General features: G+C 38.4%; 2 protein-coding genes across 6 annotated transcripts in view; one reads left to right on the forward strand and one right to left on the reverse strand.

Annotated features, from left to right (window-relative positions):
- Nucleotides 1-7,484, forward strand: part of GLDC (glycine decarboxylase) — a 148,131-nt gene extending 140,647 nt beyond the window's left edge. For all 3 annotated transcript variants that reach the window (XM_034988007.1, XM_034988009.1, XM_034988008.1), the window contains 3 exons: nt 3,328-3,500; nt 5,170-5,250; nt 6,782-7,484. In XM_034988007.1, coding sequence (XP_034843898.1) covers nt 3,328-3,500; nt 5,170-5,250; nt 6,782-6,925 — 398 coding nt within the window. In that variant the 3' untranslated portion in view covers nt 6,926-7,484. The remainder of the gene's footprint in view (nt 1-3,327; nt 3,501-5,169; nt 5,251-6,781) is intronic.
- A 19,533-nt stretch (nt 7,485-27,017) lies between these two features.
- Nucleotides 27,018-121,550, reverse strand: UHRF2 (ubiquitin like with PHD and ring finger domains 2). 3 transcript variants are annotated; one of them, XM_034988012.1, is made up of 16 exons: nt 121,058-121,550; nt 115,168-115,401; nt 102,361-102,620; nt 83,948-84,166; nt 68,960-69,069; nt 65,875-66,061; nt 57,216-57,339; nt 56,800-56,907; nt 54,151-54,255; nt 48,682-48,788; nt 45,231-45,393; nt 44,422-44,562; nt 42,616-42,712; nt 42,147-42,299; nt 29,003-29,101; nt 27,018-28,051 (listed from the first exon to the last, which is right to left on the reverse strand). In XM_034988012.1, exons 1-15 carry the CDS (start codon nt 121,208-121,210, stop codon nt 29,013-29,015), a joined length of 2,250 nt encoding a protein of 749 aa, XP_034843903.1. In that variant the 5' UTR covers nt 121,211-121,550; the 3' UTR covers nt 27,018-28,051; nt 29,003-29,012. The 3 variants fall into 3 exon arrangements, with proteins under 3 accessions (XP_034843903.1, XP_034843902.1, XP_034843904.1); XM_034988011.1 differs by having other exon boundaries at nt 42,142-42,299; XM_034988013.1 differs by lacking the exons at nt 42,147-42,299; nt 42,616-42,712.
- Between the last annotated feature and the right edge of the window lie 2,363 nt (nt 121,551-123,913).

Consider the following 123,913-nt stretch of genomic DNA (forward strand, 5'->3'; position numbering starts at 1 on the left):
GCAAATCTCAAGATTTTATTCTTTTTTATGGCAGAATAATATGTCATATACAACATCTTCTTTATCCATTCATCAGTTGGTGGACATTTGGGCTCTTGCCATAATTTGGTTATTGTAGATAATGTTGCTCTAAACACTGGGGTGCAGGTATCCCTCTGAATCTGTATTTTTGTATCCTTTGGGTAAATACCTAGTAGTGCAATTGCTGGGCCGTAGGGTAGCTCTATTTTCAACTTTTTGAGGAACCTCCATACTTTGTCCAGAGTGGCTGCACCAGCTTGCATTCCCACCAACAGTGTAGGAGGGTTCCCCTTTCTCCACATCCCCGCCAACATCTGTCATTTCCTGACTTGTTAATTTTAGCCATTCTGACTGGTGTGAGGTGGTATCTCATTGAGGTTTTGATTTGGATTTCCCTGATGCCAAGCGATATTGAGCACTTTTTCATGTGTCTATTGACCATTTGGATGTCTTCTTTGGAGAAATGTCTGTTCATGTCTTCTGCCCACTTTTAATTGGATTATTTGGGTTTTGTGGGTTTTTGTTTGTTTTTTGGTGTTGTCTTGTCTATGTTTCTGATAAATTCTTACTACTGTTCCACTCTTGGTAAACAAAGGAGTCCATGAAGAGATCAATTGGTGTAATGGTGAAGGAAGTAGAGCAGGTAACCTGTAGAAGTGTTCAAGACCAATGGCATTTGAGTTTTATAAGCACCTCAGTCATGGCATAGCTATTTCAGCTGCTTCTATAGATGAAGGAATAGGCTTCCTTCACCTTAGGAAGAATTTCCTCCACCACAGGAATATGGTTTCATAAAGACAGTGCAGTTTTCCTGGAAGAATTTTGAAAGACACAGGCCCTTATGAATTAGTGGATGTTCATTCAGCACAGTCCTTATTGAAATACATGCTTTAATGACATTATCAATAATATCAAAGACGCTTCAATTCTCAGAAAGGCTAAGGTGGGGAGAACTTTGCCTTTCAGTGGGTGTGGAGTCCTATCTGAGTTTTAATAATTTGAATAACTTCTCTTAATAAGGAAAGTGAAAGCTTCAGTAATTTAATGACTGCATCATAATGGGAGTCCCACATGTGTGGCTCATTCCTCTCCTGGATGCATGATCTTATTAGGCAGAGTTATACTAAATGGGAAAGCCAGAGAAAGTTTTCATTAATGAAATTAGCAGTTACTCCCTCCAAATCTCTTGGTTGCTCCCGTGACCTGACTCGGCCTCCTGGCTAATGGCTGAGTGATGGAGATTCAGGTGGGCTCTAGCTTCGCTTCTGAGATGTGTTGTCCGCATCACATGTGTGGCAGCGGCAGCATTTGCAGGGAGGGAGAGGACGGGCTAGGAGGGAGTTGTAGTGCAAGTCACGACCCAGTATTTCCAAGTCTTGGTCTGTCTCCAAACTTGACATTATTTTGGTGTTTGATAGGGTGATTGCCACACTTGCCCCAAGTCTAGAATTGTACAGGTGCCTAGCACTTAGTAAGCACCTCAGAACTTACATGTTTAGTAAATGAGAGAATGGGGTGCCTGGCTGCCTGGCTGCGGAGCACGCGACTCTTGACCTCAGGGTCGTGAGTTCGAGCTCCACACTGGGTGTAGAGATTACTTAAATAAATACACTTGAAAAAAATGTGAGAGAATGAATGAATGAATGGCTAAGTAAAAACACACACACAAAAACAAAACAAAAACCACCCCCAAAAACCCCCAAAATAGCAATTGAGAATGACAACACAGATTCTTAATCACACCTACTGAATCAAAGTTTCCAGGGGAGAAGCCTCCTAACCTGTATATTTAACAAGCATCCCGCAGATGAGTCCTAACAGCCTGATGTGGGGCACACTGCCTTAGGGCAGAGGTTTCCAAACTTAGTGAGTGATAAGAGTCACAGGGAGAGTTTTTAAGACTCATAGCTTTCTGAGCCTTACTTTGGACTTCTGAATCAGGGTGAAGATCCAAGAATCTGTGTTCCTAAGACAACTGATGGTTTTAAGATATGGGAACCACTACAGCAGAATATGTTGGGCTGAATTTGCTCACACATGGAATTGAGGTTGGACTTAATGGGTAATGAGATTAGCTTGTTTTTTTTTTTTTTTTTTTAATATTCTTTTCTGGTTTGAGTGACATAGTTCTATGTATTTGTCAAAACTGTGCATTTTGCTCTATGTAAATTTTATCACAAATACATGTGAAGAGATATTGAATTCTAGTTAATAATATGCATGCTGAACTATTTAAGGGAGAAGTGTACTGATGACTGAAGCATACTTTGAAATGCATCAAAAATAAGATGGAAGGATGAATAGATATGTGATTAAGCAAACAGAGCATCATTGTAGAATCTAGGTGAACAGTGTATGGGTCTTCACTCTATAGTCTTTTCAATATACTGTTTGAAAATGTTTATAACATGTTGAGGAGACAATCCCTTAAAGCACACAGGCACGACCCTAAAGCACGCCATGTGATTTATGCAGATCAGAATTTGGGACCCATTTAAACTTAACTGACAGATATATCAATTTTGGGGCTGTTCGTCATCATTTCACAGTTTCATAGAAAAAGGGTAAGAAGTGGGAAAAGGTTGTTTTTGGCTTTTGTCCAGGAAATCTCTCTCAAGCATGTGTCATTTTACATATGAAAACTTTTGGAAACAGAAATACCTTCAGCCTGTATTCAGTGTAAAGACAAAAGGCTTTCCATGGTCAAGGCTCAGTTTCCTCCTCTATAAAATGGGGACAGTAACACTCACTTCAGGCTTATGGTTGCTATCTTGTTATTTAACTTGTGATAGGCTATGATATTTCAATTTCTCTTAATTGCAAGTAAAACACAAGCATTATAGATTCTAAAACAAAATCAAAGTGAAATAAAATCTTAGTCTCATACTTTGGTGATAACCCATGTTAAAATTTTAGTATTTATTCTTCAAAGTGTCTTCCTTCATAAGATATATATACATAAACACTTTGTCACATTTTTTTAAATAAAAATGGAATATCATTATTATGTAGCTTGCTTTTTTGATTTAATATTTTTTAATGTTTACCCAATTTAGCAAATATAAATTTACATACATTTGAAGTGTCTGTAAAACTTGCTTAACTGATCCTCTGTTGTTGGATGTTAGTTTATTTCCTAAGTTTTTCTTTTTTCTTGCATAAACAGTGCTGAGATGAATCCATATATATATGCAAATTATATACTAGGCACATTCATCCAGTGATTTCCTTGACACAACGGGGAGGGTCTCTTCTAAATTGGGGAGGTCAAGGTTAGTGACACAAGACCCCCTATCTGCTTTGCAGGTTTTCATGCCCCTACCATGTCCTGGCCGGTGGCAGGGACTCTCATGGTTGAGCCCACTGAGTCAGAAGACAAGGCAGAGCTGGATAGATTCTGTGATGCCATGATCAGCATTCGGCAGGAAATTGCTGACATCGAGGAGGGCCGCATTGACCCCAGGGTCAATCCACTGAAGGTGTGTAGGCGCTGGTACTCTATCCGAAATGTCCCATAGAGAAGACTGGGTATGGACAGGGTGCCAGCAACCCCTGAACTCCCATCAGAAGGTGAGATTATTCTTGCCTAGATTAAGACCATTCTTCTGAACAAATTCATTGCTTGCAAATTTAGATCTTCTTGAACAACATAGTAGCAGTTACTCAAGTATAAAGTGGATGTTTTGAGATATGTTTTAATTTTGTTTATGTAATTGTTTTGTCATTGTGGGAGGTATACCTCCCACGTGCACCCGACTGGTTGCCAAAGGAGGGAGCAGAGGCTAAGAGCTATCTATTTGGGGAGTCTTATTCTTATTCTATGTCTCTGTTTGATGCACTCTAGTGAGATTATTTACCTCACAAACTCTGGATAAAGACAAGTTCTTATATTGGAGTAGTTATCTCTTAGAACAACTAACTGGTACTTGGCCTTTTATAATGTTATGGCCTATTTTTGGAGAAAATCTGAAACATGTTTATTGTGAGCTCTAAGTCTCTCATTAGGTCCAGGCATTATTAAGCTGGGGGGGGGGGGGTCATGAATTGAAAATACTGTGAAGACTGTGGTTGCACTATTATGGCCCCAAGCCAGAGAACAAGTCTGAGATGCTTGGGGAAGCTCAGGCAAGTTCCAAGGTGCCCAGCTGAAGGTGGAGTACCCAGGCCAGTGACTGGCAGGAGAAGGCATCTTGCTTATTATTATTTCTCTTTTCTGTGGATACTGCTGATTCTTTAAGGATTTAGGCCATTTTTAAAAATGGCAATAGACATCTAAAGAACATAATACTAAGTTACAAAAACAAGTGGAGAATAATACAGGATGATAAGATTTTAAAATGTGCCCAACTATGCTATATGCTGTTTATGCATATATGCAGTAATAGTATAAAAACAATCAGCATGGTGAACACCAAATTCATGATAGTGGTTATCACCAGAGAGTAGGGTAAGAGATGAGATGGAGGGGATATATAGGCAGCTTCAGATGTATCTGCAACATTGTTTTATTCATTTTATTTGACACAGAGAAAGAGCCCAAGCAGGGAGAGGGGGCGGGCAGAGGGAAAAGCAGGCTCCCCTTGGAGCAACCCAGGACCCCAGGATCATGACCTGAGCCAAAGGCAGATGCTCATCCGACTGAGCCACCCAGGCACCCCTGTTTTATTTATTTATTTATTTTTAAGACTTCTTTATTTTGAGAGAGACAGTGAGCACAAGTTGGGGTGGGGAGGGGCAGAGGGAGAGGGAGAATCTCAAGCCGACTCCTGGCTAAGCATGGAGCCTGGCACAGGGCTCAGTCCCAGGACCCTGAGATCATGACCTGAGCCAAAACCATGAGTCGGACACTTAACTAATGGAGCCACCCAGGTGCCCCTCTGCGATGTTTATTTTAAAAGATTAAGCAAATATGACAAAATGTTGATTTATGTTGGTTGGGTGGTAGATGTTCTAATATATTACCATAACTTTCTGATATTTGAAATATTTCACAATAAAGTTTCCTATCAACATTTTCTCCCCCTTAAGTTGAAATTAAACAAAACAACCACGCTGTGTCCCTGGGCTTCCATCAGCTCACTGGCTGAACAAAGCACAGGAGGAGAAGGCAGTATTCTCTCTGATCCCTTTCCCATCTGTGTGTTTCAGATGTCTCCACATTCCCTGACCTGTGTCACATCCTCCCACTGGGATCGGCCTTATTCCAGAGAGGTGGCAGCTTTCCCACTTGTAAGTTCTCCTCTGAAGCTGCCTGTGCCGGGTAGTAGAGTGTTCATGTGCATATGAGGGGCCATCACCCATCTGATGGGGCTCCCGTCCTTGCAGCCTCATTATAGTAACTCTATGTGGGACGCTTTTTTTTTTTTTAAAGATTTTATTTATTTATTTGACAGAGACACAGCGAGAGAGGGAACACAAGCAGGGGGAGTGGGAGAGGGAGAAGCAGGCTTCCTGCTGAGCAGAGCGCCAATGTGGGGCTCGATCCCAGGACCCTGGGATCATGACCTGAGCCGAAGGCAGATGCTCCACCACTGAGCCACCCAGGCGCCCCGGGACACTTTTTTTTTAAATATAGATTTTATTTATTTATTTACTGGAGTGAGTGAGAAAGAGAGAGCTTTTGTGGGGGGTGGGGGGAGGAGCAGAGGGAGAGGTACAAGCAGCATGGAGTTCAATCTCATGACCCTGAGATCATGACCTGAGCTGAAATCAAGAGTTGGATGCTTAACCCATTGAGCCACCTAGGCACCCCTATGTGGGACACTTTCCTAAATAGGTCATGACAAGTGATGCAGAGCACAGGCTTTGGCTTTCAGGGCTCTGAGGTCAGAGTGTCAGCCATAGGCTTGGGAATCCACTGGGTACACAGTGGAGGAAGACCAAATAGGAGTCCCTGTCAAATTTCTACTGTTGCCCCAAATGCACCAAATACAGTCTTTGTTTCCTTTCTGAGTCTTACGTGAAAAAGGTACTCCATAGTCTGGCAGGGTGGAGACAAGAGTCAAAAGTTGGATTTGGGGGGACAATAATGAAGGGGTGGCTTATAACTTTTTTTTGTATTGGAATATAGTTGACACATAATGTTACATTAGTTTCAGGTATACCACATAGTGATTTGACAACTTGATACATTATGCTATGCTCACCACAAGTGTAGCTACCATCTGTCACCATAACAAATGCTATTACAATACATTGACTCTATTTCCTATGTGGTACCTTTTATCCCCCTGACTTACCCCTTCCATACTTGGAAGCCTGTATTTCCCATTCCCCTTTACCCATTTTGCCCATCCCCCACACTCTCCCCTCTGGCAACTATCAGTTCTCTGTATTTATGGGTCTGTTTCTTTTTTCTGTGTTTTTAGATCCATGTAAGTGAAATCATATGGTATTTGTCTTTCTCTGTTTGATGTATTTCACTTAGCATAATACTCTCTAGGTCCACCCATGTTGTCGTAAATGGCAAGATCTCATTCTTTTTCATGGCTGAGTGATAGTCCAGTGTATATGTGTGCACACACATGTGTGTATACATACATATACATACACATCTTTATCATCTGTTGGACACGGGTTACTTCCATATTTTGGCTACCATAAATAAAGCTGCAATAAAAAATAGGAGTGTCGGTTTTACCTTCTTCTACTTTAGGGCACTTATTGGGGTTAGGCTGTGGGATATCACTGCAGTCTCCTCTTTCCCCAAGAGAAATGTTTCAGAATACCCCAGAACATTTCCATCTTTTGTCCCTTGCAGCCCTTTGTGAAACCAGAGAACAAATTCTGGCCAACCATTGCCCGGATTGATGACATCTATGGAGACCAGCACCTGGTTTGTACCTGCCCACCCATGGACGTTTATGAGTCCCCATTTTCTGAACAGAAGAGGGCCTCTTCTTAGTCCTGTCTCCCTAAGTTCAAGCGACTGACTTGATGTCTTTCTCTGGAGCATTTGATGAGCAAGAACTATATAATTTCCCATCCCAGACTCAACTTGGGGTTTTATATACCGTGTATATTTTTGTAATCTCTGTCAAGGTAAATGTAAATACTATTAGCATAGTGAGTGGAAACTCGTTGGAAGACCAACATGCCTCAGTGCCTGCTTCCACATGTAGCAGTTGATGTTCCAGTTGCCTGGATTAGGAACCATTTAGTTTTTTTTCATAGAAAATTTTGGGTGTGCTAGGAACTTTTAACTTTCAATGTAGGAAGTTCAGAGACATTATAGAGGTTATATTGTAGACTCCGGTAGATTCTTGGTCCAAATAAGTCCTTGTGGACTGTGCTATCTGTGAGGAATCCCAGGGCAAATGTTTACATTTTCTATACATTGAAGAAAATTTTTCTCTAATTTGCCTAATCTGTAATAGCATTTCTGAGTGTTTTCCCTTTCCCATGTGTGTGGTTTCCTTTTATCTGCAATTATTAGTATTCTAATAAAAGCATTTCAATTTGAAGAATGCCTTCTTGGTCCATTTTTCATGCTTATTTCCACATAGCCTAAGTTCAGAGAGATTTGAAGGGCAATGAGAATACCCAACCCAATAGCCATTTTTACATTAATCAGTTTTGTCTAGCAGTTTTTCTCATTAGACACTAAGTCCAGAGATAATAAGCCAAGGTCTAGTGTTCCTCAGTCTTTCTGTTGTGCCTTCCTTTGTATGTAATCTTCATCCTCATAGTCTTAAGATGGCTCCTGCATATTGACATCACATAACCATTCTAGATAGGAAAAAGGGAGAAAAAACAAAGAAAAAAGGCAAATTCCATCCACATTGACTTCTTTTGAAATGCTTCCCAGAGACTCCACCCAGTAACTTCTGCTTGCTTTTGGCCAGAATTGTTTCACATTGCCACTTCTACCTGGGTATGTTAGTGCCCCAGAGGAAGTCAGGAGTTTGTTAGATAAATAAAAGGGGGGATATGGGTTTCAGGTAGGCAACTAGCCTGGCTGCCACAAAATAACTTTCCCCTAGATACAGCAAATGCTTCAGATTTTCTTCCCTGATTGTGAGCACTTGTTCGATTACTTGGTTCTTTGCATGGCAGCTTACTCAATCAGCCATTATTCAAGCTATTATGATAGTCAACTGAAGAAAGGTCTTAGTACTCTATTGAATGCTCTGCAAGCGGTTCACTTATTCTCACACTTCAAATGTTTGTAGAACAATTTATTTCAGCCTAACTAAGCAGTAGAGAAATGATGGGATCCATGTTTGTTTGTTTTTACATTATAATTAAATGGTTAATATTTATTGAGTTCTTCTCTGGGGTTAGGTACTATTCGAAGTGTTTAAAATGTACTATCTCATTGGAACCTCACAACAGTCCACTTTTACACAAGAGGGTATGGCGAGATGCCCAAGGTCACACAGCTGATTCAAGGGAGAACCTGAATTTGAACCCAGGCTGCAGAACTCCAGTGGCAGCTGGTCAAAACAGGTTACCACACTGCCACGGTCACTATATCCCTGGAGATCTGCCTCCCTGAGCTGGAAACCAGGCTCTCAACACAGACTAGCCCTCAGGGTATGGAATAGTCCCTTCGGAGGAAGGACAGCATATGGAAACAAATCATCAAAGGTGAACAGCAGCTCTTTTCTTTTCACTGTAAAGTATATCAGGGGCAAATGCAGGTGATTAAATATTCAAATTGTCCTTCACTATTAAGTTGCTCGTATGTTCACCTGATGCTTGTGCACATCTTTCCTACCTCTGGGTCTTTGCCTGAGTGGTGTCCTCCACCTGGAGCACTCTCCCCTGCTCCCTTTGCTTTACTGGCTCCTGTTTGTTCATTTTAGCATTTCCTCAAGAAGGTCTTCCACAGTCCCCCACCCCCCACCCCCAGAGTAGCTATGAGCAAGCGGAACCAGGTTTCATACGTGTGGCAGGCCAAACCGGCGTTCCTGGCCTGCTTCAAGGAATGGGTCAGCTACAGGTAAGGGCCTACCGTGGAAACCAAGGTGAGCCCAGGCCAGTCGCGTTACCTCAGAAACACGGGTCGCCCTGCCACTTCTGGCTTCTGCCTGGACTTGGAGGCCAGGCACTGACGGTTCCTCACTCTCACCTGCGCCCAGCTGCGAATCTGGATGGGTCTGAGTCCAGGCTGGTCCTTTTCGAACAACTACAGCCTTGTGTGCCCAGGAAGTTATCTGTCGTTGTTCGTCATGCTGCTGTGTTCTTGAAAATGACTTGATGCTGGTAAAGCGCTCCGTCCTTGATAGATGGTTCAGAAAGATCACTTTCCTCTCTCATCTTATTTGCTTAACCCAAAACCTATAGTTAGCAGGATGAGTGGTAGCTTAGTCCCGTTTTCCAGATAAAGAAACGGAGGCCACTCGATCAAATGACCTGATGTCCTAGGCCTGGAGTCTGCAGCATCTTTGGAAGAATGCCCTGGATCTATTTTTATGCTTTGTTGTTTACCACACCCCTCTCCCCCCCCAAAAAAACAAGCATGTTTAAGAATATCCTGGATCGGGGCACCTGGGTGGCTCAGATAGTTAAACATCTGCCTTCAGCTCAGGTCATGATCTCAGGGTCCTGGGATCGAGTTCCACATTGGGCTCCTTGCTTGGCAGGGAGCCTGCTTCGCCCTCTGCCTGCCACTCCCCCTGCTTGTACTCTCCCTCTCTCTCCCTCTGGCAAATAAATAAATAAAATCTTAAAAAAAAAAAAAATCCTGGATCTAGGGGGCCCTGGGTGGCTCAGTTGGTTAAGCAGCTGCCTCTGGTTGGGGTCATGATCTTAGGGTCCTGGGATCGAGCCCCATATCTGGCTCCCCACTCAGTGGCTCAGTGGGGAGTCTGCTTCTCCCTCTCCCTCTGATCCTCGTCCCTGCTTGTGTTGTCTCAAATAAATGGATAAAATCTTAAAAAAATCTTGGATCTAAATAGAAGAGGAGCTTCAGGAAAGAGCAAATCCTGAATAGTTTAGGGATGAGGACTGGTGGGAATCAATTTCTGAGCCCTCCCAGGGGCTAACTGGTTCACACCAAAACCTGCCCCACTTTCAACAGGAAGGGGCTGTTACGCTTAGGGATTCTGTGGAGAAATCAAGAATTCATTTAGAAAAAAAAGAAAAAGGTCTTCCACACGTCTGTGAAATGTGCTATTATTTTGTATCTTGGCATTCAGCTTGCTTGCCTTTACCCTTAGCACAATTAGTAATTACCCTGTTTCCCTGTTTCCTTGGTTTTCTTCTGCTTCACCAGACTAAGTTCCCTGAGAGCGGGGACCATATCTCATTCATCATTGGATTCCCAGTGCTGAGCCAGGGTCTTCCACAGAGGGTATGTTCAACCGCAGGAAATAGGAATTGAGTAAAGGAATGATCTTTCATCTTAAAGAGGGGCACTGTCATGGAAACCAGTATTTCCTGCTGTAATACCTACTGCAAGTAGTTGTTAAAGTACAAAATGCCAGGCCTTAAAGACAAGGCACACAGGCTTTGTACAGGATGCCCGTCCCGCCCCCCCCCAGCCCCAGCTCTTTTTTATTGTGGTAAAATATACATAAAATTTACCATTTAAAATTATTCAGTTCAATAGCATTAAATACTTATACAGTGTTGTGTCGAATGTGCCTTTTGAGCAGTTTTGAAGATGAGGATCTGAGGTAGACATGCACAGACTTCATATAAATGGGGCACTGCCCTCTGCCTTCTCCCAGCCCTGGGGCTGGCCACCGTTGGAACAATCATTGCCTTGCTGCTGTGTATGATAGAGGGCAAGGGCCCAGTGTGGAAACCCCATGAAACCTCTATATAAATACAGGGACCAAGTTTTCCAATGACAAAACTGGTGCCTATCATCCAAATAAAGGATGTAGGTACCACTTTTGGGTACAAGAAGCCATCTGGGACAAGTAGTTTGGGAGCTGAGGTGTTAGCACTTTTAGAGGTTCACAGGGCTCTGGGTCAGAATGTTTAGTAGGGTTTTTAATTGGCCAAGGTCAGGTATGTGTCCTAGGGCAGTAATTTTCAAACCTTAGTGTGTACGGACTACTAGGAGGGCTTGTTAGGCCCTGGCCTCAGAGTTTGATACAGTTCTTAGGCAGAGCCAGAGAATCTGCATTTCTAACATGTTCCAGGTACTACTTCTCAGCCTTCTTTGTTCACATTTCAAACAGTAAAGGATGGGTTTTGGGAGGGTGAAGGTGGGTAAGAGGCTGGACTTTGTCAGCCTTGCATTTTTTTTTTTTAATTTTTAAAATTTTTTAAAGATTTTATTTATTTATTTGACAGAGACACAGCGAGAGAGGGAACACAAGCAGGGGGAGCAGGAGAGGGAGAAGCAGGCTTCCCGTGGAGCAGGGAGCCCGATGCGGGACTCGATCCCAGGACCCTGGGATGATGACCTGAGCCGAAGGCAGATGCCCAACAACTGAGCCACCCAGGCGCCCCTAGCCTTGCATTTTTTGTGCAAATCTTACCATTTCGAAAAAAATCCCTCTTTCCCTTGCTTTCATTGAGGATCCTATGGCAGGAGGAGGCTATTCAGGAGTAGAAGCAAACCAGCGCTTTGGCCACGCTTCTCATCTGGTAGGCTTGTTCCTACCAGCATTGCATCCAGAATCAAGGAATTTTTTTTTTTTTAAGATTTTTATTTGTCAGAGAGAAAGAGCATAAGCAGGGGGAGCAGCAGAGGGAGAGGGAGAAGCAGGCTCCTCACTGAGCAAGGAGCCCCATGTGGGACTCGATCCCAGGACCCTGGGATCATGACCTGAGCCGAAGGCAGACGCTTAACGACTGAGCCACCCAGGCGCCCCAGCATTTGGTTATTTTCATATGTAAAGAGCTGAATCCCTGGATAGGGGAAAGAGAAGATGAGGAATAAAAGTTGAGGTTGGGGAGAGGTGTGGGACTTCTAGGAGTTAGGAATGGTGAGGAGGGGTTTTAGCCTAGAGTCAAGATCACAGGGAATGAAAATAGGGTCCAGAGAAGAAAGGGACCCTGACTCAGGTGAAGGGCTTTGAGTTAAAAGAAAAGGAGAAAAGAAATGGGGTGGGTGGAGGTCCTTGGGTCAGGAAGAGATGGAAGGATCTGTAATGGAGGACAAGAAGGCACAGAGTAGGATAGAAAGTGGGAGAAAGATGCAAGAAGGAAATGGGGGAGGAGATAGGAAGGGCCTCTGGTAAGGATGGGGAGAAGGAAAGGATTAAGATGTGGAAAGAGAAAGAATATCATCAGCTCAATGACCAGACAGAAGAGTCAGAAAGTGGTGGGATAGGAGAGATGGGAGAAGGATCTCCACAGTGTCAAGTAAGAGAAAGGAGTCAAGAGCATGAGAAATAAGGCATGGGTCAGAAAGTGAGAGAGGACTCCACCAAATTAGGAAGAGGACAGGGAGCAAGATGAGAATGGGGAAGGGGGATGGTTAAAAAGGATGTTGAGTGCAATTCTGGGAGGGGCTTAGGTCAACAGCAGGGTGGCCTCTTGGTAAAGGGGTAGAGAGAGAAGCCCATGGTTGGAAGGGAAAGTCTTTTTTGGAAACCAACTAGGCAGCCAGATTGTTGAGCTAAGGGAGCCTAAATCTGAGGCCGTAGGTACAGAAGTGGGAGGCAGGGAAGGCAATGCCCTTGGGTTAGAATGTCTGCAAAATTGAAAACTGAGCCCAGGTTGCAGCAAAGCCCTGAGGAGAGGGCTGGTGGAAACTTCCCAGGACCATTGCAGTAACCCAGAATGGGAGGCTGAGGTGCTGGAAGACCCACTTGTTCATTACCAACTGTCTACATATACAGGTACCCTGATATGCATGATTTGTGTAGTGTGTTTATATACATCAGAGTATGATGTGCTTTTCCTACTGTGGCTCTTTTCTTCCTGCTCCTGTTCATATGCAGTTCTCATTGCTTGCTTCACTGAATGCCCGATCTTATCCTCCCCTCCTCCCTCCTCATGCCCTGGAGTCCTTCCAGCTCAGGGGTGCCTCCCCATTGTTGCTTTACCTTGCCAAGCTCCAGCCACCCAATTTTGTATATGTTGTTCTTCTCATCTAGGGCTTTTCCCATAGCTCCTCCCCACCTTTCATACATACAACTCATTGGGGATGGAGAGAAGTCTCTGATATTAAAGAAGTTACAATCTGTGCTCTCAGATCACCCATCCCCAAATTTTGAAAAATGTAGTCATTTTGGGACGGGGATGGACTCTGGTGCCTGGGACTGGTAAGGGATACCTTTTCCATAAAAACAGTGTTGCTAAATTATGGTTTAATAGGCTTTTATACGCTAACCTGGGAACCTACCCCTTTCCTCTGTATCATTGCTCCTATAGGTAATATTTGTACAAATTCATACAAATGAGATTATTGCATTTTCAACCTACATCGAGTCAAAGATCATGGCCATCATTTTTTTTACAAATTAGCTTCTAAAATGCAAGTTGGAGATTGCCTGTAATTTCTTCTAAATTCAACAGAATTGATGGAGGGTTGAAAAAAATCAAGTACAGATTTTTTTAATGGACCTATCTGACTCTCTGGGTGTCTGGACCTCTCTTATTGAGGCCTAGGGTTTTCAGAACCAATGCAGAGAAATTTTAGTGTACTTTTGATCTGTTTGTTGCACTGTGCTTTAACCTTACCAATAAAAGTGTTATCAATCAGGGTGTGGCAGGTCTGTAACGGAACTTCTGAAGATCATTTGGAAAAAAAAAAAAAAAACCAACTTGGTGAGATTCTGAAGATTTAAGTGCTTTAAGTAACAGCCAAAGTTATAAATTTCCAGAAAAAAGGGTGTGATCCAACAGCACCAGGAGTGATGTCAGTCATCCCAAAAACATGCAGACTTTCCCCCAACAGTGCTGCCACTGGGAACTTGATACAAAACGGCTACACGCTGCAGTAGGAGCAGCCAAAGCAGAATTAGATGCAAACAGATCTTTTTTTAAAGTCTGGGCATAAAGAATGGAAAGAAAAAAATAACTTGCTTATGTTCAAGACATTCTATCCAACGTGAACTACAGAGGAATATTAAAGTTTCCCAAAATAGAAAAACTAAATATCTTTATTGGTTAAAAGAAGCTGCTTGAAATGCATTCCAAAAGACAATGAGGAAAATACTTTCCATGGAAAGAGACAGCTGGGTAGGCTGTTAAATAAACTTGCAAATAGCAAAGGAGTGAGTATAGTATGTGGTGCCAGCCACGTTGGGAGGGAGGAGGTGGATTGTGGAGGTCAGCACTTTTTCTGTACTTTGTCGAAAAGACAGGCTTTAGCGTGGGACAGTACCTGCCATTCAGAAAATTGCTGTTAATCTGAAATCTAATGCTCCTAAGCATGAGGAGATGGTGAAAGGTGCCACAGTTAAACAGGCTGAGTATAGTTCTTAAGACAATTTCAGTATTTCCCAGAAATTAGTTGCCTTTAAGAATGAAACCCAAGGTTCTTATAGTATGAAAATGAGAAGAGACTCTAAAAGAAATATGCACCAGGCAATAACCATTTGGATATTTTTAGATGAAATTGTCAGGTTGGACATAAGTTCTCTTTAAGATAGTGTCCAAACCTGGTTTTCAAAGGGCAAAAGGATGTGGTGTAAATTAAAAGTAAATACTGTAGTAAATAAACAGTGATGCAGAAAAAGTAGTAGAAAGTAACACATAGCCTTTAAATAGAGTTTAAATTCTATCTGCTGCTAACTACCTGTGACTTAGGGTGAGTAACTCTCTGAAATCACTTTACCTTGTCTGTAAAATGGACATAATGCCATTTACCTCACAAAGTGTGTATGAGAAGTGATGTATGAAAAATGCTGACAGCACTCTTCTTTTTGGACACAGACTCCACAGATGTGGGAACTGTTACCATCCCTGCTGCAAATGGACAGGTTGGGAAAATACTCTTCTTCCACCCAATTAAAAACAAACAAAAACAGGAAAATAAGAACTGGTAATCGAGGAAGAAAAAGGAAACCTCCAGGTGGCAGAAATGAAGAGGGAACCCATAGGGCCTGAAACCATCTGGGCCATGGAGGAGGCTGGACTAGATGTGTGTCTTAGGATTGGGGTTTCAGTAATGCCAGGGAACGAATGTTAGGAATCAAGGCTGTATTTATAATAGATAGTAAGGAGCAGAAATGAGGCATGTTCAAAACTGGGGAAGCCTGTTCCAATAGGAGAACTGAAATATCAGGATCTACTGGCCGGAGGTCATAGCAGGAAACAAGCTTTCCATCCGAGGCCATGGGTGGAAACAAAGATTCAATAAAATTCACATAACAACTGGTTCAGTTTCAGGAAACCTATAAGGGCCCTAGAAGAAACAAATCTAAAAATTTCTCCAAAGGAAGTGACTGCACACAGAAATAAGCCATAAGGAAAACTCTCTGAGAAGAAAATGCCACAGAAGATGAGCTCACAAATTTACAAAACATAATGAAATTCAACGTTAAGTACTAACAAATGGCAGAATTCTTACTTAAGGAACTGGAAATGACAGAAAGAAAACAACTTTGAAATAAATATGTTTTAAATGCTCAAAGAGAAAACACAAGGACTAAAATCCACAAATGAGGAGATTATGAAACAAGAATAGATAAATGTGAAAACAAAATTACAAGAAAATAGTTCTTAAAAATCAAATATAACTTATTTAGATGGTTAAACAGTAGGCTAGACTAAAAAAGAAAATTCAGTGAATTATAAGAAAGATATAAGCAATCACCTAGAATATAGCAGAGAGTAAAGAGATGAAAAATGTAAGAGATGTTAAGGTAAAGCAGATCAAGAAGGAGACAGAGGAAACAGGAAAAGCACGTTTTTAGGAGAAAGTAAAAAATTGCCAGAATGAAGACATGCATTCCCAATTTAAAGGTATACAATGAGTCCCAATACAAGTAAATAAAAACTAATCCACATCTAGATGGATTTCAGTGAAACTCAAGCTATAGAGAAGCTACATCCTTCAAAACAATGACAAATTGACATCCAACTGTTTTCATCAAGAAGAAATGTCAGAACACAATGGAATGTCTATAAGATGCTGAAGAAAGATAACTAGCAACCTAGATCTAAACCAAACCAATTTTTCTAACAGTGTGAAAAATAAAGAGGACATGCAAAGATTGAGAAAATTTACTGAAAATAGACATTCACTGGATGATACAAAAACATCTTTAAGTATTCAACAAGAAATAGCAAAGAAATAGGCAAAACTTGTCAGTAAATCAGTAAGTCACACATTTTAAAAAACAACTCAGGTCTTAAAGAGGTTTTTTTTTAAAGATTTTATTTATTTATTTGACAGAGAGATAGACAGAAGAGCACAAGCAGGGGCATGGCAGAGGGAGAGGGAGAAGCAGGCTCTGTACCGAGCAGGGAGCCTGATGCAGAACCCGATCCCAGGACCCTGGGATCATGACCTGAGCTGAAGGCAGATACTTAACCATCTGAGCCACCCAGGCGCCCTCAGGTCTTAAAGAGTTCTAACAAAAATAATAAACACATGGAAAATAGATCAGAAAAGGTATTTGAAGGGTAATAAAAATAGGGTGAGATACTTAAAAAAACAGAGACAATGAGCATTTTATAAATATTTACATGCTCTAAAGTATAGGTATGTTAAAAACCTAAGAATGAGTACAAAAATGTGCTATGGTGAGCACTGTGAATTGTGTAAGACTGTTGAATCACAGACCTGTACCTCTGAAACACATAATACATTATATGTTAAAAAAAAAAATAGTAGGAAGGGAAAAATGAAGGGGGGAAAATCGGAGGGGGAGACGAACCATGAGAGACTATGGACTCTGAAAAACAAACTGAGGGTTCTAGAGGGGAGGGGGTGGGGGGATGGGTTAGCCTGGTGATGGGTATTAAAGAGGGCACGTATTGAATGGAGCACTGGGTGTTATACGCAAGCAATGAATCATGGAACACAACATCAAAAACTAATGATGTAATGTATGGTGATTAACATTAACATAAAAAAAAAGAATGAGTACAAAATTGGGGCGGCTGGGTGGCTCAGTTGGTTGCAAGCCTGACTCTTGACTTCAGCTCAGGTCATAATCTCAGGGTCCTGGGATGGAGCCTTGCTTTGGCTTTCTGCTCAGTGAGGAGTCTGCTGGTCTCCTTCTCCCTTCTCTTTCTCAAATAAAAAATAAAATTACAAAAGAGTGAGTAAAAAATAGTAATAACTGATTTAATATATGAATAACTTTTGGTCCAGTGCAAGGGGGAGAGGGCAGGTTCAAACCCTCTTTAAAGGTAAGGACAAGAAGGAAAGGTAAGCCAGGAATTACACCTGCTCTTTTCATAATAAAGATAAATAGAAAACAAAATGCAATGAGAGGAGTAAGTCTAAATATTTCAGTATCATAATAAATTTACCTTTTTTATTATTTTTTTTAAAGATTTTTTATTTATTTGACAGAGAGAGATAGAGCAGGAACAGAAGCAGGGTGAGTAGGAGAGGGAGAAGCAGGCTTCCCGCCGAACAGGGAGCCCGGTGCGGGGCTCGATCCCAGGACTCTGGGATCATGACCTGAGCTGAAGGCAGATGCTTAACGACTGAGCCACCCAGGTGCCCCCAAATTTACCTTTTTAAAAGAGAAAACTAACCCAAAGCATAAAGTTGGTGAAAAAGCAAATTGCAGAATACATACAATATACCATTTACATAAAACTTAACACTTGAAATACTGTATTTTATGAATACCTATATATGAATACATAATAACAAGTAAAACTGAGAAGGCATCACTAAATTCAGGATAATTTCCTCGGGTGGGGGAGGGGAATATGGGCAGGATGAGGAATGAAAGTTGTCAACTTCATTTGTAGTATTTTGTTCTTTATTTAAAAACAAATAGGTTAACTATGATACTGAGTAGTCTATATGCAAAGTGTTTGTTACAATTTCTTTGTAATTTTTCATATATTAAAAACAAGCAGGCAGGGGCGCCTGGGTGGCTCAGTTGGTTAAACATCTGACTCTTGATTTTGGCTCATGAGATTGAGCATTTGGTTGGAGTTTGGGCTCTGCACTCAGTGGGGAATCCGCTTCTCTCCCTCTGCCCTTCTCCCTGTGTGCTCTAATAAATCTTTGAAAAAAAAAAGCAAAAACCCCAACAGACATAGAACATGTCATAGACGTTACTTTCCTACCCCTGGCTCATGTGTGTTTTATAATAAAAGGAAATTATCTTACTGGTTGGTTTGTTGGAAAGTTTTAATATTACCTAGTATAGTGGGTCTGATACATAAGTGCTTAATGTTAGTTTCCTCTCAAATAGAGTTCCTTTAATGTTAAACGTATTTTGGTTTCTTAGTAGATAAAAATCCGTTTTTGAAAGGCTACTTGGGGGACTTCAAGTTTCACACAAGATAAAGTAAGTATATTCCACTCTATCCCTGCTGCTAAATATAACTAAAAACCCTGGATGAAATACATAAAGCAATAATCAAGACTCTGAAAGGTGAGAAAATGATGGAAGCCTGGCTAGGCATTTTGGAACTTGAGGAATGATCTGGTAGTAAGTTTCCTGGGGTTTTTCTTTTGCCTTCTTTTTACCTTCTTTTGGCTTGGGTGCAAAGGAAGTCTACAACCCAAAAACATCAATGGGTGCAGCTACCTGTTGCCGCCCCCGCCCCACCAAAGCCTGCCCTCAGAGCCAAAGGAATGGGAAAAGGGTGACCTGTAGGAAAAATCCAGTTGATTTCCTGTCCCACTCCTGGTGAACAGCCATCCCCCTAGGCACTGATGGGGCCAGGCCTATGGGGAGGAGCCTTGCAGCCCACCCTGCCCTGCACTAAGTGACCAGCTGTAAAGAGGCAGCACCTTAACCATCTCCACTGGAGACTGGGGAGGACTGTAGAGAGAAGGGTGCTGCAGAAAGGGTTCCTTTAAATCTGTACATGAAGTCTTGGGGAGTTCCTCAAGCAGACCATGCATGAAATTAACCATAATCAACACAGCAAAATGAACTATGAGTGGACAATTGCCCAGGTTTCAGATTGGCATCTGGATAGGACCCAAGTAGATGCAGACCAGAATAGCAATGCAAACAAAAGCTTAGAAAATTAAAATGACAATGAACCACATAAGTGGGACAGAATGCGCATTCTGAACCTAAATGGTTTGACTGTCTTATAAAATAGAAGATTTAAATAGGAACAAGTTTCATAATACTCAAAATGTCCAGGATACAATGCAAAATTACTCATCATATCAAGACCAGGAAAATCCCAATTTGAACAAGAGATATACAGAAGACCCAAATTTTATTTTTTTTAAAAGATTTTATTTTAGAGAGAGCAAGCACAAACAAGGGGGAGTGGCAGAGGGAGAGGGAGAAGCAGGATCCCCACCGAGCTGGGAGCCCGATATGGGACTCAATCCCAGGACCTGGGATCACGACCCAAGCCGAAGGCAGACGCTTAACCTACTGAGCCACCCAGGGGCCCTCCAAACAGAAATTTGCTATGCTTTCCACCTGTATCATTTCTCATCTATGGCAATTCACCAGAGATTTTTAAAAAATACCTGTATTTTCTCAAGGAGAGAATGTTATTGAGTTAAATTCCTGGGTATGAGGGAAAGAATACTTTCAGAAACAAAGTGAATTCAGGGTTAGGTCATTAGATATCTTTTTTTTTTTTTTTTTTTTAAATAGGCTTCACACCTAGTGCGGAGCCCAATGTGGGGCTCGAACTCATGATTGTGAAATCAAGACCTGAGCTGAGATTGAGACCAATGCTCAACTGACTGAGCCACCCAGGTGCTCCAGTCATTAGAGATTTTTTTAAAAGACTTATGTATTTGAGAGAGAGAGAGAGAGAAGAGAGAGGCAGAGGGAAACATGCTGAGCATGAAGCCTGACTTGGAGCTTGATCCCACACCAGTCATTAGAGACCTTAATTGAGTCTATCAATAAGGTGATCTTACCTAAACTAGGGCACTTATTTTTAAAAAAGATTTTATCTGGGTGGCTCAGTTGGTTGAGCATCTGCCTGTAGCTCAGGTCATTATCTCAGGGTCCTGGGATCGAGCCCCGAGTCGGGCTCTCTGCTCTATGGGGAGCCTGCTTACCCCTCTCCCTCTGCCTGCAGTTCCCCCTGCTTGTGCTCACTCTCTCTGTCAAATAAATAAATAAAATCTTAAAAAAAAGGTTTTGTTTAGAGAGAGTTCGAGAGCAAGCATGTGAGTGGGGGAAGGGACAGAGGGAGAGGGAGAGAATCTCCAGCAGACTCCCTGCTGAGTGTGGGGCCCAATGTGGGGCTCGATCCCACGACCGAGATCATGACCTGAGCAGAAATCAAGAGTCAGATGCTTAACCCACTGAGCCACCCAGGGACCCCTAAACTGGGGCACTTTATATATTTTTAGATTTCATTTAAATTCTAGTTAACATATAGTGTATTATTAGTTTCAGGGGTAGTATTGAGTGATTCATCAGTTGCATACAACACCCAGTGCTGATTACATCACGTGCCCTCCTTCATGCACATCACCCAATTACCCCATCCCCCACCCATCTCCCCTCCAGCAACCCTTGTTTCCTAGAGTTAAGAAGAGTCTCTTACGGTTTGCGTCCCTCTGTTTTGATCTTATTCTCCCTTCCCTTCCCCTATGTTCATTTTTTCTTAAATTCCACATCCGAATGAAATCATGTATTTGTCTTTCTCTGACTTATTTTGCTTAGCATAATACCCTCCAGCTTCATCCACATTGTTGCAAACAACAAGATCTCATTCTTTTTGATGGCTAATATTCCATTGTGTGTGTGTGTGTGTGTGTACATATATCTTCTTTATACCATTCATCTGTCAGTGGACATCTGTGTTCCTTCCAAGTTTGGCTATTGTGGACATTGCTGCTATAAACATTGGGGTGCATGTGCCTCTTTGAATCACTTTTTGTAGCTTTCGGATAAATCCCTAGTAGTGCAATTGCTGGATCACAAGGTAGTTCTATTTTTTTTTTAAAGATTTTATTTATTTGAGAGAGAGAATAGAATGAGAGAGAGAGAGCACATGAGAGGGGGAAGGTCAGAGGGAGAAGCAGACTCCCCGCTGAGCAGAGAGCCCAATGCGGGACTCAATCCCGGGACTCCAGGATCATGACCTGAGCCGAAGGCAGTCGCTTAACCAACTGAGCCACCCAGGCGCCCCGGGGGTAGTTCTATTTTTAATGTTGAGGAAACTTCATACTGTTTTCTAGAGTGGCTGTACCAGTTGCATTCCCACCAATAGTGCATGAGGGTTCCCCTTTTCCTACATCCTCACAAACACCTGTTGTTTCTTGTGCTGTTGATTTTAGTCATTCAGACAGGTGTGAGGTGATCTCTCACTGTAGTTTTTATTTGCATTTCCCTGGTAACCAGTGATGTTGAGTTTTTCATGTGCATGTTAGCCACTTGTATGTCTTTCATGTCTTCTGCCCATTTCTTGACTGGATTTTTTGTTACTTTTGATTGTTGAGTTTGAGGAGTTCTTTATAGATTCTGGATACTAGCTCTTTATCTGTCATTTGCAAATATCTTCTTCCATTCTGTCGGCTGTCTTTTGGTTTTGTCGACTGTTTCCTTTGCTGTGCATAAGCTTTTTATCCTGCTGAAGTCCCAATAGTTCATTTTTGCTTTTGTTTCTCTTGCCTCTGGAGACGTGTCTAGCAAGAAGTTGCTGCAGCCAAGGTCAAAGAGGCTCCTGTCTGTGTTCTCCTGTACGATTTTGATGGATTCCTGTCTCATATTTAGGTCTTTCATCTATTTTGAATTTATTTTTGTATATGGTGTAAGAAAGTGGTCCAGGGGTTCAGTCAGTTAAGTGTCTGACTTTGGCTCAGGTGATATTCTCAGGGTCCCAGGATCAAGCCCCACATAGGGTTTCCCACTCAGCAGGGAATCTGCTTAAGATTCTCTCTCCCTCTGCCCCTCCCCCCACTTTCTCTCAAATAAATAAAATCTTTATTTTTTTAAAAGATTTTATTTGAGAGAGAGAGCACACGCACACCCATAAGTGGGGCGGGGGAGCGGAGAGGAAGAGGGAGAAGCAGACTCCCCATTGAGCAGGGAGTCTGATGTGGGGCTCAATCCCAGGAACCTCAGATCATGACCTGAGTCAAAGGCACATGCTTAACCAACTGAGCCACCCAGGCGCCCCAAATAAAATCTTAAAAAAAAAAAAGTGGTCCAGTATCATTCTTCTGCATGTGGCTGTCCAATTTTCCCGACACCATTTGTTAAAGAGACTGTCTTTTTCCCTTTGGATATTCTTTCCTGCTTTGTCGAAGATTAGTTGACTATACTGTTGAGGGTCCATTTCTGGGCTCTCTATTCTGTTCCATTGATCTATGTGTCTGTTTTTGTGCCAATACCATACTGTCTTGATAATTACAGCTTTGTAATAGAGGTTTAAGTCTGGAATTGTGATGCCTCCAGATTTGGTTTTCGACATTACTTTGGTTATTTGGGGTCTTTCCTGGTTCCATACAAATTTCAGAATTGTTTGTTCCAGTTCTGTGAAAAATGCTGGTGTTATTTTGAGAGGGACTGCTGGGGTACTTTACAAGAGGAAAAGTGAATTGTATTCATAATCACTCTGGAACAACGAATACAACTTTGGTTTGTCCTGGGCAAACTGACACTTAAGGCTACCCTATCTGTATTAGTCATGTATTGCTACATAACAGATTATCCCAAAATTTAGTGATTAAAAACAACATTCCTTATTGCAGTTTCTGTGGGTCTGGAATCCAGTAGCAGCTTAGCTGACACCTCTGGCTCAGGGTGTCTTAACTGGAATGAATGGTGAAGTCACCTCAAGGTTCAACTGGGGAAAAATCCACTTCCAAGCTCACTTCCGTGGCTTTAGGACCTTGTTGGCTATTGGTTGGAGACAACAGTTTCTTACCACATGGGCCTCTCCATAAAGTAGCTCAAAACACAGGAGTTAGCTTCTCTGAGTGAATAAGAGAGGGTACCCAAAATGGAAGCCACATTAGTTTTAACCTAACTTTGGAAGTGATATCCCATCACTCTGGTTACATCCTATTCATTACAAGAATAAGTCCAGGGGTGCCTGGGTGACGCAGTCAGTTAAGTGTCCAACTCTTGGTTTCAGCTCAGATCATAATCTCAGGGTCATGGGATCCAGCCCCACATTGGGCTCCGTGCTCAGCATGGAGTTTGCTTAAGACTCCCTCTGGGGACACCTGGGTGGCTCAGTCGGTTAAGCATCTGCCTTCGGCTCAGGTCATGATCCCAGAGTCCTGGGATCGAGTCTCGCGTTAGGCTCCTTCCTTGGCAGGGAGCCTGCTTCTCCTCTCCCTGCCTCTCCCCGATTGTGCTCATGCTCTGACAAATAAAATCTTAAAAAAAAAAAAGAATCTCCCCCCACCCCTGCTCTCTCTAAAATAAGTAAATAATAAATCTTAAAAAAAAAAAGTCTAGCCCACACTCAAAGGGAAGAGATTACAACAGGGAATGAAGATGAGGTGCTGGAGATCATCGGGGACCATCTTACAGGTTGCCTACCACACCATCAACCAATCAATAGCTTGTAGTCAACTGACTTAGAGATGAAAAAATTTAGTTTAAACATAGTGGAAGTTCTAGTTCTAAATTATTAAAACACTAATTTTAAAAATTCAATTCCTTGTCTACTGAGAAACTGAGGAATTTAAGAATGCTTCCATTAGTCAAGATAGGCTAGGTCATGTTAACTCAAAAATGTCAGGTTGTTAAAAAGATTTACTTCTCACTCATGGTTACCTGTCCATTGTAAGCTCGGCAGGGGAACTCTATATCATTCTCACTCTGGGACCCATGTTACTAGAAAAGCTGTCTGGGTACTACTGATCTCCATGGAAGGGAGAAAAAAAAAAAAAAAACTCTGGAGGGTGATGAAACACTCTGTCTTGAAGTGACACACAGCATTTATTAAACAGCTCACTGATTAACTGGTCACATGACCCTAGCCAACCACAAGGGGGCTAAGATATACAATCCTAACACATGCACTTGAGAGCCAGAAATACCAGAACAGTACTGATGACTACTCATCATTCTGGTCACTATATATTCAACCTACTCCTGTGTCCTACAGAAACTACATATCCTCCAGAATGGTTACAATGAAGAGGACAAAAACAAAGTGTTAGTATGTGGGGCAACTAGAACTCTCATACATGACTGGCAGGAGTGTAAAATGGTATAAACCACTTGAGAACATCTCTTCATTTGTTTTGAGTAAATACTAATGAAATTGATGGATTATATGGTAAGAACATATTTGATAGGAAACTTTCAAACTATTTCCCAAAGATTTACAGATGAAGGGTCATAGCAGCTATTCATAATAGCAAAATCCTAGAAACTCAAATATCCATCACCAGATGAATAAACAAATTGTGGAATATCCATATATAACGGAATACACAGTAATATGTTCAGATTTTGTCCACTGTTTTGTCTGTTACTCTTTTGCTTTCAACCATTTACTTCCGAGAATTTTAATCTCAAACTACTCTTCACACAGCACCTTATTGTTATTCTAGCAATGCAATGCAGTTTTATACTTGAGGATATAGTGTAAAATTCGTTCTTTCATTCATTTTTTTAATAGTTGTAACTTGGTCTGCCTGCCTGGTCCTTCTAGCTAGTTCTTGATGTTTTGTGTTTGTGTTTGGTGTTTGTATTTTTTTCTTTGTACTGTCTGATTAATCCAGGTTACTAAATAATCAGTTCTTTCAGGGATTCAAACATCTGGTGTGTGGACCAGTCAGCATACAGGAGATAAGCATGGAAAACTCTTCCCAGTTTAAGCTGGTGATAAGTGAATTATCAAGCTCAATTCCCTAAAATCAGGTAGAGTCATGAGCTCTGTATTTCAGGGTGTCCTGAAGAATGGGAAAAGGTTCAGTCCCTAATAAGCAGAAAAGAAATAGTGCACAGTGGGCAAGTCAGAGCAGATCTCTCTTCAGTTCGTATGTAGGCTCTATACTAAAATCCAAAGCTGTAATACAGGCAGGTCCCCCTTTCTGTTAGCCAAACTGTCATAACAAGCTTATGAGAGAGCTTAGGGTGTTTTAGATTGCCAACTCCCCAAAGTTTACCTAATATTCTTAAACATACTAGCATGCACATATTTGTTGAATGAACGATACTATTTAGAATGAGTTCTACAACTAGAGGCCCTGCTTACGCTAATTAGAAAAAAAATCCTACCCATATGAAAGTGGCTGAGTACTTAACAGCAATCACTGTAACCTACTACATGTAACAGAATTCAGTGAGAAGCTACTCTTTCAAACTTGAGCCTAAGAGACAACCAAATACTATATACCACCTGAAGGAATAACCATACCACCTATGAAGAAGTCTTGGACCAGGGTGTGGGGGGTGTGGGGGGTGTGGGGCAGTGGAACAAACCTGAATCTGGTCATGCTTGAATTCCAATTACCAATTTGCATAGAATAAAGAGTAACAGGTTAAACCATACCAGCAATGGTTATAATCAGCAAAATCTTGCTCTGTCAGAAAGGCTCCAGAATAATTTAAACATACAAATTGCAAAAAGTAAAGGAAAATTGAAGGGATATATACAGATTAAAAGATACGTAAGTGATAGCAATTAATAACAATGTAAGGTCCTTATCTGGATCCTGACATAAACAAACCTAAAATATCTATACATGACATTTTAGACAATGGAAATTTGAAATTTACTAGACATTTGATGATATAACTGTTAATGGTTTTTTTTTTACATGTGTGGCAAAGGTATTGTGGTTATTTTCTAAAAGTCTGTATCTTTTACATCAAACCAAAATACTTATGTAAAAAAACCCGAGATCTTTTGAAAAAGTTTAAAAGCAACATAAAATTGCTTAGTTTGGGGCCATTCTTGGCTCCTGAACATGTTAAGCTGGAGTCCACTTTCTTTCCTAGTCCATAATATTATAACAAAGTTAAGAAAAACATAGCTTAACTGTGAGAATCACTTATTTTGCTAATAAAAGCAGAACTAAACCAGTTCAAGTAGCTGAAACTAGGAGACGTTTGTTTCCCACCCTTCACACAGAGATATGGCCAGTGCCAAAGGAAATACAACACTAGATGATGCAATTTAATGATTCATTTCAATCTAAAAAGGCCCTATTTGATTCTTCAAATGAAAACTATTCCAATGTCCATAACTAGCCCTAAGTAAAAACAGTTCCAATCACTATGCTGTAAGTGATCCCCAGGACCTGATTTTGAATTTAATTGAAGGCAGGAAAAGCACCCAAACTAGCTTGGCTTATATTCAAATGTGAGAGTTTATATAGCCCAGAAGTAAGATTGCCAGCATCCGTGCCTGTTTCTAGCACAGCTGGGCCACTTCCTTGATGTACGAACTTTGGCAAGTTTCTTAACCTTTCTGTACCTCTGATGTTCATCCATAAGATGGGGATAATAGTACCTGCCTCTAAAGGTTGTCAGGAGGATGAAATGAATACACATAAAAACGTACAAGTGACTAGTGCAAAGCAATATTCAATAAATATTGGCGCTATGTGTGGCTCTGAATCTAGAAGCAGGAAAACTGGTATTAAATCTTTACTCTGACGAAAATATAACAATATACTTTCAGAGACTAGAAAGATGTTTTCTCATATTAAACTTTTTATATTAAAACTTCGATGAAAATATAACAATCATTAAAACTTTGATGAAAATATTAACAATATACTTTCAGAGACTAGAAAGATGTTTTTTCATGGCAGTGAAATAAGTAGCACTGATAATACTAAAACTGAATGCAAGACTGAAGTTGTTATAGATAAAAGAACAGTCACTAAGTACTTATTTTGAAAATTTTTCCAATTTAGTAAAAGTAAAAATGAAATCCAGATTTCATACTATTTCGTATTACCAAAAATCAAGAATAGAGAATTATAGAAAATGTCTGTTTTAAAATATACAATGAAATACTCTGGAAGTGATTAATTCTTAAAAATATGTACTATAAGCCAGACAAATGTAAAAAAGTGAAGCAAGATGAGCTATTTTTCTGGTCATAAAATATTTATTAAGGTATACTTTAGGGAATATAGTGAATATAAAATTTAGGATCACAATATGAAGCAATTTCAGTCCTCTCAAAAGTCAGCCCAGCCCTCAATGCTCTGCAGATGTAAAACCACTGGTGAGACTCACTAAAAGCAGTTTGACTAGTACAGAAGAGGCTTTTCATGAACATTTACAACTAGAGCATCTGAATACCTCTTTTAAGTGCAAAACCACACCACATTACACTAATGCAGCAACAATGCATTCATATTGTTCTCATTAGTCATTAGTAGTCAACTTGCATAAAACACCAGAAAAAAGCACAATGGAGCTCACAAAATGGGCTAAAAAATGAACCTGTCCTTGCAAAACACATTGTAATGGAAGAAGACATTAAAAATGTATTATGCACAATACACAAGCTGCGTTCCAAAGATCTTGAGTGTCATTTCCTCTGTAAAATCAAATTACACAAACCAGGCACAACTAATATTTGGGAGGCAGTGCGTAGCTAAAATTTCATTTAACTAATTACTCAATGATTTAAAAAATCCCCATAAGTCTTTTCTGTCCTGAGGTAGTTGCAAAATAAATCATTAACTTGGATATCAACTAGAGCTGAGGCTTTGACTTTTTACTCATTTAAAACTAGTTGTTACTGACAAGGAACTACCTTTTGATATTTAAAAGACAGTTGAGAAATGGGCCTCTTACTACACACACAAGATAATGGCTATGTAGGAAAGAGGATTAGCTGCTTCAGAACGTGAGAGATATGGTCCACCATTGCGCTTCCACCCTCCCCGCTCCCTCCCCCCAATCATTTTAGATTCTTTATTGTCCAAAAAGCCATCAAGAGCAACACAGTAGAAATAGACAAATCATCGTCCTTTGCTGTAGCCAGGGAAGAAAAGGTCAAGTAGAGTCTGCAGAATCTCATTGGGAATCATGAGATAATTCTGGCCAAGATCATGCCGGCAAGCAGGGCAGGAGAAAACTTGAGCCTTAAAGGAGCGCTGTAAGCAATCCTAAGGCAAAACCAAAAAACAAAAACAAAAACATACCCAATTTCATAACAGTAATAGCATGTAGAAAAGTCAATGACTTATGCTTTTAAACAGGAACTAGAAACTTAGGATGAACAACTGTAAAGGTCTGAATCTGCACTATGAAAACTACTCTACAGACATGGCTTCAGGTTCCACTTCTAGCACATACTGTGAAACTTTAACTTTCGTGTCCTTTAATTTCCTCATCCAATAAAATGAGAGTGTTAGAATTTATGTATAGTTTCCACTAGCCTCATCTTCTAGGTTGCATTTTAATCCTGATCTTTCATGACAGAACACCTAAAAAAAAATTTAGGACTCCCCTACTTAGAACTAAGTTATATGTTTCAACAAATCACTTAAACGTAGAATGTGTCTTCCAGAAATATATAGGTCAGGCACAAACATATGCGAAAGGTTTACTTCCATTTTACAAAAGAAACTAAAGTTCAGAGGTTAGGTCAGGGCACATAACCACTGAGCAGTTGAGCAGGATTCCAACCTCGGTTTGACTAAAACTCAGTTTTTCCCTTTACACCACACTAGTAATACAATATTCAACTCCTCTGGGCATGCTGCCAGACAGAATATGTTTTAGATTCCATTATGTGGATGGAATTCAGTTTGCACTATATGAAACATACATATGCTCTAACATAGAACACAGCAACAACACCTTACTTTCTTCTCCATTTCAACCTCTCCTCAGTAACTCCAAATATGATAGAATACCTCAACTATACATATTTAACTATTACTGTAGAATTGAAACACGCATTACTGCCAAAATGCAATGAAATGTTTCTTAGCTGACAAGGTTCCACAACTGTTCTGTTTCATGGAAAAATGCTTTACATGCTAAAAACATGTCTGGAGGTTAGTGAACCCTCTTGTCCTAAACAAGATAAAATGAGAAAGAAATCTACTTACTTTACAGACATTATGGAGGCAATCTGTTGTCACAGGCTGGTAAACTAGCTCCTGGCAGCAGACACACATAAAAGATTGTTCCAATTTTTTCAGAAAATTCTAGAATGGTACCCAAGGGGAAGAAAAAAGGTTAGTATTTCATAAAATATTAATAAGATTCTAAGTAATTAGGGAAAAAATGTCTTTGTCACTATCACACATTTTGTATTAAAAAAAAGTGATGGTACTAGAAGCAAATATACAAAACGGAGAAACTCCATTCCATTAAGATATACACATTAGTTTTAAATCTTAGAACTGGACTGGAAAATGTGCAAAATCAAAATATATGGCATTAAAAAGTGAACATTCCCCTTAAACCTCACATTCCAGAGATTACTGTTTTTCCCTTTAAAACAATCACGGACATATGTTAACAAACTGGGATTTAAATAAAAACTTGAAAGGGAAAAAAAAAACAATCATGGACAGCTTGTCTCAAAGTCATTACATACAGATCTTTTATCAAAAAAGCTGGGTGGTATTCCAGTATATGAACACATGTTATTTATTCAATCTTTTGCTGTTACGAAACCTCAATTTTTTTTTTTTTTTTTGAAGATTATTTATTTGACAGAGACACAGCAAGAGAGGGAACACAAGCAGGGGGAGTGGGAGAGGGAGAAGCAGGTTTCCTGCCGAGCAGGGAGCCCGATGTGGGGCTCAATCCCAGGACCCTGGGAACACGACCTGAGCCAAAGGCAGATGCTCCACCACTGAGCCACCCAGGTGCCCCCAAACCTCAGTATTTTTTAAGCTATGAAAATAAAAGCACAAATACTCTGTAGTATCTAATACTCTGAAGAATCAACATATTTGGGGCACCTGGGTGGCTCAGTCATTGGGTGGCTGCCTTCAGCTCAGGTAATGATCTCGGGGTCCTGGGATCGAGCCCCACATCGAGCTCCCTGATCTGAGGGAAGCCTGCTTCTCCCTCTCCCACTCCCCCTGCTTGTGTTCCCTCTTACAGTCTGTCAAATAAATAAAAATCTTAAAAAAAAAAAAAAAAAAGAACATATTTATTTTCCTAGGATTATCTTCTGTGGTATTTTGCTTCAATCTAAAAAAATCCCATATTTTCCCGATACCAATGTTTACTCAAATTGGGACTAAATTATAAAAGGTAGAGCCATCTTAGGGCCCCTGGGTGGCACAGTTGGTTAAGCGCTGACTCTTGGTTTCAGGTCATGATCTCAGGGTCTTGAAATCAAGCCCCACATCAGGCTGAGCTCAGCGAGGAGTCTGCTAAAGTTTCTCTCTCCCTCTGCCCCTCCCTGTGCTCTCAGGTACTCTCTCTCTCTCTCAAATAAATAAATAAATGAATCTTAAAAAAAAGGCAGAGCCATCTTAAGCAATGGGTACTCTCATACTCATCAAAAGCCACTACTGGTTCCATTTTACCCAACTGTTTCTTTTAAACTAGAAGGATAAATAGTTTTTTGAACAGTCACAAGGCTAATTCAGTTATTTTGGTAGTACGAGAGTGTATTTTATGTCTTTTTTTTTGGTCAATAAAAAAAGCAGAATGTACAAGAATTTCAGGTAAAAATTAAATCAAAGTTTCCATTTCAAAGTTGTATCTTGAAACTTATTTATGAACATTATAAAAGTCAAGCAAATTATCAACAAGTATTACAAAACACACTGAAAGAATATACCATTTAGGGGAGATACGGAAAGAACTCAAACTTTAATACCAGGTCCCCTTCCCCGTGACAAAGTACTTTGTTAATGACTGATAATTTCCCCGGTATCTCCAAAATAGCTGTAAGATGTACTACAGATATTTTGAGTTCCTACAATGTGCTAGGTACTCATCTGTGTAGAAGTGATAAAAAGGCAGTTTCTACTTTCATAGAACTTTATATTCCTTTAGGAGAGCAGACAAAAAAAAATCTATTTCAGATAGCAATAACTGAGCATGAGTAAAGAGTGGCTGTTTTGGAAAGGGTAGCCAGGGAAGGCTTCTCTGAGGACTAGAATTCTGCAGAGACTTACAGGAATGAGTGAGCCACATGAAGGTGTAGAGAAGAGCATTTTCTAGTCAGAGAGGTAGTACAGGTATAATGGCCTAGAAGCAGCAACAGGTTGAGTGTGTTTAAATAGCACAGAGGTCACTGTAGCTGAAGCAGTTTGGGCCCGAGAGAGTAGCAAGAGGTAAGTACGGATGCCAGATCATGTAGGGCCTTGGGAAGGTATTGGGATAAAAATATACATACATATATATAATATATGCATTTATTTAAAAGTCGCCATTGGCCAACACCTGATTTTTCTGGCTTGATAAATGTATTCCTGGTTTATCTGAACAGAATGGGCGTAAAATTTGCCCATGGCAATACCACATAAACATCCAAAGTAATCACTAGCAGCAAGGTCACAATCATCTCACCCAGGCATGTAGACCCTGCCAATAGTGGATAACCTACTGAATACTACTTTTGTCTTTTTTTTTGGTGGTGGTTTGAGAACTGTTAACTGGTGACTATTTTGTATAAAAGTTACATTGAAAGAAGAGGTGACAAGTGTACTTGATTTGTATACATTTGCCAAGTCTCACAGGATACAATAACTTCAGTAATTTTTTAAAAATTGATAAACAGGATATACATATTAAAAGTCTCACAGTGAAGCCCAATACACATTTCCATCCAATCAACGGATATTCAAAGAACTTCCATGTACACTTAAGTGGCTTTTTCCTTCACCTATACCTACTACTTTGTCTCCTGCCCACCCCGGAGCTAGAACTCACTTGAGTTATCCCTAACCAGCTGTATCCTCTCACCAGAGAATAATTAGACTATTATCAACAACTGTGCTGTATCTTGCTTTCTCTAAGTGAAAATGACCTACCAGAATCAGACTCTCATTTTGGCTGGGTCTCCTGGCTAAAAAGCAAGTAACACTTCATATACAACTAAATCACTTTCCTTCTGTCCTCCAAACATGTAAGCCTCATTTTACCAAGAATGACCCAATATTTCACATTTATAAGCAAAGAAAATGATGACTCCAATATAAATCTAAAAGAGTATTTGAGGGGCGCCTGGGTGACTTAGTCAGTTAAGCATCTGACTCTTGACTTTGGCTCAGGTCATGATCTCAGGGTGGTGAGATTAAGCCCCTCGTCATGCTCCCCTCACTGCATGTGGTGCCTGCTTAAGATTCTGTCTCTCTGTCTCCCCCTCACACCCATGGCACTCTCTCAAAAAAAAAAAAAAAAAGTATGTGATAAATCTCACCCATTTCTTTAAAGTTTAAAAATTAGGGGCACCTGGGATATGGGGCAGAGCAAGATGGCAGAGGAGTAGGAGACCTGGAATTTATCTGGTTCCAGGAACTCAGCTGGATAGGGATCAAACCATTCTGAACACCTACAAACTGAACAGGAGATCGAAGAAAAGAATAGCAACAACTCTCTGAACAGAAAAGCGACCACTTTCTGGAAGGTAGGAGGTGCGGAGAAGTGAATCTGAGGCGATAGTCGGGAAGACAGACAGCGGGGGAGGGGGCCTCTGTTGGCCGCTTCTGGCAAGTGATAGAGCTGCGGAGCACAAAATCGGAACTTTTAGGAGTCAGCTCCACTGAGGGACGTCGCTCCAGTGGCTAAGCGGGGGATGGAACCCTCTCTAGGACAGTGTGGTCTCAGGACCCTCGGGGTCACAGAAAGACCAGGGGTGCCTGAGTGCGGCAGAGCTCCCAGGTATCTGGGAAACTCTTTTTTCCAGGTAGCGGGGAAGCCGGCTGCAGAGACGGAGCAGAGGAGTGGGCCGTCAGCTCAGGGTTACCATAAACCATGATCCGCGGCACAGTCGGGCCACTGCTCTTCCAGCAGGGACTGAACAAGCGGCAGATCTGGGGAGACTCCCTTTCCTACCCGGGGAGGAGTGGAGTGGGAGTGCACTGCAGGGATCTGCTGGGTTTGGAGACTCCACACGGGGTCGTGTGCCAGAGATAGAAATGCTCATTCACAGGCCAGGTGAGCATGGAGTGCGGCCTGAGACCAGGGAGACGGGAGTGACTGACTGCTTTTCTCTGGGGGCTCACTGAGGAGCGGGGCCCCGAGTTCTCGGCTCCTCCGGGGCGGAGACTAGGAGGCTGCCATTTTCACTCTCGTCCTCCAAAGCTGTACGGAAAGCTTGCACAGAACAAAAGCTCCGGAGAGCAAACCCAAGCAGATTACTTAGCCCGGACAGGCAAGGGCGGGGCAATTCCGCCTCTGGCAAAGACATCTGGGAACCACGGCAACAGGCCCCTCCCCCAGAAGATCAGCAAGAACAACCAGCCAAGTTTACGGTGAGAACAGCAGATGAGAACAGCAGAACTCCAGAGCTAGGGGAATACTGCACATAGATCATGGCTTTTTTACCATGATTCTTTAGTCTTTCAAAGTTAATTTTTTTTGAATTTTTCTTTTTCCCTTCAACCAACATCTTATCAATCCCTTTTTTAAAAAACAGTTTTCTTTTTCATTTTTAGAGTCATATTCTATCCCTTCATAGTAGTTATCCTTATTTTTGGCATATATATATATAAGTTGTTCTCTCTTTAAAATTTTGAGATAGTTTCTTCTAACAAATCAAAATATACTCTAAATCTCTAGTGTATGGCTTTGTTCTAGTCTCCTGCCTGATCACATTCTTTCCCTTTTTTTTAAATTCTTTTTTTCAAACAACTTATCAATTCCTTTTATAAAATCTTTTATAATTTTCATCTTTACAGTCATATTCCATCCCTTCATCGTATTAACCCTCATTTTTGTACTTATGTTTTTCCTTCTTTAAAAATTTGGGAGGCACTTTCTTGTAACAGACCAAAATACACCCAAAATCTAGTGTGGGACACTGATCTATGCACCAGCCTGATCATATTTGATTATATTGGTTTTTTTTTTTGCTTTGTTCTGTTTTTGTTTTTTTCTTTTTCTTTTTTCTTTCTTTCCCTTTCTTTTCCTCTGGCTTCAGGTCTTTTATCATTTGTTTAGAGTATATTTTCTGGGGACGTTGTTACCCTGTTAGCATTTTGTTCTCTCATTCATCTCTTCTCCTCTGGACAAAACGACAAGACGGAAAAAAATCACCTCAACAAAAAGAACAAGAGGCAGTACCGACTGCCAGGGACCTACTCAAGGCGGACATTAGTACGATGTCGGAACTAGAGTTCAGAATGATGATTTTAAACATACTAGCTGGGCTTGAAAAAAGCATGGAAGTTATTAGAGAAACCCTTTCTGGAGAAGTAAAGGAACTAAAATCTAACCAAGTCGAAATCAAAAAGGCTATTAATGAGGTGCAATCAAATATGGGGGCGCTAACTGCTAGGATAAATGAGGCAGAAGAGAGAATCAGTGATATAGAAGACCAAATGATGGAAAATAAAGCAGCTGAGAAAAAAAGAGATAAAACAACTACTGGATCACGAGGGCAGAATTCCACATATAAGTGATACCATAAGACAAAACAACATTAGAATAATTGGGATCCCAGAAAAAGAAAGAGAGAGAGGGGCTGAAGGTATATTGGAGCAAATTACAGCAGAGAACTTCCCTATTTTGGGGAAGGAAACAGGCATCAAAATCCAGGAAGCACAGAGAACCCCTCTCAAAATCAATAAAAATAGGTCAACACCCCGACATCTAATAGTAAAACTTATGAATCTCAGAGACAAAGAGAAAATCCTGAAAGCAGCTCAGAAGAAGAGATATGTAACCTACAATGGTAGAAACATTAGACTGGCCACAGACCTATCCACAGAGACCTGGCAGGCCAGAAAGGACTGGCAGAATATATTCAGAGCACTACATGAGAAAAATATGCAGCCAAGAATACTATATCCAGCTAGGCTGTTGCTGAAAATAGAAGGAGAGATAAAAAGCTTCCAGGACAAACAAAAACTAAAGGAATTTGTAAACACGAAACCAACCCTACAAGAAATCTTGAAAGGGGTCCTCTAAGCCAAGAGAGAGCCTAAAAGCAACACAGACCAGAAAGGAACACAGACAATATACAGTAACTGTCACCTTACAGGCAATACAACGGCACTAAATTCCTATCTTTCAATAGTTACCCTGAATGTAAATGGGCTAAATGCCCCAATCAAAAGACAAAGGCTATCAGATTGGATTAAAAAACAAAACCCATCAATATCCTGTCTGCAAGAGACTCATTTTAGACCCAAAGACACCCCCAGATTGAAAGTGAAGGGGTGGAAAACCATTTACCACGCTAAAGGACACCAAAAGAAAGCTGGGGTGGCAATCCTTATATCAGACAAATTAGATTTTAAACCAAAGACTGTAATAAGAGATGAGGAAGGACACTATATCCTACTTAAAGGGTTTATCCAACAAGAAGATCTAACAGTTGTAAATATCCATGCCCCTAACATGGGAACAGCCAATTATATAAGGCAATTAATAACAAAAGCAAAGAAACACATTGACAACAATAAAATATTAGTGCAGGACTTCAACACGCCCCTCACTGAAATGGACAGATCATCTAAGCAAAAGATCAACAAGGAAATAAAGACTTTAAATGACACACTGGACCAAATGGACTTCACAGACATATTCAGAACATTCCATCCCAAAGCAACGGAATACACATTCTTCTCTAGTGCCCATGGAACATTCTCCAGAATCGATCACATCCTAGGTCATAAATTATGTCTCAACCGGTACCAAAAGATCGGGATCATTCCCTGCCTATTTTCAGACCACAATGCTTTGAAACTAGAACTCAATCACAAGAGGAAAGTCGGAAAGAACTCAAATACATGGAGGCTAAAGAGCATCTAACTAAAGTATGAATGGGTCAACCAGGAAATTAAAGAAGAATTAAAAAAATTCATGGAAACCAATGAAAATGAAAACACAACTGTTCAAAATCTGTGGGATGAAGCAAAGGCTGTCCTAAGAGGGAAGTACAAAGCAATACAGGCCTTTCTCAAGTAACAAGAAAGATCTCAAATACACAACCTAACCCTACACCTGAAGGAGCTGGAGAAAGAACAGCAAATAAAGCCTAAACCCAGCAGGAGAAGAGAAATAATAAAGATCAGAGCAGAAATCAATAAAATAGAAACCAAAAGAACAGTAGAACAGATCAACGAGACTAGGAGCTGGTTCTTTGAAAGAATTAACAAGACTGATAAACCCCTGGCCAGACTTCTCAAAAAGAAAAGAGAAATGTCTCAAATAAACAAAATCATGAATGAAAGAGGAGAGATCACAACCAACACCAAAGAAATACAAACAATGATAAGAACATATTATGAGCAACTCTATGCAAGCAAATTAAACAATCTGGAAGAAATGGGTGCATTCCTAGAGATGTATCACCTACCAAAACTGAACCAGGAAGAAATAGAAAACCTGAACAGACCTATAACCACTAAGGAAATTGAAGCAGTCATCAAAAATCTCCCAACAAACAAAAGCCCAGGGCCAGATGGCTTCCCAGGGGAACTCTACCAAACATTTCAAAAAGAATGAATACCTGTTCTTCTGAAACTGTTCCAAAAAATAGAAATGGAAGGAAAACTTCCAAACTCGTTTTACAAGGCCACCATTACCTTGATCCTCAAACCAGACAAAGACCCCATCAAAAAGGAGAATTACAGACCAATATCCTTGATGAACATGGATGCAAAAATTCTCCCCAAAATACTAGCCAATAGGATCCAACAGTACATTAAAAGGATTATTCACCACGACCAAGTGGGATTTATCCCTGGGTTGCAAGGTTGGTTCAACATCCGCAAATCAATCAATGTGATACAATACATTAACTAAAGAAAGAACAAGAATCATATGATCCTCTCCATAGATGCAGAAAAAGCATTTGACAAAGTACAGCAACCTTTCTTGATCAAAACTCTTCAGAGTATAGGCATAGAGGGTACATACCTCAATATCATAAAAGCCATCTATGAAAAACCTACAGCGAATATCATTCTCAATGGGGAAAAACTGAGAGCTCTCCCCCTAAGGTCAGGAACACGGCAGGGATGTCCACTCTCACCACTGCTATTCAACATGGTATTAGAAGTCCTAGCCACAGCAATCAGACAACAAAAAGAAATCAAAGGCATCCAAATCGGCAAAGAAGTCCAACTCTCACTCTTTGCAGAATATGATACTTTATGTGGAAAACGCAAAAGACTCCACCCCATTTGCAACGACGTGGATGGAACTGGAGGATATTATGTTCAGCGAAATAAGTCAAAGAGAGATAAATCTATGCTAGAACTCCTACAGGAATTCAGTAAAGTGGCAGGATATAAAATCAATGCACAGAAGTCAGTGGCATTCCTATACACCAACAACAAGACAGAAGAAAGAGAAATTAAGGAGTCGATCCCATTTACAATTGCACCCAAAACCATAAGATACCTAGGAATAAATCTAACCAAAGAGGCAAAGGATCTGTACTCAGAAAACTATAAAATACTCATGAAAGAAACTGAGGATGACCCAGAGAAATGGAAAAACGTTCCATGCTCATGGATTGGAAGAACAAATATTGTGAAGATGTCAATGCTACCTAGAGCAATCTACACATTCAATGCAATCCCCATCAAAATACCATCCACTTTTTTCAAAGAAATGGAACAAATAATCCTTAAATTTGTATGGAACCAGAAAAGACCCCGCATAGCCAGAGCAATGTTGAAAAAAGAAAAGCAAGGCTGGTGGCATCACAATTCCGGACTTCCAGCTCTATTACAAAGCTGTCATCATCAAGACAGTATGGTACTGGCACAAAAACAGACACATCGATCAATGGAACAGAATAGAGAGCCCAGAAATGGACCCTCAACTCTATGGTCAACTCATCTTTGACAAAGCAGGAAAGAATGTCCAATGGAACAAAGACAGTCTCTTCAACAAATGGTGTTGGGAAAATTGGACAGCCACAATTGTAAGAATGAAACTGGACCATTTCCTTACACCACACACAAAAATAGACTCCAAATGGTTGAAAGACCTCAATGTGAGACAGGAGTCCATCCAAATCCTAAAGGCGAACACAGGCAGCAACCTCTTCGACCTCAGCTGAAGCAACTTCTTCCTAGAAACATCGCCAAAGGCAAGGGAAGCAAGGGCAAAAATGAACTACTGGGACTTCATCAAGATAAAAAGCTTTTGCAAAGCAAAGGAAACAGTCAACAAAACCAAAAAACAACCGACAGAATGGGAGAAGATATTTGCAAATGACATATCAGATAAAGGGCTAGTATCCAAAATCTATAAAGAACTCATCAAACTCAACACCTAAAGAACAAAGACTCCAATCAAGAAATGGGCAGAAGACATGAAGAGACATTTTTCCAAAGAAGACATCCAAATGGCCAACAGACACATGAAAAAGTGCTCAACATCACTCGGCATCAGGGAAATCCAAATCAAAACCTCAATGAGATACCACCTCACACCAGTCAGAATAGCTAAAATTAACCAGTCAGGAAACGACAGATGTTGGCGGGGATGCGGAGAAAGGGGAACCCTCCTACACTGTTGGTGGGAATGCAAGCTGGTGCAGCCACTCTGGAAAACAGTATGGAGGTTCCTCAAAAAGTTGAAAATAGAGCTACCATATGATCCAGCAATTGCACTACTGGGTATTTACCCCAAAGATACAAAAGTAGGGATCCGAAGGGGTACGTGCACCCCGATGCTTATAGCAGCAATGTCCACAATAGCCAAACTGTGGAAAGAGCCAAGATGTCCATCGACAGATGAATGGATAAAGAAGATGTGGTATATATACACAATGGAATATTATGCAGCCATCAAAAGGAATGAGATCTTGCCATTTGCAACGACGTGGATGGAACTGGAGGATATTATGTTCAGCGAAATAAGTCAAAGAGAGAAAGACATGTATCATATGACCTCACTGATATGAGGAATTCTTAATCGCAAGAAACAAACTGAGGGTTGCTGGAGTGGGGGGTGGGGTGGGAGGGATGGGGTGACTGGGTGATAGACACTGGGGAGGGTATGTGCTCTGGTAAGCACTGTGAATTGTGCAAGACTTTTGAATCTCAGATCTGTACCTCTGAAACAAATAATGCAATATATGTTAAAAAAAAAAAAAAGAAGAAGGCGGCAGCAGGAGGGGAAGAATGAAGGGGGGGAAATCAGAGGGGTAGACGAACCACGTGAGACGATGGACGCTGAAAAACAAACTGAGGGTTCTAGAGGGGAGGGGGGTGGGAGGATGGATTAGCCTGGTGGTGGGTATTGAGGAGGGCACATTCTGCATGGAGCACTGGGTGTTATGCACAAACAATGAATCATGGAACACTACATCTAAAACTAATGATGTAATGTATGGGGATTAACATAAGAATAAAAAAAAAAAAAGACAGTCTCTTCAACAAATGATGTTGGGAAAATTGGACAGCCACATGCAGAAGAATGAAAGTGGACCATATTCTTACACCATACACAAAAATAGACTCCAAATGGTTCAAAGACCTCAATCTGAGACAGGAGTCCATCAACATCCTAAAGGAGAACACAGGCAGCCACCTCTTCGAACTCAGCCGCAGCAACTTCTTCCTAGAAACATTGCCAAAGGCAACGGAAGCAAGGGCAAAAATGAACTATTGGGACCTCATCAAGACATAAAGCTTTTGTACAAAAAAGAAACAGCAACAAAACCAAAAGACAACTGACAGAATGGGAGAAGATATTTGCAAATGACATATCAGATAAAGGGCTAGTATCCAAAATCTATAAAGAACTTATCAAACTCAACACCCAAAGAACAAAGAATCCAATCAAGAAATGGGCAGAAGACATGAACAGACATTTTTCCAAAGAAGACATCCAAACGGCCAACAGACACATGAAAAAGTGCTCAACATAGCTCAGCACCGGGGAAATCCAAATCAAAAGCTCAATGAGATATCACCTCACACCAGTCAGAATGGCTATAATTAGCAATCAGGAAAGGACAGATGTTGGCGGGGATGCAGAGAAAGGGGAACACTCCTACCCTGTTGGTGGGAATGTAAGCTGGTGCAGCCACTCTGGAAAACGGTATGGAGGTTCCTCAGAAAGTTGAAAATAGAGCTACCATATGATCCAGCAATTACACTACTGGGTATTACCGTAAAGATACAAATGTAGGGATCTGAAGGGGTACAGGCACCCTGATGTTTACAGATACAATGTCCACAATAGCCAAACAGTGGAAAGAGCCAAGATGTCCCTCTTGTGGTATATATATATAATGGAATATTATGCAGCCATCAAAAGGAATGAGATCTTGCCATTTGCAACGACGTGGATGGAACTGCAGGGTATTATGCTAAGCGAAATAAGTCAAACAGAGAAAGACATGTGTCATATGACCTCACTGATATGAGGAATTCTTAAATCAGGAAACAAACTGAGGGTTGCTGGTGTGGTGGGGGGTGGGAGGGATGGGGTGGCTGGCTGATAGACATTGGGGAGGGTAGGTGCTATGGTGAGTGTTGTGAATTGTGCAAGACTGTTGAATCACAGATCTGTATCTGAAGCAAATAATACATTATATGTTAAAAAAAAAAAGAAAGAAGAAGAAGATAGCAGGAGGGGAAGAATGAAGGGGGGAAATCGGAGGGGGAGATGAACCATGAGAGACTATGGACTCTGAAAAAGAAACTGAGGGTTCTAGAGGGGAGGGGGGTGGGAGGATGGGTTAGCCTGGTAATGGGTATTAAAGAGGGCACGTTCTGCATGGAGCACTGGGTGTTATATGCAAACAATGAATCATGGAACACTACATCAAAAACTAATGATGTAATGTATGGTGATTAACTTAAAAAAATGGAAAAAAAAAATTGGGGGCACCTGGCTTCCTCAGTCTGTAGAGCATGAGCCTCTTGATCCTGGTGGTGTGAGTTTGAGCCCTACGTTGGGGGTAGAGATTACTCAAAAATAAAGAAATAAAATAAAAAATAAATAAATAAAATAAAATGAATAAATAGGGAAGCCTGGGTGCCTCTGGCTGAATCGGTAGAGCATGTGACTCTTGACCTGGGGGTTCTGAGTTTGAGTCCCATATTGGGAGTAGAGATTACTTAAAAATAAAATGTTAAAAAAAAAAAAAAAATATATATATATATATATATATATAAATACATATACATAAATGACTATAAATAGATAAATGGATGTTAAAAATTGTACCAGGGAACATTCTTCCTTAATATGATGACTATTTCTCAATAAAAAGCAACACAAAAACTGAGAGTTCTCTCTAAATTTAGACAGAAAGGTAAGTAACCCCATTTCAGACACATGAGAAGTTCTGGCTAATGAATGTACAGAAATAAAGGGAACACTGGAAAGAAGAAATTATTAGACGATGACACGATAAAAATTCAAGCTCACCCACAATAGTTGCACGGAGGAAAAAACCCAGAAAAATAACTATATCACACCTAATAAGGGGTTACTATCTAATAAAATGGAATATTCTAATTTTAAGCAAAATTAAAGAAATAAAAGCAAGTGAACAAAGAAAGAATAGACAATTCATATTTGAAAATTCCAGCTTCTGGAATTTGATAAGAAAGCTTCATTTGCAAAATACAGTGTAACACAAAATCAACACATCAGTTGTAATTCCTTTTCACTTTAAAATGTTATGATTACCAAAAAATGGGGAAAAAATCTAAAACATATAAAGTATTTAAATAAATTAACAGTTTGTGTTTTTTTTTAACCACTAGGTTAAACATGTGCTGAATTGCTTAAGATTTACACCATCAGAATAACTTTGAACTACAGCAAAAAATTTCCCGATGAGTTTTAAATTGTGTTATACAAACCAAAAATTCTTCCCATGAACAGTGCCTTCATCATGCCTTCAACATAAATGAATAAGTTCAGGCACATAGAGGTCAAAACCAACAACTAAGAGGCCTAAAATCAATTTAAAAGCATTTAAGTATTACTTCAGATTATTTCTGAAAGGTAGTGGCTACTGGATGAGAGAATTACATAAAAACATCAAGTTTTGACTGACTTGCAAAGAGTATTATTTTTCACTACTTGTTAATATTAGAACATTATTATTAAAAAAACCTTTACATACTGGACCTTCCACAAGAGATGCAAGCACTTCATCCCATAGCTTCTGGTTTTGGTGATCTTCTCTAATTAGATGTTGTTGTTGAGGGGTTAGTTGGAAAGCCTCAACTGCTTCTGCTGAATCTGGTGTTTTTAACACTTTGGAGGCACTTGGACAACCATCTAGATTTATTTAAAAATACATAAGCAGACTTCTGAGTGATTCCAAACAGAACTATGAGATCAAAGAGTTAACTGGCACCATTAACGTTTAGCACGAAGATAACCTGCATTAAGCAGCACCTGACTTCCCTTGGAGTTTAGAATACTACATTTGCTGTTGTTTTGGCTCCAGCACTACTAAAATACACAAAAAGTCTCACGCCTTTCCACCACTCCCAAATATTGCTTTTCTTATGAGTTTCTCAATTCATTCTCTTAATATTTTTCTTTATGAGTAACTACATTTTTAGGACTTATGCCTATAATCATTACCTACCATCTGTAGTCGGCCTTTTTGAGGCTCCGCTGGCCTGCTTCTTTGACTGTCCTTTAGTCTTCTTCCCTTCCTTATCTGAAGGGTAACCTACTGGATACTGATAGGGGAAAAAGTACAATATAGATTTAAGCTTCGCAAAGAAGTGGTGGGGGGAGGGTTGGTCTAGATGCTGCTGAGAAATTTAAAAAGGGGAGGGGTGAAGAGTATATTTTCCTAAACTGAGAGACTTTATATAAAGGAAACAGACATTTAAAGGACAGAAGACTATTAAAATCCCCAATTCAGTGTAAAACCATGTAGTTATGACTGTTAAGATATTTCATTTTATAAAATAATAATCTTAGTTCCAGATCTAAAAGAGGAAAGACAAGTTTTCAGGAGATTTGACTAGGTGGCTTAAGAAGTTTAAGGAAGAGAAGAATCTAGATATGAAGTAAGTGAAGATCAACCACAGAGTACAGTACAGTACTCATACAGATGGTATTACACTCAATTGTGGAGCCAATCTTTAAAAAACAAAACAAAACAACTCCTACCCCCCCAACATTAAGGGCTAAATTTCTTATCTACCAAAATAGGGGGGATGGGGCTTTTAGAAGACCTAAAGCCACTAAATTACTAATTCTTTATCAGCTAAAGGTTCGAGTTTAAGGAATAAAGTCTACCTATTTGTGTTTTACTGGCTACCCTTTTCTGGGGGACATGCTTTATTGATTAACACTGATACTTAAAACTCAACATGTTTTAGGCCCCATCAATGATATTATTAACTTATCATAGTAGATGGGCTTACATGCTTCTGCTTACAGTTTCAAATCTAACCTATCTAGAACACTGCTCTGCTGAACAATGAATCTGAAAAAATCTTTTAAAAATGGATTTAACAAGTTATTTTTTTATATTGTTATAAAAAGAATTATTTTGGCAGTTATTTTAGCAGCCGATGGGTCTCATTTAATTAATGAAACAATTAATTCTACGAGTTTAAAAAGAAAACAAAAACAGACACAGACTTGCACTAGAAAACACACACTCACCTGCCTGGGTGGTCAGACACTTGCCCATAGTTCAGCCCCTACACATGCAGTGTGGGCAGAGCCAGGGGAAATGAAACGCTGGTAGTCTTTACAGGAAGCACAACAATGGGGAATGATGGGAGGATGAACTTAAACCATGCTCTGAAGTCAGTGTCAGGGACAAAGTCTAGGGTGCATAGGCAGTGGACAGGGAATGTAGCCATACCATCCATTATGCACACAAAACCAACAAAGTCTTAAATGGGTTAACAGCTGAACATGGGCAAAGGGGAAAAAAAAAAGGCAAAGCACTAAAGGTGGTGACAGGACAGGGAAGCAGCTTTGAGGGGGAAGAGAAAAAAGGGGTGAGGAAAAGTGAGAAGGGTAGGAAGCAGACCACTCTTACAAGCCACCTCCCCCTTCCCCTACCAGAGACACACCCCCTGTGCCCTCTAGGATAAACTTCCCTTCTTAAGGCCTCCTTTATGTAAATTTTATGTATCCCTCTCCCTCATTCTTCAAGTCATTTCCAAATTGAATTGAAATATCTTACTTTTCATTGAAGGCCTGGCTTTTCCCAAGCACAATTCTTGGTCTTAGGGCAGTCTGACACCTAGAATGCCACCTTTTTACTTGTTTTCCTTCTGTATACTTGCATGGTTTCATTCCTCACCCCTTAAAAGTCCACTGATCAATTGCCATGAGTTGTATCCAGTGTTAAGGCACAAAGATACTACAGAGGTGCACATTTTTATGAACATACAAGTAGCCTAGACAAATGTAATCTAACCTGTAAACGTAGACATAGTCTTCTTGACCGTTCTATTCCTTCTGAGGTCCAAGGAGCAGGTTCAACATCATCTCTTCTTAAAAGGTAGCGCCAAACCAAGAATCCATGGCTTGATGAAATTTCTGGCCAGTATTTCACCACCTAAATCACAGTATTTTGTAGTAGTTTGAGATTTAATATTTAGACTTATTCATAATATATTACAAGTTTAAGTATACTTGACTGAACTAAATGCAACTTCAAAAGATGCTTGCTTTGTTGTAGGAACAGTAAATAAAAAATATTCACTAAGATATTGTTTTGACCTTATTTCCTAATTAAGATAGCTCCCATATAAGTACACATTGCTATAAACTTGAAATATTAACAAGATTATGCTCATGAATAGATTCCTGCATAACAGATAAAAATGGTGGCAGTAAATGCCTCCGTGTTTTAAACAACCTATTTTACAAATTATAACGTGCTTGGCTTTGAAAATCTATTACAATTAAAATAATTATAAAGATATAAGAATCAGTATCTACAATGGCCACATTATTTAGTTTTATCATAGAGAATATATACTCACAAAAAGCTTAACTCAAAATGTAACTCTGCCCTTACAGACTTCAAATAAGTGGTAAGAGAAAAGTATCAAAGTTAGAAGCTCACTTTGTATATCTGTTACATTTCCAGAAAAAGCAGAAGTACCAACTAAGGTGATCTACTCTTTCCTTTAGCCCACCCCAGTAGAGTAGTTCCCTTTGGCAAGGGAACTTGAAAGCCCAGGAAGAATGACTAACAAGATATCATGCCAGATAGAGCACCTTATAAATGCCATCATATCTGTTGCCTTCTTCAGGAGCATATTTGCTGATCTTCCTCCCTTTAAAACTGCGTATCACTCTGACTGGCTTACCAGCTCTCCAATTCCGAGACTCTGCTCCAATTTTATCATCCAATGGAGCATCACAGTTTAGGGCCAATGCCCTAAAAAATAAAACAAATTCTTTATACCAAGTAATCTTTAAGTATATAATCGCATTATTAGCTCAATTAAAAGGTGAATTATGCCTTACCTGATGGTTAAGATTCTATGATTCTTTCCATATTATTCCAGATAATAGGATTATGCTTTCCCCCACCAGCAGAGAAGACAAATCAGTTTTCTGATGTCACCCCCAAGCCAGGGGATTGGTTCTCAGATAGCCTGTAGGGTTCTTCTGAAAGTAATAACATCTGTGCCACGTATAATAGAAAACAACTAGAAATACATGGAATTTTTTTAAAATAACGTTTGTTGAGGGAAGGGAGAAAGTTGGAAAACTAAAGCAAGTGATTGTTGTAGTATTTATTTTTGATAAGGGAGTGAGGTAAATTGCTGGAATAATGTAGAAAGAAATCCAGGAAAATAAATTTGTCAGCAAGGTACAAATGACCTTTCTAGGTCTACTTTCCATATTCCAGACGATAGAGAATCCTTAATGTTTAGAAGCTATTAAAGAACAAGTTTAATATGAGAATATTGTTTAAAGACTTTGAGTAAAAAATTTAAGTAAAACTGAAGCATTCAAATGTCTGTGTTAAATCATGACAATAAAGATTTTTGGCTCCTCCAGATCACTATTTTTACTATGACATGTGAACAAGGAGGAACACTGAGTGAGAAGCAGCACCTGATTTAGTTGAAGCTTCCTTAGTATGTGTACTCACTTAGTAGTAATTAATCAGTAAGGTTATGTAAGAAGACCTTTCTTGGGAGAACTTAGTCCTGTCAAAAAACAAAAAAAAAAAACCAAAACAACAACCCCCCCCCCCCGTAAAAGACCCCACCAAACTAGAATCTATTTAAAATTAGTATTCTTCTTCTCAGATACCTACTTCCTAACTTAAGTGAAAAGAAACCACTGAGAACATGTAAGGTTAAAACACATACACACCCAATTTGGTAAATTCAGGTATGATACAAAATACTTTTTCAGGGTATAATTTTACGTAGGCTCAAATAAAAAAAAATTGACCTTATGACTAAACGTCTAATCTATTCAGATCTCTTGATCAGTTATACTGTTAAAGTAAATAAACTCAAAGTGTTTCGTTTAAAAAAAAAAAACTTTTATAAATGTGGTCAAATAGTTAAAGTTTACCAAGTTATCTTTTTTATCTCAAAGGTAGATGCATTAAATCTCTGGGAGGTAGAAGAAAATGTAGCCAAACTTCTAGGGCTAGTATTCCATCTTATTTATGTAATACCTATTGAGATATACATACTTCATCTTCTTAAAGAGCTAGGAAAAGGACAAATACTATTTTCACATTAATGAGTGGAATGCCTTGGTGCTTATAGGCACCTTCATTCAGAATGATTGCCACCCCTAACTGGCATTATTAACTCACTTCTAGCTTCACAGAAGTATGTAGGCTGTTCAAGTATGTGAAAAGAATCTAAGATCAAACTAGGTGAAACAAGGCTTTTCCATTACTCTGCAGCTTAATCAATTGCTTCTAACTGCCCTGATAAAGGAAGGCCAGGTTACCTTGCTGCCCTCTTCAGTTTCATAAAGTGAAAGAGCTGAGAGGAAATAGGAACAAACTTTTCAAAGCAAGAAGCAGGCACCAAACTACCTCTTAGTGGAGAAGCAAAAATGAACTGGACCATATGCTAGTTAGGAAAGAGTATAATATGATGCAGAGCTAAGGGTCTTTCACCTCGGTCTTCATGCTTATAAAACATATAGGTATCTTTTGCCCAGAGGTCTTTACAATCACAAGGCATACTCAAAGCTTAATGTATAAACTAAGAGAATGGATGTCAGAGTCCCTATGAAAAGTCAATCCTAAATGGTTCTGAGTTAATATTTTATATTCACTACCTTCCTTTCAATACAAACATTTTTACTACTTGTCAATTATTTTCTAATAAGATTATAACATATGGCAAACAGGGTTATACTTATTAGATTCTTTAAAAGCTTGGAAAATATTTACCATGTATATTACAAATGCAGGAAGTTAGGAAACAAACTTCATTCAAGCAAAATAATCTATTGTTATTAAAAGGTAAATATTATTTTCAAATTTGACAATGTAAAAAAGCCCTTTTACAAATTCAACAAACACTTTCACTGATAAAAACACATCAAAATATTTCTAAATCTTTTTAAGATCATTCCTCCTGAAGACCTGCTATTTTGCTAGAAAAATACTAGCTAGGGACTGGACTCCTGCCTCAGGAATGTTTTCACCAGCAAATCTGACCTGTCTCCTCTGCTGGTTCAGTTAAATAATCCTACTGTCAGAAATAATATAGAAGGAAGACATAAAAACAGACTGTATGTAATTTGGTATGCAACAAATTCTTGAAATCATACTGGTGTATTCTTTACTTCACACGGTAATCAGAAATTAAGGGCACACTACTTAAAACCGAGTGATTTAGACTCAAGAAAGAAAAATACTCATTTTTACTCAATCCATAAAACACCCTTAACAATAGGATATAAAAATTTCAACTTTATGAAATTGGTCAAAAAATTATCAATACGACAAGTTATAATGTGGTCATTGCTATCTGATGGTGTGGGTCATTTTTTTATTATTGCTATAGCATGCATATATGAAATAAAACATTTTGAAGTCATTTTTTTGTTCCCATGGAAGCTGGAATATCATTAATACTTCTATAGAACAAAGGTCAGCACAAGGTGGCTCTTTTGTAATGCTTTATAAGTATTTACTTAGAAAAGGTCACTTTTGTAACTAAACATTCTTTTATAACACTTAAGAGACGTTATTATAAATTCTAAAAGCACCTTAAGTGTAGTTCTGATTAAGTTTATCTGATGTTTCACTTATGCCCACAAATACGGCTCCCAAACTTAAACCTATCTCACACTGGTGAGTCTCTTAAGAAGTCTGTTACTTTAAAAGATAAATCTGTGTTGAGTAAAACATAACTTTGACCTATGGGATAGTAGATAGCCACCTTGTCCTCAATTTCACTTATATAGGTTCCCTTCCTTCAAATGTTTCAACATGTTTTCAAATGCAAAACACATGTATTAAGACTGGGAATTATGTCATTTAAAAAACAGTATGAAGAAATAAGTTAGAATGCTTACAATTATATAATCAGGTAATGGGATTTTAAATTTAGATCTTTAACTCTCAATTTAAGATTCTCCCCTACAGTCTAACTTACAAATTATATTACTATAATCAAACTTTTATACAAAGCCCAAATAGATAGTCTTTACAAACTCTAACAATAAAGAGTACCTGTTCATGTTTGTTAATGTTTGATCAGCCGATGGTGCACCAATTCTTTTATTACCAGCAAGATTTTTACCACCACTCCCTGTGTATGTGAATTCATCACCTCGGTCCTACAGGAAAAGATTTTCAGCATTAAGATACCTAAACCCAAGTATAATCCCGCCAATTCTTATTTTACAGTCAGAACATTTGGTTAGGATGTTATGAATTTACATGTTCTCTCTCAAGGCATCTTGGGAGAGATTTGCCAAAATATCTCAAATGCAGTTGTGTATGTAGTACATCTTCAAGTTATATCAAGTTACATCACTTGATCATTTTAAAGTTAGAGCTTTCAATACCTCCAAATGTGGCTAGTCTCATGCTATATATACAATTTAATAATCTCTAGAATGTTACAAAGTAAGACCTGATGGACTGGGAATATGGTGTTTCATTTAATTCAATGGTATTAAAATAAACATCAATATTATCTTGTAGGTTTTCATAGAATACACCATTTTATTAGTAAATACTTCATATCTGATTTCCCATCAGTAATCTACACTATACCTAAGTTTGTTGTTCAATTTCAAAATTAAAATCCTAACAGCATATTAAGTTCCTCACATTTCACACTGTATAGACTCACTTAAATTACATTCAGGTGAAATAATTGCCTATCATTAAAAAGAACATTGGAAAAGAATTTGAAAACTAAAATTTGTATAAAGTATCTACTAAATGTGAAAAAAAATGCCAGAGGAAGTAGATGTTACATAAACTAGGACCAAAAATATCTCTGTAATAGCTACAAATTTATATTGATATTATCAAGTCTCTGATTCAGTACTCAAAATCAGTTGAGAAGAGTATCAGTATACAAATTAACTCTACTAACATTATCAAAATAGTGGTGGTTCTAACTCTTTTTTTTGGTTAGTTGACACACAATTATGTTAGTCTCAGGTATATAACACAGTGATACAAGTTTATACATTATGCTGTGCTCACCACAAGTGTAGCTACCATCTGTCACCATACAATGTTATTATAATACCACTGACTGTATTTCTTATGCTGCGCCTTTTATTCCTGACTTACTCATTCTATAACTGGAAGACTGTATCTCCTACTCCTCTTCATCCATTTTGCTCATTCCCCCATCCAATAGTGTTTCTTCTTTATTGGAAGATTTTAATTAGTTTAGACTAAAGATAATGAAGTTTTCTCTACTAAATCCTTGTCTGTAATAAAGGTCAATTATTTTGCATCTTGTTTTTGGATTAAGTCCTAACTAAAATCTCATGGTTTTAGAAGTACTTTTCTCTGTCCAAAAATCATGACTTCACTTTTTGTTGATCTAATATTGAAGTCTATAAAGACTAAGGCATGAAGGAATTTCATCTTTAGTGTGTATTCCATTTGAAGGAAATCTAATAAATAACTACATCTAGAGCAGCCTAGAACACTTCTTAATCAGAAACAGTCTTCCAAATTGTACCTGGATTGACTTCACAATGCTCATATTCATAACCCTCTCAACTTTTTTTTTTTTTAAAGATTTTATTTATTTATTTGTCAGAGAGAGAGAGAGCGAGGGAGTGCATGATCGCACACAAGCAAGGGGAGCAGCAGGGCAGAGGGAGAAGCAAGCTTCCCACTGAGCGGGGAGCCCAACGCGGGGCTTGATCCCAGGGTCCTGGGATCACGACCTGAGCCAAAGGCAGATGTCTAACCAACTGAGCCCTCCAGCCCCCCAGTCAACTTTTAAAGTTATAATTGTGGTAGTGCTATAAAGGAAAAAGTAGTGGTGACTAGGAGAGCATAATAGGGGCAACCTATGCTCAGTAGTGTTTAAAATGAAAGAACAAAAACATTTCTGATTATTCTTCAAACAGCAAATAATCAAGTAGGAATAATTAAAATTCTATGTCATTAGCTCATCTATACTTTAATCATCACACCAACAGAAACTTTTAATTATTATTAGGGGAAAAAAGAATTGTTGGACTGTCAGAACTCAGCCAATATATTAGTTCAAACTAATTTTCCTAAGGAAAAATGATCAGCCCAAATTTGTTACATATTCTAGTCCATGCTCCACAAAGTTTTATCCCTGTGGGTCAGCAGCCTAAAGAAGCCTGCTGTCTGGGAACACCTCATGTAAGAAACCATCATCTGTATAGGGAACATACTACTGCCCCAGAGTGACTCAATTTCCCAATCTCAACTCCTCTCAAGTTGTAAAGTAGCTGCCTAACACAATAAGCTGGATGCTCCTATTCCCGCCATCACCGTTATCAAGCAAAAGACCTTCATCTCAATCTTCTCACTGCCCCCCACAAAGACTATCAGATAAATATCTGAAAGCATAGTTAAGATCATTAAACTTTTCCCAGACACATTTAATGATTCCTTAATTCAAAGCTATCTATTATACAGCTTCAATCTCTGCCAGTTTCTCTCAAAATACCCCTTTCATGTTTGCAAAGCTGGGTACTACCACTTTACTGCTGATAACACCTACCTAGCATTTACTGTGTGTGTGTGTGTGTGTGTGTGTGTGAAGTTAGGCTAAGCACTTTATGTATTATTCTTTTAATGCTCACATCAACCCTATGAAGTATTTTTTTAAAGCCTTATTTTATAGATGAGGCAGAGGTTCATTAACTTGCCTAAGGTCACTTAGCTAGTAAGAGATGGCACAAGGATACAAATCCAGTTTGGTTCCAGAATCTGTTCCTGATCACTGAGCAAACTATTTCTCAGGACAGCTATAAAAGGCAGATCATCTTTGTGGGTTCTCATTCCTCAAGTGAGGTTACCCTAACACAGGGCACTAAAACTAGCATTTGATTCTCAAGTTACTAGACTAAAATATTAACTAGTTTATCAACAGGTATTCAGTAGTTTCATGTCCATTCATCTGGACAAAACAAAGATTATGGGCTCCATGAATGTTATACTTAAAGGTTTCAAAACAGGGCGCCTGGGTGGCTCAGTCGTTAAGCGTCTGCCTTCAGCTCAGGTCATGATCCCAGGGTCCTGGGATCGAGTCCCACATCGGGCTCCCTGCTCGGCAGGAAGCCTGCTTCTCCCTCTCCCACTCCCCCTGCTTGTGTTCCTGCTCTCGCTATTTCTCTGTCAAATAAATAAATAAAATCTTAAAAAAAAAAAAAAAAAAGGTTTCAAAACAAATTTTTTTCTCAAATGAGAAAAGTTTATTCAGGTTTCCTCCACCTATTTCTTCTATAGATATGACCTGCCTGCAATAAGCGATCAAAAGATTAAAAATGCTTATAAAATATATTAACATCTCCAAATATATCTTAGCTGGTGATCTAAGCCTATTTGTTTTAGCTCCAAAATGAATTATTCTTTATATTATTTAACAGACTGAGAATTGCTTAAGACACATAATTAACAGCTCATCAGTACTTTTCTCTACAAATGTTTAATGTTTGACTAGTAACTGTATTCAAAAGATGAGGAAAAAGGGAAGTAGTAATAACCATCCCAATTCAACTTGGTACTTGTTTTCACCTCTACATGCTTATGTTTTGTGTATTTAAGATAAGCTCTGCTATAGACAATACAACTGTTTGAATCCTTGTTATATGCTAAGACTACATAAATTACCTCATTTAATATCAATAATTTTGATATAAAATGGTGGTACTTTTTTTTTCTATTTTACACATGGGGAAACTGAGGTTTACTGGAGTAAAACAATTAGGCCAAAGTCTCACACACAAATGTCAGAGTCCAGATCAAACACAACTGGCTAGATGCTAAAAACATGTTAAAAAGATTCTACTTTTAGCTGGCTTGTTTTCTTACAGAGCCCTAAAAAAAAATTAAGTGCCTGCCAACTGTAGTAAACTATACAACATCCTTTGTATTTCTAAAAAATACAGCTTAAAAATATGCATGTTATATGAGTACTCAAATAATTACCCTGCATATTTCCATCTTTAGTTTCCTTTGCCATGTTAGTGTAAATGTATTGACAAATTGGCCTGTTAGAAAAATGGCAAGCTCTTCTACCTTTGTCTGAAAACATACTATATCTTGGCCTCTACACAGCTATAACATATCATGAAAAAAACCAACGAAACAGACTGGGAGAAAATACCTGCAAACTACATATTCAATGAACAGCAAAAAACCCCAAATAGGACTCAATTAGAAGATGGGCAAATGACCTGAAGATATATCACCAACAGCCATTAGGGAAATGTCAACTAAAACCACAATGAGATCTTACTGCATACCTATCAGAATGGCTAAAGTAAAACAAAGCAACAACACTGCATGCTGGCAAGAATGCAGAGAAACTGGATCACTTACTTACACACTGCTAATAGGAATGTAAAGTGGTATAGTCACTCTGGAAAACAATTTGGCAGTTTTTTAAAAAACTAAACATGCAACTACCATATAACCCAACAATGCACTTCTGGGCATTTATCACAGAAAAATGAAGACTTATATTTATAAAAAAAAAAACCTGTACCCAAATGTTTATTGCAGTTATTTGTAAAAGTCAGAAATTGGAACAATCTGAATATTCTTCAATGAGTGAATGGTTAAACAAACTGTGGCATACCTATAGCATGGAATACTACTCAGCAATAAAAAGGAATAAACTATTAATACATGCCACAATTTGAGAATTATGCTGAGTGAAAAGTGCCATTCCCAAAGGTCACATACCATATGATTCCACTTACAAAAATTTTTTAAAAGAATTTTAGAGAGGGAGAGAGGGAGCGTGAGCATGGGAGGGAGGGGGCAGAGGGAGACAGAGACTGAGAATCTCAAGTAGACTCCCCGTTGAATGAGGAGCCCCACTTAGGGCTCTATCCTATGACTCTGAGATCATGACTGAAGTGGAAATCAAGAAGCAGACGCTTAACTGACTGAACCACCTAGGCGCCCCTCCACTTCTAAAAATTTTTGAAACAACAAAATTATAGAAATGGAGAATAGATTAGTGGATGTCAGGGGTTAGGGAGGGCAGGTATAGTAGGTGTGGCTATCAAAGGGCAACATGAGGGATACTTGTGGTAGGGAAATGTTCAGTGACCTGAATGTATTAATGTCAATATCCTGGTTGTGATACTGTACTACAGTTTTGTAAGATGTTACCATTGGGAGGGGATGGGTAAAGGGCACAGAGATATCTACAGTATTTCTAAGGCTACATGTCAGTCTACAACATCCCAAAATAATAAATTTAATTTAAAAAAATGAGCTCTATAGAGAATGTATTTTCATTGCAATAATCAGTTACCACATATATACATAAATCAGTACATGTAAAGATTAAAGACCGCCAATTGATTTATCTTGTAATTTGTACAGAAGTGACCACTTCAACATACAGACTATGCTAAAAAAAAAAAAAAAAGGGATTTGATATATGCTAGAAAAAGCTTCTGTATTTTACTGATGGGTTCTAAAGAACAAGGCTGTATCATGACTTACTACTTCATCCGCAAATCCACCAGCAAGGACAAGAGAATAAGCCCCATCATTACTTCGACCATGAATTCCACCAACATGGGGCCTATGGACACCTGCTTCGCTCACCTATGAAAAAAAGAGAGTCTCAAAATACCTTTGAATAGTCAAATTATATTTATAAAATGCTTTCATATATATTATTGTATCCTAAAAGCCTCCAACTAAGAACTGAATGTTGCTCAGAGTTCTATCTTTCGCTCACCAACTTTATTTCTTTCCAACTATATATCCCTTAGATACTAAGCTGGTGACCTTAAAACTGCTCAGACCTAGAATTCGGAGTTTCAAAATAATTATTAAATACCATTTTATGTCTACTGGTCATTACAGCTCAACTTGGGTAAAACAGAATTTGTTTATCAGTGGTCCAGATCCCTTCCTATCCTATTTCTTCTCTTCAATTACTGCATGCTCCCTAGTCACATCAAAAAGGCAAGAGTCATTTTATTCTTTTTTTTTTTGAGAGAGGGTGTGTACAGGTGGGTGGGTGGGGGGGTAGGGAGAGAGAGAATCTTAAGTAGGGGCTCAATCTCATGACCCTGAGAATATGACCTGAGCCAAAATCAGGAGTAGGATGCTTAACCGAATGAGGAGCCCAGGTAGCCAAGGCAAGAGACATTTTAGTCTCATTCTTCTCTATTTTTCAAACCCATTTTGGTCATAAATACTGCTGATCAATCTCCTAAATCTCTCAAATACATCTTTTTCTACTTCCAACTGCTGTAATCTTAGTTTGAGTCATGAATACTATAAACATCCTTTTTCACTGCCTCCAGTTTTTCTCTTCAAATCCCATTCTACCCATTACAAACATAACAATACTTTTAAGAATAAATCTGCTTTTAATATTCAACATCAAATGGTCATATTGTATATCAAGCCCCAAATATTACATATTACCCTCTCTCAATCTGGCTCCTATCTACTTTCCCCACTTTTTTTTTTTTTTAAAGATTTTATTTATTTATTTGAGAGAGAATGAGATAGAGAGAGAGAGCATGAGAGGGGGCAGGGTCAGAGGGAGAAGCAGACTCCCTGCCGAGCAAGGAGCCCGATGCGGGACTCGATCCTGGGACTCCAGGATCATGACCTGAGCCGAAGGCAGTCGCCTAACCAACTGAGCCACCCAGGCGCCCTACTTTCCCCACCTTAACTCTTATCTCCAGCTTCTCCTTCAGAGAGCATATATGTTTGAGCCAAAACTACTCAATGTTACCCAAACGTGCTTCCCAATTTGTTAAATTTACTTATGTATTCTACTACTTCAATGGCCTACTGCTTCTTCCCATCTATCTTCAATTTTGGCTCCCTGAACAGTGTCACTTTGTGTACTTCAAACTCCCTGAGAGAAGTATCAGAACTCATTTGTTTATCATATAATTATTCTTAGAGAAAAAGAAGCTGAAATCCAAGCCTGCATAGCGGGGTTGGGAAAGACACACATTAGAAGCCAATGAGAAGCTAATGAAAGCATCAGAGCCTGAGTTTAGGTCTTGAAAACACCAGGTACTCCAGAAGACAGGACCACCTGTTCCCAACCTCACCAATCCTGATGAAAATAAATCTTACTCTTCCCCACTTCCTAAATGGCAAATCCACCCTTGTAGTTGCTCAGGCCAACAACCTCAAACTCATCTGAGACCGTATTAATAGGGCTTTTAGAATTTGGGAATAAATTAGTGACAGGTATACAAAAAAAAAAAAAAAAAAAAAAAGCAAACAACAACAAAAAAGCCCAAGGCAATTAAAAATATACTAAGTGTACTTTTTATTGTATTTATAACATTCTATTGTATTTACTTGTAGTATTTTTTTTTACTGTATTTAAAGATCTAAAGTCATAAAACATGCATATGGATTTAGCCAAAATTATAATATAACCGTTGCAAGGATGGAAAGACACAGAGTGTGTTAAACTAAATGCCATCTTCCATAGAAATAAGTTAAACTAAAATATGAAGACAAAAGCAGTAGAAACATGCTATTTAGAAATAAGGTAAATCCAGAAGAAACAATTAAAACTTTAAAGTGGTTGTCTCTGAGAAACAGAAAATGAAGATAACTTAAGCTCTCTATAATGATAAAATTACCATTCTAAAAAAGAAGTTAGAAATGAATACAGTAGAGCCTTCAAGAGGAAAAGAGAAGTAATTTTATCCTTGGGTTATCTGGGCACTTCCTCTGACCAACACCTTAACATTCATTCAGGAGGATAAGCTGCAAACAAGACACCTCAGTGAGCTTTCTTGGATTTCAATGATATTAAGTGAGAACTTACCAAATATTTTAAAGAAAAAAAATTTAATATTTCAAATATTAAATTCTCAGCAAGGAAAATTCTCTAGAAAGCTTAACAATAATGTTAACTATCAGAACAGTAAAACAAAGTGATGAAAAGGCATAGCTGATGCCTAATTCCATGATGTATGGTCCTCTGTCTTAAGCTATGGGGAAGAGTCTACCCATCCTATAGAGAATCTTTTATTCTAACAACTGAATGCCATGTGACACAACCTAGGTTAGTCCACTTATAATCAACAGAAACTGACACTGCTACAATTTTAACTATACCCAACTTTACCCTTTCAACAAAACCAATTTAAAACATACCTGAACTCTAAATCTCCATGTTGATCCAACAGGAATCCCAGGAATAGGTCCATAATGATTAGAAGGAACAATAGTACATTCTCTAGTGCGACCAACACAGGCCATTCCCTATAAGTAAACAAACAAGCTGTTTGAGAAACTGGTTATATCAAATCTTAAAGCCCTTAATTCCCATAAAAATGAGAATAAAATAGAAACCTAACTATATGATTAACAATACATAATTTATATGATTTCATTAACATACAGCTAACAGTTATAGTAAATTAACAATTATATAATTATAGTTATTCGTTAATATTTCTGAAATGGAAAGCATAATTTATATCACCACTACTGTTGGTATTGAAATGTTATAACCTGCATTACAGTCATAAATGTTATAGCTAGGAAGAAAAGGAGACTTTCTTCTTTACCCTGCCCCAGTCTCTCCGGCTTTCAGTACTAGCTGATGGCATCTTTGCTTTCTTTTTACTCATCTTGAGTCTTTCACCAGCCTTTACAACTTCACTGGAATCAGTTTTACAGGAAGGACAATACCTTTAAAGAAAAAGGAATTTTGATAATACCATATTAAAGCTAGTAACAGAATGGTCTTTCCAGGTCAGAACAAGTTTTAAGATGTAATACTTGGTGTATATTATAGATCTTCAGCTGGCATTTAAATATTAAACTTTTGAAAATATTTACATGATTAAGCTAGCAGGAAAAAGAAAAAACCAAAACCAAAACCTTATCACTCCTTTAAAGAATGTAAAGGATTATAATATCATAAAATCTCAAATTCAGTTCAAAAGCCAGACAAAGCTGTCCAATTCAAATGGCATCATGCACTATCTTTTTTTTTTTTTTTAAGATTTTATTTATTTTTGCGAGAGAGAGAGAAACAAAAAGGGAGAGAGAGCACGAGTGGGGGTTGGGGAGGGAGGAGCAGAGGGAGAAGCAGACTCTCCAGTGAGCAGGGAGCCCAATGCAGGGCTCGATCCCAGGACCCTGGGATCACGACCTGAGCGAAGGCAGATGCTTAACCAAATGAGCCACCCAGGCGCCCATTAACTCTGATCTTATCACTAACCTGGAGAATGGAATTTATTCATTTGAAGTTCCTATTATTAAAACAGAGGTAGCAAGAATAGATGATCTTAGACTGAATGTTCAACTATGCAACTGAATTCAGGTTACATCCCCATCTAAACTGATTATTAAAACTCTCAAAGTCAAAAATGTATACTCTATCACAACTAATACACAGGATCCAAGGATGCTTGTTTATATTAGCCTTATCCGTAGGTTCTGTTTTAATTCTCTATACTTTTTGTCCTTTGGCCTATTGCAGTTGGTCAATCTACTATATATTGCAGTTGGTCAACCTACTATAACTTGCATATCATTATGAGCTACCTTAAATCATTCCTAAAAAGCAAAGTATAAGTATGTCTATAGAATCAGATTCTATATCTTTATTCATATTCTGAATTGGACATTCAGATATAGATTGGTGTTCTATATCACCAAGGAATACAAACTTGAGGGATATCCTGATAAAGATCAACTGGCCCCTCTCACCATTAATATTAAATGTGCCTATACTTTCCATTTCATAATTACTCCATATAGTGTTTAGAGCAAAAAACCATCCATGCCCACCAGCTAATTCTGACTGCTTAATTATGAGATACTTTGTTTAGTACTAGAGGAAAGAAAAATGTAATTCAGTCCCCTGATTCTGAGAAAATTAGTTAGATTGTGATATACACATACAAAACGAAGGCAAAAATTAAAATGTAGGAGAAAGTAATAAATATTATCAAGTAAAATCCCTTCTAATTGGGAAATCAGGAGGCTTCCAAAAATTAATTTGTTCTAAGACTGGATTTTAGCCAATGTGCTAACCTTTAAAACTATAATTTTTCAGAGATCTTAGGGGCAAAGCAAGTACTATTTCTGGTGAGAAAATGAGCTCAGAGGTTAAATATGCAAACAACATGATTTGGAGAAATAGAAAAGATATATCAGGCACTATTTTGGTGCTGGGGATAAATATGATCAAAATGTTTGTACAGAGTAAAGAAAACTAGTACATACAATGAAACAATTTCAGGAAGTCGGCAAGTTCTATAAAGGAAATACATCAGGATTATGTGGGTATTAAGAGTGATTAGAAATGGTATGTGTTGGGGCGCCTGGGTGGCTCAGTTGGTTGAGCGACTGCCTTTGGCTCAGGTCATGATCCTGGAGTCCCGGGATCGAGTCCCGCATCGGGCTCCCTGCTCGGCGGGGAGCCTGCTTCTCCCTCTGACCCTCCCCCCTCTCATGTGCTCTCTCATTCTCTCTCTCTCAAATAAATAAATAAAAATCTTAAAAAAAAAAAAAAAAAAAGAAATGGTATGTGTTTTTAGATAGAGTAGTTTTCTGAGGTGATATTCCAGCTAAGACCAAAGGAGTCAGTCCTATGAAGAAGCCAGGGAATGCATTCTGGGCAAAAAGACATTAAGTATACAAGTCCTGAGGCCTAAGAAGGAGTGGTATGCCTTGAAAAACATTAGGTGGGTAGATCTGAAGTTTAGCAAAATAAACTGCACAGAGATAAGCAATGAGGTTATAGAGCAGGCAGGGCCAGGTCAGAATAAAACCTAAGCACATGCCATCTAAGTGCAACAGGATACACTAGGGGATTTTAAACACATGAGTAACCCTGTTACTCAGTTCAGGACTTAGTAAGATCATTCTGCTACTATGGTAGAAAGGATAGCTGGCAAGCAATGTGAAAGCAAGGAGACTAGTTAAGCATTTATTATACAGTTCAGGGAAGCGACATTAGTTTGGACTGAAGGATGAGAGCAGAGAAAGATTATGGAGGACTGACAAGACCTGCTCATGTAGGATGTAGAATATGTGAGGAGGGTGAAGAGGAAATCAAAGAGGAAGTATAGCTTTTCAGCCTGAACAACTAGATGAGTATAGCATTTTTGGGAGAGGAGCAGGATTTTAGGGGGTGTGTTTATGGAAATCAAGATCTCCATTTGGACTAATTTTGTGCTGTCCATCAAGTAAACAGTTGAATGAATACAGGAATATAGAACCCACGGAAAATTAGATACAAAGATACTGAAAATATAGAATCATTAGCTTGGTATTTAAAGTCTCATGATCAGATGAGGTCATCTAGGAAGCAAGCATGAAGACAAAAAGCAAGTGAGTAGTGCTTTGGAAAACTCGTAAATCTGATAGATATGAGAAAACAAACAGATGAAGGAAAGGCCAAGAGAGATACAATAAAAATTAGGTCATACGGTATCATACAATCTATAAAGACAAAGAGCCGAGAAGTACAAGTAAGGAGAGGACTTAGAAGTGACCATTAGATTTCGCAACACGAAACGTGTCTTTGAGCTTAACATAAATAATAGTGGAGTTGTGGGAAGGAAAGTCCAAGTGGAGAGCTGAAGTATGAACAGGACAAGAGGAAATGGAAATCATCAATGAAGATAGCTCTTCAGAAGCTTTGCCATAAAGGAAGCAAAGAAATGGGATCAAGGGAAGGGGGTGTGTGTGTTTGGAAGACTGAATAGATTCCAGGATACAATGAGAATGACCCAGTAATGGCAATTTGAGAATTAACTACAGGAGTGAAGTTCCTGAAAAGGCAAAGGGTTATGAAACTGAGGGCAGGTAGAAGGGTTTGCATTTTAGAGAAGCAGGAACTATCCTCCACAGAAACAAAAGGGAAGAAAAATATATGAGACTTTAGAGGAAATATAATTACTGTTTATAGATGGTAAAATACAGTTTGTAACCATGCAAGGGAGAAGGAGGGGGTAAAAGGAAGAAGTAGGATCCCTTCGCTTCTCCCACCCTTACAGCCTCTGTGGTAATACAATAACAACCTTCTTAATAGGTGGGGAGAGGCCAAAGGAATGGAAAACAATCTATTCTTCACAATAATACCAGCTACCCAACTGTGATGTGATTACAGGCACATCTCATTTTATGGCACTTCACAGATACTGTGTTCTTTTACGGATTGAAGATCTGTGGCAACCCAGTATTGAGCAAGTCCATTGGTGCGATTTTTCCAACATTTGCTCACTGTCTCTGTGTCACATTTTGGTATTTCTTGCAGTATTTCAAGCTTTTTCATTATTATATATTGTTAGGGTGATCTGTGATCAGTGATTAAGATTTGCTGAAAGCTCAGATGATGGCTAGCATTTTTGGCAATCAAGTATTTTAAAATTATGGTATGTACTTTTTTTAGAAACAATGTTATTGCACACTTAGTAGACTACAACATAGTGTGTGAACATAACTTTTACATGCACTGGGAAGCAAAAAAATTCATCTGACTTGCCTTACTGCAGTATTTACTTAATGCAAATGGTCTGGAACCTGTACTATCTCTGAAGTATGCCTGTATTTCTGAGTGTGACATTCTTTAACTTGAGCCTCCACGCCAGCAACACTCCATAGCTTAAGAAGAAAAAACTTCTTGGGGTGCCTGGGTGGCTCAGTCGGTTAAGCGGCTGCCTTCGGCTCAGGTCATGATCCCAGGGTCCTGGGATCGAGTCCCGCATCGGGCTCCCTGCTCTGCGGGGAGCCTGCTTCTTTGCCTACTTGTGCTATCTCTCTGTCAAATAAATAAATAAATAAATCTTAAAAAAAAAAAAAAAAGAAGAAGAAGAAAAAACTTCTGAGTATGACATGAAAAAGTTTATTATTACTTTGGGTATGTTCTTCCCAGTCTTTTTTCTAATGATTTCATTTTGTAGCTAAGACTACTTAAAAGAAGTACAGGTTTCGGACAGTGTATTTAACCCTAGTGCCTGGTTCTACGTATTAACCTCATAGGATTAAGTACAATAATCCATATAAAGCACTTTGTTAGTGTCCAGCATATATTAAGCACTTAATAATCATTAAGTACTATTATAGGCACATCTAAAATAAGTGAGAAGCCCCTGGCCAGGGTTATCAAAAGGAAGAGAGAAAGGACTGAAATAAGTAAAATCATAAATAAAAGAGGAGAGATCACAAGTAATAACGAAGAAATACAAACAATTATAAGAACATATTATAAGCAACTATAATGCCAACAAATTAAGCAATCTTGATGAAATGGAAGCACTTCTAGAAACATATAAAATACCAAAACTGAAACAGGAAGAATAGAAAACCTGAACAGACCCATAACCAGCAAGGAAATTGAAGCAGTAATCAAAAATCTCCCAACAGGAGTCCAGGGCTGAATGGCTTCCCAGGGGAATTCTATCAAACATTTAAAGAATGGGCGCCTGGGTGGCTCAGATGGTTAAGCATCTGCCTTCGGCTCAGGTCATGATCCCAGGGTCCTGGGATCGAGTCCCACATCGGGCTCCCTGCTAGGCGGGGAGCCTGCTTCTCCCTCTGACCCTCTCCCCTCTCATGCTGTTTCTCTCTAGCTCGCTCTCTAAAAAATAAATAAATAAAATCTTTAAAAAAAAAAAAAATTTTAAGAAGAATTAATACCTATTCTTCTGAAACTGTTCCAAAAAATAGAAATGGAAGGAAAACATCCGAACTCTATGAGGCTAGCATTACCTTGATCCCCAAACCAAAGATCCCACCAAAAAGGAAAATTACAGACCAATATCCCTGATGAACATGGATGCAAAAAGTCTCAACAAGGTATTAGCCAATAGGATCCAACGGTACATTAAAAGGATTATTCACCACAGACAAGGTGGATTTATTCCGGGGCTGCAAGGATGGTTCAACATCTGCAAATCAATCAATGTGACACATCACATTAATAAAAGAAAGGACAAGAACCACATGATCCTCTCAATAGATGCAGAAAAAGCATTTGACAAAGTACAGCATCCTTTCTTCATTAAAACTCTCCATAGTGTAGGGATCGAGGGTATGTACCTCAGTATCATAAAAGCCATATAAGAAAAGCCCACAGCAAATATCATTCTCAATGGGGAAAAACCGAGAGCTTTTCCTCTAAGGTCAGGAACACGACAGGGATGTCCACTATCACCACTGCTGTTCAACACAGTACTAGAAGTCCTAGCCTCAGCAATCAGACAACAAAAAGAAATAAAAGGCATCCAAATCGGCGAAGAAGTCAAACTCTCACTCTTCACAGATGACATGATACTCTGGGGAAAACCCAAAAGACTCGACCCTCAGATTGCTAGAACTGATAGAGGAATTCACTGGCAGGATATAAAATCAATGCACAGAAACCAGCTGTATTTCTGTACACTAACAATGAAACAGAAGAAAGAGAAATTGAGGAGTTGATCCCATTTACAATTACACCAAAAACTGTAAGATACCTAGGAATAAACCTAACCAAAGAGGCAAAGGATCTGTACTCAGAGAACTATAGAATACTCATGAAAGAAATTGAGGAAGACAAAGAAATGGAAAAAATGTTCCAAGCTCATGGACTGGAAGAATAAATATTGTTAAAATGTCTATGCTACCTAGAGCAATCTATACACTCAGTGCAATCCCTATCAAAATACCATCAACATTTTTCACAGAGCTGGAACAAATAATCCTAAAATTTGTATTGAAGCAGAAAAGACCCCAAATAGCCAAATGAATGTTGAAAAAGAAAACCAAAGCTGGAGACATCACATTCCGGACTTCAAGCTCTATTACAAAAGACAGACACAAAAACAGACACATACACATAGGTTAACGGAACAGAACAGAGAACCCAGAAATGGATCCTCAACTCTATGGTCAACTAATCTTTGACAAAGCAGGAAAGAATGTCCAATGGAAAAAAGTCTCTTCAACAAATGGTGCTGGGAAAAGTGGACAGCCACATGCAGAAGAATGAAACTGGACCATTTTCTTACACCACACACAAAAACAGACTCAAAATGGATGAAAGACCTAAATGTGAGACAGGAATCCATCAAAACCCTAGAGATGAGGGATACCTGGGTGGCTCAGTTGGTTAAGCATCTACCTTTGACTCAGGTCACGATCCTGGAGTCCTGGGATCGAGTCCCACATCGGGCTCCCTGCTCAGCAGGGAGCCTGCTTCTCCCTCTGGCTGCTGCTCCCCTGCTTGTGCGCGCTCGCACTCTCTCTCTCTGGCAAATAAATAAAAATCTTGAAAAAATAAAAATAAAAAACATCCTAGAGGAGAATACAGGCAGCAACCTCTATGACCTTGGCTGTGGCAACTTCTTGCTAGACATGTCTCCAAAGGCAAGGGTAACAAAAGCAAAAATGAACTATTGGGACTTCATCAAGATAAAAGGCTTCTGCACAGCAACAGTCGACAAAACCAAAAGACAACCGACAGAATGGGAGAAGATATTTGCAAATGTCTTATCAGATAAAAGGCTAGCATCCAAAATCTATAAAGAACTTATCAAACTCAATACCCAAAGAATAATCCAATCAAGAAATGGGCAGAAGACATATACAGACACATCTCCAAAGAAAGACATCCAAATGGCCAACAGACACATGAAAAAGTGCTCCACATCACTTGGCATCAGGGAAATCCAAATCAAAACCTCAATGAGATACCACCTCACACCAGTCAGAATGGCTAAAATTAACAAGCAGGAAACGACAGATGTTGGCAAGGATGCAGGGAAAGGGGAACCCCCATATACTGTTGGTGGGAATGCAAGCTGGTGCAGCCACTCTGGAAAATAGTATGGAGGTTCCTCAAAGTTAAAAATAGAACTACCCTATGATCCAGCAATTGCACTACTGGGTATTTACCCCAAAGATACAAAGTAGTGATCTCAAGAGGCACTTGCACCCCAATGTTTATAGCAGCAATGCCCACACAGCCAAACTAGAAAAGAGCCAGATGTCCATCGACAGATAAGTGGATATATATATATATACACACACAATGGATTCCTACTCAGCAATCAAAAAGAAGAAATCTTGCCATTTGCATCGACATGTATGTAACTGGAGGATATTATGCTAAGCAAAATAAGTCAAACAGAGAAAGACAATTATCAGATGATTTCACTCATATGTGGAATTTAAGAAACAAAACAAGGGAGCCTGGGTGGCTCAGATGGTTAAGCGTCTGCCTTCGGCTCAAGTCATGATCCCAGGGTCCTGGGATTGAGTCCCGCATCGGGCTCCCTGCTCAGTGGGGAGCCTGCTTCTCCCTCTGCCTCTCATGAATAAATAAATAAAATCTTTAAAAAAAAAAAAAAAAAAAAAAAGATCATATAGGGGAAGAGGGGAAAAAATAAAACAAGACAAAATCAGAGAGGGAGACAACCCATAAGAGATTCTTAATCATGGGAAACAAACTGAGGGCTGCTGGAGGGGAGGGGGTGGGGGGATGAGGTAACTAGGTGATGGACATTAAGGAGCTCACGTGATGTAAGGAGCACTCGGTATTATGTAAGACTGATGAATCACTGAATTCTACCTCTGAAACTAATACACCATATGTTAATTAATTGAATTTAAATTAAAAAAATTTTTAAAAATGAGCACAAAAAAATAAAAAAAATAATAGAATTACTGGGGGGTAGAGGGGACCACCCACTTTCCCAGATAAAGTCATAGTTAAGTGAAAACCTGAAGGTTAAATATCATCCTGAAGGTTAAGCAAAGACGAAAATGCTTCTAAGAGAAAATGTGTCAAGTGTAAAACCCAGAGGAGAGAAAGAACATGACTTAAGGAGCTGAAAGATATTTAATCTGGCTAGAGTATAGAATATTTGGGAAAATGAAAGGGAAAAATAAGAAATACACCTGGAGAAATCAACTAAAAAAGTATTGTGCAAGGCCCTATAGGGTGACATTTAAAGGAGTTAACACAATCAGATTTGCATTTTTGAAAGAGCACAGACTCCTTTTAGAGGAAGGATTGCAAGGATTAAAAAATAGAACTAGAGACCGGTTCCCAAGGCATTATAATAACCAAATAAGGTTATCGATGCCAAGTAACCATTGGCTGCAAAAATTTTAAGCACTTTAATACACATTATATATCTTCAGAAATCTTTTGGTGGCTCAAATACATATTTCACATTCAATTCTTAACACAGTAACAACAACAAAAAACCCTGATAATCATACCAGTACTCCTCTTCAGGGACCTTATCCAAAGGTGGATTCAGGCAGTAAATATGATAGGCCATGTTACATTCATCACATAGAAGCTGCATGTTGGGTTCTTGTTTTCCACCACATATATGACAGGAGCAAGAACGACATTTCTTATTTGGATCTCCACCACAAATGTCACACTCAGGATCGTTTTTCCCTATTAAGAATAAAATTATAACAAGCCCAGTGTTAGGATCATTTTTACATCTATGAATCTTACAAAGAAAAACACATGAAAGTAGCATACAGCTTTTTTTAATAGGAAAAAACCACAAAGAATAATCAAGTGTGGGACTTTAATAATAAACACCTGAGCGTCATTCTATACTTATCAAAGTAACAGGGATGAAGCCCAGGTGTAGCAGGCATCACTACCTGCAAGAGGATAATGTATACTCTTGCCTTTAAAATTTGCATTGACCAGACTGAAAGTTCCAGGGCCAATGCAGTGAACTCACCAGGGCACCAAAAGGACACGTGTCTTCAGAATTCAAGGGTATACAACATTCTCTTGCACAAAGTTCTTTGGATCTAACTACTTAATAAGTGGAACAATTAAATACCATGTACCTGCAGACCTAAACCTTTCCTTGAGTGGGCTAAACTAAGACGGGGAGGGCTGATTTTGTTAAGAGTTAGCATGCCCATTTTGGTTCCCATTCAAGCTATGCCCCCAACATACTTTTTATCAGTAATAGAAATAGTATTTTTTATTTTTTATTTTTTTTAGAAATAGTATTTTTAACTCAGTTGATTTTTATCTTATTTGTCAATTGGTTCAGAACTGTGGCAAGTAAGAGGTGTAGCATTTAGTGCCCCCCAACCTATCTAAATCCAAACAGCTTTTGCCAAAGCGTTGAAATTTTAAGATATACACATGTACACAAAAAAATCTTAATGTTCGTAATACAAAATTTAATTTAAAATGTCAAAAGAGAAATGGTTGGAAAGATTTTATTAAAAATAAGGTAAGTTTATAAGAACCATAACACAGAGGTAATGAGGTATATGAAATTCAAAAGAAAACTGCAGAATTTTATCTTTAATACACAAAGATGAATTATGTAAATAGTGGAAGATGTCTACAATAATATACATTGTTAGAGTGATTACTTCCTGGGAGTCCTATATTTATTTATTTTTTTGAGGGAGAGAGAATGAGAGAGAGAGCGAGCACAAGATCGGGGAGAGTCAGAGGGAGAAGCAGACTCCCTGCTGAGCAGGGAGCCCAATGTGGGACTCGATCCTGGGACTCCAGGATCATGACCTGAGCCGAAGGCAGTTGCCCAACCAACTGAGCCACCTAGGTGCCCCCATATTTAAATTAATATTGTTCTAGATTTTGAATTTCTGACATATGTACACAACTGTGAGGAAATTTACCATATCAGAACTGACTTAGCAATATGAGGGACATGGGGAACCATACTGGAAAAATGAGAGGGGGGAAGGGAAAAGGCACTGATTTCAGTACTGTCTTTCCGCCTGGTCAGTGCCTATTCTTGCTACTGAGTGGCAGATCACAATTTTGTTTCACTTCCACTAAGGGAGCCATGACAACATAGAAATAATGGATGTATAACAGACCTAAAAACATGCCTTTGATAGATTTTTGGTATGGAGTGATGTGATCAAAGGCAATCTGGCTGTTGCTGTGAAATGATTTCTTTACATACAAGTTTAAAGTTGTAGCTATAATGTGATTAGTATTAGGCAGAGGAGAGATACAGAGAATGAGAGAGAAGAGAATACATGCAGATGTACTAAGAGATAACAGAAAGACAAAAAAACCCTCATCTATCTTGGTTTTGTATTGTGTTTTACTGAGAATGACTAAGTCACATTAAATAGGTTTACTCAGGGTCACCTGGGTGGCTCAGTTGGTTAAGCATCTGGCTCTTGATTTTAGCTCAGGTCATGATCTCTGGGTTGTGAAACTGAGCCCCGCGTCAGGCTCCACACTCAGCGGGGAGTAGATTCTCTTTTTCTCTCCCCCTCTGCCCCTATCCCCCCGCCTCTAAAATAAAATAAATAAATCTTAAAAAAAAAATAGGTTTATTCAAGTTACGTTTACTCCTAGGATATAACCATACAAGTACTCATACAGAGTATGCCTGAAGGTTCTTAATTCAAATCTAGATATATCAGCTTTGCAGTCTCAAGAAATGAGAGAATGGCTTAGACTGGTAACATGAAAGTCTATTTTGTGATCTGTTAAAGGTACTGTCTTGCTATTATCTTGCACAACTGCGGTATGAAAAGGTTAAGCAGAAGCCTTTAGTTGGGAGTATTTTTCTAAAACAATCTACTAGATATTGAGGCTCGTGGCTGGCTCAGTAGGTAGAGTATGCAACTTTTGATCTCAGGGTTCTAAGTCTGAGTCCCATGTTGGTTGTAGTGATTACTTAAAAATCAAAGCTTAAAAAATATATATATACTAGATATTGACATGTGGCATAAAGCCAATAAATTGCTTTCCCCAAAAAAATCCAGAATTAAGAGAGTATGAGACAGTAATCTATTTGGAAAGATAGTGATTGAACCATGAATTAAAAGACCTAGAATCTACTCCTACCTCTGTTACCAACTAGCTGTATGATATTAAGCAAATACAATACGTACAGTGAAGAGGCAGGGCTATATTCCAACACTCTCACAATTGTTTAAACTTCACTTATTACCTCTCAGAAACTCAAGGCTCAACCGGCATTACTGTCAGTCAGACTCTACTCATATAAAAATAAGTCTCATTATTAAAAATCAATCTTGGGTGGCCACAAAATTACTGAATGGGTTATTTGGACAGAATCTATAGTCAAGAAAACAAGAAAACAGCAATAAAATGCCAAGAAAATATTTTTTGGAAAACAAATTTTGTCATTTGAGAAAAATCCATTAAATCCACTAAACCAAAATGGGTCTTCGATCAAAATTGTTGTTTTGCTAATGTTTGCATGATCTACAGTTTTATACTTTCTCAAAAGTTATTTCCTAGTGGTTAAAATACCAATCAAGTACAATATATGTAGTCTAAACCCATAAGAAAAATCCGTACTTAAAAACTTTCCATCTGCCAATGACAGGGGATGAGCTCCAGGTTTCTCGATCTTAAAGATTTCATTTACGAATCTTATCTGGCAGTCATTTAATTTTCCTTCAGAACCCCTGTTTAAAAAAAGAAGAAAAGTTAACTTTTGCCAGCAAAATCTAAACCATATACAAACAATTAAGAGTCATTTGGGAAACCCACTGAACTTTGTTGATTTAAAATTGGGATTCTAGGTATTCTAATCACCTTGAGCTATTGTTTCCAATGGCAGGAAAAGTCCAACAGTGATTAGTTACTATTCAAAGTTAAGTGTAACTTTAGTGTAAAGGAGGAAAAAAAGTTACAGACTTCATCTAGATTATCTGGCTAGAAGACAGTTATCTTGTAAATTTAAACACTAGGTAAAATGATACTCTATCAATCAAAATAAAAGATTTAAACATATTTCCAGTAAATATAGTAAGTCTCTAGGTAAAAAGATGACTTATTAAAAAGTCCTTCAGATACTAAGCCGTATTCCTCAAAGACACAATTTATACCTGTTTACACATGCTTTTTCAAAGTTTCCTATTATTGATTTGTATATAGATTTCTCCTTTTACTGTCAACTTTGGTTTATATTTTTGAAGCAATGTTATTGGGTACATACAGACTTAGGATTCTTAAATCATCTTATGAAACGTCTCTATCTCTAGTAATACATTTTATATCAAAAGTGTACTTTTTTTTGGTTAGAATTTGCTTGATGACTTTTCCCACGTTTTCTTTCACATGCAACACTTTTAAAACTTTTAATGTCAGATATTCACAAATGCAGAAAACTGCATAGATAAATATATAATCAGTTATAAGGTATACATCTTATAGCCACCAACCAAAATAGAAGACAGAATAGTTTATCTCAGAAGCCCCTGCCATGCGCCCTCTTTTATTCCAAGAGATATATTTACCTTAATTTTCTTCAGTCTTACCACCTGTCTTCCTAAGCATATCATATAGTTCTGCCTGTTTTTCAGACTCTATCAATTCCCACATTATCTTTTTCTTCTTTACAATTTGTTGAAGAACCATCACCATTTGTCCTATAGAGTTGCCCAATATCTTGATTCTAATATTTGCATTCCCAAAGTGTAGTTTAAATAGGTTTTTTCTGTTATTTGCATTTCAAGTTGGTAGCTGGATCCAGAGTAGAGGTCAAAAACCTGGTCCGCTGCCTGCTTTTGTAAATAAAGTTTTACTGGAGTACAGCTACATCTACTAACTTATGCATTCTCTGTGTTTGGTTTTGTGCTACAATGGCAGAATTGAGTAGCTGTGATGGTGGAGACCATTTGGCTGTCGAGGGTTAAAACCACTATCTGGCCCTTTACATGAAAAAAAAAAAGTCAATCCTTGCATTTAGAAATGTTAATCAAATCCAGGTTCATGTTTTGGTAAAACTATTTATAGGTCTATTCTATTAGGAAGCACCCAGTTTATTTAGTTGTCTTTTTCTATGATGACAGCAGCCATTGATACTCAATGCTAAGATTAATTCACTGGGGTTTAGAAAGTGTTGACATTCCAGTTTTAGCATTCCTTTCTATTTGCTAGAATTCAATAGAAAGAAACTTCACCTCATCAATTATTTGGTGACTCAGTGACACATCATATAAAAAATATGGACTAAGTGTTTTCTTTGGCAACTTTAATAGTTCCCTAATTTCCTATATAGGTGACCAATGAGTTTCTATATTACTAGGAATACACATACATATATGAGGTGTTTCAATCCACTGTAGCTATTTTCCTTGTTGATGTTCAAACTATCTTTGGCCAATAGGAACTTCCAGTTGACTCCCAAATTTTTCTGACAAGAATTTAGTTAGCAGTGTTTGTGGGTTTCCTTGTTATCCCTAAGACAAGATGTTTCAAGTTCATCTTGCACATTTTCTGCCTCTAGCCTGGAGTCCTATCTATAAGGAAGCCCAATTTCTTCTGGGTGGAAATATTTCAAAGCCATACTTCAGGCACTAGAAAAACTTACTGCAACTAGGTTGATCACTGTTTCAAGGCTTCTTCAGTGGACAGAACTACAAAATTTAAACATACACATGAATACACATATAAAATAGTTCACACAAATGCTTTGTTCAGATCCAGAACTAAAGGGTAAATTTACTTTTCTAAAAACAATTATGTGTCTGGTTCTCCTTTCTCCCCAGTCAGAAACTACTAGTTATCAAAGATACCAGGGATGTCTAAATCAGAATGTTACAAATACGTCTTTGCCTTATCCCACATTACACACAAGACATTCTTACTAGTTGTCATCGTGATTACTTAAAAGTTTTAAATTCTTTTTTGTTTTTCCGCCCACATCCTAGTTATATCTGATGTCAGATCATGTAATCATTACTTTCTTCATTATGTATCTCCTTTATCTCCTAACTTCTAAACGTAAAAATATTTTAAGGTTTTTTTAATTTGTCAGAGAGAGTGCAAGCGAGCACAAGCAGGGAAGCAGCAGGTGGATAGAGAAGCAGACTCCCCACTGAGCAGGGAGCCCAATATGGGACTCGATCCCAGGACCCTGGGATCATGACCTGAGCTGAGGGCAGACACTTAACCAACTGAGCCACCCAGGTGTCACCAAATTTAAAAATATTTTTAATGTTTATCACTGCTCTTTATGTCAAATTTTCTTCAGTCATCCTGATGACCTGAAGCTAGTTCTCTACAACACTCTCCAGGAAGTGTTCATGAGAATAGCTCCCCTAGTTCTTCCAAGGTAATGACAGTTTGTTTCCAGCCTTTATTCTGAAGGCCAGTTTGGCTAGACTTAAAATCCTTGGTTCATCTTTTCTTGACTCATGCATGTCTTTCTGGGATACTTTCCTTAAAAGGAATGAGGATAACGTTACATTTTTTTCCCTTTTCTTTTAATATGTAATTTGACATCAATGCCTTTTTAAAGAAAATTAAATGTACTGAACCTCTGGAGGGTGTAATTTCACTTAGCTTTATTAGCTCACAGCTATAGAGTTCCATAGAACTCACTTTTTTTAATTGTTATTTTTTGGAGAAGCATTCAAAACTATAGCAACTAAAATCTAATCTGACAAAAAGCAAATGAGTAGTTGTCTGGGGCCGAGGCTGAGGGTACTGGAGATATCTAAAGGAGCCCATAAGAACTTTTTGGGGTGATGAAAACCTTCTATTAATCTTGATTACAGTGGTGGCATGGGTATACACACTTGCTAACATTTACTTAATATATGGTACAAAAAATATATAATACATATTGTTGTATGTAAATGAAGTCTCAAATTATTTAAAAAGGTACTATGGAAGCTTACTTTCTTAAATCTCCTGGCTCTATTCTCCTTCCCTATTTTTAACTGAATCTTTTTTCTTTTTGTCTTTATTGTCCCTATCCTACTCAGTTTGGAATGTATTTCCAGTAGTTTTTCTGTATGGGGCTTTGTCCTGGAACAGTTTTAGCTAGATAATTTCGAGAGCTTGCTGGTCACTAATCCCTTCAAAATCTTATTATTGCAAACTGCTTGTACTCATCTAAACTGGTGTGCATACCCCTTCTAGCCTCAGTTGCTGTATTAGTTCTGTTGTCATATAACAAATCACCTTAAAACTAGCAGCTTAAGACAAAAATTACCTCACAGTTTCTGCCAATCAGGATTTGGGGAGCAGCAGAGCTGGGTAGTTCTGGCTCAAAATCTTGCAAAGTTTCAGTCAAGCTGTTGACCAGAGTCGCAGTCTCATCTAAAGGCTCAACTAGGGCAAGACCACCAGGTGTATGAATCCTCACAACACAGCAGCTGGCTTCCCCCAAAGGAAGTGATCTGAGAGAGCCCAAAATGGAAGCTTCAATGTTTTTATAACCGAATCTTGGAAGTGGTAAACCATCACTCCTGCCATATTCTATTGGTCACAAAAGTAACCCTAAGTAAAATGTGGGAGGGAACTATGTAAGGTGTGAACGAACACCAGGAAGCGGGAAATACTGGGGGTCATTTTGAGAAATGGCCACCATAGCTGCTCTTCTCAAAACAGTTTGCTGAACTAGTTTTATTTCAGAGTTCTTGGGTCCATCATACACCTGTAGTTACCCTTTCCCACCTCCTGCACAGCTACTGATACGACACTGATCTTGTAGCTTTCAGTTATTTATCCCACCAGCTATCTTGTTTTTTTTTTTTAGGGGATGCCACAAAACCTTGAATGGTTATAGATGTTGCCCATGAACTTTGAATTAGATATTTTAGTTTTTCTATATGTTTGTAAAAGGACATCTAGGGAGATTAAAAAATCTATGCTGTTGTCATCTACCTGGAATCCCATCCATTTTTGTAATTTCAACTTGTGTGACTTCATATTTAAAGAATCTTTCCCATAAGCAGCATATGGGTTTTGTTTTTGTTTTAATCCTGTTCATCTTTAACCATAAAATCAAGCTCACATTTAGTTAATATAAATGGCTGACATTATTTGGGTTTGTTTCTACCATTTTACTGTTTTCCATTTTATCTACCTTTTTAAAAAAATATTGTCAGAGAGCGCGCGCGCGAGACAGCGAGCACAAGCAGAAGCAGCAGGCTCCCGCTGAGCAAGGAGCCAGGCATGGAACTTGATCCCAGGACCCTCAGATCACAACCTGAGCTGAAGGCAGACGCTCAACTGACTAAGCCACCCAGGCGTCCCTTAGTTTAACTATAATTATTAAAATTCTATTTTAGTTATATTAAAATTATATATTTAATAATTTTATTAAAATAATTTAGTGGTTCTTAGAGAATATACCATGTAAATAAACCAAAGAAATCGAAGTTTTACTTCACTTCCTTGATCAGGTCAGAATTTCACAGTTTCATTTATCAACCCCCATCTTTTGCACTGTTGTCATGCACTTTATTCTACACATAAACTTCACTAGTGTTGTGGCTAGTCTGTACTTGCTCATATAGTTACCCTTCCTCTGTTCTTTAATTTCTTCCTGTATTTCCATGTTTCTGAGATCACCTTCCTTCTGCTTACACAACCCTTTAGTAATAGTATAGGTCTATTGGTACTGAATTCTTGGGTTTGGTTTGATATCATTATCTTGGCTTCATTTTTTGGTAATCTATTTTCATTAGAAATGTATTTCTAAGTTGAGAATTTTTTATTTTTATTTTTATTTTTTTTAAAGATTTATTTGACAGAGAGAGAGGGAGACACAGTGAGAAAGGGAACACAAGCAGGGGGAGTGGGAGAGGGAGAAGCAGACTTCCCGCGGAGCAGGGAGCCTGATACGGGGCTCGATCCCAAGACCCTAGGATCATGACCTGAGCCGAACGCAGACGCTTAACGACTGAGCCACCCAGCTGCCCCCCAAGTTGAGAATTTTTTAGCAGTGTTTTCAAATGCAGTTCCATTGTGTTCTAGAGCTGTTATTTCTGATGAAAACTCAGCTCCTATTCCTTTTGTTTTTATCTTTAGATTTCAGCAGCATTACTGCAATATGCCACCATGCTTTCTTTATATTTATCCTGCTTAGGATTCACAGGACTTAATTCCAGGCTGATATTTTCTCACTTTTGAAAATTCTAGCTATTATATTTTCAAATATTGTTTTCACCCTTCTCTTCTTTTGGAAACTACAAGTAGATGTAATGCATACCTTTTACCAGGTCCCATATGTCCAACAGTCTTTTCTATATTGTTTCTATTTTTTCATTTCAATTTATCCAAAATTTTCTAAATTTGTTTCAATTTATCCAAATTTTTCACTGACTTGCCTTTGAGTTCACTACTCCTATCTAGTGCTATTAAGTCAATCTAATGAAGTCTTAGTTTCAGATACTGTATTTTTCAGTTCTACAGTGATTTCATAGATTCAATGTGATTATAGATTCCAATTCTCAGTTGAAATTCTCCATCTTCTCATTTATTTTTTGAGTATTTTAATCATAATTTTCTAAAATCCCTGAGAACTTGAATTATCAAGATCAGTTTTTTTTTTTTTTTAATAGACTTTATTTGAGAGAGAGGCAGAGACAGTGCACGCAGGAGCACACAAGCGAGCAGAGACAGAGGGAGAAACAGACTCCCCGCCGAGCAGGGAGCCCGATGCGGGACTCAATTCTAGGACCGTGGGACTCGATTCTAGGACCCTGGGACCATGACGTGAGTAGAAGGCAGACGCTTAACCGACTGCGCCACCCAGGCGCCCCAAGATCAGCTTCACTTTTACTTTTGGTTTTTCTTCTGGTTTTTGATTATGTGACCCTGTCTTTTGGTAGTGTTTCTGGCTTCATGGCAGGATAAATATAAAGAAAACACAGTGGCATACTGCAATAATGCTGCTGAAAACTAAATATAAAAACAGAGGGAACATGAGCTGAGTTTTCATCAGATACAACATAAGCTAGAATATAATGGAACAGCATCTGAAAACACAGATAAAAAAATTCTCAATTTAGAAATACATTTCTAGTGAAAACAGGGCGCCTGGGTGGCTCAGTTGGTTAAACGACTGCCTTCGGCTCAGGTCATGATCCTGGAGTCCCTGGATCGAGTCCCGCATCGGGCTCCCTGCTCGGCAGGGAGTCTGCTTCTCCCTCTGACCCTCCCCCCTCTCATGTGCTCTCTCTCATTCTCTCGGTCTCAAATAAATAAATAAAATCTTTAAAAAAAAAAAAAAAAGAAATACATTTCTAGTGAAAACAGGTTACAAAAAATGAAGACAAAATAAAGATGTTATCAAACCAAACCTAAGAATTCAACATTATAAAGAAATATAAAACATTACAGGAGGCTTCAGATGTTTCTGAACCATAAGGAGGGGGCAATCTTCCTTCTGCTCGGGAGATAACTGTGTTGGTTTAACATTTTATTCAGCAACTATGTTGAGGCAAGGCTTGTTTATAGTCTTGGTTAGATTTAGTCTACATATTTGTCTTAGCCATCCACAGTTTTCAACTAAGAGCCTTTTGTATACTCTGTGGGACCATTCCACCAGTGATCCCAAAATCCATGTTTGCCTTCTAAGACTGCTGAAAATTCCACTGTGCTGTTTACTTACATTTTTAGCCTCTTGCCCAGCAAACCTCAGTATTTAGCAAAAGTCGTGTGAGGAAAACAGGCCATCCCCATTATCTGCCCAAAGCTCTGATTTCTGTCTCCACCATGCCCCCAGTTGCTTTCAATTAGATCTGCTTTGCATCCGTAATTAGCAAAGTTCCCAGGGCAAAAAGCAACTACAAAAACCAACTGCCTTCTAAGGTTCTTCCCATTCCAGAGTCCTAGGCACTGGTAGTTCTACTTGCCTCTCTGTTGCCTTCAAACAGATGATAATGGTATTTGATCTGGATCTAGTTGTTTCAAGTAAAAATGCTAATTACTGCCAGCTATTCCATCCTACCTGGAAACAGAAACTTTCCATGTATTTCATTAGGTGCTTCAATAAATATCACAAAAACAGTTTCAAAACTAGAATCACTTTTTCAATCATTTATCATTTTAGTTGAAAGCCTACCACACCCATTTCCTCTGCACAAAGCTGATGAAGCATAAATCACACCAAAAAACATGAATATTACCTCAATAGTATATTTCAATTGAATCTAATAAACAAACAATTGTAAAACACATTATTTTATGTAGTACCAAAAAAGAAATTGGCCTGCAATGGGGTAGTCTAAGAACCATCCCCAAAGGTGGTACTCTAGATGGAAGCCAACAACTAAAAAACACACCATTTTATGAAATTATAAGAAAGAAAAAGTCTGAGGTGTCTAAGAAGGACCCTCAAATAAAGCTAGGCTACCAAACGGTTCTTCTCACAGTTTAATAAGATAAATGGTAAATAAATCACCTTGCACGTAGAGACAGAAAACAAACATGCCTATTTCAATATTATCACTAAGTAAAAGGAAGAAAAGTATCCCAAGAATTGAACCACAAAGGTATGATTCATGCCGTTTTGCAGATATGAATTCATACTACCTGTGTGGTCTAAGGAAGCTCAGAGAATTTTAAGTTAGATGGTACTCCAAGGTGCCTAGCAGAAGCAAACTCAAATCTATGAAAAGAAACCAACTTCATTCCAATAGCAATTTTAAGGTACATTTTGAGATGTTAAAATTAAAAAAAAAAAAAAAACCTGTTAATCTAAGATTCTGTGAAATATTCTATTTACTGACTACTCATTATAACTTGTTCCTACAACAGGGCCTGGCACACAGCAGCAACAAAAACCAGGGCATTAACGTTTCAGTAGTATGACAGAATAAATGGGTGCCAAGATGTCTAGGTCCTAAGTGTGGGAACATGTGAATATTATGTTACATGGCAAAAGGGACTTTGTAGACATGATGAAGATAACGACCTTGAAACAGGATTATGCAGGTAGGCCCAAAGTAATTACAAGGGAACTTAAAAGTAGAAGAGTCAGATATGTAATGTTAAAAAGGGAGGAAGTGGGCAGTGGGGGCCTTTAAAATCTGAAAAAGGCAAGGAAATAGAGTCTCCTTTTAGAGTCCCCAAAAAGTAACACATCTTTGCTGACACTTTTAGCCCAGGGAAATCCATATAAAACTTCTGACTTACAGAACTGTAAAATGGTAATTTATACTGCTTAAGCCACTAAGTTTGTGGTAATTTATTGCAGCAAGAATAGGAAACTACTACAAGTAAGCCAAGAGAGACAAATATCAGATGATAATCAATACTATAAAGAAAAGTAAGGATTCAAGGAATCTATGCATGGCATGTGCACATATAATTTTATATACCACATTCAAGAAAGATGTCTTTTGAAGTGATGTCTGAACAAAGAACTGAGACAAGAGAGCAAGCCAAATGAGTGTCTGTGTGGGGCAGAACAGGCAGAGGGAATAGCAAATGCAAAGGCTCTGAAGCAGAAATATGTTTACATAGATGATTAAGCACAAGGAGGCCCATATGGTTAAAATACAGTGAGTTTTGATTTATAACTTGATAATGGACACCAAAGTTATACTGTATAAGAATGTTAAAAATATCATTAAAGAGATTTGATGACAAATGAGTATAGATAAAATTTAGTAAATTAAGCCCTATAAAAAATGACACTGAAAATAAAGTACCTCCATAGTTTAGTTTCAGCTTTAGATAAATTATTTTCTTGTTATAGAATTCAAATTCTACTTATAAATATCTAAACTAGTATAACTTCATGTGGTATTCAATGCAATATGCATAACAGTAACTGAAGTATTATGAAAAATGGATTTAAACTCCACAAGCTTTTGTTCTGAATTTTCTTCAAAGCTAAAATAGAAGCAGAAAATGATACTAAAAATAGAATTTGATCACTAGACAGTTTAAGCATATTCACTTTTTGGTACTCACAAATTTAAAATAGATGGATGCCTTGGTGGGTCAGGGGTTAAGCATCTGCCTTCGGCTCAGGTCATGATCCCAGGGCCCTGGGATTAAGTCCCACATCGGGCTCCCCGCTGAGCAAGGAGCCCACTTCTCCCTCTGCCTGCAGCTCCCCCTGCTTGTGCCCCTGCCCTCTGTCTGACAAATAAATAGATGAAATCTTTAAGAAAAAAAAAAAAAAAAATAGAAACAAGCATAAACTTTAACTGCAAGTTCCTTTACCAAATACCCAAGATAGATTAAAAACAATGTCCTATATTTCTCCTTTTGTACCTTCAATACCACAAAGCTGAAGGTTTGTTATCTGTAAAAGCCTAATAAAATTCATAAGCCTCTGGTGGGACAGATTAAAAAGTCACAAACTAAACTCAGGAATAAAAAAAAGGGAACATCACAATAAAGACTGCACATTAAAAGATGAGGTTAAACTTACGACAAATTTTATTTATGACAATAAAATTTAGATAAAATCAAGTTCCTAAAAAATAAAATTTTATTTCAAGAAATAGAAAAATCAGAGTCTCCCTATCATTACAGAAATTGAGCCAATCATAAAAATCCTTCCCATAAAGAAAGCTCAGCCCCAGAGGGCTTTACTGAGAAGTTCTACCAAATAGTCAAGAAAAGGACACAAAACTTCACCATAAGACAAAGAATATTCTAATTATTTTATAAAACCTGAATAATTTGTGAAGGACAGCTAGTTAGGAAAAACTAACATGCAAATTTTACTCATTAACACAAATGCAAAAATTCCACACAAAATATTGTCAATGCAAATCCAGGATAGCATATCCACAAAATGCGTATGTCAAATACTATAGTTATTGGTGAAATTTTGAAGTTTTTCTTAGAGATAAAGGAGAAAAAAGATGTCTGTATTTATCACCACATCCTTTCAACAACATACTAAAGGGCGGCTGGTAAATAAAAACGATTAAAAGACAAAAATGTCATAATTCATAGATGATTATAAGCATAAAAATTCCCAAAAAATCTACATGTAAATTAAAACTAGTAAATTTAGTAAGGCTACTAGATCCAAAAATCAAAGGTTACTTATATACCAGTGACAAAAAAAAAAAATATATATATATATATATAGCATTTATAGGAACAATAAGTAGTACTTAAAGTTAAATAAGGATAACAGACTCCTATAAGATCAGATCTCTGGAGAGTATTAAATCAGGTTCTACCATATAATTGCCATCATTCAATTATTTTGAACCTATAAAAACATGTTATATGGTTCAACCTAATAAAAATAGGAGAAAAACACATTAAAGACCTAAATAAATGGAGAAAAAGCACATTCCTGGATTAGAGTCAACACAATACATATTAAATTCCCAATGGTTATGTTTAAATTACCAAGATGACTTGGAAAACTCAAGTGAAAGCACAAAGACCTAAGAAAACAGAGAACTACTGAAGAGCAAGGTAGGAAGCCCTGTTCTGTCATATCATTAAAATGTGGAACTGATATTAGGATACACAAAATAGATCAATGGTACAGAATGGAAATCAGATGGATGCATCAAATTACATATTTGATATGAGGTGATACTGAAGACCAGAGAGGGAAAAAGGGCTTTTTAATAAGCAATGTCAGGAAAAATGATTATCCATATATATCAAGGTAAGTCCAACCCTTACCTCAAAACCTACTTCAAATCGATTAAAGATCTACCAAGGAAAGGTAAAACCACAAAGCTTTTTTAATAATGGAGAGTATCTTAATGTATTTTGGGTAAGAAAAGTTTCTCCCCTGCCCACTCCATGTTTTACTGAGGTCTAATAGTTTTACTGAGATATAACAGACATATACTGTGTAAGTTTAAGGTGTAAAACAATGATTTGATAGATGTATAAACTGACAAATGATTACCACAAAAAGTTAACTTCCATCACCTCAGATAGTTATTTCTTTTGGTTATGAGAACTTTTAAGTACTCTAAGCAACTTTCAAATATACAATACAGTACTGCCAACTACAGTTACCATGCTGTACATATCCCTGGAACTGGAAGTTTGTACCTTTTGACCACCTTCACCCATATCCCCCACCCCCTGCCCAAACCCCAGAAGGTTTCTTAAGATACAGAAAGCATAAACATCAGGGGAAAAAATTTAATAAGCTAGTTAAAATTAATACTATTATTCAAAACATGAGAAAAGCTATAAAAGCAAAAATATTTTCTCTACACAGAACTAAAATGGTCAAGTCTTCATAATTAGAACTCCTAAAAAAAAAAACAAATCAGTAATACAGACTAACAACAGAACAGTAATGTTTGGAACAGGGTCCTCACAAAAGGTACCTAAATTGCCAATGAACATAAGGCTGTCAATCTCACTGGTAGTCAAGGAAATGCAAATCAAAACCATAATGATATACTATTTTATTATATACCCCTCTGATTAGCAAAAATTCAAATGTGACAAAATTAAGTGTGGATGACAATGCAGAGCAATGGGACCTCTAATACTGCTGTAGAAGTGTAATCTGATACAGCCAAATATTTGGTCCTATTTATTCAAGTCAAGATGTGCATGCAGTTCTACAACACAGCAATTCTACTTCTAGGCAAGATGCACCCTACAAAAACTAATGCACATAAGCACCAGAACACAGGCAGGATGTCACAGGATGAACACAGCAGTTTGTAACAGCCCAAAACTGTGAACAACAGAATACATTTAGACCTTCCTTCTATTTATCCACTCTTTCCAGTAAAAAGATTTCTAACCATGAAAAAAAAATTCTTATCCACAGCCACATGCCACAGTGACTCTTTTTTAAACTCTTATGTTCCTAACACATTTACTAAAAACTTAAATGACAGAGAACATAATACTTTACAGGACAGTGTTTTACTGCTGGGACAGCTATCACATAATTGGTCTCTATTTGCCTATTTATAATTTCCACTCAATCTTAGTTCTAGTCGCTAAAGCCAGGGTGCTCCACTCTATTTCAGAATCACTCAGGGAAAATTTTTTAAATAGTAAGCTATTTTTTTTTTAACTCTATGCTATTAGTACTGTTATCTCCTCCTATTGTATACATGTGCTGTTTTGTACTTCTTACACTCAAACACATTACAAGGTTCCCTATATAACCCATTTACGTACAGGCCTTTCCTTTTCTTCATGATTTGTATCCTTACCCAAATTACAACTTGCTTAGAAGTCTGAGTTGCATCTGTACCTGGCAACAGAATCACACTATTTGTAGAAAGTTCTGAAACTGTTTTCTAAAATATAAGCTTTTTTCAGCACCTCACAACGTTCTTTTTATCTTAGGAGTCAGCAAACTTTTTCCATGAAGGGCCAGAGAGTAAATAGTTTAGGTTTGCAAGCCAGGGAGTCTCAGTTGCAACCACTGAACAATGTTGAATACAAAAACAGCCATAGATAATGTTACTATGTTCCAGTAACTATTTTCATAAAATCATGCAGCCAGTAGGCTGTAGTTTACTGACCCCTACTTTTTTTAATTAATTAATTAATTTATTTATTTATATTTTTTTTTACAAACCCTTGTGTCGAGGGCTGACTTTCAAGAGATCGCAGCGAGGGAGAGGCTCTGCTACGTACGAAACCCCGACCCAGAAGCAGGTCCTCTACGAATGGTTTAGCACCAGGTTCCCCACGAACGTGCGTTGCGTGACGGGCGAGGGGGCGGCCCCCTTTCCGGCCGCGCCCCGTTTCCCGGGACGAGGGGCTCTCCGCACCGGACCCCGGTCCCGACGCGCGGCGGGACACGCCACGCCACGCGGGGCGCGCGCGGCGGCCCGCCGGCGGGGACGGCGGGGGACTGGCTATCCGAGGCCAACCGAGGCTCCGCGGCGCTGCCCTATCGTTCCGCCTGGGCGGGATTCTGACTTAGAGGCGTTCAGTCATAATCCCACAGATTACTGACCCCTACTTTGTATTATTAATCATAAGCAGATGCTTAATCTCAGATTTGTTATAATGTATCCATTATATTTAACATATATAATCCATATTATATATCTATCCAATATATTACATGTAACATAATAATCCTGTCAATCAGAACTTGACAAGAATCTTAGTGTGGCTGCTTCCTATACACACACACATATACACAACTGCCAGGATCATTCCAGAATCCCCAATGCTCAACAAAAATGTATTTATAAGAATTCATTCTTAAAAAAAAAAAAGAAAAAAAAAGCAAAGCACAAAAGCACAAAATACATATATTGATATTATTAAATATTATAAGGACTAGAAACAGTTTTTTGTTTTTAAGATTTTATTTATTTGATAGCGAGAGAAGGCGGGGAGCAAGCACAAGCAGGGGGAATGGCAGGGGTGAAGCAGGCTCCCTGCTGAGCAGGGAGACCGATGCGGGGCTTGATCCCAGGACCCTGGGATTATGACCTAAGCCAAAGGTAGACTCTCAACCGACTGAGCCACCCAGGCGCCCCATAACTAGAAACAGTTTAACAGACTTCTAAGAAAGTAAATTAGTGACTGTTCATCCAATAAACTCTATTCAAAAGAATCAGACACAGAAAGATGGTGATAATATTTTCCTATGTGTAAAAAAGTAGCTGTGAAACAATGCATGGTACTTCATCACTTGAGTGAAACACCAAAATATATTTTTTTAAATTTTATTTGTCAGAGAGACAGAGCACGAGCAGGGGGGACAGCAGGCAGAAGGAGAAACAGGCTCCCTGCTGAGCAGGGAGCCCAATGCAGGACTCGATCCCAGGACCCTGGGATCATGACCTGAGCCGAAGGCAGACGCTCAACTGACTTAGCCACCCAGGCGCCCCAACACCAAAATATTTCTTAAAGAATTAATGATGGAAATAGTGGAGCAATTTGGCCTTTTGGGTGACAATTTACATTTTGAATTCTCTTTATTAAGCTTGTTAAATTCTGTAAAATGAAGAAAATTACTATAAAGGAAAATTTCAGCTAGTCTTACAAGTACAGCAGACAGTTGGTTAGGTTGATATTCACCGCTACTATATCAACATAGATCCTCATAACCACCACAGCTACTGAAATGCTTTTGTATATTACCTGTGAGGTAAGCAAGGATTTCTCAAATAAAATATTTAGTTATTTCCAAAATGCTTTCAAATAATGTCTCCAGCCTTAAAGCAGTGATGGACATTTAAGGGACATCCTTACTAAAAAAAATCTCAAGAATTTATATTAAAAAGTTCTCCTTTAGTATATAAATTTCTAACTTTCATAGATTCCTTTTTTTTTTTTTTTTTTTACTAAGGAACATGTGCGTAATAACTAAAAATTACATTCCTTGATTACTTCAGTAGCTAAAGGGCATCAGTGTTAAGTAATCTTTTTTTTTTTTTAAGATTATTTATTTATTTGACACAGAGAGAGAGAGAGTGAAAGAGAGAGAGCACAAGCAGGGGTTGCGGCAGGCAGGCAGAGGGAGAGGGAGAAGCAGGCTCTCCTCTGAGCAAGTAGCCCGATGAGGGGCTCGATCCCAGGATGCTGGGATCATGACCAGAGCTGAAGGCAGCCACTTAACTGACTGAGCCACCCAAGCGCCCCCAGTATAAGTAATCTTACCCTAAGATAATATTCACACGAAGTTCTTTTTTGGTCCTTGAGATTGTCTTCAATGCGGTAATTTCTGCATCAAACCAAAATCCTCTATTACCAGGATTTTCTACAGAGTAATTAACCATTACCACATCACCGACATTTAGTTCATTCCATTTCAAATTGGTTCTAGCTCGTGGTCGAAGATCCTTGACATTTATTTCTACCATACCACTTTCTGGGTATCTGAGGAGAGAAAAAGAGAAGAATCATAGAATGCTGCTTATGATTACTACCAAAGACTAAAAGTATATGCAACATACATAAAAACAATCATTTCTGAATTTCACTTAAATGGTATTTTTCCATGATTGTAACTGCCAGAATAAACAGTTCTTGCTAACATTTTATTACGACGTTCTTTGCTAGCTTAAGCGGTAGGAGTAGGTAAAAAAAACACAAGCTCTTCTTGCTCTAAATTTTCTTGACCTAAGCTTCAAAACTACTTTATTTAACAGGTGCTGACCTGTTCTTGAACTTGGGAATCAGTTCATTGAGATCTGCTGTTTGTTTTACACACAGAACATGAACTTAGTACATTTCGGTACGTTTCAATAACCTCCATTTTCCCAGGAAGAGAGGCGAAATTCTAGTTCTTACATGTAGCCATGTAGCCTAGTAATGGCAAAGAAGAAAAAAAAAGTGGACCCATGTGAAATAATTCTAGCAGAATCTTGATTTTGTGCTTCTAAAGGTAAGCTTAACTTAAACTGAAACCTGATCTGAACCTAAAGCTTTAGAAGCTTCCTAAATTTTAGGCCTAACTTCAGAGAGCAATGTAACAGAAACAGTTGCTACAAAATTAAGACCTGTTACCTTTATGTATTGCTTGGTAGTAGGGGGACAAAGAAATGGGTAATATCTGGTTCCTACTCCTGGAAAGCTCAATCTGTTGGGGTAGGCCAAACTACTATAATAGTGTTTCTCAAAGTATGAGCCCCAGACCAGGAGAATCAACATCATCTGGGAACATGTTACAAATGCAAACTCTTCGGCTCCACTTCGGATCTAATGAGTCAGATAATCTGGAAATGAGGCCCAGCAATCAATTTTTACAAATCCTGTCAGTAACTGAAAAGCATGTTCCAGTTTGATAAACCTAGTGTACTATAAGAATAAGTATCATACCCTAGTATGACAGTATTAACAAGGTAGAAACAAAGAAAAGACCATTAACCCTTAACCGAGTGGCCTGCTCAAAATATAAGTGGGTCCAAAGATGGAAGCAAGCTCTAGCAGGAAAGCCTTGGTTCTTCTGAAGAAACCAAGTACTATGCAAGCGTAGGACTCTCACAGAATACCTAACTCATTTAGAGTAAATGGGTATAAATCCTGGGTGGGATCTTTAATCATCCAATTTAACAAAGTCTCTTCATATTTTAGTTAGTTGAAAAAGAACAATCTCAGGATTAGCAAAGGGCCTCAGAGTAGATCTGGTCCATTTACCTTCTTAGTGCCATAACTCCCTTCTACCACAAGCCTTCCAAATAAGCATGTAACCTCTGCTGGGACAGTAAGTGGTAAGGGGGCACTTTTAACCCTCAGAAAAGTCATTCTATCTTCATATAGCTCTGACATAGGGAAGAGAAAATACTTGATACTGGATCAAACATAAGCTTTGAAACTCATTTTATGAGTAAGTCCCAAGAAGAAATTTATACACTCTGTCCACAAAAGACCTAATAATGGACAGTCTAAATGTCCCTGCCACCCTCAATATTCTAAGTAAAAATGTTTTAAGTGGATTTCCATCAACTTATATAAAAAGGTTTTGAGTCCTTTATCATCCTGGTGTCTTCACTGGCTGGGTTTAAGTTCCCATTTTTGCTTCTTAGTACTGGATATCCTTGGGAAAACTCTGTATCCGTACTAATCCTCTGTCTTATGTAGAATGTAGTTTAATGTTAACTGTTATCACATGTGGTTTCCATAACTAAAATGAGACTTGTAAAGTGCTTAAAACAGTACATAATGGGTTAAATGTCAGTTAATATTCTGTCATTATCCCACAGAAATAATCCCAAAGAAACTGACAAGTACAAAATCATGTCTATGGTTCTGCTCTTCTCCCATTTCAATCCCTTTTTTTAACGGTTAAACCTAAATTTAGAGGTCTCTAGCCAAACACTTGCGTTTATACGCTCATGTTGTTTCACACTGGTTTGGTCACAAAAATAACCAACATTTCTCCCGTAAAGTGAAGTTAAACTAGATTTTTTTAGGACTTCTCTAATTTTGAAGTTTGTGAACTTGTTTCCTGCTTCAATATCCTTAAGACCACATAGGACAGAAAACTATTAAGTAAGATTCTTTTCTCAGCTGTAATGTCACGATGCCAAAATATAATTTTCACATTATGTATCTGTATGTTTAATACAGTAAGAAAGCGTATTTCAATGGCAAAAAAATTCTCCATTTGCCTAAGTTTGTCAAAGTTTGCCTAAGTAGATACTAAGAAAGAAAATATCTTAAAGTAGAAATCTTGACCGAAGTATCAAAATTGTATATAAAATCATGTTTATCAGAGATAAGGCAAAATAAATCATCCCATACATCAGAGCAAGGGAATTTAAGCTATACTTGCCCTGGAAATTTGTATAGTTTCATAACAGAATTATATATACATATATTCTACATATATACACTAGTCTATAGAAGGTAACTCATGAAAATGAAGTATACTTTTTCTAATTTCAGCCAAAGAGATGTTAAGTCAATGTTCTGTATAAAAACAGACATGGAAGGGACATATACAACTACTCTTATCAAAGTCAAGAACATGCCAAGTGCTCAAATATTATTCTTTTCCTGGGCATCTTCATCTACAGACATCCTAACACACAGAATGGGGACACATAAGCTCCACTATAATCCCTTTTTCTTCAGATTCATATATCCAACTACATTTCTAACAGATACCTTAGAAGCATCTCAAATTCAAGGCATCCAAGATGGAATTCCCCATCCCATAATCTGGTGTTCAGTATTCTCTAGAGGAAACTATTTATACTCCCAGAAACTTAGAATTATCCCCGGTTCCTCTAATAATGCCTCCATCCAGTTAGTAAGTTCTCCTTATGCTTTACCTTTAACATTTCTTTAATGTGACTATACCCCCTTAACAAAGACCTGCATTTCTCTAAGCCTACCGTCAAGGCCTAACATAGCTCCCTGTCTTTGGGATCACATCTTAAACCCACATCACACTTTTGCTGAAGTCTAAGACACAGATCTACTTAAAATATTTTGTAAAGTTTGATAATGGTCTGTTCATAAGTTGTGGGAAAACAAGTATTCTCATACACTGTTGATGGAAATACAAAGTAGTACTATCCCCTTGTAGAGAGGAATTTAGCAATAGCCAGCAAAATTGCCTATGTTTACCTTTTGACCCAGGAATTCCATTTCTAGGAATCCATTCCAAATATTAAATAAAAATCCCCATGAAAGGACACATACACCAAGCTATTTATAGCTATACTATCTGTAAAAGCAGGACTACAAACAATCAAATGTCTACAGGAGAAAACCACTTGAAATAGCATATGGTGCAATTACATAATGGAATACTATGCTCCCATGAAAAAGGAATAGAATATCTACAATGGAGTTATATGGAGAGCTATGGTCACCAAAAAAAATGCAAGATGCAAAGTGTTCATAGTGTGCTACTTACTTCCTAATAAGTGTGTGTGGAAATACAAATACACACACACACGTATACATACATATACAAATTGGTGTGAATATATAATTATATATGCTTATATTTTAAAATGGAAGGATAAACCAAAACTAATAAATATAGTTACTATAAAAAGAGGTAAGAAATAGAAGAAACCATGATGGACATTGTTTCTCTTCATGTATCTTGTTTGGGAGATTTACCTATAGAACCATGTACTGTTTTTTACAATTACAAAGCAGAATTTAAAAAAATATAAGAAATCCCTAAAAAAATAGAAGCATGGTGGCTTAAGTACATAGGGAGGAACCATTACAAGTGACTTAAAAACACTAGATTAACAATACATCCTAAATAGGGTTATTTCCTAAGGACAAAGTAGAAAACAAAACCAATTTTTCCATAATCATATTTTTTGCAATATTACTACTGCCTAGCCTGAAACTACAATGAGTACGATAAGGCAAGTCAACGGTGTTAGTATTAGGAACCACGATTTTCAAGAGAAAAAAATAATAAATGGAAGATTAAAGAGATTAAATTATAACTCCTTACTCTCAATTTAATTGGAAATAGCAATATAAACCGATGGTATATTTAAGTATTTCCTGCCTGTGTCCAATGAGAAGATCCAGAAACATGATTAAACAAGTATCGATAAGCAGCCCAGACTATGTGCTTTAAATACCATCTCTAATAAGAACTAGGGCTCCTTGAAGAAATGTGCAGGAAATAGAAGGGCTTGGGACATCCTACTATACCTGAATGCAAAGAAGCCTTCAAGAACGGTTATGTCAAGCTGAACTTGAAGGAGCCTCCACAGGCCAGAGATGGGACGATTTGGGCACCAAGAACTTCAAAAAAAGGGGTTAAAATCTATTAGTTAATAACGACATTTAAAAGTAAAGATCTTACTGGCCAACCTTTGGAGGATGCTAAAAAACTTAACACTCAAAAAGTTCAGGAATCAAGTTTATCTTTCTATATATGAAACTGGTTGTTAAAGTTCTTTATGAAAGAATTACAGCTAATAAATGAAGGAAAGATAGAAGGAGGCATCCTCCTTTTTGCAACAACAAAATAGTGGATCTAGGTAGAGATTAATGGCTGCTAAACCATTAAAAGCTAATAGCAAATTTCACAATAAATGGACCAGGATGACAACAATGAATCTTAAGATCCCCTTCCCAAAAAAGGAAAGCAGCAGGTATTATGTGCCTCCCCATATTATACAATACATAAGTAAACATCATCTCTCAACTAGTCTTATCAGATAAAGAATTTGAATCCAATCAAACCTCCAGATAGAATTACAAGCTTTCAGGAAACTAACATTAACAGAGAAAAGTTAAATACCACTAATAGGGATGTAATCAGTAAAGCCCAGACTCTGGGAAAACTGAATAAACAGTCACTTGCACAAATAAATTAGCAAGAAGGAAAAAACAGGTTAAGTCTCAACTTACAGATTTAACCCATCAATTAAACATTATGGGTAGATCTTGGTTTTGATCCACATTTGGACAACCTAAATATATTTTTGGAAGAGACAAGACTATTGACTGGTTATTTCATACTTATGAATTATTACAAATTTCATGTGGGATTTATTGATTTGTTAAGGTCTCCAGAACCATCTCCAGGTTCAGTGATTTACTAGGGAAACTCACAGGACTCTTTTTCATAGGGCAGCATATGGTTGTTTCCACAGCTATGATTTACCACAATGAAAGGACGCAAAGCAAAAAACAGCAAAGGAAAAAGGCACATAGGGTAAAATCAAAGGAAACCAAGTACAAACTCAGAATCCTCTCTCAGTGGAGTCACACAAAATGTGCTTAAATCCTCCAGCAACAAATTATGACAACACATGTGAAATATTATCTACCAGGGATGTTCAGTAAAGAATACACGATTTTTATTAGGGACTAGAAGCAGGTGTTCAGCACAAACTAATACTGTTTGCAGGTTAGGCACAGTGAGGTTTTTTTTTTAAAGTCAGGGAATGAGGAGAATCCTCCTGAAAGCTAAGTCCTCAACACCAGCCTAAGGTCCACTGCACAAACACCTTTTAAAGAAAATCAGTCTGAGATCTGATATGTTCTTTTCTTACTTTAAAAAGAATCCTTTTAGCTATTTTGCCAGTTGAATGCTCTGAGATGTTAAGATGGAGATGAACCTATAAAAAATAGGGACTAGGTAGCAAAAGCCCTTAGACCATGTTTGTCGGTCACTTTGAAAGGTGAAGAAAGGAGGGTTGAGCAAGAAAAGCATCAGAATGTGGTACAACTCTGACAAAGTCTGGACCAGTCCAGTGGTGAGCTATGGTACAGAAATTGACCACAGGGTTCCACAGTGGGCAGAAACTGCCAGGCCACACTTGTTCACTGGTTGGAGGGTGCCGGGAGAATGTTGTCTTGGCTCAAAACACTGTGGCAGGTCTCCAAAATGCTGTTGCTAAAAGTTTTCAGCTAATTGCATTTATTCCTTGCAGCTGGTCAATTTTTTTTTTTCTTGAAGGGAGGAGCAGTGCACCCACCCTGGCTACTAAGGCCATTTACTGGTTGAAATGAGATAAGGCTTGGGACTTGCTTCAAAATAATCCAGTGGTGCTTTGGGATGCTGGTTTAAACAAGATTGGCCAGGAGTTCATAATGGTTGAAGCTAGGGGATGGGTTCATTATACTGTTCTCTCAACCTCTGGATTTCTATAATAAATAAGAGTGCTTTGTGGTTCAAGTTAAAATCCAAACAAAAGGCTCATCCTTTTTCAGTTTTCCCATATATGTACAAAACTCAAAAAGTTAATACTCAAGCCTTACAATGAGGACAAGCAGTCTCCTGCCCCAGCCCACCATATTCCTGGCTTGTATTCCCCAGATGCAACCATTTTTAATTCTCAGCTTTTTATTTACATCCATATTTTTAAATAACATGCTCATACTTTGCTTTTTACTTTAAACTATTATTCTACCCATCTCTCATGTACGGCTCATTTGTCTCCACACTCCTCTTCCTTATAATTGGTAACACATAGCCTTGCTTTAAGTGTTCACATATTTACAACTCGTAGAAGTGCTAGCACCCGCCCCCAATTTTACAGATGAGGCACAGAGACATTTTTTTGGACAAGAACAAGAAGCAGAGACAGGATTCAAACTCTGATTATCTGGGTCTAAACCCATATTTCTGCAAGGTCTGACAAACTTTTTCTTGCTTAAGAGCACATTATACAATTTTTGTTAACTAAGTATTTAATAATTTTTTAAAGATGTTAAGTAGAAATCACAGGTAAATAAAGAAGTATTAATACCGGTCCTTTCTTCCACAGTTTTGGTTTCCACTGAATGCTTAACTGTTCTGCATCATTATTTTATCTTCATTCTGCCATGGTTGTTAAACTCCTGTATATCCAGACATTTCAGGCACTCAACCAAACTTTTTGGCTTCAAAACATCTTTTAGAGACCTCGTCCTAAGTCTAATCTGGACAACTTGCTCTGTAGGCCTAGACCTGTTCCACAGTTTCATGCTGGGATCCTTTCATTATTTCCTGTTTTCTTGAATACCACTGTCTCCCTCTTTCTTGGTGTAAACCCTGAATAGGGTGGGAGCAGTTAAAATGATCTTTCATAAAAATTAACCAATCCTTTTGTTCTCAGTTTTATTTCATATGCCTACCTCCAAGGTACCTGGTAAATCCAAGGCCTGAGCCTTTCAAAGGTTCTTCAATGCCAATTTAGTTGCTTGTTGTTGGCTTCTCATCCTTAGGTTCCAGTTTTCTCTGGCTTGCTAAGTTAGGTATCATTTACCCATTAGCTTCTTACCTTCCAAAAGTTTGTTGCTTTCTTTTCTGTGTCTTTTACTCCTATCCCATTTTTTCTCCTTGGGAGTTTATGCATTGATTCTTTTACTGTATTCTAGGAAGGTTTAAGGACTGGAGACAAACTGGCATCTTAATCTTCCATGTTTAAATGAAAGTCTTTATTCACTTTTAGTTTCACTTCTTACTACTTACCAAGATTGTTTTTGATGTTCTTAAAAACAAAAAACCTGTAGTCAGTTCAACTGTTAATTACGCCAGTACTCAATTTAAGTACAGGCAGTCCCCAATACAGCATTCTCCCCGTCCCATGAGGTCCGATGTATGGTTGAAGACCTCTGCAAACCAGTCCAAGTACCTAACTTCTTTCAGCATTTGCACTGAGCAAAACTGTGTAGGACACTATTTGAAAGATTTTGGAAAGTGTTGGAGCCTTGAACAACTTCGAAAACAGGGCTCAAAATATTCTCAAAGATTGAAAAACAGAGAGGTAGGAATCTATCAAGGCCAATTTTACCTACATGGTGCTGAGGGGCAATCCTATAACCTATGGAAGCATGAAACTAGGATTCTTCTTTCTCTTGTACTACATGACTTCCTGTTCGCAGAACCTAAAGTCAAGGTTATTCTAATATAAGTTTTTCTAATTAGCTACTTTGCATCCTTTAGAGTTTGGACAAATCAGATAACCCTTAAAAATCCCTAAGCTTGGGGCGCCTGGGTGACTCAGTCGTTGGGCATCTGCCTTTGGCTCAGGTCATGATCCCAGGGTCCTGGGATCTAGCCCTTCACTGGGCTCCCTGCTCGGCGGGAAGCCTGCTTCTCCCTCTCCCACTCCCCCTGCTGTGTTCCCTCTCTCACTTGTGTCTGTCAAACAAATAAAATCTTAAAAAAAAAAAAAAATTTCCTAAGCTTATTGTTGAATCACTATATTGTACACTTGAAATAACATTGTACGTTATCTATTCTGGAATTAAAATTTTTTAAAATTCCTAAGCTCAAGTTTTTTCAGTAACATTTTCATTGGTCCAAATATTTAGATATCTTTTAGAGCTATCCTTTGGACTACATGCTTTTGATTAATCTTAACTATGTGACATCTTAGCCATCTTAGCCAAAGCCAATCCTGTCTTCAATTGACAAAACAATCCTTGAATAAAGCCTGAGGAGTTAAATTTCAGGGAAATTAAGTATTCTTCAAAAACAGATTATATAGTAAACTACCCTTCCTTAGGTTAGCTTGTAGGCTAACACTAATTTTAGACTCAAACTGTATTAAGCAAAGTAGTATCACTGAAACCTTCCTTCAAAATATGGCTTCCTGGAGCTAATATGCTTAAATAAGAACACCATTCACCTGGAGGCATGTTCTACTTTAGCAAATCTTTAATGTCCTACCGTGTGCAAAAAGCATTTATTCTAACAGATAACATTACTAAGTTTCACACCTTAAATGTAAAGCATACTCAGACAATTAAGAATTTTGTAGTAGGGCTTTACATATTACATGGAAATAAATCTCATTTGTGTAACACATTAACAAAGGTAGATAACTGTTTTAATAATGTAAACAACATAATTATGTTAAAAAATACCTATGCCAAAGATAAAACTGTATTTAAGAGTACTTACCAACCTGGCTTTATTAATGAAATGCAGAAAGTTTGATCCTACTATTACTGGGTATTTTTCAAGGTTATTAGGGAAAAAATAGGTCAAGTAGATATTTACAGAAGAGGAAATTAAAGCTGCAAGAGTTCAAATAAAACAAAAAACCTTACCAATAAACCAAAGACCTAGAATTCAAACCAAATTCTGATTCTAATACCTGAACTATAAAAGAACTACCACTATGGATACTTACCACCCTACGCAGGAGTGAGGGTGGGTTTTGGTGTCCCTGCAGGAGTGGGGGGTCGGTTTTGGTGTCCCTCAGGAATCTACATTTTAAACATCTTTCCCCCATGAATCTGCAGTGCTGCTGACCAACCTTTGGAGAAACACTAATGTAAAGGGAGGATGTATAAATTTGAAAAGGTGCAATCTTAAAAATTCTTCTAGGCACTAAGTGATCTTATAACACAATAGAAGAACAATGACAAAGTCACAGACCTGACTTCTTCTGCCCTCCTTTTAATTATGATCTCTTCAGAACATGGCATGTCAGAGAAAGTTGGAGGAAATACTTGAAGTCTTTGGTAAATACATTATACTAATCAAGTAACAATGGGGCAGACTGGTTGCTGCACATAGGTTCTGAAATTAAACCTCTCATTCTTGCTGCCTATACTCAAAAATCAACAGAACTCTGACTTGATTAAAGAAAAATCCCCTACTCTTTCTCTCCCATCAAAACCCAGAAATCATTAGATTTTGACATTGCTTAAAATATTTTTGGGACTCCCCGGGACACTCGGCCACATGGCTAAGTCGGTTAAGCATCTGCCTTCAGCTCAGGTCACGTTCCCCGGGTCCTGGGATCGAGTCCTGCATCGGGCTCCTGGCTCAGCAGGGAGCCTGCTTCTCCCTCTGCCTGCCACTCCCCCTGCTTGTGTGCTCTCTCTCTGACAAAATCTTTAAAAAAATATTTTTGGGAGTCTTTCAGAAACAGATCACTACAACAATACAGTCAAGAAAATTAGTTTTGTTACTTTATAGAAAAAACTTTTATCTAAAAATACCACTTGTTTGAGTCAGAACTGGCTCAATGACTTCTATATGCAATAATTAAAGCTACTCAAAGAATGCAACATAGGCTGAGAGCAGCTTGAAAAATCTTAAACAATGCTGAAAGCAATCACAACATTATACTAAGATACTTGCCAAATGAGCTTTTATAATTATAGTCTAGCATAAGTTCCCCTCCAAGTCCTAAGTGATGCTATGACATTTCCATTTGACTCAATCCAATGGTAGAGCCTTGACACTGTGTTAAAAAGCAGTTTAACCTATTTGATTTAAAAAGTCATATACTACTAATGAGCTATGGATTCTCCCCACAGGAAAAAGGCACACAGGCATTTATGGACAACTAAAGAACCTTTGGTTCAAGGTATCTGTTCTGCAAAAACATCATAACTGGAGAGACAGAAAAAAATTTTAATTATGTAAACAACCCTAGAGGCTACATACAGATGTTTTATTATATTTTATAAGCATGCTTCTCTCAAACTTATAGTATGATAGAACGGTTGCCAAGTATGTGCTTTTGTGAACTGGGGTCTATCACTTACTAGCTGTCCAACATCAGGCAAGTTAAAACCTCTCTAAATCTCAGTTATCTCCACTTAACACATAAAAGAACTATCTACACCTCATTGAGTTTTTATGAGGATTATATAAAACAATCTAGGTAAGTATTTGCTAAAATAACACTGTCAGGCACTGTACAGTTATTAAATTAAGCTACTATAAAAAGAATATTTTAAAGATTTTTATGTATTCATTAGAGAGAGAGAGAGAAAGAAACAGAAAATGAGCTGGGAACCCGGTGCGGGGCTCGATTCCAGGACCTGGAGATCATGACCTGAGCCAAAGGCAGATGCTTAACCATCTGAGTCATCCAGGTGCCACTAAAAAGAATACTTTGGAATAATTTACTAAAAAGTCAAAACAAAAACATTAGTTTCTGAGGTAAAATGACATTTCTATTTTAAATGGGAACACTATAGAGCACGTGATTATGAAAACTCTTAGCAATCATTTACTCAGTTTAAAGATTTCAACTTTGCCTAGCTACAGACAATAAGTACTCATTCTTAACATACAATATAGAAATAAGGAGTGCCTGGCTGGCTCAGTCAGTGGGACATGCAACTCTTGATCTTGGGTGTAGAGATTCCTTAAAAATAAAATCCTAAAAACAAAACAAAACAAAAAAACCAAACCCTCCATGTTTAAGCATTTTCCTTCTTTACATATATACTTCCTTACCAAATTAACAGGTGTTTTCTAGCTTTTCTCTTTACAGAAATCAGCTAAAATTTAGAAATCAAGAACTCTACATTAGACTACTAAGTTTAATAAAGCAGTAGAGAAAGCAAATCACTTGGGGTGCCTGGGTGGCTCAGTTGGTTAAGCATCAGACTCTTGGTTCTGGCTCAGGTCATGACCTCACAGTTGTGGAATCAAGCCAAGTCAGGCTCCCTGCTCAGTGTGGAGTCTGCTTCAAATTCTTTCTCCCTCTCCCTCCCACTCTGCCCTTCCCTGCTCGGGTTCTTGGGTGCTCTTTCACTCTCTCTTCTCAAATAAAATCTTAAAAAAAAAAAGAGAGAGAAAAAGAGGGGAAGAGAGAAAAAGAAAAAAGAGAGCGAGAGACAGAGACAGAAAGAGAAAGAGAAAGAAAGCAAATCACCAACAAGAACAGTATTCCCAAATTCACTTGTTTGACCTTGTATTATGGGATTTAAGACTAAGACTTTTAAGGCTCTAAGACTAACTAAAGGTGCATTGTGAACCTTAAAAGCAAGAAGGCATCAGGTAAGATTTTGAGATCTAGGTCAAATTCAGAAAGTTCTTAGAAGGACCAACTGTATAAATAAGAGCCTAATTTAACAGGAAAACCAGGATTAGTCTCGGAACAAATATTCAACCATTACAGAGTATTGTCCCCCACTCAAGGATTTACCAACATCATAAATACATCAATTTTCCATAAACTCATTATGGACATTGCTTTCTATGCAAAGTTAGTACAGATAATGACTGCATAGTAGAAAATAGTCCTTCATTCAAAGTTACATACAAATAATTTAACTTGACTGAAATGGCTCTTTTAGACTTAGTTCTAATAATTTTGTCTATATGAAAACAAAATGGGGGGAAAAAAAACAAGCCACAAACCACCTGGACTTGTGCAAAATAAGGATGAACAGTCAGATTCCTCAGGTATTACGTATCATCTTTGGCCTTTAATAAACTATTTACTCAAACTGTCTAACAACCCCCTTTTCCCATATTGTTCTTTAGTAGCAGGTGTCTGTCAATTGCCTTTGGCCCAGACTTATCAGCTGTTATCAATGAGTGGTTTGCAAACATGAATGTGCAGGAGAATCACCCAGAGGACTTATTAAAACAGACTGGTGAAAAAAAATAAAATAAAAAATAAAACAGACTGGTGGGCCACTCCAGGACTGATTCATTACATCTGCAGTGAGCCCCAAAACTTACTTTTCTAACAAGTGATGCTGATGCTGCTGGCCAAGGAATATACAGAGAACCACTAGTCTAAGGGCAGCTGTTCTTGACCACAGCTGCACGTTAGAATCACAGGGGAACTTCTGTAAACACCAATGCCTGGGAGTCCCTCAGAACAATCACATTAGAAGTTCTGGAGGTAGGTCCTAGACAACTAATGTGTACCCAGGGTTGAAAGCCACTAGTCTGGTTATTTAAATCTAAACCAAATCTACTGAGAACAGGTATTGCTTAATACAAAAGCAGGGTAAGATTTTTAGCCCTTATCTGCTGATAAAGCAGGCAAATAAGGAGTCGAGATTAAATTCATATGGTGGCCTCAGCTGCTTACATACCTAGGGTTAAACTCAACAGAAGTTGTATGTATGCTGCCGGTTTTAAATCCCAGGCAAAGTCTCATTAAGTCTTTAGGTCATACAAAATGGCTGACCTTTGAAGACAACAGAAACAGAGGTTACTATCAATCCCATGTACCAAGTTTAGGCTGAGTGGCAATAGTGCATATTGGTTAACTCTTGGCTCTGGAGTCAGAGCATTTAATAGATGTTACCTTTGACAAGTTACATAATTAAGCCTTGGTATCTTTGTTTGGGAGTTAATGAAACTAACACTGTAGTTATGCTAAAGATCACAGGGGCATCCATGTAAGAAGTTGTATCAGAGTCTAGCACCTAAGATTTAACATAATCTAAATTGCTGTAAACTATGCCATACACATACTACCTAGACATTAACCTACCAGAAACATTAAAGAAATTATCATCCTCTCCAAGTCTACTTCTTCCCCTTCAGTCAACATCAGGGTGTTTCCTCTTACAAGATTACAGTCATACCCTTTTGAATTTACATGTTCAGGACTGTAGTGTTAAACTTTAAATACCTTACCTACAGAGGGAATAGTTAATGGAAATAAATACAACTTTTAGAAAGCTATGAAGTATACAGTACAAGCTTACTATGAAATAAGGGAAAATTTCAGGTTCTCTAATTGCTTAACCATTTCATGATTTATAATTGCCTGTTATTACCCTGACGTTCACTCATTTCTGAATCCCCCCCCTTTTTTGTCCAAAATACCACTTTTCATCAGGCATAGTCTCTTCCCGGTAATCATGGCTTTGGGAGGAAAAATGGTAGCTCTCCTCACAGCCATGTTGTACATTCCCATTAACCGGGTACTTTTTAAAAACCTTAAGGAGGATTTCAGAATTCCTTTGAATCTAAATCTCTTAAGTATAAATTTAATATTCCTACTGCCAACTCTTTTCCTCCCAAGTACTTAACTACGTTGAGTTCTAAAAATACAAAGCCCTTGCTAAGACAAGGGTAACAGCAAAGTCATATAGAATAGCAATTAGAAAAAAAAAAACAAACCCATAAATACCTACTTTGTACCAGACACTTTGATGTTAACATCACGTGTCTGCTTTATATTATTTACAGTAGATGTGAAACAAAGCTGACAAGCCTAATCTAGGCCTTATGATTGATGAACTACAAGATCTTCACTAGAAGCCTTCAACAATTCAGTCTATGTCCATCAAGAATCTACAGAAAAGGGACCTTTATGGGGTACCTGGGCGGCTCAGTCAGTTAAGCGTCTGCCTTCAGCTCAGGTCATGATCCCGGAGTCCTGGGATCAAGCCCTGAGTTGAGCCCCCCTGCTCAACCAGGAGGCTGCTTCTCCCTCTCCCTCTGCTTCTTCCCCTGCTAGTGAGTGCATGAGCTCTCTCAAATCTTAAACAAAAAAACAACCCTTACAAACAGTAAAACTCTTAAATCTTAAAATATTTCAGATAAATCTCAATCTGTTCATGAATTTACAAAGTTTTAATCTTTAATTTTTGAAAGGAAAAATGAAGATTAGGAAAACAAATTTATGTTTTAGGACCATGTCTACCACTAGATTTTATTTGGCTTTTTGGGGTTCCTTGGTCCCATGTACCTCTCTGCTCTGGCTAAGTGACAGTCTGCTCAAATTACACTATTATACTCAGAGGTTTGGAGGTATGATTATTAATTAAGCAGATTACTTTCAATTTACTCGAACAGGAGAGAAATGAGGTTAGTTCACTGAGCGAAATGACAACAGTATCAAAAACGGAATGGGATGGTAGCCTGTAAATACTTAATGCCTATTTAAGTAAGCTTAAGTCCAAAAAAACTGAGAACTTCTGTCGCAGAAGTAAAAATTATTCTAAGTTAGGGGTCACTTAATCTAATCACTTAAACTTTCTAAGTTCTCTTTGCAATGTAACATCTCTATAAATCTCCCAGTCTATATGACTGAAGATGGCCAATGCTTGTTTACTGCTCACTGTTCAGGGCAGACCATTCTCTCTCTTTAGAGATTTGACTGGTTTGAAGTTTAGGTTATCCTAAATTTACCATCTTTGTTGTAAAGAACTTTCTCCTACACAGAAGATGTGGTATATATACACACAATGGAATATTATGCAGCCATCAAAAGGAATGAGATCTTGCCATTTGCAACGACGTGGATGGAACTGGATGGTGTTATGCTGAGCGAAATAAGTCAAAGAGAGAAACACATGTATCATATGACCTCACTGATATGAGGAATTCTTAATCTCAGGAAACAAACTGAGGGTTGCTGGAGTGGTGGGAGGTGGGAGGGATGGGGTGGCTGGGTGACAGAGACTGGGGAGGGTATGTGCTATGGTGAGCGCTGTGAATTGTGCAAGTCTGTTGAATCACAGACCTGTACCTCTGAAACAAATAATGCAATATATGTTAAGAAAGAAAAAAAAAAAGACAGCAGGAGGGGAAGAATGAAGGGGGAAAATCGGAGGGGTAGACAAACCATGAGAGACAATGGACTCTAAAAAACAAACTGAGGGTTCTAGAGGGGAGGGGGTTGGGAGGATGGGTTAGCCTGGTGATGGGTATTAAAGAGGGCATGCTCTGCATGGAGCACTGGGTGTTATGCACAAACAATGAATCATGGAACACTACATCAAAAACTAATGATGTAGGGGTGCCTGGGTGGCTCAGTTGTTAAGCGTCTGCCTTCGGCTCAGGTCATGATCCCAGGGTCCTGGGATCGAGCCCTGCGTTGGGCTCTCTGCTCAGCGGGAAGCCTGCTCCTTCCTCTCCCACTCCCCCTGCTTGTGATCCCTCTCTCACTGTGTCTCTGTCAAATAAATAAAATCTTAAAAAAAAACCAAACTAATGATGTAATATATGATGATTAACATAACAATAAAAATTTTTTTTTAAATGTGAAAGCTATAATGATCCATGTCTTTTTAAGCTAAATACTTAGTTCCTTCAGTTACTTTTCATGATAATTTTACATTTTGGGTTCTACTCTGAAGATGCACCAGGTCCTGTTGGTATTCTTAAAGCATGAGAGATGGAAAATAATATTCCAAGTAGGGAATAATCAGGTGAGTACAACAGTAACATTACCCTGCTTATTCTAGCTATCTTTTGATAAAACATCCTTACAATATAACTATTTAATAGCCACATTCTATTGACTAACTTGGAGCTTACTACTCGGAAAAAAAAAAAAAAAAAACACCACCACTCCAACAGCACTCCTCAATGCATCCTCCATCCAAGGAATCAAGAACTTGTTTATTATTGAAATCAACAGGCACTTTAATATATTTTTAACTTACTTTCCAATAACCATGAGGAACAAAACTTTAACAGGATTTGTTATCCATACTGGGTCATGATTCCTTCTAGGTGCATACACCAGTCTTCTGTTACTTGAGACTCTTATCTAAAAGCTCATCCATTTTATTTTATACTTTGTTTTATATAGTCTTTTTCTCTTTTTAAAGATGTGAATGACATTCACCTACCACTTAAGCTTTTGTCATCTTTTATTTCTCAAAGACAGTTCAGCTATATCTTTAAGTTGCCAGCAGTGAAACATTTAATTCTATCACATCAAAGTATTTAGGACAAATAATTTTAGTCTTCTCATACATGTTGGATTTAGACTCTAACATTTATTCTAATCAGACAAATTTCTCCTTCCAAAAACAAAAACCCACAAAAAAACAGCCAAATAAATGCTAAGGTATAGTGATTTGTGCCCTAACATTACACCAAACTCAGGCCTATCCCTTGGAAAGTCTTACTCCAAAACCAATAGTCACCTAAAACTGTTAAAAATCTAATAAGCCTTAGTTCACTTACTGTTTAAAGATTACACTATTTCTCTGCCCTGACATTCTGTACAATATTTTTTGCCAAATAACTCTTCTTCTATTCTCTAAGAAATAAAACTCAAAGCAAATCAAGGACTCTACTTGTTGACAGCAGATATACAGATAGCTACAGTCCCCAATACCCTTTGTCACAGCATTCACAAACTCAGGCGGACTGCTATCAACACACCAACTCTAATCCCTTTCTATCCCAGACTCAATTTACCAATATTGCCAGTTCTGGCCAATCCCAGATCTTAATATTCATTCGACATGATATTCTATTTATTGTATGAAGTCTCACTTGAAATAAGCAATGTTGGCAAGTTAGCCACAACCACAGGATGTATCAGAAACGTAATGACTAATGAGATCTACCTTTGATCCCTTTCTAGGCATGCTGGAAATGTAGCTTAACACCAAAGTCTTTTACACCATTGTATGGGGGGGAAAAAAAATTAAAACCATTTTAGGATCTTGAACTCTTATACTTGATACAAGATTTGGTAGCCTAATATTTTCCATGCATATTAAGGTTATCACTTGAGTGATGACAAGTTCATTTAGTGTGTTGAATAAACACTAAATCTGCCCCAATGGTAACTTTTATACTAGAATTTTGAAAACAGGTTTAAAAAAAAAAAAAAATCAATTTTAGAATCTTGGCCCTCAAGGCAAGTTCATAATACTGTTTTCATAAGAACATTTAAAAACGGTAGGCCTAGGTGGCTCAGTCGATTAAGCGTCTGCTTTGGGCTCAGGTCATGATCCTAGGGTCCTGGCATTGAGTCTGGCGTCAGGCTCCTTGCTCAGTGGGGAGCCTGCCTCTCCCTCTGCTTGTGCACTCACGGGCATGTGCTCTCTGACAAATAAATGAGTAAAATCTTAAAAAAATAAAATTAAAATTAAAAAAAAAAAAAAATTTAAAAACATTTTATTGGGGGGAAGGGAGTGACTGCTGGGTATGGGGTTTTTTTGTGGGGAGGGGACAAAAATGTTCTAAAACTGGGGTTTGTGGTAATGAACAATCCTGTGAATACACTAGTAACAGTGAATTGTACCCTTTAAATGAGTACACTGTGTATGTTAATTTTCTCAATAAGCTATTTAAAAAACATTTCAACCTTATCCTAATAGCTCTACTCTACATGTTCTTACATAGCAAAACAAAACCAAAAAGAAAACAAAAAACTCAAAAAACCAAAAACCAAAAACTAGATCATAGAGGAAGAGACAAAGAAACCCTTACACACTAAATTAAGCCAGGCATTAAGGCATTAACATTTCATTTATGAAAAACTACAAACCACTTAGGAGCCAGAGATGACTGAGCATTAAGAAGCCTTGTTACAGTAACCACTAAAAGGGTAACAGACTGAATATGACCCCTAAAAGATTTCTTAAGACTATTTGAAAACAATCTTGAAATGGAAGGCTTTGCTTCTATAAACAAAAATATGAACGAAGTCCTCAATAGCATGAGCACTTACTCATCATACTCGATATGATAAATAACGTCTTCATCAGCAGCAACAGAGTCTGAATTAGACGTAGAGGGTACAGTGTCCAATTTATTTGTATTCTCTTTGGAATTATGATTTACATTTCCATTAGTCCTTTTACAAGAACTGCCATTCTTCAGTGGAGTTTTGCCACGTGAATGTCCATCAGAAGCTCTAGTAACACTACGTATACGGGCTTCAAACCAAGCACCAAGGCCGACATCTCTGGCATCCACCAATTCATTTACCTAAAAAAAGTTTAAAATTAGTTAATGAAGCTTAATTTCATCTACTGCTTCAAAAACCATACTATAACTCAAGTTATTTTGAGAGTTATCATGGTTAACAACATTTGCAGCTATTCCTGTTTAAAGTAATAAGATTAGATCAAAACTATTCTTTTTGGATTATACTGTCAAATCTCTTATTTACTATTATGAAAATTAACTTTCCTTCTCATTTCATTCAATGAAATAGATATTTTTACTCTTTGCCTGGGTCTACATTAGACTTTTAAAAATATCATTCTTATGTACCTAAAGTGTTGTTCTAGCAAGTCATTAAATAAGAATGTCACTTAGTGAAAATCCGGGACTTCACAGGATTGTGGCTGTTATTGATTTGCTTCATTAATTTCTTCAGAATCCTAGAGATAACTTATAGTCAAACAGAAAACAGTTAAGTATCAGAAAAAACTTGAACATGGGGGAATTATACACATGTATAAAGGGAAGAATCTAGCAAACCCATCGATACAAAATGGGGTAGGTTCTATCACCAGTTAATAAGTCACTAGTAAATGCATTATTTAGTACCTCAAAGTACAAAATAAAGAGAACAGAGCTGTAAGATGCAAAATAGACATATTCAAGTCTAGTGGATAATCCAGAACTAAAATATGCAATCTGACAAAAGGAAAACAGTGCATTAGGAACCATGGGGGGCGCCTGGGTGGCTCAGCTGGTTAAGCGACTGCCTTCAGCTCAGGTCATGATCCCAGGGTCCTGGGATCGAGTCCTGCATCGGGCTCCCTGCTCTGCGGGGAGCCTGCTTCTCCCCCTCCCACTCCCCCTGCTTGTGTTCCCTCTCTCGCTGTGTCTCTCTCTGTCAAATAAATAAATAAAATCTTAAAAAAAAAAAAAAAAAAAAAAAAGGAACCATGGGTATCAGAGAAGAGTTACAATATGGAAGCTGGTTAAATAAAACACAAAAAACAAAAAACCTCTCCTAAAAAAAAAACCTGAAGAAACTGATCTAAAGGTGAGGCTCTTTCAAGAGCAATAACCAAGAGACCTCCCCCTTCAGCGTTTCTTTTTTTTTAAGGCCCTTAAAGGGAAAAAAAAAAAAAAAGACATCATTAATACAAGATGATCATCTCATCAACCTAGTTCTTCCTGAGGGTATAGAGACCACTTAAGGTATCCAATAGAATTCTGACAGATGGTATAGTTTTGGGCCAGGGTGGAGTTTGTACTCAGTTAAATACTCATATATTATGCAAGTCTCTCTTTAGGCTTGTCTAACTCTAACAAGCTTAATAATTCCTCTTTTACAAGATAAGAAATGAAAAGCTCTGACAAGTTAACTTGCTCCAAGTGAAAGCTAATGAAATGTAAAGCTAGAATTTGCAGATATCGACCTTGATGCTTCTGTTCTTGCCACTGTATTAGGAAGCCTGATGAGAAGATGACAAGATAAGTAAATAGGAACTTCAAAGGTTAAGTGATGAAATAAAGTATTAAAAGATAAAATCAGAGATGAAACACAGTATATATTACATAAATTAATCCATGCATTAAATGGACACAAGTGCTTTTCTTCTTAACAGTCACTGGTAAGTTCAAAGACATACTTTCTCACAGGCAACATTAGCTAAAACAAAAAATAATCAATGTTAAAGTCGATCATACTTGGGAGAAGACACTGAGATTAGTCTTTCATAGCAAATCAAAATGTAAGGTTTTACGTAGCACTATGCAATTATTATAGCAGGGAATAGGGGGCATACAGTTGATACTGAAAGAGGTAACAGAAACATAAGGCAATGTGAAAATACTCCACTGTGCATTCCTAAGAGAGCTTACTATCTTATAAAAGGTAGGGCATTGAGTAAAAACCTTAGACTTATAACTGTAAGCAAGAACTACAAAGTCTCCATTTAGTTAACCACTCAGGACAATGCATATAAACTGGGTGGAAGAAATGCTTCTAAATTAAAAAGTATTTTGCACATTACACAGATATACTGAATTAGGTCAAATTTGAATGGGTCAAAATGCATGCAAGAGATTAAAGATCCTTTGTAAAGCCTGGGTTTTGAATATGGTTAAGAGGATACTTCAACTTATATGAATAACATGAAACAATATTGCCATGGTAATTTCTTTGATTTCATGGTAATACAGTTGAAAATTAAAAACTGAATTGATAAAAAGTTATGATATGCTATGATAAAAAAACCCTCTGTAAAGTAGGTCTAGAGGGAACATATCCCAACATATTAAAGACCTTATATGGAAAAACCCACAGCTAACATGTTACTTAACAGTGAAAAACTGAGAGCTTTTCTTCTAAGGTCAGGAACAAGACAAGGATGTCCACTCTTGCCACTTTTATTCAACTTAGCACTAGAACTTCCAGCCACAGCAATTTAGACAAAATTTTTTTAAAAGCATCCGAACTGGTAAGAAGTAAAACTCTCATTATTTGAAGATGACATACTATATACAGAAAACCTGAAAGACTCCACCAAATAACTGTTAGAAACAAATGAATTCACAGTAAAGTCACAAGATACAAAAATCAGTGTACAGAAATCTTTCGCTTTCTATACACTGATAATGAAGCAGCAGAAAAATTAAAACAATCCCATTTACAACTGCACCAAAAACAATAAAATTAACTAGGAATAAACTTAATCAAAAAGGTAAAAGACCTGTACTCTGAAAACAATAACACTCTGATATAAGAAATTAAAGATGACACAAAGAAATGGGAAGACATTCCATGCTCATGGATTGGAAGAATATTGTTAAAATGTCTATACTACCCAAGGCAATCTACACATTCAATATAATCCCTATCAAAATACCAACATCATTTTTCACAGAGCTAGAACAAACAATCCTAAAATTTATATGGAACCACAAAAGACCTCGAACAGGCAAAGCAATCTTGAAAAAGAAAAACAAAGCTGGAGGTATCACAATTCCAGATTTCAAATTCTACTATGGGGTGCCTGGGTGGCTCAGTCGTTAGGCGTCTGCCTTCAGCTCAGGTCATAATCTCAGGGTCCTGGGATTGAGCCCCACATCAGGCTCCCTGCTCCACAGGAAGCCTGCTTCTCCCTCTCCCAATTCCCCTGCTTGTGTTCCCTCTCTGTCTCTGTCAAATAAATAAATCTTTAAAAAAAAAAAAATTCTACTACAAAGTGGCAGTAATTAAAACAGTATGGTACTGACACAAAAACAGACACATAGATCAATGGAATAGAAGAGAAAACCCAGAAATAAACCCACAGTTATATGGTCAAATAACCCTCAACAAAGGAGGAATAAATATCCAATGGAAAAAGATGGTCTCTTCAACAAATGGTGCTGGAAGAACTGGACACCCACATGGACCACTTTTTCTCACCACACACAACAATAAACTCAAAATGGACATAAATGTGAGACCTGAAGCCATTAAAACCTAGAGGAGAGCACACGCAGTAACATCTTTGACATCAGCTGTTGCAACCTCTTTCTAGATTTGCCTAGGGGAAACAAAAGCAAAAATAAAATATTGAGACTACATCAAAATAAAAGTTTCTGTACAGCAAAGGAAACATCAACTCAAAGGCAACCTACTGAATGGGAGAAGGTATTTGCAAGGACATATCCAATAAAGGATTAGTATCCAAAATATATAAAGAACTGACACAACACAATATCCAAAAACCTAATAATCCAGTTAAAAAATGGGCAGAAGACATGAATAGACATGTCTGCAAAAAAGACATACAGATGGCCAACAGACCAATGAAAAGATGCTCAACATCATTAATCATTAGGGAAATGCAAATCAAAACTACAAGGAGACACCACCTCACACCTGTCAGAATGGCTGAGATCAAAACCACAAGAAGCACCAAGTGTTGGTGAGGATGTGGAGAAAAAGGAACCCTTTTACACTGTTGGTGGGAATGCAAACTGGTGCAGCCACTGTGGAAAACAGTACAAGCTTCCTCAAAAGAATAAAAATAGAACTACCCTATGATCAAGTATTCACACTACTGGATATTTACCTGAACAATACAAAAACACTAATTTGAAAGGTTTTATGCACCCCTATATTTATAGCAGCTTTACAATAGACAAATTATAGAAGCAGCCCAAGTGTTCCTCGGTAATTGATAAATGACTGGAGAGGTACATGTGTGTGTACACACACACACACACACAGGAATATTATTCAGCCATAAAAAAGACTGAAATCTTGCCATTTGCAACAATCATGTATTACGCTAAGTGAAATAAACCAGTTAGAGAAAAGAAACACCATACGATTCCACTCATATGCATATGTAAGAATTTAAGAAAATAAAGGGAAAAAGAGAAACCATGAAACAGACTTACTGCACACCTGAAGCTGATGTAACTGTTAACCATACTGGAAGTAAAATAAAAACTTTAAAAAATTGAAATATCTAAATCTCTCTATATTTAATAAATAAATTGAATTCTTAAATAAAAACCATCCTTCCACCACAGGGGGGAGGGGGATTCACAGACAAGTTGTTTACTGTCTCTTTCTATCTAGAAAGAGGTAGTCTATCCTTAGCCAACAAGTACCTCCCTCAAAGATGTCAAATCATAAAAGATACAGGAAAACAAATTAATGGGGGAGGAGTGTTTGAACTGAAGTTATGAGATAGAGTTAAAAACAAACCCAATCACATAAATGTTAGCTGAAGAGCTGGATTTATTCATATAAAAAAATATAGCCACATTTAGAGAAGAATCTTCCATATCCAAGTAGGTGAATTAAAAAAAAAAAAGTATGGGAGGCAAGGAGAAATCATTAAAAAATGAAATACCAACAAATACTGGAGAACTTACTATATCAGGTATACCTCTAAGCACTGTATATGTTCCATTTAAAACACACCAGCTCTCTCATTTAAGAACCAGCTCCTAACTTAGGTTAAAACACCCACACCCACACTCACCACCATCACCATCACCACCAAAAACCCCACACCAGCTCTGCAGATAAAACCTAGGTTTAAGTTTGTGTTTATCATCTACTTGGTATAACCTTGAACAAATTATTTAACCTGTCTCAGCCTCAGCTTCTTTATAAAATAATATACTTTGCTGTGTATTAAGAGATTAGTTGACTAAATCCACATGATGTGCCAACCTAGCAAGCATAGGCACAAATCAAACAACTGTTTCCTTCCACTAAGTATCAATATGTACAATTTTAAGACTCATTAAATCTCAGTATAGTCTTAACACCATAGTCTTCTTAGTAAAGATATTAGCAATTTACTGTTAAATATATTACCTCCTTTAATAACTACAATACAAAGTCCTTATTTTCCAATGAGGTACAAAAGGAAATACAGTCCTCAGGAGATATACACAGCTGGAAGTGGGAACTAAGCTGAGAAAGATTTCTCTGACTTTGAACATGACTCTCATTTCATCATGTTTTTTCTAAAATTTACAAATCAAAATACAATGTGGTTCCATTTATATAAAGCTAAGAAAATAAGGGATACACACATGGATTAAAGGTAATTAAGAGGTTGTTAAAGGGTAATGATAGGATCAAGTTAATAAAAAGTGAAGAAATGACTACTTAGAAGTTTGGGTACTGGGGCGCCTGGGTGGCTCAGTCGTTAAGCATCTGTCTTCAGCTCAGGTCATGATCCCAGGGTCCTGGGATCGAGCCCTACACCGGGCTCCCTGCTCAGAGGGAAGCCTGCTTCTCCCTCTCCCACTCCCCCTGCTTGTGTTCCCTCTCTCGCTGTGTGTCTCTGTCAAATAAATAAATAAATAAATAATATCTTTAAAAAAAAAAAAAAAAAGGTTTGGGTATTAGTTATAACTAGGGAGGAAGGAGTAATAATCAAGAGGGGGCCCATGGGAAGTTCCTGGGGTACTGCTTTGCATTTCCTAATTTGGTGGTATTTACATTGACCTCCTATTTCACTAAGCTCTACTTTTTTGTATTGTCTATTATGTTTCATAATAAAAAGGGTTCAAAATCAAGAAGCACAGTTGCACTGTATTACAAAAGAATAGGAGATACTAAAATATCCATGACTTCTACTTGGTAATTGAGAAGTTTCCCCTTTCTTTTATTTCCTATAATGAACATCAGAATATATGTAAAAAGTTTATCTAAAAAAGTTAACTTATCTAAACTCTAAAGCTTTATTATCCTCATTCTAAAGTTTAGACCAAGATGACAGTATTTCAATAGTAGGATCTACTGTGAGTCATTCAAAGCTTCCACATCCAAAAATCAGAATTAAACTCTATTTAGATATCAAAAGTCCACCTTGTTTGAGAAAATTACCTCCCAGAGACCATGGAAACGGATGTACCCAGACTTTGCACAATCTTCCACAGGCTCTCTGAGTGTGATAATGATATATCTAGTTTCTTACAACATATGAAAAGATAACTGAGCAATATTTGGTCAGTTTCAGACATCAAATAGGGCAAAACAAGAATGATGGTGGACAAGAACTTCAGTTTAAAACTTTTTTTAATAGGAAAAATAAATTATTTTAAAAATTAAATTAAAAATAAAATTAAAAAACTATTTAAAAAATACAAATGTTAAAAAAAATGTTTAAATGTTTACCTATGACAGTTCTGAGAAATACTGACTTGAAAATTTAACTTTTTGTATCCACTTACATGAGGTCCAAGGAAAATTTTAGGCAAAAGGAAAAGCCCCAAATCTGTTTGCTCATCCATAAAGCAATTTTAATTATAGAAAGCCCTATGTCTATAAAAGGAAAATCTTCAAAAGCATAAGTGACATAAGCAGGAATTCAAGATAAAGGCAAAAAACAAAAAACAAAAAAAAACTTCCCAATTTTAGTGATCTAGGAACAAATTAAATTTTGATATTCTATTCAGAGACTTGCTCAAAGGAAAATATTCACAACAAATCAACTTAAAGTAGCAGCTTCTAAGTGTTTTCAGGTTAGCCAAAGGTTAAGTTTTAATAGCTAGTAAGATTCTGTGAAAGCAGGGGGCAATATCATTTGTTTATCCTTCCATCTCTAATATCTAGTACAAATATATACGAGATAACCAAATATTCATCCAATGGATGAATTATCCAGAAATAAGCACTTCTATGTTTAAAAAAAAAAAAATCAGGGGCACCTGGGTGGCTCTGTTGGTTAAGCGTCTGCCTTTGGCTCAGGTCATGACCTCAGAGTCCTGGGATTGAGGCCTGCTTTGGGCTTCCTGCTCAGCGGGGAGTGTGCTTCTCCCTCTCTCCCCCTCTGTGCACTCGCATGCGCGCTCTCTCAAAAAATAAAAATCAGTGAAATTTCAAATAGCTATGCCCATTACTGAGCTTCACCAAAAAGAGCAAATAAATCTATTAGCCTCTTCAACTAAAAGGTTAAATGCAGCTCTGATTAAACATTACAAACAACAGCATAGCCTTCTGAGAGTTTAAGTTCCAGATTTCATGTGTGTTTCAAAATGAGGAAAGGAAGACAATATAAAACTTAATACATTTGTACAAATGGGAAGAAGTGGATTGGAATTTGAAAGCAAGTCTGATGACAAAGCTAAATTTCTTAATCTCTATGCTATATATTAATAGCAGATATAAGGGTTTTTTAAAAAGTGAGGTATTAGAGAGGTGACTGGCCAACAAGTCAGTAAAGCATGTGACTCTTGATCTTGGGGTTGTGAGTTAAAGCCCCACACTAGGTGTAGAGCTTACTTTAAAAAAAAAAACAGGGGTACCTCACTGGCTCAGTCGGTTAAGCACCCGACTCTTGATTTCAGCTTGGGTTTTGATCCCAGGGTAGTGAGTTCAGGCCTGCTGAGCTCCATGCTGGGCATGGGAGCCTACTTTAAAAAAACAAAACAACCCAATAACAACAAAAGACACTATGTCCTATAAATAAAATCCTCTTTAAAAAGAAACAAAAACAGGAGTGCCTGGGTGACACAGTCGGTTAAGCATCCGCCTTCGGTTCAGGTTGTGATCCACGGGTCCTGGGATCAAGCCCTGTGTCAAGCTCCCTGCTCAGCAGTGAGTCTGCCTCTCCCTTTGCCCCTCCCCTTGGCTCATTCATGCTCTCTCTCTCTCTCTCTCTCTCAAATACAGTCTTTTAAAAAACAAAAACAAACATTTAAAAAAAGTCAGGTACTAGAAGTAGTTGATAGTCAAAGTACTAACACTGAAAAAAAGCACAGATCTGCTGAGAGTAGTTTATCACGCTTTTTTGCATTAGGTTGGAGACGTGGCAGGGTACTGAGAAATATGCTCAACAGAATTTTTTTTTTTTTTTTTTTTTATGGATTTGAGAGAGAGAGAGAAAGCACTCACAAGCCTCCGAGCGGGGGCTTGGGGAAGAGGGAGAGAATCTCACGCGGATTCTGCGATGAGTGCAGAGCCCAATGCAGGGAGTGAGACCATGACTCTGAGACGAAACCAGAAGTCAGACTGCTTAACTGACTGAGCCACCCAGGCATCCCTGTTAAACAGGAAGAATTTAAGTTGACTAGAACTGCTTAACCTTAAGCTCAGACCTACGGATACATATATAAATTGGCCCTCTTTGAAAACAAATGCATGCCTTCACTGCCCAAAACATTAAGTCAAAAGTAGCAGCTTCTGAATTATTGCCCTTAACCAAAAAGTTAAAATAATGTAAGCTTAACATACAGATGGCTATACACTTAGGGATTATGGATACATGGATATACAGGAATTCCTATATAAATGTGTGTACACACACACACACACACACACACACACACCTCCTTAGTCTGTCAGCTGAGGGCCCTAAAAGCAATGATACTCTAGTAGCAAGGAACATACCTAGACCCTAGATCTTGCTTTCTAATACCATTCTCCAATTAAAAGAATCAAGGCTCCTTAAGAAATGGGTTGATTCCAGGACCGGGGCAAGAAATAACTAAGATGAGCCTGGTGCATCTTCTAATGCCAGAAAGAAAGTGCTTTAACAAAAGCACAAAAAACCCCCACAATAATGGAGGTATATCAAAGGGACATGGGGAAAATATCCCTACTGATGTGAATGACTAACTGAATAAATGGGGGAAAAGAGACAAGTCTCCCATGTACCAGAATTCTCAATACATTTTGTAGACAATCTACCCTCAAGAAGTGGTTTGTAACTAACCCATCTCCTTATGTGTGGGCTGCATATAGGGACTTCATCTCAAAGAATAAAGTATGAAAAAGGGGTAGGGGAAGAGTAACCTCACAGGGAAGAAACTTGACAAATGCTACCTCATCAGCCAGGTGATTAAGGTTCACATCAACAGTATAATAAGTTACTACTGATGTAAAAACCTAAGGTTTAGCCCATAGGATGTTGGTAGTTTGTATACTAGATAGAATGTGATAAAAACAGCACTTTACCTCTGTGGTCTTCCTCCAAAAAAATATGTAAATCCAGTCTAATGATGAGGAAAACAAGATGAATCCTTATAGAAGGGTATTTTACAAAATTTCTGACCAGTACTCCTCGAAACTATCAAGGTCTTCAAAAACAGTCACTCTGAAAAACTGTCACAGCCAAGAGGAACAACTATTTAGTATAGCACTAATGTAAATATAATGTGGTATCCTAGATGAGATTCTGGAATAGAAAAAGGATGTTAGATAAAAGCTAAGGAGATACGGTTCATTTATAACTAATGTATCATATTAAGGTAAAATATTAGTTAACAGGGCAAACCAGTATGGGATATATGGGAAATGTAGTATCTTCCCAATCATGCTATAAATCTAAAATTGTTCTAAAACAAGTTTATTTAGAAAACAACAGAGCGGCGCCTGGGTGGCTCAGTCTGTTAAGTGTCTGCCTTCGGCTCAGGTCATGATCCTGGAGTCCTGGGATGGAGCCCCACATAGGGCTCCCTGCTTAGCAGGGAGTCTACTTCTCCCTCTGCCCCTCAACCCACTCTTACACACTCTCAAATAAAATCTTAAGAAAAAAAAAAAAAAAACAACTTAGAAAATACTGGTTAATTCAGAGGGATGATATCAACAGGTGATGTAGACAATATGGGAAGTGGGCATTCAATATTAAGAATTCTAAGTTTTGGGGCACCTGGGTGACTCAGTCAGAGGTCTATGTTTGGCTCAGGTCACGATCCTGGGGTCCTGGGATGGAGCCCCACGTGGGGCTCCCTGCTCAGTAGGGAGCCTGCTTCTCCCTCTCCCTCCCACTCCCCACTTATGCTTGCTCCGATCTCAAATCTTAAAAAATTCTAAATTTTGACTACATAAAAAGCATTGTTTTAGCTGATATAAGTCTTGCCCATATCATGTAAATTTATTCCCAAACTTTACATTTTTTTATCATAAATTTTCTTCTTTTACTAAATGATTGTAGCAAGGAAAGCTATTAGTATTTAAAGAACTACCTTACTGATTGCTCATAATGCTCTAATATGTTTATCTTCTTAGACTTTGCAGATATCCATAAATAACTTTGCCTTCTCCAGTATTTACACTTTGTTGTTCTCCTGCCTATCTCCATCATGTAGAAAGATGTTAAGTAACAGCATTAACTGGCTTCCTTGTCTGGCTCCTGTCTTTAATGGGAATGCTTCTGGCTTTTCCCCACCAATGAGCATGATGCTAGTATGGTTTAAAATATTCATCTATTCCATCTGTTCCACTTACAAAGCATTTTTTAAAAAATCAGAAATGGATCTCTTTTTTAGATTAGATCATTTGGGTTTTTTGGCTTATTACTATGATGAATTATATTAATATTACTATATTGGGGTTTGGGTAAAATGGGTGAGGGGTTGACTGGTAATGGATGGTAACTAGACTTACGGTGGTGATCACCTTGTAGTGTATCAAATTATAAAGCTGTAAACCTGAATTTTAGAAGGCAAATGATAGTTATATACCTGAAACTTCTATATATTTAAAAAAAAAAAAATCCAAATAATGAACTATCCCACTTCTTGACAAACCATCCTTGGTCAAGATATTCTGTTAACACATAGTCATAATTTTATTTGTTAAATATAATTTTAGTTTTACATCAATATGTAATGATACTGGGGTACTTTTTGCTCTATTTTAGTATCAGTGTTATATTAAATTTAAAAAACAATGGGAAGCTTTTTTTTTTTAAATTGTGGGTCAATTTAGATAATTACCTATTCTTTAGAGGTTTAAGGTAATTCATCAGGGTAGCCATCTAGGACAGGTAGTTTTGACATATAGCTCTTGGCCAGTTTTCTTGATTCTATACGTATGGATTTGTTTCCATTTTTCCTTAGATCAAAAATTACCTCTATTTGCATTTTCTTAATTTACCTCAGCTACTAATTTTTAATTTTTAGCCTTAAAAATGCTCTGAAAAATTGAGTCTTGGTCCCAATTTGTCCCAACCAGTAAGAGTTAAGAAAAAACAGTTTTAAGGATAGGAGAGGATGAAACAAAACTGTCATTCAATTTTTCTACAAAATTCATTCGAATTTGAAAAAGTTGATATATGTATTGACCCTTGTATCTACCAACTCCATTTCTATACGTAGGCAAACAAATCACAGTTTTAAAAGATAACCATTTATAATAGCATTAAAAATGCAGCCATTAGAAATAAGATATGTAGAGAACACTGATAAAGCTATAAAAGATCTAAGTTAGTGGAGACATCTATCATGTCCATGGATGAAGGACTCAACATTGTAAAGTTGACAATTCTCCAAGCTATTCTATAGATACAATCCCCATCAAATCCTCTATTACTTATCTGTAGAGTCTGACAAGCTAATTCTAAAATTTTTACATGCAAGTGTTAAAAGCCAAACACCAAGACACCCTTAAATATAGAATAGATTTGGGAGATGTGGAATAGGGAGGTAACAGTCTACTAGGCTACAGTACTTAGAATAGCAAGCATAGGGATACACAAGCAGACCAACAGAACATACTGGAGAGCAATTTGGCAGTATCCTATGAGTGAACCAGCACTTCCATTTCTAGGTAACAATTCCTAAAGAAATTCTAGAACAGTGAACCAGGATACACAAAGAAGGTTCAAAACAGGTGAAAGTGGGAAAAGCCCAAATTTATCTATTAATCATTGATTAAATATATTATGGCATGTTAATAAAATGAGAATCAAAGCTGAGAAAAAGAATTCCGTTATATAAACTTCAAATATAGGCAAAACAAAACATTTTTTAGAGATAACAAAAGTAACACTAAAACAAAAAAGATCAGAATAGAATAAGTAGTTTACCCCTTAAGGAGAAAGGGAGATAACGTTCTGGTAGTGGCTTTAAAAAGGAATTGGCATTATTCTACTTATCCTCAGTGGAATCACACAAGTTTTTCCTTTATATTTTTTAGGTTGTACGTACACGTTTTATACATTTATCTACATATTGCACAATTTTCAAAGACTTTTAGAAGTTAAAATATCAACAGCTCAGTCTTTACTTTCAAATGACAATCAATCTTCACTTATTTGCAACATACTAAAGAGAACAGACATCTCTATTTTCACAACTATCAAGTCTAAAGAAGACAACATACCTTATACAGCCCAATGCCAGGATCAATAAGAAAATCACAAGTTGATGTAGACGGCTGACTAGAAGGTCCCACCCTGGGGGTTTTCTTTACTTTAGGTGGGCTATTAGAACAGGGTTTGGCCTGTACATCAATCTGTTTAGATGTGCTAGGAAGATCAGGGTCTGGGCGAACTAGTAGCTGAATTATGTCATTCAGTCCAACATCATAGTCAAATAAAGTATATCCATTTTCCAACTGGAAAAAAAGGATAAAAAAAGATTAAAATGCTTCTCTCAAAACTTGGCTCTTTCCACATCTTTAGTCACCCCAAATGTCCTAGCCAAATTATTAAAATTCACACTAATGCAATTTAGTGATCCTGAAACCATTCCTATTACTTTATGGCCTCTGATGGCAGCAGCATCTCAGGACCTCAATAAATTGTGGAGAATCATTCCATATTAGCTATCAGGAACACAGATAGCCACTGAAACCAAAAATGTATCATTGCTTACATGACTTCAACATGTAGGCAGAAAAACCCTAGGTTTCTCACCCAAGTTTTATTTAAATTAACAGTACCTCAATCCACTGCAAGAAAGGTGATTTTGAAGGTGAGTGGTTTTATGACCTTGTGTTCATTAAAACATTTAAGTTAACAATTTTGTGTTTCTGAAGCACTGTAATTTTTTTTAAAAAATCAAGCAGAAAATAATTAAAGCAGGAATTACAAGTCTTGTTCATGCTATTCCACTTGTCTAAAGTTCTCTAATTCTATCCATTTGTAAAGGTTGTCAAGTTGTACCATGAAAAGTCTTCCAGGATGAATAATGAATAAACTATCTTGCAACTTACCCATATTTTGGTAAGGTCTCTGCAATGGATTAAATAGTGACAACCCCTCCTCTCCATTATATTAAAGTCCTAATCCCAAATATCAGCATGTGAGTATCTGGAAACAGGGTCTTTACAGCAGTAATCAAGTTAAAATTAGGTCAAATTGGGTGGGCCCTAAACCACTATTTGACATCCTTGTGAAAGGTGTAAATTTGGACCACAGAAGATGTGAACGCAGCCAGGTGACTAGAGCAATGTATCTACAAACCAAGGAATTTAAAAAGGATTGCTAGCAACACTAGAAGCTGAAGGAAATAAGGAAGGATTCTCTATTAGAACCATCAGAGAAAACATGGCCCTGCTAATACTTTTAATTCAGACTCTCAGCCTCTGGAAACAGGAGACAATAAATTTCTAATGTTTTAAGCCACCTAGGTTTTGGTGGCTTTGTTACAGAAACCCTTGAAAACTAAGTCTCCATTTTGTTTCTTTATAAAATTCAGTTGGCCATTTTACCATGATACAGTAAGAAAACCAAACTCCATGAAAATCAAAACTATCATTTCCCCAGAAACATTACCAGTTTAATCACTGTTCATTTTTCCCCCCTTTGTATATAATACCCGTCCTCATTCTCAATTCCCTAACACAGGTAGACCGTATTTCCAAAGTCCACCAAAGGGAAGAATGAGTTTGTCCTTAAATAATAAACTAATATGCTAAATAATTTTAATTCAAGTGGTCCCAAGACACATCTAGCAAAATCCTACACATTATATTCACAATTTTAACTACAATAAGGGATCAAACAATTCACAAATTTCCCATAGGGAAATTAGACAATATCTCACAGGTTGGTTTACATGCTTATTCCAAATAAGCCTAAGGAGTTTCCCAAATCAATAAGCAGGTAAGCCCTTACAGGGATTAGAGATTAATATTGCTTACCTTATTAAAAAAACAAAAGCACAACTCCCACCTAATCCTCAACTCCTGGAGAAAAATTCAAGAACCCCCCCCCCCAAAAAAACCTATACATTCACATCTTTGACATTCTCCAATACTCCTTTCCCCCCAAAAAGGTAAGCCCATACTAGTTCTGGAACTGTTGAAAAAGTACAACTTGATTATAAACATGCAACTGTTGCACATTATGAGTGTCTAAGTGGAAGATAAAAACAAACTCTTAACAGTATAGAACATGCAAAACAAAAAGCCCAGTAATACAATATGCAAATTAACTGAAAGGACATTTCCCAAAATGAAGAAAGCTGTTTCAGTGGTAAAATAATTGGAAATTCAAAGTGCTTCCATAATTTCCCTTTAAAATCTGAGGCACAAGAGTCAGAGGCACAGCGGGGACATTCTTATACTCAATCCCTCTAACAAGTTTCTACTAAGTGATTGGTCAAAATAATATAAGCTGCTTCAAATGGTATTTGGTTTGAAAGGAAGAGCAATGTCTTAAGTTAGGAAAACACTAAGCATACCAAGGCATGAGGCCCTATTGTAGAAGTTAGGCCTACATGAACATGTAACTTTTCCTTCAATTATTCATGCTTGCTAGGACAGCCACTTTTACCCAGATTATCTACTTCTTCCCTAATTCATAGGTATTCTTCCAGTTTTCCTAAAATAGTGATTACTATCCATTGCATAATAACTTCCACACAGCTAGGCTTTTGTGAAGAATGTTGGAATGAACGGTTACTTGAAAAGTAGTGAAGTTCACCCAAATTTAATGAAAGTACAGACTGGAAGTTATTGTCACTTATGTTGTACCTCAAGTGGAGAAGGGATTGAGTCACTTAGAAATCACAAACACCCATGAGTTTCAGGCATGTAACTATAGTCCATCGATGTCTCACAGCTGAAAATGTTTGGGAACTGCCGTCCTAGAAGATGGGAGCACAGTATTTAAAATACTAGAGGGGCAAGAATGGCCTTAGAGTGTTTGTTTTTTGCCAGGCTTCAGTCCTGCATCTGTACTGGGTTGAAGAAAGAGATTCCAGGTAATAGCAAGAATTGCAACAGTGATGCAAAGTAAAACCAGGAAGCAAACACCAACTGGCAATGGCTGAGAAGGCAGTGAGAGAAGTCATTCCCAAGGAGTTACTGATAACTTAATGCCCTCGACCTGCATCCCTGAACAATTTTCATGTATCTTTCACGTCATCTATATATAGATATGACACACACATTCTCTCTCCCCTTTAAATAGGCAAATGCTTTTACTTTGTGTTCCGTGTAAAAATAGAGTCCAGGGCCAAAAGGGTACCACTAAGTTTTCCTTCAGCTCTGGTTCATGTCCTACCTACAGTGGTATAAACAAAAGAATGAGAGGAAGTGACAGAATCCTTTCAAAGTAGAAAAACCTCTGGATTCTCAAAATATTTAGAGATCCATCAACATAACTCTTCCTTAAAGACCTAATCCCCAGGATGCAGGCTCAACCTCCCAGAGTAATATCCAAGTAAGATTACCCTACTCTAACCAGAACTTCTATAGCCCTGAATTGCTGCCCTCTATTTGGACCCTCAAAAGTGGAGTCAATTACACAATTACTCCGCTTTTCAAATTTAATTCGCTGAGATCACCTGAGGACTTCGTTAAAAATACAGATTCTACTTCAATAGGTGTGGGGCTCCCAGGTGAAGCTAATGCTGCAGGTCCTGCTGATTCAGGGACCATACTTTGAATAGTAAGAAATTAGGAGATTGACATTCTTCAACATCCATTTTCAAACTCTGGTGGCCATGAGAATCTCCCATGGGGTCTTGTTAAATTCAACCACTTGCAATTCTGGGGTTAGCTGAGCACCTATAATAAATATCCACAAGTGTTGTGGATATTTCTTTCTTGCCTATACCTTACCAAACACTAAAAGCAGCAAACCTAACATAAAAGGGGTGGGGAATAAGGAGTAAAGGGTACCATTTACATCACAGACACTGTAAATTTGTTTTTATTTATGACATTTTTCACTACATGGCAGTAAAGGGGTGCTTTTCAAATAAGCACAAAGACATTTTATAGGCTAGGGGCAGCCCTGTGATGCCAATCCAGTAGTTGTCGGTTACAGATCTACTACTCTGTCCATGGACTGTGAACTCCAAAAGAGTAAGAGAGAATGGAGGGAATAATCACTGCCATGGCTACTCCTCAGCTCACAAAGAAGTATATACAGCTGAAGCAGTGTCTTCCTTCTGTCTTCAACTCAATGGGGCACCAAAGGTCCATTTTTCATCCCTACTGGTTTATCACTGAGCTGAAGAAATCAAAGTAGTGAGTTATCAACTCTCCTGGGGGAAGAGGTACAAAAGGGTAATTATCCTCAACAGGTTTTCCCTAAACCCAGAATGAGTTTCCTGGTTTACTGGAAGTCTACTTTGTTGACCTGAATTTAACTCAATTTCTACTTTTTCCTCAAGACAGTCAGGTGCCATGTTTTTAGTATATTTGATCATTAGACTTTAGGAGTGTTTCCCAGGTACACATTCTCACGCTTCATTTCTATCTCTTGTGAAGTCACCAAAGTATCCCAGCAATTCATGTACTCTTATATCCCTAGCTAAAAAATAGTAAATAGTATCTTTTGACTAAAAGATAAAAAGGTATCAGTCATTAGAGGTATAGCAATATAAATTTAGGTAGTGTTTAACACATATGATTTCAAAAGCAAAGTATACAGTATAATTGAACACCTGTTTTTACAAGTCAAACAGTAAAGGATCAATATAAAACAGCTTCAAACACCTATCAAAGATGCTATCACTTATTTAAAAACAAGTTAAAATAAACCCTGGCTCTTTCTCTCTCAGGGTATAATCTCTGGCAGCAAAGTAAAATTGACTCCATTTTTGAGGGTCCAAATAGAGGGCAGCAAAGTAAAATTTCTGGGCAGTTTTTGAAGCTAAGCCTATGAAGGGAAGAAAAATACTCCTTTCAAATCCTTTGTGGCTATAGGAAAACGCTACTTCCACCAAATCAAAGAGCTACATTTACTCCAAACCACAGAACTGAAGCCAAACTGTGGTCTATCCAACTGGAGAATGCCACCTTTTGGGGGGGGGGGGGGGAGACAAAATTGGGTAGGCTTGGGTCTCTAGGTATAGATTTCTCGGGTAAGAAAAATCTTCAATAGGCCAGAGCATGGCCATACCATACAACTACCAGAGACACCCACAGAGACCCTCACTGCCAAACCACTTTCAGCCTTCAAGTATGTAACGCTGGCTATGCTCCAGTTGCTGTTTTAAAAGCTTGTGTGAGGGGGACTACATCAGAAGGTGAGAAGCAAAAAGAGCAAAACAGTCTTTCACACTCCTTTCCATTCTGGGAATAATCCCCCTTTCTTGCCTATACCTGGGAGTTTAAACCCGATTCCGAATTCCATCAATAGCTCGTTCCTTCAGCCCAAGTCTCTAATCTTCAAGACAGATTCCAATTCTAGAAGAGGAGCCAGAAGTTTTGTAAACCCTTCGAATCTTCGGTGTGTTCAAATCCCTTCACAGTGAAGAGTCAGCCTAGGGTTCTTGAGCCTAAGAGGAAGCGAGTTCTAAGTTTCCCTTCTCCTATTTGGGAGGCGGGAGCGCAGAGGATCCACGGAAGCAATGCGAGCCGTTAGCCGGGTCAGCGGGGCCGGGAGCCGGAGCCGTCGGCCCTCCCCACTAGCACTCTGGCATGGCCGCCAGAGCCTGCTGCCCTCCCCGCCTCCAGGGGCGCCGACCCCGCAGAGCGCGGGAAGCTAGGGAACCCAGGCGCTCCGGCGGGCTGTGCCAGAGGCTACTGACCGGCTGAGAAAGGGGGGTGAGGTCTCTGCGCTCTGGGTGCCTCAGCCTCTGACCCTGCCAGGCGCACCTGCACTTTAGGGCTCGTAGGGACCCCGCTGCGCCCCCTCGGCGGGGCCTGGGCCTGCACTCTGAGCCTCGCGGGCTGCCCACCCGAAGTGGAGCCAGGTGCTCTCTCTGCGCGCGGCGCACCAAGCTCTCGGGCCCGCCCAACCTACGCGTTCTGGCGGCGCCCTGCAGCCCTCTCCCCGGGCTTCCCGAGAGGTACCGTGGGCTCGCCTCACCTGCTTGCCCCGGTAGAAGAGGCGCTGGCACTCGGGCCGCACGTCGAACAGCGCCCACACCCGCTCGCGCAGCTCCTCAATTGTGGCTTTGCGAGACACGTCCTCAATGGTGCGCGTCTGGGAGCCGTCGATGGTGCGAACCTGAATCCACATCTTGGCGCCGGGAGAGGGGGCTGGCCCGGCTTTGTCTCCCCCTGCGTTCCGGACGCCGCGCCCCGCCCGGCCCGCTTCCCCAGCGGCTCCGGCTCTCCGGGCGGCGGGCGAGCGCACACACAAATGAGGGAAACCGACCAGACGCCGGGACCCCACAAGCGGCGGCGACTCCGAACTCGCACGCCTGCCCAGCCGGGCTGAGAAGAAAAGGAAACCGGAACCAGTCGCAGGGGCCGCCACTACCGCAGACCCCCACCTAACAAGTAGGAAGAAGCCTTGTCTACGCCGCGCGGAGTGTTTACTTATAGAGCTCTAGCTCCCACATGGAGGTCACGGCGCCAACCCGGATCTCGCGAGATCGACGGCCGGCTCCGCCTTAAAGAGGAAGCAGCGGGGGTGGGGAGGCGCGGAGGAGAAGGCTACAGACCCGAGAGAACTAAAATGGGCGGGGGCGGGGAGGGCGGGGTGGAGGGGCGGGGCTGCGGAGAGCCGTTACTTGCCGCTTCCACTGCACCTGGGCCTTGGAAACGCCCTCTAGTCTTCGGGTTTCGCGCGGTTACAAAGCCCTCCGCACGGGTTCCCGTTTTAGTCTTGGATTTGGGACCCAGGGGGCAAGCGACTCCTCAGGCCTAAGCGGTTACGGTTTCTGTGGTCTCGAAAACACATCCAAAAAAAGCAACTCTGACGTGCGCTTGTATGATCATGAAAATGGGGGTGCGGGCGGGCGCGGCCTAAATTTCTGAGAAAGCACATAAGGAAGTGAGCCTGCTCCACCGCGCCCAACCGAACACGGCCCGCCCCGCGGCGTGGCGGGGCCCGCGGCCCGGGAGAGGACCCAGGACCCTTCTGCCTCGCGAACTTCTACTGGGCCCGAATTTGCCGCCGGGCCCGAATGCTGTCTTCGCGCGGAAACCTGCTTCCTGTGGTTTCCCGCGGCTGGGTCAAGGTGGAGGCTTCAGGTCGCAGGCCGCTGGTCCCGCTGGTATCGCCCTCTCTGATCCAACGCGCTCAGACCTGGACCTTTGGCCACAGAGGTTTTGGTGTTGCCACCTGGAGCGCCGCTCGCCAGAATCGGACGTTTCTGATTGTGGACCTTCCTTGTCAGTGCGCCTTTGTCCTAAGGGATTGAAGGGTCATGGAAAACACTTATAAAGGATGCAGAACTAGACAACTCAGAAGAAAAAACTCCGAAGATCCTACCAGGAATAAATTCTCAGAAATAGGCCCAATGCGGGATTACCTAACAGTGGGTTTATTTAAAATGAAAATGTCTTCATAAGAAGGAAGAGAACATATGAAAGTAGAGCTATATAGAGGGACATAGCTATAAAATAATATATATAACAAAATTTGGACTTTATATTTGCCATAATCCATAACTTGACTATTCAGACTGGTGCTAATTATTACCATAAAGGTAGAGCAGCAATTTTGTAATAACCGATTCAAATAATTACAAGTCTGGCGAAGTCCAGAAGTAACATAAAAAAAAAGGATGGTCCAACATGGAAGAGACAGAAAAAATGGAATACTTCCACATATTTTGGGTCTCTGCTCTTCCTGAAAATTTTACATTCACTTATATCTTCTAAATATAATTCATCTTATCTGCTCCTGATTTAAGCAAATATTGAATATTCATTACATGTGTGAATGAGACGATGGAGATATGTAAAGCACGCTTCTAACCTGCCCCAGTAAGGAATAGCTATTTGCTTTTATAAGAACGTGCTATTATACCCTTGTGAAGACATGTTAAGAGTTTCTTTAATTCTCTACATACAGAGAATTTACAACCTAGTTCAGGTAAGATTTAGAAAAGATGAAAACACTAAAGAATTGTTTAGTACTAAGTAGTTTGTTGTCAGTTTAAACAGTAATTAGCAATGAAAGAAGGGGGACTGGAATGATCTGGAAGGGTAAGGATAGGGGTACAACTTGACCTAAGTTAGATGGTATATTGTAATGGGGGCAGCATTTAAATGTTCAACTCATAGATGAGATAGATCTGAATTATAATCCTAGTTTTGATGTTTACTTCAAATATGATCTTGGACCAATTATTTGTTTTAATTTCCTCAATGTAAAATGGTGTTTATAACATTTAATGAATGTATAGTGTTTAGCATAGCACCCATCCCTTGGTAGGACACAATAAATTATTTTTGTGGATTTAGATAAGCAGAGAATGCCTAAAGAGAAGAGAATGCTTACACACAGAAAGTTTGCATTTTTACAGGTCTGAAGAGATTGTGTATCAGTGAAAGGTTTACTAGATAGAGAAGGGCAGTGTCAAGATTAGCATTCAAAGCAGTAGGTTTTGCAGGCCCCAGGGAGAAACTAAAATTTTAAGGAGTCCACTGATGCATTAAATATACATTTGGAAAGATAACAGAAGGAATTTTTTTTTTTTTTAAGATTTTATTTATTTATTTGAGACAGAGAGAATGAGAGAGAAAGAGCACATGAGAGGGGGGAGGGTCAGAGGGAGAAGCAGGCTCCCCGCCAAGCAGGGAGCCCGATGCGGGACTCGATCCAGGGACTCCAGGATCATGACCTGAGCCGAAGGCAGTCGCTTAACCAACTGAGCCACCCAGGCGCCCAACAGAAGGAATTTTGAAGGATGCCTTAGGGAAAAACTAAGGGACCAATCAGAAAGTTTAGTGAAGAAGCAATTGTGTCAATTTCAGTGAAATTTTGTGG

The sequence above is a fragment of the Mirounga leonina genome, unplaced genomic scaffold (genome assembly GCF_011800145.1).
Source record: "Mirounga leonina isolate KUSES-001 unplaced genomic scaffold, KU_Mleo_1.0 Mir_447, whole genome shotgun sequence".
Lineage (NCBI taxonomy): Eukaryota > Metazoa > Chordata > Mammalia > Carnivora > Phocidae > Mirounga > Mirounga leonina.

Excerpts from the sequence above, each read along its gene's own strand:
- UHRF2 (XM_034988011.1), bottom strand. The coding sequence starts at position 121,210 with ATGTGGATTCAGGTTCGCACCATCGACGGCTCCCAGACGCGCACCATT. Across the intron at positions 102,621-115,167 it reads CTGGCATTGGGCTGTATAAG|GTAAATGAATTGGTGGATGC; the intron begins GTATGTTGTCTT and ends AACTTTTTTTAG. Across the intron at positions 69,070-83,947 it reads CGTGTGAATATTATCTTAGG|GGGTTCTGAAGGAAAATTAA; the intron begins GTAAGATTACTT and ends TTTTTTAAACAG.